Source organism: Rhinatrema bivittatum, chromosome 2 (genome assembly GCF_901001135.1).
Source record: "Rhinatrema bivittatum chromosome 2, aRhiBiv1.1, whole genome shotgun sequence".
NCBI classification, from domain to species: Eukaryota; Metazoa; Chordata; class Amphibia; order Gymnophiona; family Rhinatrematidae; genus Rhinatrema; species Rhinatrema bivittatum.
Window position 1 is genome coordinate 25,375,112 of NC_042616.1, and position 136,256 is coordinate 25,511,367.

The 136,256-nt window shown below is 46.2% G+C and overlaps 2 protein-coding genes across 2 annotated transcripts; one reads left to right on the forward strand and one right to left on the reverse strand.

Annotated features, from left to right (window-relative positions):
* Positions 1-476: 476 nt before the first annotated feature.
* Positions 477-68,050, reverse strand: LOC115083153 (oocyte zinc finger protein XlCOF6-like). Its single transcript, XM_029586961.1, has 5 exons — positions 67,664-68,050; positions 61,422-61,495; positions 53,236-53,637; positions 27,961-28,084; positions 477-2,181 (listed from the first exon to the last, which is right to left on the reverse strand). The coding sequence occupies exons 3-5, from the start codon at positions 53,620-53,622 to the stop codon at positions 671-673; spliced, it is 2,022 nt and encodes a 673-aa protein (XP_029442821.1). The 5' UTR covers positions 53,623-53,637; positions 61,422-61,495; positions 67,664-68,050; the 3' UTR covers positions 477-670.
* A 27,000-nt stretch (positions 68,051-95,050) lies between these two features.
* Positions 95,051-113,753, forward strand: LOC115083703 (zinc finger protein 271-like). Its single transcript, XM_029587674.1, is given in 3 exon segments — positions 95,051-95,105; positions 107,423-108,585; positions 108,588-113,753. Coding segments are annotated over 3 exon segments (2,751 nt in total). The 5' UTR covers positions 95,051-95,071; the 3' UTR covers positions 110,142-113,753.
* Positions 113,754-136,256: the final 22,503 nt, after the last annotated feature.

Sequence of the window (136,256 nt, forward strand, 5' to 3'; positions counted from 1 at the left end):
TGTTATATACAGGCGATTAAAATCAATTATGAATAAGGTATCTGCAAAATAGATAGGAGGGATTGGAAAATTAATTGTTTAGATGTCGAGCAAGAGGTATTATATGGCATATATAATAAGTTAATATAATATAATTAATATATATAATTAATATATATATATATAAATTATATATATAAATTATATATATTATTATATATTATATAATAATATATAATTATTATATTATTAAATTATATATTATTATTATATTATAATTAAATTATATTATAATTAAATTACTATATATTATTATTATATTATAATAATATAATTATTATAATAATAATTATATTATTAATTATATATTATATAATATATATATTATATATATATATATATATATATATATATAATTAATATATATAATTAATATAGTTAATATAATATAAGTTAACTAATGTTCTCCGTTCAGAAAACATTCGTTACAGATGGATCCTCTACCTCAAAATTATAGGAAAGTGTTTGAATTACATTTGACACCTGTATGGCTTCTCAGGTGACTTGAAAGTTCTTCCTTTATTCTAAAGCTTTTACCACACAAAGTACTCCAAGGTGGATTCTCTGATGCCATATGAGAAATGGCTTCTGTCTGAAGCTTTTATCACATTCACTACATGTAAATGGTTACTCATTTGTGAATTCTCTGATGCTTTTTCAAATGACCCCGCTGACTAAAACGTTTACCACATTCAATACATGTAAATGGTTTCTCTCCAGTATGAATTCTCTGATGGAGTTTGATATATGCCTTTCGCTGAAAGCATTTACCACACTCACTGCATGCAAATGGTCTTTCTCCAGTGTGGATTCTCGTATGCCTTTTCATTTCTTCCTTTGAGGTAAAACATTTACTACATTCAGTACATGCAAATGGTTTCTCTCCAGTGTGGATTCTCGTATGCCTTTTCATTTCTCCCTTTGAGGTAAGACATTTACCACACTCACTGCATGTATATGGTTTCTCTCCAGTGTGGATTCTCTGATGGCTTTTCATTGCTCCCTTTGTCTTAAAGCATTTATCACACTCAGAGCATGGGAATGGTTTCTCTCCTGTGTGTATTCTCTGATGTATTATGAGTTTATGCTTCTTCCTGAAGCTTTTATTACACTCAGTACATATAAATTGATTTTCTACTTTGGGGATTTTTTTCTGTTGGGAGACATCTGCCTTCCTAATGAAATATTTTTCAGCTTGAACGCAAGAGAATGGTCTCTCACCTGTATGTTTTTTTCCATCTCTTGCAAAGACCCTCTCGTAACATAAGATTTTATTGCATTCACTACTTGAAATTGCTCTCTCTCTTGCTTGGAATGTTAGTTGTCCTGTGAAGATTTCTCTCTCATTGAAGTTTCTGTCATCAGCAGTACACATGAATAATTTTTCTTCTCTCTGTGATTTTTCATTTATTATTAGGTCTTGCTTTTGAATGATGTTTTCTCCTCTTTCAAAAGATGAAAATGGTCTCTCTTCTGTCTCCATTTCCTGGGAATTTAATAAAGAGAACTCAGAGCTGTAAGATTCCTCATTTTGAGGAGAATGAAAGGGTCTCTTACCTGTGTGTGTGCTTTGGTGTATCATTAAGGAGCTCCTGCTAGAAAAGTTTTTCTTACATTCAATACAAGTGAAAGTGCTCTCTTGACTGTGGATTCTCTGGTGTAATTTCAGGGTTTCCTTCTGTTTGAAACATTTTCCACACTGAGAACATGGAAAAGTTCTCATTTCTGTGTGGGTTTTCTGGTGCAATATAAAATGACATTTCCTAGCAAAGGTTTTCCCACAGGTGTTACAGTGAAAGGATTTCTTCCCTTCCTCCTGTCGCTGGATGGGTTCAGAAGTCATTTGATCCCTGTTACTACTCTGGAAGGGTCTCTCTGCTCTCAGGTGTCTCTGGTTTTCAGGGATGTCTGTGAGCTCCCTGTTACTTCTCTCACATGCAATGACTCCATCCACTGAGGCTCCTGTAGGGTCTCGCTGCTTCTTCCCTGATTTCTGCTGACTTTGGCTCGTGTCTCCCCCCTCAGTCCTCTGGGAAAGATTCTCACAGACATTTTCTGATTGTCTTGGGGTAAGTGCCAGTTCGATAGGGTGTTCTTCTTGATTCTCCTCCGTCTTCTCTTCCTGTATGACCTCATTGTCTGCTAAATATAAAAAGAAGGAATTAATCATGTGTCAGTGACAATGGAATGGAAAGCTATCAATGACCTGGGATCAGACTTTTTAAAAGATCACACAATGACTGGATAGGATCTCTAATATTAGAGATTTTTCTAACGTAGCTAAAGCTTCTGGAGACGCCTGTGAGAACTCCTGTGTGATGTCTTTATACAGCTCCTGTGGTTTGTTTTATTCATCTATATACTTATTTATTTATTTTATTTTATTTCTTTTGTATACCGACATTCGATCGAGATATCACATCGGTTTCCAGGTAACAGGTTGAATAGGGCGAGATCTGCCCTATTTTACATTTAACAAGATAACAATTGATTAAACTATTGATGTAAAAAACATTGTAACATATGAATACAAATGAATGGGAGTATAATTTGTAGCATATATCCTATATACAATATATACAGTTTGAATTGGTTACGATTAGATCTGGTGGGAATAGGGGGGGAAAAGGAGGGGGTGGTTGTGAGGGGGGTGATATGCGGTAGTGCATGTAAGGGTCAAGTGGGCAGGTTTTCAAGAACATGCAGTTGAAGAGGTTGGGAATCCGGAGGGAAGGCTTTCAAGAACAGCCATGTTTTTAGCTGTTTTTTGAAGACTTGTGGTGAGGGTTCGTGTCTGAGATGAGTGGGGAGGGAGTTCCATAGGGTAGGGCCAGCTATTGTAATGGCTCGTTTGCGTGTTGCATTGAGGTGAGCATTTTTGAGATTTGGGATGGAGAGGAGACCTGTGTTGGAGGATCTGAGATTCCTTTGTGTGGTGTATGGTTGGATAGTGTTGTTTAGCCAGACCATTTTGCTATTGTTTATTTTTTTGTGTATAAGGGTGAGGGTTTTATACTGTATTCTTTGTGTGATGGGCAGCCAGTGGAGGTTTTTGAGAGTGGGTGTGATGTGGGAGGATTTTCTGTGGTTGGTGATAATTCTGGCGGCAGCATTTTGTAGGACTTGGAGGGGTTTGATGTGGATTTCTTATAAAACTTATACCCCACCTCCCCCAATGCAGTTGTTCAGGGTGGATTACAAAGATACCCACACATTCAATCACAAATAAAATAGTTAGAACAACATAGAAGAAGACCAGAAGGCTCATCTGCATACTGCTCCCAGCAGCCCCCGGGAGAGGAGTCCAGAGGTTACCACAAGCAATCCAGGCATTGAATTCCACAGTCTCAGCTTCCAGAGGCCCCGCACCCTTGGCAGTAGAAGAGGATTGGAAGTGCACACCATCAGGCATGCAAATCTCAGATCCTTCAATTAACTAACTGAGTGAAGATCAATTTAATAGTGGTTAAAGAGGATTGGTAAATATTGCTTTGGGAAATCTTTGGACTTATAAATGTTTGGTGAAAGGTGAAATAGAGGGATATATTCTTTAGAGTTTGTGTGTGTCTGAGGTAATAAGCAAGCCAGAGATAGTTAATTCTAGTGTCTGTCTTTCCCACCCACTCAACCCTTGATTTTTAGGCACGAGACACTTTCTCATTAAAAATCAATCAGGGTCTTATCTAAAACATACTATTGTACCAGCCCTTATTGAAAGTTTAATCACCCCCTTGTAGGACACTAGCTGATTAATTAGTAAATTCACCTGTAAATTATTTTTTTTTTCCATTTAAAGTTTTATTGAACCTTTAACAGTATCATGTTCACAAACAAACAAACATGTTGACAGGTGTACATCACAACAATGATATCTGTATACATATCCTATCTAGTATGAAGACATACCCTAACCCATTTAGTAATAACAGAGTGAATCATTTTACAGCATGAAATTTCAACTGTGATTTTCTACCTCACCCCACCCTCCCCCCCTTCTCCATTATATATGACCAATATAGTAGGAATTGGTGTGTCTATTCGATTACCACAAACAACCACCAGGGTCCCACCCCTGAAATGAAATGAAAGTACTCCATGCCCAGGTTCACAGAACTCATAAGGGAGAGCCTATTGCTTGGAGGGATTTCCAACATGAATATGCTTGCCATGTCTTTTCAAATTTATGTGTACATTTATGTCAAAAAGCTGTTATTTTGGACAATAAATATATTTTTTTCACTTTCTGTTGTATGACTGCTTTTGATGGTACTCCGGGTTCTTTCCATGACCTTGCAATTTCCAAACGTGTGGCTAACAAGACATGCTGAGCCAACCTATTGAAATCATCCGACAAACCTATAAATTTTAGCCAAAGCAACGCCTGAGCCGGTCCAATAACTGTTATGCCGGGTACCATATCTCTCAGCCAATGGTGAATTGCCTTCCACAACACCTGTAAGACAGGACACTCCCACCATATATGGATAAAGGTTCCCACATTTCCTCCAGCAATGTTCAGATAGGTGGGGCATAAATTTGAAATTCACCTGTAAATTTAAAGTACTCTCAATTCCAACTCCCTTAGTATCCTAAACTTAACTAGGAACGCAATAAAACTAAGATGAAGGCAGCAGTCCAGCAGCAAGAGGGGGGGCTTTCCAGTCTTTTGCATTGAGTGTCACATGTATGATTTTTTACCCGCCAGTGAGAGATTGTATGTGTGCACTTGGTGCAAAGAGCTCCTAGCTCTCAGGGAACGAATCCGATCTCTGGAGGCTAGAGTAGCAGACTTGGAGGAGCTGAGGCAGACAGAGAGGTACATTGATGAGACCTTCAGGGACATAGTAGCCAAGTCCCAAATCCAGTCTGGTAGCCCCAGTGCTGCCTTGGAACAGAAAGGTCTCCCAGTAGGAGAACATCACGCTGGTGTAGCAGGAAGTGATCCTGTAGCAAGCACCTGCTCTCCAGGTGATGGTATTGTCCTCTCGCACTGAGGACAAGTCTCCCAGGGCTACTGCCCAGGAGGGAAGAGTTAGGCCGGCCATCATGGTTGGTGATTCAATTATTAGAAATGTAGATAGCAGGGTGGCTGGTGGACGTGAGGACCGCCTGGTAACTTGCCTGCCTGGTGCAAAGGTGGCAGACCTCACGCATCACCTAGATAGGATTATAGACAGTGCTGGGGAGGAGCCGGCTGTCGTGGTACATGGGGGCACTAACGACATAGGAAAAGGTGGAGAGAGGTTCTGGAAGCCAAATTTAGGATTTTAGGTAGAATGATGAAATCCAGAACCTCCAGGGTGGCATTCTCTGAAATGCTTCCTGTTTCACGTGCAGGTCCCCAGAGGCAGGCAGAGCTCCAGAGTTTCAATGCGTGGATGAGATGATGGTGCAGGGAAGAGGGATTCAGTTTTGTAAGGAACTGGGGAAACTTTTGGGGAAGGGGGAGACTTTTCCAAAAGGATGTGGAGAGGGTGGTGGATGCCTGGAATGTCATTCCTGAGGAAGTGGTGAAGACCAGAACTGTGAAGGAATTCAAAGGGGCGTGGGATAAACACTGTGGATCCATAAAGTCTAGGGGATGTGTATGAAGAGTGGGTGGCTCGCGGGAATGATGGCTACTACCGGAGATAATACCCTTATTCAATAAACATACACAGTTAATGCGACTCCAATATTGCTCTAAGCTTCAATGGCAAGAGGTAATGTGGGAAAAAAAAAATATTTCCATTCACAAAAAAAAAGGGAGTAGCTTGCTTGTTACAGCGGATACTACTCCAACCAAATAAGCCTGATACTTCACTTTCAATGCATATCCAGCATAGCTCTCTGCTTCAATGGCATGAGGAATGAAGAAAAGTGGATCTATATACAGACAACAACCAACAAGGACGGAATTACATAGTCGGGGTAAACAAGCATGGGTGTAGCTTGCTTACTGCAGCGGTTACTATCCCTAACTAACAGGCCGATACAGTACAGTGCGCTCCAGTGCAGCGCACTGTTAACCCGCAATTGGACGCGTGTTTTGGACGCACTAGCTTTACCACTTATTCAGTAAGGGGTAATAGCGCGTCTAAAACGTACGTCCAACCCCCCCCCCCCCCCCAGCACCTGCAACATGCAATACAGAAAGTAAAATGTATAGCCAAGCCAGGCACCGGGAAAGTGTACAGAAAAGCAGTAAAAACTTTTTTTCTGTGCACCCTCTGACTTAATATCATGGCGATATTAAGTTGAGGTCCCGAAAGTTAAAAATAGTAAAAAAAAAAAAAATAGAAAAAATAGAAAAAAAAATTTTGAAATAGGCCCGCAGGTCGAAAACCAGATGCTCAATTTTGCCGGCATCTGGTTTCCGAACCCGTGGCTGTCAGCGGGTTTGAGAACAGACGCCGGCAAAATTGAGCGTTGGCTGTCAAACCCGCTAACAGCCACCGCTGGCCCTAATTTTAATAAATTAAAATACTGTATCATGCGCACAGGAGAGTGGCCTGTGCAAGCACCGGGAGAGCGGGCGCTTGTTCGTGCTCCCGCGATTTTACTGTATCGGTCCGTAATTAAGCTAGATATTTCACTTAGATATAGTTCCAACACTGCTCTCTACATTAATGGAGGGGGGAAGGGAAACAGAACCAAAAGTTTACTAAGAGCCAAGAGTAACATAAGTATGAGAAAAAAAAAGAGTGCGAAAGCTTGCTGGGCAGACTGGATGGGCCGTTGGTCTTCTTCTGCCGTCATTTCTATGGATGGGCTCCACCTTAACCAGAGTGGAATCAAAAAGGAGATAGAGCAGCAAAACGCACTTTGAAATGTCTGTATGCCAATGCCAGAAGTCTAAGAAGTAAGATGGGAGAGTTAAGAGTTTATAGCAGTAAGTGAGGAGATTGACATAACTGGCATCACAGAGTCTTGGTGGAAGGATAACCAATGGGACAGAGCTCTATCAGGGTACAAATTATATCGCAATGATAGGGAGTATCAACTTGGCGGGGGTGTGGCACTTTATGTCCGGGAGAGTATAGAGTCCAACAGAATAAAGATCATACAAGAGACTAAGTGCTCAGTAGAATCTATATGAGTAGAAATCCCATGTGTGTTGGGTAAGAGTATAGTGATAGGAGTATATTTATTTATTTATTTATTTTTAGATTTTTATATACCGGTGTTCCTATATGAAATAAAGATCACATCGGTTTACATTGAAACAGAACATGAAAATTGCCAAAAGGCATTACATAGAACAAGGTTATGAAACTTGGAACAGTGTACATAAGTTCAAAATTTAACAATAACGTTGTAACATTGATGACCAAAAGATAAAGGAGAAAAAAAAAAAAAAAAGACTTAAACAATTAAGTTGACAGGTCTTATTGAGCATAAAAATTATAACGTATAAGTGAGAAAGTCTCAAGTGTCCTGCAGCAAGAGATTAGATACCGAAGTAGGTAGTGGTATGGAAAATGGGGGTTTGTGAAGAAGATATGTTCTTGCTGGTTGGAGGGGAAAAAATGATGATCATGGTCCTGGAAAAGCTTGGCTAAAGAGCCAGGTTTTAAGTTTTTTTTTGAATGAAGAGTGGCAGAACTCAAGCCGAATGTCTGGTGGGAGCGCATTCCATTGAATGGGGCCTGCTGTAGATATGGCACGTTTATGATGCGAGGATTTTGTTGAAGGTACATAGAGTGTGCCTTTATATGCTCCTCTGATGGGTCTAGAGGAGGAGTGAGGGCGTAGTTGGTTACATAATTGAAGAGGAGAGATATTGTGAATGGATTTATGAATTACGGTGAGTACTTTATATAGGATCCTTTGCTTTATAGGCAGCCAGTGGAGGAGCTTGAGAATGGGGGTGATGTGATCTCTTTTATTCGTATTGGTAAGGATTCTGGCTGCAGAGTTCTGTAGCATTTGGAGGGGTTTGATGGATGAATATGGAAGGCCAAAGAGAAGCGAATTGCAATAGTCGACTTTTGATAGAATAATGGCTTGTAGGACCATCCGAAAATCGTTGAAATAAAGAAGAGGCTTCAATTTTTTTAAGACTTGTAACTTATAAAAACAGTCTTTGGTGGTTGTGCTTATGAATTTTTTAAAATTGAGCTGATTGTCTAGCATGATACCTAGATCTCGAACATGTGGTGAGTGATTTAATATGGGAGTGGATGAGTTGAGTAGGTCAGCTGGGTTTAGAAGTTTGATGTTGATGTCTTGATTGATGATTAGGATCTCAGTTTTGTTGTTGTTAAGAATGAGGCAAAGGCTGGAGAGAAGATGATTGATCTGTTGCAAACAATTGTTCCAGTGAGCCAAGGTTTTTTGTAAGGATTCTGAGATTGGGATGAGTATCTGGATGTCATCCGCGTAGAGATAGTGAGTTAGGTTTAGTTTAGTAAGTAGATGACATAGAGGTAAGAGGTAAATGTTGAAGAGGGTAGGGGAAAGGGAGGAACCCTGAGGGACCCCCCGGTTGGAAGGGATCGGTTGTGATTCTTTGTTGTTAATCTTTACTTTGAATTGTCTATTTGCTAGGAAGGATTTGAACCAGCTGAAGACTGTTCCTTTAATGCCTATATCTGCCAGACATTTTAATAGAGATGAATGGTTGACAGTGTCAAAGGCTGCAGAGAGATCTAGTAGTATCAAAAGATGTGGTTGTTTTTTGTCCATATTAGATAGAATAGAATCGGTAAGAGAGATAAGGAGAGATTCAGTGCTTAACGATTTCCGAAAGCCATACTGGGAAGATACAAGAATGTTGTTTTCTTCCAAATATTCAGATAGTTGTTTATTGACTATCTTTTCCATAATTTTGGCGATCAATGGCAGATTAGCTATTGGGCGGAAGTTAGCTGGATCTGTGGTTGGAAGATTAGGTTTTTTAAGTAGAGGTTTGAGAATGGCTAATTTAAGTTGGTCAGGAACTAGACCCTGGGAGAGAGAGCAGTTAATGATGTCTGCAATTGGTTTTGATATGGAGTTTCTTATTGCGATGAGAAGGTTAGTAGGAATTGTGTCTAAGGGATGAGATGACGGTTTCATTTTTTTAAGTATGTTTTCTATCTCAAGTGCTGAAGTGGTCTCGAAAGTTTCCAGCGTTGTATTTAGTTGAGGTGAGGTAATGTGAGGGAAAGGGGGATATGAAAAAGATGATGAGAAAGAGATAGTCAGTTTGTCAATTTTATCCTTAAAGTATTCTGCTAGTTCTGATGCTTTGTTGAGTGCTTGATCATCAGGAATGGTAGGAGGTGATGGTTTAGTGAGAGCTGAAACGTAGGAGAAAAGTGCTTTTGAATCAAATATGAAATGATGTATTTTTTTTGAGAAAAAATCTCTCTTTGTTCTCAGTATGGTGATCCTATAAGCATTGAGGGAGGTTTTATAAATAGCTAATGTTGTGGGGGATGGGTTTCTCCTCCAAGTGTGTTCTTTATTTCTTAGCTCTTGTTTAAGCAGCTTCAGTTCTGGGGTGAACCAGGGTTTCCTGTTGTCTGGCGAAGGTTGTACTACTTTTGTGATGGAAGGGCAGGTAATGTCTGCGATCTTTTTGGTGATGTTGCACCATGAGGTGGTGGCTGTAGATGCGTTGGAGAGATCGAGATGTAATAATTCATTAGTGAACTGATTGATGAGAAGGTCTGTAGAACAAGGTTTCCTGAATTGAATAGTGTTTTTTGGGAACGAAAGTGGAGGATGTTGTGAAAGCTTGAAGGTCGTGTTGATGATTTGATGGTCCGACCAAGGGACAGGTGAACATGTGATTGTATTTGTGTTTGAGATGCACTGATTAATGAAAATAAGGTCTAAAGTGTGACCTGCTTTGTGGGTAGGGGCTTTTATAATTTGTGTGAAGCCCATGTAGTTGAGAGCCGAGAGTAGGGTAACACAATTTGGGGATTGTGGTGAAGCATCGACATGTAAGTTGAAATCACCCAGTAAGATGGCAGGTTTGTCTGGGTTGAAGTATTTGGCAGAGAGTTCAATGACTGGTGAAGGGTCAGAATCTAAAGATCCTGGTGGAGCGTAGATTAGGCCAATTTGTAAATGATCAGATTTAAAGAAAGAGAGCTCTAATTTTGATGTGGTATATGAATGTTGTAAAGATATTCTTAGACCTTTCTTGGCTGCGAGAAGCAGACCTCCTCCCTTTCTTTTGGTTCTAGGTATGGAGAAAAAATCATAAAGCTGAGTTGGTAGTTGATTTAACAGAGCTAAATCTGAAGGTTTAAACCACGTTTCTGTGATTGCACAGATATCTGGGTTTACTTCAGTAAGGTAGTCGTTTAAGATATGAGTTTTTTTTGAAAGTGATTGAACATTGAATAGAGTAAGAGATAACAGAGAAAGGCCGAGGAATTGTGTGATTGGTGAAATCATTATTGGAATTAGCCTTTGATGACGGTTGTAGTGTTGTGGGAAAGGCTTAGTTTGATGTTTACGTTGATTCTTGATGATTGGTATGGAGTATTCGCCATGGCAAACATGGTGATGTATAGGGATAGGGAAACCAAGAAGCATGTTGATCTGTTTGTGTGGTATAGAGAGAATATTAGAGGCTTACTCGAGTGCTCCAAAGAAGATGAAGATTCAAGGGCCAGTAAACTGGCTTATTATTGACCCGAAGCTGGCTTTAGGATCAGGGAACACTATCTGTTGAGGTTCCAGGGTTTGTGGAGATTTTGGATTACAATTTCAATTTGTTTTCCTGTTGATGAATAAAGCTTGGGATCTATTCTCGTCTCCCTTACACGAATCAGCTGACTTGAATCTTGTTGCCAATGTAATTTATAGATTTAAAGATGATATGCTGAATTCTAATCACGGTATGAAAGGAGAATTAAGCAGATAATGAAAAAGAGTATGATCTCAGGGGCTGCACGAAGGGGCGCACAAAGGGGCAAGCCCCTTTGTCGCGCGCCAAAGGCGCGCGACGCCGGAGAGATGTGAAATTTAAAATCCCTCTCGTCTCCCCGATTGGATGGTAAGTCTGGAGGGAGGGACTTAGCTGTTGTGCTGTGATGCTGTCTGTGCGATCGCAGATCAGGCTCGCCGGGGGGAAGGGAACAAAAAGGCCTTACCCCGACGGGTCTGGGCGCCGATCACGCAGGCCTTCCTCTTGCAGCGGCAGCAGAAACGGTAGCGGTAGCGTCAGCAGCAGCGGCGGCCTCAGGTTGTTATTGTCAGCGGCGCCGGAGAGAGGTGAAATTTAAAATCCCTCTCGTCTCCCCGATTGGATGGTAAGTCTGGAGGGAGGGACTTAGCTGTTGTGCTGTGATGCTGTCTGTGCGATCGCAGATCAGGCTCGCCGGGGGGAAGGGAACAAAAAGGCCTTACCCCGACGGGTCTGGGCGCCGATCGCGCAGGCCTTCCTCTTGCAGCGGCAGCAGAAACGGTAGCGGTAGCGTCAGCAGCAGCGGCGGCCTCAGGTTGTTATTGTCAGCGGCGCCGGAGAGAGGTGAAATTTAAAATCCCTCTCGTCTCCCCGATTGGATGGTAAGTCTGGAGGGAGGGACTTAGCTGTTGTGCTGTGATGCTGTCTGTGCGATCGCAGATCAGGCTCGCCGGGGGGAAGGGAACAAAAAGGCCTTACCCCGACGGGTCTGGGCGCCGATCGCGCAGGCCTTCCTCTTGCAGCGGCAGCAGAAGCGGTAGCGGTAGCGTCAGCAGCAGCGGCGGCCTCAGGTTGTTATTGTCAGCGGCGCCGGAGAGAGGTGAAATTTAAAATCCCTCTCGTCTCCCCGATTGGATGGTAAGTCTGGAGGGAGGGACTTAGCTGTTGTGCTGTGATGCTGTCTGTGCGATCGCAGATCAGGCTCGCCGGGGGGAAGGGAACAAAAAGGCCTTACCCCGACGGGTCTGGGCGCCGATCGCGCAGGCCTTCCTCTTGCAGCGGCAGCAGAAGTGGTAGCGGTAGCGTCAGCAGCAGCGGCGGCCTCAGGTTGTTATTGTCAGCGGCGCCGGAGAGAGGTGAAATTTAAAATCCCTCTCGTCTCCCCGATTGGATGGTAAGTCTGGAGGGAGGGACTTAGCTGTTGTGCTGTGATGCTGTCTGTGCGATCGCAGATCAGGCTCGCCGGGGGGAAGGGAACAAAAAGGCCTTACCCCGACGGGTCTGGGCGCCGATCGCGCAGGCCTTCCTCTTGCAGCGGCAGCAGAAGTGGTAGCGGTAGCGTCAGCAGCAGCGGCGGCCTCAGGTTGTTATTGTCAGCGGCGCCGGAGAGAGGTGAAATTTAAAATCCCTCTCGTCTCCCCGATTGGATGGTAAGTCTGGAGGGAGGGACTTAGCTGTTGTGCTGTGATGCTGTCTGTGCGATCGCAGATCAGGCTCGCCGGGGGGAAGGGAACAAAAAGGCCTTACCCAGACGGGTCTGGGCGCCGATCGCGCAGGCCTTCCTCTTGCAGCGGCAGCAGAAACGGTAGCGGTAGCGTCAGCAGCAGCGGTGGCCTCAGGTTGTTATTGTCAGCGGCGCCGGAGAGAGGTGAAATTTAAAATCCCTCTCGTCTCCCCGATTGGATGGTAAGTCTGGAGGGAGGGACTTAGCTGTTGTGCTGTGATGCTGTCTGTGCGATCGCAGATCAGGCTCGCCGGGGGGAAGGGAACAAAAAGGCCTTACCCCGACGGGTCTGGGCGCCGATCGCGCAGGCCTTCCTCTTGCAGCGGCAGCAGAAGTGGTAGCGGTAGCGTCAGCAGCAGCGGCAGCCTCAGGTTGTTATTGTCAGCGGCGCCGGAGAGAGGTGAAATTTAAAATCCCTCTCGTCTCCCCCGATTGGATGGTAAGTCTGGAGGGAGGGACTTAGCTGTTGTGCTGTGATGCTGTCTGTGCGATCGCAGATCAGGCTCGCCGGGGGGAAGGGAACAAAAAGGCCTTACCCCGACGGGTCTGGGCGCCGATCGCGCAGGCCTTCCTCTTGCAGCGGCAGCAGAAACGGTAGCGGTAGCGTCAGCAGCAGCGGCGGCCTCAGGTTGTTATTGTCAGCGGCGCCGGAGAGAGGTGAAATTTAAAATCCCTCTCGTCTCCCCGATTGGATGGTAAGTCTGGAGGGAGGGACTTAGCTGTTGTGCTGTGATGCTGTCTGTGCGATCGCAGATCAGGCTCGCCGGGGGGAAGGGAACAAAAAGGCCTTACCCCGACGGGTCTGGGCGCCGATCGCGCAGGCCTTCCTCTTGCAGCGGCAGCAGAAGCGGTAGCGGTAGCGTCAGCAGCAGCGGCGGCCTCAGGTTGTTATTGTCAGCGGCGCCGGAGAGAGGTGAAATTTAAAATCCCTCTCGTCTCCCCGATTGGATGGTAAGTCTGGAGGGAGGGACTTAGCTGTTGTGCTGTGATGCTGTCTGTGCGATCGCAGATCAGGTTCGCCGGGGGGAAGGGAACAAAAAGGCCTTACCCCGACGGGTCTGGGCGCCGATCGCGCAGGCCTTCCTCTTGCAGCGGCAGCAGAAGCGGTAGCGGTAGCGTCAGCAGCAGCGGCGGCCTCAGGTTGTTATTGTCAGCGGCGCCGGAGAGAGGTGAAATTTAAAATCCCTCTCGTCTCCCCGATTGGATGGTAAGTCTGGAGGGAGGGACTTAGCTGTTGTGCTGTGATGCTGTCTGTGCGATCGCAGATCAGGCTCGCCGGGGGGGAAGGGAACAAAAAGGCCTTACCCCGACGGGTCTGGGCGCCGATCGCGCAGGCCTTCCTCTTGCAGCGGCAGCAGAAGCGGTAGCGTCAGCAGCAGCGGCGGCCTCAGGTTGTTATTGTCAGCGGCGCCGGAGAGAGGTGAAATTTAAAATCCCTCTCGTCTCCCCGATTGGATGGTAAGTCTGGAGGGAGGGACTTAGCTGTTGTGCTGTGATGCTGTCTGTGCGATCGCAGATCAGGCTCGCCGGGGGGGAAGGGAACAAAAAGGCCTTACCCCGACGGGTCTGGGCGCCGATCGCGCAGGCCTTCCTCTTGCAGCGGCAGCAGAAGCGGTAGCGGTAGCGTCAGCAGCAGCGGCGGCCTCAGGTTGTTATTGTCAGCGGCGCCGGAGAGAGGTGAAATTTAAAATCCCTCTCGTCTCCCCGATTGGATGGTAAGTCTGGAGGGAGGGACTTAGCTGTTGTGCTGTGATGCTGTCTGTGCGATCGCAGATCAGGCTCGCCGGGGGGGAAGGGAACAAAAAGGCCTTACCCCGACGGGTCTGGGCGCCGATCGCGCAGGCCTTCCTCTTGCAGCGGCAGCAGAAGTGGTAGCGGTAGCGTCAGCAGCAGCGGCGGCCTCAGGTTGTTATTGTCAGCGGCACCAGAGATACTACCATCCAATACTACCATCCACCTGGACAAAATGGTCAGACAGATGATGAAATGCTAAGAGAAATCAGGGAAGCAAACCAATTTGGCAGTGCAATAATAATGGGAGATTTCGATTACCTTATGACAATCACGTTGTATCAAGATTTTGTTATTTTATATCGTTGCTAGTATTGACATTTAACAGTCTTATACTTTTTATGACATTTTATTACAATTTTTATGTAATTTTTGGACCTTCATACCACCCGCGGTTTGCAAGAATAAACTTGTGTTTTCACTGCTATGGGTCTTTTTTAATCATCGGTCCGCTAAACTTTCTTCATAATTGTTTTTTCCATTTTTCTTTTAGCTTTTAGACATTTTTTTTTATAAAATTACAGAAAATGGTACTTCCCTTTTACTTGAGAGGACCAAGTTCCAGAGTCCAAGTCCGACATGAACACGTTTCGCGAGCCGCTGCTTCATGGACTTCTCGGTTTGATTCACTAAACACTATTGTAGAAAATCTCTGGATATTTGTTTATAGAAAAGCTGTTTATAGAAAATCTCCAAATATTCATCAACTTTTCAATTCAATGGAGGTCCATCTTATTGCTTCTGAAAATCAAAACTATTTTAGTTGCTTAAACAGTATAACCACACATAACAATAAAATGCACATCCTGGACTTCCACCATTTTCTTCCTTCAGCAATTAGGTGAATTGAAAACGAGTCTGGTTTATATGGAGTTCACATGCCTCACCTGGCGACTAACATGCTATGATTGACTGCCAATCACATGAAATGGACCCACTCAATTTTCTTGTTTAGTCCAGGTGGAGTTACTGACTGAAGTTGATAGATTCATTTTTGCTCACACTGCCTAAGACACTTAACTCTGTCAACCCCCCCCCCCCTCCTCCAATGTGGATATACTACGTCCAACATTGTCCACTGTATGTCATCAAAGCCATGATTGAAATCTTTAAAAGTGGTCTACAAGGGGTTCTTCTATTCTGCCAGTCTTCAGGCAACACTTGTGCTCAGTGAGTCTAATACGGATTTGACATTTAGTTATTCCCACATACACAAGTGGGCATGGACAGAATATAGCATAAACCACAAAAATGGTATGACAAGTGAATTTGGGCAAAAAAATCAACTGACCCGATGCGGTTTTAATAGAGGTCTGTGCTGATTTCAATGGGCAACACGTGCATTTGGTACAAGGCTTCATTGTCTCCAATGTATTAGGAGGATTATGGCAGCTTGCGTGGGCCACATGATCTTTAATGTTCCGACCTCTAGAATATGCAATCCTAATCAGTTCCTTAAACAAGGGGTGGATTTCCTGGAGGATTTCCCAGTGTTTTCGGATAGCTCTGCTAATAGAGGCAGATGCCAATGTGTGACTAAGGATCAGAGTCTGAGGGTTTGATTCCTCCTCTGATGTTTTTTTTCAAAAAAAGATAATCCCTATTAGCATATAGGGCTCTATGATATGCTGATTTAACATAGTAGACATGGTACCCCCGCTGTAGAAACTGATCCGCCACATGTTTGGCTTGATTCTTGAATTTGGCATGATCCGTATATAGTCTCCTTAACCTTAGGAATTGTCCTACAGGAAGATTAGTTTTAAAGTTGACGGGATGGAAACTGTCAAATCGGAGCAAGTTGTTACGGTCGTTTGGTTTACGAAATATTCTAGTCCTGACACTTTGACCATGTCTGGGGATCAGAATATCCAAATATGCCACCTGTTGATCATGGAAAATGCTTAGTGAATTTAAGGCAGGTATCCAACTTGTTCAACCAAGCATGAAATTCAAGAAGAGCAGACTGTGGGCCTTCCCAAATGATGAAAACATTGTCTATATACCTCTTCCAGCACTTTCGATTATTGATTCCGAGCACACCCTTGAATGCACAGCGATTCAAAAGCAGTAACAAATACATTGGCAACATCGGGTGCCATGGCAGCACCCATAGCTGTTCCTCGTGTCTGTAAATAAAATGTATCCTCCAACATGAAATAATTTTTACTTAAGGCCAACTTAAGCAGCTCTCTAATGAAATCAGTTCGAATTCGCTGGGGTTGTGGACGAGACTCCAAGACCTTAGTAACCGCTGTTAGTGCTTGATCCTGCGGGATGACAGTATATAACGATTCAATGTCCATAGTGACTAACAGACTATCCTGTGTTAAGGTGACTGTGGCCAAAAATTGGAGCATACTGGAACTGTCTTTAATGTAGGATGCAGCTTGTGGCACAAATGGCTGTAAGATCTTATCAAGAAAAATTGAAATAGGTTCCAAGACAGACTCTTTGGTGGATACTATTGGTCTCCCTGGCAGGTTAGTGAGGGGTTTATGTATCTTGGGCACTATATATAAAATGGGTATTCTGGGGCTCTCTGCTTCTACAGCAGGGGAGAAGTAAAAAAAAACCAACAAGGGCTGTACAACATAGTCTAGGTAAAACAAATAAGCATGGGTGTAGCTTGCTTATCGCGGCAGTTACTGCCCCTACTACCCCTAACTAATCAAGCTAGATATTTCACTTGCATGCAGCTCCATCACTGCTCTCTACATTAATGGTGGGGGTGGAAGGGGAATAGAACAAGGAGCTAAGAGTAACAGATAAGAATGAGAGAAAAAATGTGTGAGGCTTGCTGGGCAGACTGGATGGGCCATTCGGTCTTCTTCTGCCGTCATTTCTATGTTTCTATGATACCAGAGTTCAAACCCTCACTCCACTACTTTTTACCTCTGTCAATTCCTGATAAAAAGCCGTACGCTTCCTGTAGGCATGAAGACTTGCTCATAATCACCACGGCGCCCCCCTTGTCAGTGGGTTTAATGATAATATCCTCCCTGTTTTGCAAGTGGTGTAAAGCCTGTGATTCTCCATGGGACATATTAAAATAAACGCGTGGTTTTGATTTCTCTATCTTCTCAACAAGTTCCTGAAAGGTGTTTATAGCGAGGTCTCCTAGGGGTGGTGGACTCCACTTGGATTTTAGTTTGACTAAGGATACAGTGACAGGGACCAACTCTAGAGGACATCGTGACAAATAGATTTTACGTTGCAGTTGTCTTATGAATTTATTGAAGTCACAACGGAATTGGACAGGGTTGTGTTTCTGTGTAGGGACATAATTAAGTCCTTTGTTTAAAACTGCTTCCTCAATAGCAGTTACAGGACATCCTGAGAGGTTAATCACCGCTGAGGTTATGTCCAATCTTTCTGCCCCCTAGTGGAGGGAAGTTGTTTGCTGCAAACTGCTAGCTGGTCCTGGTCGACTCCATTCTGAGGTCTGATAATTCCGTGCTCCCCGTCTTCTTCCTCGTGTGCTCTGGCCCCTGTACTGGGCCGGTCGTGAGTAGTCCCCCGGCTGTGATTCATCGTCACTGCCAGACGAACTATCAGAAAAATTAAATGTAACGTGTTTGGGTTTTTGATCCTAATTAAGCCAGTGGTATATGGGTCCTTTCTTGTAGTCCCCTTCATCTCTACGGAACTTGTTAACTTTGGTGACTTTAATTTCACGTCGGACTTGGACTCGAACTTGGTCTGCTCAAGTAAAGGGGGAAGTACCATTTTCTGTAATTTTATAAAAAAGTATAAAGGCAAAACGAAAAATCAAAAAAACAATTATGAAGAAAGTTTAGCAAAAAAAAGTTTAAAAAAAAAAAAAACCCAAAAAAACCCGTAGCGGTGAAAACAAGATTATACTTGCAAACCGCGGGTGGTATGAAGGTCCAAAAATTACATAAAAATTGTAATAAAATGTCATTAAAAGTATAAGAATGTTAAATGTCAATACTAGCAACGATATAAATAAAATCTTGATACGTGATTGTCATAAGTTACCTCTAGTCGTTGTTCATCGGACAAATTAATATGTTTATATTAGATTTCAATTACCCTAATATTGACTGGGTAAATGTAACATCAGGACTTGGTATTTCTTTATTTATTTATTTAAACATTTTTATATACCGGCATTAGTTGTGGACATCATGCCGGTTCACAGTAAAACTGGTTAAGCTTAGAAATTACATTTTAACAGGGGAGTCAAAACTGGGAAAGGGGGTAAGAGGTAGCTAAGAAAGGACAGAATAACAAAACGTGGTAGAGACAAAACGTGGTAGAGACAAAGTTCTTGGATGTAATAAATGACTGCTTCATGGAGCAATTGGTTCAGGAACCAACAAGAGAGGGAGCTATTTTAGATTTAATTCTTAGAGGAACGCAGGATTTGGTGAGAGAGGTTAACAGTGGTGCAGCCACTTGGCAATAGTGATCATAACACGATCAAATTTAAACTAATAACTGGAAGGGGGACAATAAGTAAATCTACAGCTCTAACACTACACTTTCAAAAGGGAAACTTTGATAAAATGAGGAAAATAGTTAGAAAAAAACTGAAAGGTGCAGCTGCAAAGGTTAAAAGTGTTCAGGTATGGACATTGTTTAAAAATACAATCCTAGATGCGCAGTCCATATGTATTCCACACATTAAGAAAGGTGGAAGGAAGGCAAAACGATTACAGTCATTGTTAAAAGGTGAGGTGAAAGAGGCTATTTTATCCAAAAAAATCCTTCAAAAATTGGAAGAAGGATCCATCTGAAGAAAATAGGATAAAACATAAGCATTGTCAAGTTGTGTAAAACATTGATAAGACAGGCGAAGAGAGAATTTGAAATGAAGTTGGCCATAGAGGCAAAAACTCATAATAAAAACTTTTTTAAATATATCCGAAGCAAGAAACCTGTGAGGGAGTCTGTTGGACCATTAGATGACCGAGGAGTTAAAGGGGGCTCTTAGGGAAGATTGGAGAAATTACTTACCTGATAATTATTTTTTCCTTGGTGTAGACAAACAGACTCAAGACCAATGGGTATTGTGCACTTCTGCTAGCAGATGGGAGACGGAGTCAGATTTCAAGCTGATGTCATCCTAGGTACATATACCCCTGGCACTGACCTCACTTGCTCAGTATTCTTTTCAAAAAGCCAATGTGGTTATATCTTTGCTTAAATAACTTGCTCAAACCTTGACTGGTTCAACTGATTTCCCAACTGGAGACCGCCAGTGTACCCAACTGATTAACGCTGACACCGGATAAATGTGGGTGTCTTGAACTAGGGGTAGGCCTTGGCTTACCAGTATTTGCTTAGTCTCGAGGTCTGTTATCAAAGATTCTCCTTTTTTCTGGGGGCAGCCTTGGGCAGGATGCTGAGTCCATCTGTCTACACTAAGGAAAACAAAATTATCAGGTAAGTAATTTCACCATTTCCTAGCGTGTAGCCAGATGGACTCAGGACCAAGGGTTGTACAAAAGCTACTCCCGGACTGGGCAGGATGCTGCGCGTGGCCTACTTAGTATTGCCCTTGCGAAGGCTGTGTCCTCCCTGGCCTGAACATCCAGGCAATAGAACCTGGAAAAGGTGTGTATGGAGGGCCACGTTGCCGCCCGACAGATCTCGGTGGGCAACATCAGCCTGGTTTCCGCCCAGGAGGTTGCCTCGGCCCTTGTAGAATGAGCCTTAACCTGTAGGGGTAAAGGCTTTCCAGCCTCTATGTAGGCTACCTTGATTACTTCTTTGATCCAGCGGGCTATGGTTGCCCGCGAGGCCGCTTCCCCTTGTTTCATCCTGCTGTGAAGGACGAACAGGTGGTCCGTTTTGCACACCAGTTCCGATCTTTCCAGGTATCGGACTAGGATTCTGCTGACATTTAGATGGCGAAGGAGTGAGTCTTTAGAGTCCTTATGTTCATCTGGAGATGGTAGCGAGATGGTTTGGTTCATGTGAAACCACTTTCATTAAGAAGGAGGGGACAATGCGCAGTTGTATGGTTCCAGGTTCCCGCCGGATAGTGCCTGTAGTTCGGATATGCAGCGAGCTGAGCATATTGCCACCAAGAATGCTGTCTTCGATGTTAGAAGGCATAGTGACAGTCCATGTATAGGTCTGAAGGAAGCCCCCGCTAGGAAGTCTAATACTAGACTGAGATTCCATAGAGGTACCAGCCACTTTAGGGGTGGTCGGAGTTGTTTAACCCCTTTCAGGAAGCGAGACACATCTGAATGGGTAGATAGTCTGATACTGTCCACTTTGGTTCTGAAGCAGGTCAGTGCGGCAACTTGGACCTTGAGGGAGTTGAGCGACAACCCCTTCTTCATGCCGTCCTGTAGGAATTCCAAAACCATGGGGACTTTGGCCGTCCACGGGAGGATCCCATGGTCCTCACACCAGGCTTCGAACACTCTCCAGATCCATATGTAAGACAGGGATGTGGAGAACTTGCATGCTTGGAGCAGGGTGTCAATCATGGCCCTTGAGTAACCTTGCTTCTTCAGGCGAGGCCTCTCAAGGGCTAGACCGTAAGAGAAAATCGAGACGGATCTTCGTGGAGGATCGGACTCTGCCGGAGCAGGTCCCTGTGTGGAGGTAGGTACAGAGGGTTCCTCGCGAGAAGTCTTCTCAAGTCTGCATACCATGGTCATCTTGGCCAGTCCGGGGCCACTAGTAGGACTAGTCCCCTGTGATGCTCTATCCTGCAGATGACCCTGCCCAGTAATGGCCATGGAGGGAAGGCGTACAGTAGGTCTTCCTCTGGCCAGGTCTGGACGAGGGCGTCGATCCCTTGGGATTGTGGCTCTCGTCTGCAGGTAACGAAACTGGGGACTTGGGCACTTAGACGGGTGGCCAGTAGATCCATGGCTGGGAGGCCCCAGCGATTTACTATCAGTTGGAAGGCTGTGGTCGACAGTGTACATTCTCCCGGGTCTAGGCTCTCTCTGCTGAGGAAGTCTGCTGAGACGTCTTTTCCTACGATGTGGGAGGCCGAGATCCCTTGTAGGTTTATCTCCGCCCATGCCATGAGGGGATCTATTTCCAGAGACACCTGTTGACTTTGTTCCCCCCGGCGGTTGATGTAAGCCACTGTTGTCGTGTTGTCCAACATTACCCTGACTGACTCATTGCAGAGTCTGTGGCTGAATCGCAGGCACGCTAGTCTGACTGCTCGAGCTTCCAGGCAGTTTATGTTCCATTCCGCCTCTCTCGTTCCATTGTCCCTGGGCCGTCAGTTCCTGACAGTGGACTCCCCACCCTCACAAGCTCGCATCCGTGGTGAGCAAGATCCAGTTCGGTGGGGATAGGCTTATTCCTCTGCTTAGGTGGTCTTCCTGTAGCCACCACTGGAGTTGGGTCTGAACCTCCACTGGTAGTTGGAGGTGAATTGAGTAGTCCTAGGACAGTGGGTTCCATCGTGACAGTAGGGAGCACTGGCGTGGTCGCATATGGGCCCTTGCCCACGGAATGACCGCCAAGGTTGATGCCATGAGGTCGAGGACCTGAAGATAGTCCCATACCTTGGGGTGTGCATTGGTCATCAATCGTCTCAATTGTTCCATCAGTTTCCTTCTCCTTGGAGGGGGGGAGGCAAACTTTGTTCTGTTTGGTGTCGAACCGGGCCCCCAGATTCTCTAGTGACTGAGAGGGCTGTAGGCAGCTCTTGTTCGTGTTCACGACCCACCCGAGTTCCTACAGTAGGTTCTTGACACTGCTGGTCACCTGCTGGCTCTCCTCAGAAGACTTTGCCCTGATCTGCCAATCGTCCAGGTAAGGATGTACAGATTCCCTTCCTTCCTCAATGTCACTGCCACAACCACCATAATTTTGGTGAAGATCCTGGGGGCAGTTGCTAGGCCAAAAGGAAGTGCCCGGAACTGGTAATGGTGACCCAGTATCGCAAAGCGCAGGAAGTGCTGGTGATCCTGATGGACTGGGATGTGAAGATATGCTTCAGGAAGATCCAAGGAGGTTAGGAACTCTCCCGGTTGTACTGCCATTATAACGAAGCGCAGAGTTTCCATGCAGAAGTGTTGCACCCGCAGATAATGGTTGACATTCTTGAAATCCAAGATGGGCCGGAAAGACCCTTATTTCTTGGGAACGATAAAATAGGTGGAATAGCGCCCAGTATTTTGCTGAGGCGTGGGTACCGGAGTTTGCCTTCAGGCTGAGTAGTCTTGTTAGAGTGGTTTCTACTGCCAGTTTCTTGGAGTGGGAGTGACAGGGTGATCTCAAATTTGTCTCGAGGGATGTTCATTCTCCCTGTTATTTGTAACTGCGCCTCGGCCTTCTTGTTATATGGTTTTGTTGAGTTAACCCTAAGTTTGATGTAAACCGGCCTGATATGATGCTTGTTCATGAAGTTCGGTATAAAAAAAAAAGTTAAATAAATAAATAAATGTTGCGGAACTCCAGAGAGTACCCTTCTCGAATGCTGTTTAGGACCCATTTGTCCGCCGTTATCTTGACCCATCTTTGGTAGAAAAGAGCAAGTCGACCTCCTAAATCTTCTTCCTGTGGATGGGTCAGCCTCTTCTCATTGTGGGGTACGTACGGCTGGAGCCTGCCCCTGGTCCTGCTCCCCTCTTGGTCTGTTTGTTCCGAAAGGACTGGGACCTTCCTGAGGGGCGAGGTGCCTGGAACTGAGCGTTCCCGTAGGGTCTAAAGTGCTGCAATCCTCTGCTCTTGGTTCTTCTGGGGGAGGGACGCAGAGGTCTTTTGTTCCTATCTTCCGGTAGTTGAGGCACTGTTGGCTAATCTCTCCAATTCGCTTCCAAACAAGAGAGATCCTTTAAAGGACATTCTCGTGAGATTCGCTTTAGATGTTGCGTCCGCAGACCAATTCTGTAGCCATAGTTGTCTTCTGGCTGCTACTACCAAGGCAACGCCCCTGGCTAATGTGCGCACTAGGTCTGAGCTTGCGTCTGTGAGAAAGGATGCTGGCGGTTCCGTCGTCTCCCCGGTCTGAGATCCAGAGGTATTTGTCTCTCTCGAGAGGAGCAAAGAGGAACATGCCACCAGTGAGCAGCAGGAGGCAATCTGCAGTGTCATTGCTGTTGCATCAAAGGCCTGCTTAAGGATGGATTCCAATCATCTGTCCTGCGTGTCCTTCAGTGCCGCTCCTCTCTCAATGGGAATTGTTGTTCGCTTTGAGACGGCACAGACCATAGTGTCCACTTTCGGGAAATGCAGGTGTTCCTTGGCCGCAGGTTCCAGAGGGTATAGTGCTTCCAATGCCCGTCCCCCCTTTGAAGCTGGCCTCCGGAACAGTCCATTCCAGATCAATCAGCTCCTGGATGGCTTCCATCATTGGAAAGTAGCATGAGGCCTTACGAAGGGACACGAAGATGGGGTTCGTCTCTGGTTCCACCATAGGGTCAGTGCCCGGAATACCCAGCTTCTTTAGGGTCTGGGACACAAGGGCTGGCAATGCGTCCTTGAGTAAGAAGTGCAGCATGGTTCGGTATGATTCCAACCCTGGAGGGATTTCTCCTTCTTCCAGGGAGTCACTCTCATCATCTGAGGTGTCTCTATATCCCCGGTAGGAGAATTATTATTTAGGCAAGGCATCCGAGCTGGACCGGAAGGATCTAGAATTCCCAGTAGGTGTTGAGCCTGGTGCACAGCTGGGGCTCGTTGTGCCTGAACAAAGGTCTGCAGCCCTTTGAAAAATTCCACACAGGAGAATGGCTCTTTAAAAAAGCCTCCACTAAAGAGTCTGCAGGGTAGTGAATGAAAGTACAGGGAAATGCAGATGAGAATGAATTTATTCAGTCATACATTTCAGAAGTAATACTTCAAAGAGATAGTAACTCAATAATACACCTGGACTAGACCAACATTACTCAAATATTGATTTTATTGATGAAATGGTAACCGAACTTTATTGGCACCTGTTAGAATGTAAGATATCCTACATTTACTTACCTTAGTCTATGTGCCTATTTGTAAACCGTTGCGATGGTATATAACTTAGCGACGGTATAGAAAAGTTTTTAAATAAAGGTCCCTGGGTCCATGTTGATCCCGGGGGAGTGGGGGTGGATTAGGAGCCCCAAAGGTGCCCTCCTGTGGAGCCCCAAAGGTGCCCTCCTGTGGAGCCCCAAAGGTGCCGGAGATACGCAGGTCCGAGGGTGCCATCGTCAGTAGTTCCGGACCCCTCTCCCGACAGTAGGGGTCCGGGTTTTGGTTCCCCCTGAGCTTCTTCGCAAATCTGGCACAGGCAGTACTCCAATTCAGGCTGTGCGGCTCTTATGTGGCAGGCTGCGCAAAGGGGAGTGTCCCTTGGACTTCCTGGGTGGCAGTGTCATTGTTTTCTGTAATTTGTGCGCGTGGACGCCCTCAGAACGTGTCTGTGCGCGTAGTTATGCACGCTCAGTTTTGCACTAGTCTCAGTTGTGTGCGACGCTGTGCGCACAGCTATGCGTGCGTCTATATCAGATGCGTGCAAGTTAGGCGTATCGACCGCCCGGCCTGTCCCGCCGGTCGAGGAGGGGAAATGGCACCAACGACCCCGCTCACGAGATGGCATCCCCTGAGGGTCTCCATGTGTGTGGACCCTTGCACCGGATCAGGGCCTAGCCCCAGCAGGGCTGCTCAACCCGATCGGTGTCCCTTTCAAACATTGCCGGAAAGAATTTTCGGTACGGCAATCCAAGCTCTGGAGATCAGAGACCTGATTAAAAGATTTTTACCTTACCTGTTCTCGGTGCTTACTGGCCGTGTGCTGAGCGGTCTCTGGCTGCGGGGGAAGAGGGAAATACCTTCACCACCTTGCTCGATTTTGCACCCACTGCATTTCCACCATCCTGGGGGCTAAGTCCACACCGGGCACCAGTGACCGGACCAAGGCTCGCCTCAGAGATATCGTAAATCACCTCAGGAATTCTCAACTGGGGGAAGGACCCGTTCTAGACCTCTCATGATTTTAAACACCTCTATCATGTCCCCCCTCACTCGTCTCTTCTCCACGCTGAAAAGTCCTAACCTCTTTAGTCTTTCCTCATAGGGGAGCTGTTCCATTCCCCTTATCATTTTGGTAGCCCTTCTCTGTACCTTCTCCATCGCAAATATATCTTTTTTGAGATGCGGCGACCAGAATTGTACACAGTATTCAAGGTGCGGTCTCACCATGGAGCGATACAGAGGCATTATGACATTTTCCGTTTTATTCACCATTCCCTTTCTAATAATTTCCAACATTCTGTTTGCTTTTTTGACTGCCGCAGCATACTGAACCGACGATTTCAATGTGTTTTCCACTATGACACCTAGATCTCTTTCTTGGGTTGTAGCACCTAATACGGAACCCAACATTGTGTAATTATAGCATGGGTTATTTTTCCCTATATGCATCACCTTGCACTTATCCACATTAAATTTCATCTGCCATTTGGATGCCCAATTTTCCAGTCTCACAAGGTCTTCCTGCAATTTATCACAATCCGCTTGTGATTTAACTACTCTGAACAATTTTGTGTCATCTGCAAATTTGATTATCTCACTCGTCGTATTTCTTTCCAGATCATTTATAAATATATTGAAAAGTAGGGGTCCCAATACAGATCCTTGAGGCACTCCACTGTCCACTCCCTTCCACTGAGAAAATTGTTCATTTAATCCTACTCCCTGTTTCCTGTCTTTTAGCCAGTTTGCAATCCACAAAAGGACATCACCACCTATCCCATGACTTTTTACTTTTCCTAGAAGCCTCTCATGAGGAACTTTGTCAAATGCCTTCTGAAAATCCAAGTATACTATATCTACCGGTTCACCTTTATCCACATGTTTAATAACTCCATCAAAAAAGTGAAGCAGATTTGTGAGGCAAGACTTGCCCTGGGTAAAGCCATGCTGACTTTGTTCCATTAAACCATGTCTTTCTATATGTTCTGTGATTTTGATGTTTAGAACACTTTCCACTATTTTTCCTGGCACTGAAGTCAGGCTAACCGGTCTGTAGTTTCCCGGATCACCCCTGGAGCCCTTTTTAAATATTGGGGTTACATTTGCTATCCTCCAGTCTTCAGATACAATGGATGATTTTAATGATAAGTTACAAATTTTTACTAATAGGTCTGAAATTTCATTTTTTAGTTCCTTCAGAACTCTGGGGTGTATACCATCCGGTCCGGGTGATTTACGACTCTTCAGTTTGTCAATCAGGCCTACCACATCTTCTAGGTTCACCGTGATTTGATTCAGTCCATCTGAATCATTACCCATGAAAACCTTCTCCATTACGGGTACCTCCCCAACATCCTCTTCAGTAAACACCGAAGCAAAGAAATCATTTAATCTTTCCGCGATGGCCTTATCTTCTCTAAGTGCTCCTTTAACCCCTCGATCATCTAACAGTCCAACTGACTCCCTCACAGGCTTTCTGCTTCGGATATATTTTAAAAGGTTTTTACTGTGAGTTTTTGCCTCTACAGCCAACTTCTTTTCAAATTCTCTCTTAGCCTGTCTTATCAATGTCTTACATTTAACTTGCCAATATTTATGCTTTATCCTATTTTCTTTTGTTGGATCCTTCTTCCAATCCTTCTTCCAATTTTTGAATGAAGATCTTCTGGCTAAAATAGCTTCTTTCACCTCCCCTTTTAACCATGCCGGTAATTGTTTTGCCTTCTTTCCACCTTTCTTAATGTGTGGAATACATCTGGACTGTGCTTCTAGGATGGTATTTTTTACTTTTGTAGCCGCTCCTTTCAGTTTTTTTCTAACAATTTTTCTCATTTTATCAAAGTTTCCCTTTTGAAAGTTTAGCACGAGAGTCTTGGATTTGCACACTGTTCCTCTTCCAGTCATTAAATCAAATTTGATCATATTATGATCACTACTGCCAAGTGATTCGGATAATATTGCCAACTATTTCGGATAATAGAAAAACTAGGGGGCACTCCATGAAGTTAGCATGGGGCACATTTAAAACTAATCGGAGAAAGTTCTTTTTTACTCAACGCACAATTAAACTCTGGAATTTGTTGCCAGAGGATGTGGTTAGTGCAGTTAGTATAGCTGTGTTTAAAAAAGGATTGGATAAGTTCTTGGAGGAGAAGTCCATTACCTGCTATTAAGTTCACTTAGAGAATAGCCACTGCCATTAGCAATGGTAACATGGAATAGACTTAGTTTTTGGGTACTTGCCAGGTTCTTATGGCCTGGATTGGCCACTGTTGGAAACAGGATGCTGGGCTTGATGGACCCTTGGTCTGACCCAGTATGGCATGGTCTTATGTAAACTTTTGTGTCTGCATAATTCACTTTCTTTTTATTGAGGAAAAGTGATCTCAGGTATCAGCACAGAGAGGAGATCTCAGGGATGGGAGAAAAAAAAAAGGATGAGGGGATCAAGCATTGAGAGAGGAGAGGGAGAAAGGAGCAGGCATGGGGAGGGGAGAGGGAGAGAGAGGAGCAGGCATGGGGAGGGGAGAGGGAGAGAGGAGCAGGCATGGGGAGGGAGAGAGAGGAGCAGGCATGGGGAGGGGAGAGGGAGAGAGAGGAGCAGGCATGGGGAGGGGAGAGGGAGAGAGAGGAGCAGGCATGGGGAGGGGAGAGGGAGAGAGAGGAGCAGGCATGGGGAGGGGAGAGGGAGAGAGAAGCAGGCATGGGGAGGGAAGAGAGAGAGAGGAGCAGGCATGGGGAGGGGAGGGGAGAGGGAGAGAGGACAGGCCTCGTGCACCTATTGCTAAATCCAGCCCTGTTTGCACATCTCTGGTGTAGAGATGACCCAGGAAAAAATGACTTTTAGTAAAACATCCCCGGTATTTATTAAAAATGGAGATTATGCAATCCTTACCTACAGAGCTCAGGGTCTCATAATTCTCCTTCACATCCCTGTAAAGCTCCTTCTGTCCTTCATCTAAACAACCCCCTTCCTCCTGGGAGAAAGAGACAGCGATGTCCTCAAACGTCACCGGCACCTGAAACACAAACCAGAAACACTCAGGGACACGTGGAGGGGCTCAGCTGGCTTTAATCCCATAACATTTTATCATGGAAGAGGGGACACCAGGACCCCTCATCCCCAGGAACTGCCAGACTTGTTCCCCTGGACTCAGTTTCCTTTCTGGACCTCAGGGTTTACAAGTCTAATCCCAGAGACCCAGAATATCAAACGTCTCTGCCTGGATAAATCAGTGAATAATAAAACCCCAGATCTAACAGAGAATTATCCAGAACATCAGGAACATCTGATTCTGTCACATCAGGAGGGCTCACTGTGCTCTCATCCTCCTGTTTGCTCAGTCCCTAACCTTGGGTCATCTTTGATGCCTCTCCCTCCTCCTGCACATCCAAAACACTGCTAAAGTGAGTCAGTTCCTCCTCTATAACACTGCTAAAATCTCTCCCTTCCTCTCTGAGCCAAAACCCTCCTCCCCTCTCTTATCACCTCCTGCTTAGACTTCTGTAACTTGCTCCTTGCTGACCTCCTGCTGAATCGTTTTTCTCCACTACAATCTCTTCAACATTCAGCTGCATGACTTCTCTTTCTTTAACCTCGCTATGATCATGTAACCCCTCTTCTCAGGTCGCTACATTGGCTCTCTGTCCACTTCCACCTACAGTTCAAGCTTCTCTCCCTCCCCTACAAATGCACTCACTCTGCAGCTCCTCACTGCCTTTCTTCTCTTCTCTCTCCCTTCCCTCTCCCTTCCTCGTGAACGCCGTTCCTCTAATCTGTGCCTTTCTCCTCCACCACCACCTTCCGATTCCCTGCTTTCTGCCTCGCTCTGCCGAGTGCCTGGAAGAAACTTCCTGAGTCCTTGGATTTTGTTTCCTTCTCTGGCCATATGCAAATCCAGTTCAAAACACTCACATAAGAACATAAGAAATTGCCATGCTGGGTCAGACCAAGGGTCCATCAAGCCCAGCATCCTGTTTCCAACAGAGGCCAAAACCAGGCCACAAGAACCTGGCAATTACCCATGCTACTAGTAAAATTGATTAATAGCCGTTAATGGACTTCTCTTCCAAGAACTTATCCAAACCTTTTTTGAACCCAGCTACACTAACTGCACTAACCACTCACCTCATTGATGCTGCTTTTAAATCCTAAGTACTTCACTATATAAGATACTTCTTCCAGATTCTTGTTTGTCGTGTATGAGGAGAAATCACTACTGACCTGATAATTTTCTTTTCTTTAATGAAAATAGCTGGATCCACATCAGTGGGTTATGCAACTCTACCAGCAGACGGAGACAGAGCAACGCTGACATCACAGTATATAAACCCCTACACTGACATCAGCCTGCTAGTATTCTCTGCAAAAGCCAACTGTGGACAAACTAACAAAACTTGATTATTAACAGACAACCATTCCGGCACTTAGCCAGCAGGAAACACTGACCTCAGACAAGGAGGGTAATAACACTAATCTAGGGGCTGGATTGACACTTACCTGTAACCCCACCAACACGTGGCCACGCAGGAGGACAATAGCACAACCCGCCAGCAGCCAAGGACAGGAAGGTGGATCCACCTATCTTCATTAAAGAAAAGGAAATTATCAGCTAAGTAGTAATTTCTCCAATCCTAGAATTCAGATAGATGGATCCACACCAGTGGGATAAGAACATAAGAACATAAGAAAATGCCATACTGGGTCAGACCAAGGGTACATCAAGCCCAGCATCCTGTTTCCAACAGTGGCCAATCCAGGCCATAAGAACCTGGCAAGTACACACGAACAGGGCAGGAGGCTGCTCGCGGTCCGATCAACATCACACGTGCGAAGGCTGCATCCTGGGCTTGCACATCCAGGCAGTAATGCCTGGAAAATGTGTGTACGGAGGACCGTGTCGCAGCTCGGCAAATCTCGACAGGAGACAATAATCTAATCTCTGCCCATGACACTGCCTGAGCCCTAGTGTAATGAGTTCTAACCTGACTAGGCAACGGCTGCTCAGCATCCACATATGTGGCCGTAACTACCTTCTTAATGCAGCGGGCTACTGCAGTCCACGGCGCCAACTCGCCCCATTTACTGCCACATAGAAATGATGGCAGAAAAGGACCAAATGGTGCATCCAGTCTGCTCAGTAAGCTTATGGTAGTATCTGCAGTGTCGTGTATGTTACCCCATGCTTATTTATTTATTATTTTTCTATACCGAACTTCATGACAAGCTTCATATCAGGCCGGTTTACATCAAACTTAGGGGTTAACTTAACAAAACCATATAACAAGAATGCCGAGGCACAGATACAAATAACATGGAAAATAAACTTGGGGGCTAGAGTAGCCAGGAAACAAAGGACAGAAAAAACTGGAGAATGAACACGAATGAATATACAGTGGCGTCATATAGCCCAATAGACATTTAGTCTATTGGGCTATATGACGAGCACTGTTATCAGTTATCAGTTGCACTGTTATCAGTTATCTTATCAGTTTCCCAGACCATAAAAGTCAGGGCCTCGTTGGTTGCTGTTTGAATCCAATTCCCCGTTACCCCCTTTGCTCATCAGTTAACCCCATAGTAAAAGTCGGGGCCCCTTGTTGGTTGCTGTCTGACTCCATTTCCCCTTTTCTCCCTGCTGTTGAAGCAGAAAGCAATGATGGACTTGCATCAACAGCATAAAGGCTTATTGGTGAAGGGTAATAACCGCCGCACATTGCCGGTGCAAGGGTATTGGGCGCCCTAGGCGACCCTTGTGCTGTCGCTCCCCCCCCCCCCAGGTCACGCGCCCTCTCCCCTACCCGTTTCAGCGCCGACTGTGTGCTTCTGAAGGCGCCGAGCCATAGGGGGGCACCGAAGAGCAGCCACGTGGCGCCGCAAGCGGGGCCTATCCTGCTCGTGGCAAAGAGAAATAGAAACAGGTGGGGGGGGGGGGTGCGACAGTGTGTGCTTCTCAGGGCCGCACAGTCTCTATTTCTGTTTGCCTTGAGCGTGGCTGCTCTTTGGCACCCCCTACAGCTTGGCACCCTAGGCGACCGCCGAAGTTCACCCAATGGATGCGCCGGCCCTGTGTGCAGCCCCTCAAGCAATACCTGGAGGAGGCACCATCCATGGTGATGTCTTTCTGATGGTTGGTCAGTCTCCAGGATGTCATGTACTGCCAAAACCATGATGCAGGTGGCTGCTGGTACATTGCTTACTCGTTCTTTAATGTATTTTGCCCTGATAAGCTTGCAGACAGCTCTTGGTATTCAAAAGGCCTACGCAATGTGTTACAGTCAGGGTTATCCATTTGCATGACAATTAGGGCTTCTAATGGTCCCAACCCAATCTTCTCCAAGCTAGATGGAAGAACGAGAACATGAGATACCCTGCAAGGTCCTTGTCAGTGCTCCTTCTGGGTTATTCTGATGCAGTTGTAGATAAAAAAAACTACAGAGGAAAGGCATCAGCTCCTACAGGCACATCTCTTCTATTCCATACCAGTGGCATAGCCAGAAATTTATTTTTTGGGGGGCCCAAGGTTAACATGGGTGAGCAGATGATGTATAACTCTAGACCAGGGGTGGGCAAGTCCGGTCCTCGAGGGCTGCAAACCAGTCGGGTTTTCAGGATACCCCTAATGAATATGCATGAAATAGATTTGCATACAACTGAGGCAGTGTGAATGCAGGTCTCTATCATGCATATTTATCAAGGATATCCTGAGAACCCGACTGGTTTGCAGCCCTCGAGGACCGGAATTGCCCACCCCTGCTCTAGACCCCACTATTTGCACTCTTATCAATAAATAATGCCTTAGAGTGCATCCGATGATGGATTTGTAAGTAATTTCATCATGAGTGATGCTTTAAAAATATTTAAATTCTATAATTTCAAGCACTTACCAGCATTAAAAATACCTTATTAATCTATATTAATTTATTTTATGTTTATTGCAGTTTATAAATACAAATCATGTAAAATGTAACAGAAGTTTAACAGATACATCAGATCCAATTATGTAATAAAACAATTATAAAATGTATTCTTTCATGAATCCTCTTTCAAAAATGCAGAGAATATCATAACTACAATAAAACAGTATTAATCATAATAATCATCGTAAGAACTTAAAATTTGCCACAGGAGAAGAACAGAACTAGGACATGCAAAAGACAATATAGTCACATGCTGGTGTCACTTCAGTGACAGCAAAACAAACTCTCGCCAATGCCAACACCTACAACCTTCCCCCGCCATACCATAATGGCAGTAACTCTCAGGACTCAAAACAGCAGCAACCTTACCTTAAACAAGGCAGCAAAGGCAAACATTACACCAGGCCCTAGAACACTAGTACACTACGTAGTGGGCATACAGAATAAACGGAACTACTACAAAACCCTACTGAGAAACTACACACTAGTCACACGTGTGCCACACAGACAGAGCCTTACCTAATACAGAATAAGGAGACTACAAATTAGAAACAAACATACAAATAGATAAAACTGAAATGGAAAGCCCAGGAAACTAGTCTCAGCCTCTGTGAACACTGGAATACTGAAGGAACAGCAAAATACAAATATATAAGAAAGCTCCAGTCCCAAAGATGGCAGATTCCAATTGCTGGAAGTCAAAATCATTTTTTTTTTTTTTACCTTTGTTGTCTGATCTTATTTTTTCTGATCGGTTGGTCCCAGGCTCTTTGTTCCCCTGGTCTATCTTTTCCTTTTTCAAGGTCTCTTTTATTCTGTTTCTTCTCTCTCCTCTTCTTCTTTCCTTCCTCCTTCTTACACACACACACACACAGATTCTCTCTCACGTGCACTCTCTCTCAAACACACGCTTTCTCTCACACAGGCTCCCACTTTTGCATGCTCTCTCTCTCTCACATTTATTTTATTTATTTATTTAACTTTTTTTTATACCGACCTTCATGGTAAAAACCATATCAAATCGGTTTACACAAAACAGGGGGGAAAAACTATAACAATAAACAATCATTTAACAGAAGAAGCAAAGTTACAATCAAAAAGGAGGATAAACTTGGAAGCTTATTCAGCTGGAAAGATAGTTTAACTGCCTTTGCTGCCCCTAAGAAACATAATAAAAATTAAGAATTAGGTGATTGTACTTTTTAGGTACTTCGAAGAGGTACCTAGTTCCATGGCTCATGAAGGGTGGCTAGGCCATTAGAATGTATCCAAGGTATACGAGAAGGCTTGGCGGAAAATCTAGTCTTAAGTTTTTTCCTAAATGTTAGATGGCAGGGCTCCAGTCTGAGGTCTGTGGGGATGTTGTTCCAGATGGCCGGGCCGGCTGTTGAGAATGCCCGGTCTTTAGTCATGGTATGACGTGTGGCTTTGGTTGGTGGGGCTTGCAGAGTTCCTTTGTATGCTTCTCTGATGGGTCTGGTAGAGGTGTGGAGTTTGAATGAGATTTCAAGGTCTAGCTGTAATTGTTCGTGGATGGTTTTGTGTATTATGGTGAGGGATTTGTATAGTATTCTGTAGCTTACTGGCAGCCAGTGTAAGTTCCGGAGGATGGGTGAGATGTGTTCTCCACGGTTGGTATTGGTCAAAATTCTAGCTGCGGCATTCTGTAGCATCTGTAGCGGTTTGGTGGTAGAGTTAGGGAGTCCGAGGAGGAGAGTGTTGCAATAGTCTATTTTGGCAAACAGCATGGTTTGTAGAACTGTCCTGAAGTCGTGGAAATACAGGAGAGGTTTGAGTCTTTTTAAAACCTGGAGTTTATAGAAACAGTCTTTGGTCGTGTTGTTGATCGTTTTCTTTAGGTTTAGGCGGTTGTCAAGGATAACCCCGAGGTCTCTTACATGTGTGACCTGGGTGTTAGGGAGGGTCTGTGGGAGGGAGTTAATTTGGTTGGAAGAGATAAGGAGTAGTTCGGTCTTGGTGGCATTAAGGACCAGGTTCAAACTGTTGAGAAGGCTGGTGATAGATTGAAGGCAGTTGTTCCGGAAAGTGAGTGATTTTGAAATGGACTCTGTTATAGGAATCAGAATCTGTACGTCATCTGCATATAGGTAGTGTATTAGTTTTAGACCTGTTAGCAGCTGGCAAAGGGGGAGGAGGTAAATGTTGAAAAGCGTAGGTGATAAGGATGATCCTTGAGATACACCAAGTGAAGAATTTGTAGTAGGTGATTCTTTATTATTAATTTTGACTTTAAAGCTTCAGTTGCTGAGGAAAGAGTTGAACCATCTGTGAACCGATCCAGATAGCCCTATGTCTGAGAGGCAGTTAAGGAGGATGGAGTGGTTGACTGTGTCGAATGTTGCCAAAATGTCTAGAAGGACTAGAAGAAAAGAATGGCCTTTGTCTAGTCCCATGATAATATGATCTGTTAGGGAGATGAGGAGGGTTTCCGTGTTGCGTGATTTGCGAAAGCCTTATTGGGAAGGATATAGGATATTGTGTTCTCCTAGATATTCAGAGAGTTGTGTGTTGACTAGTTTCTCTGTGAGTTTGGCTAAGAATGGGAGATTAGAGATGGGATGGAAATTAGCTAATTCTCTAGGATCTAGATTATGTTTCTTGAGGAGGGGTTTCAGAGAAGCCAACGGTCCGGAGATGGTGTGTGGGATAAGTAGCAGAAGTTTAGATGGGATGTTGTCTGCCGGGTGGCTGGATGGTTTGTCTTTTAAGTAGGGATTCAATCACACTGGTAGAGATTAGTTCGAAATTGTCGAGATTGGCTCCAGAATGATTGGGGATATAGGAGAATGTAGCGAGGGAGGTAGTGTTGGTTGGGAGGAGTGCAAGAGTGTTCGAGATCTTCTTCTGAAAGAATAATGCGAGCTCGTTAGCCTTGGTTTGTGCCTGTTCATCTGGTATCGTCGGGGGGGGCGGGGGGCTGATTTTGTGATTTGTGAAATATAAGAGAAAAGAGCCTTGGCATCAAATTGGAGATCGCGGATTCTCTTGGCATAGAATTCTCTTTTTGTCCTTAGAATTGAGGTCCTGTAATGATGAAGGGTTCCTTTGTATGCCGATAATGTAGCTGTATCGGGGGCTTTGCGCCATCTGTTTTCTTTGTGTCGGAGGTCTTGCTTCATCTATTTAATTTATTTAAGAGGTTTTATATACCGATGCTCATGAAAAATCATATCGCGTTGGTTTACATATAACTTTAGTTGGAATTACAATAAACAGGGGAGTTTAACCTGGAAAAAACAACTCTGGGGAGAGTCACAAACAAGAATAGAGGTGGAGGAAGAGTAATAGCGTTAATAACATTAACAATTAAAGTAACAATAATGATATCTGTGTTAAGTCATGCGGTTAGGTGAAAGAGTCTTATGGCGTACTTCAGTTCTTCAGGGAAACGCTTGACTGAAGAGCCAGGTCTTAAGCTTTTTTTTTAATGTCTTTTGGCAGGTTTCTAGGCGCAGGTCAGGTGTTAGAGAATTCCGTTGTGTGGGCCCTGCTGTGGAGAGGGCCCTTTTTCTGAGAGTGGTCTTGGAGGGATGAGCGTGGAGTGTGCCTTTGTGTGCTGCTCTTATAGGTCTGACTGACGTGTGTAGTCGAAGCGGGAAGATTAGATCCAGTGGGGTCTGCATGTGGATATATTTGTGGATCAGCATTAGAGCTTTGTAAATGATTCTGAATTTGACGGGGAGCCAGTGTAAGCTCTTTGGAACCGGAGAAATATGTTCATTTCTTTTGGTATTCGTCAGAATCCTTGCCATGGTGTTCTGTAGCATCTGTAAGGGTTTTGTAGTGGAAGCAGGAAGGCCGAGTAGGAGAAAGTTGCAGTAGTCAATTTTAGAGAATATGATAGCTTGAAGTACCGAGCGGAAGTCGTGGGTGTGCAGGAGGGGTTTAAGCTTTTTTAGAATTTGCAGTTTGTAGAAACCTTCCTTAGTTGTATTATTGATAAATGATTTGAGGTTCAGCCTGTTGTCGAGTTTGACTCCGAGGTCCCTCACATGTGTGGTGGAAGTCAAGTTGGGAGCCAGTAGGTTGCTGAGGGCCAAATTGTTATCATTTTGCGAGATGAGTAAGAGTTCAGTTTTAGAAGTATTAAGAACTAAGTTTAGGCTGGATAATAGGAGGTTGATGGAGTGTAAACAGCAGTTCCAGAAATCGATGGTTTTTTTTTCAAAGATTCGGTGACTGTAATAAGAATCTGGACATCATCTGCGTAGATAAAGTGAGTAAGTTTTAGATTTGAGAGAAGCTGGCAGAGGGGGAGAAGGTAGATATTGAACAACATCTGTTTAAGTTCCGGAGAGAACCAGGGTTGTTTTCCTTTTTGCGCTGGGTTAATTATTTTAACGACTGCAGGGCATAATTTATTTGCTACTGTTTCAGTGATTTTGTGCCAGGAAAGCACGGCTGAGTCGGGGTTGGATACATCCAAGTTTGTGAGTTCCTTAGAAAGATAATCACTGAGCAAGTCAGATGCACATGGTTTCCTGAAATGAATGGTGGAATGGTGCTGTGGGGTGTTAGGCTGTTTTTTGGTGGTGAGGGTGGTGGTTATCAGAACGTGGTCTGACCAGGGGACTGGGGTAAAAGTCGGTGCAGTCGTGAGAGACAAATTAGAGTTAATGGAAATAAGGTCCAATGTGTGTCCTGCTTTGTGGGTGGGTTTGTTGATGATTTGATTGAGGCCCATTGCATTGAGGGAGGTGAGGAGGGCTTCACAGTTGGGAGAGCGGGGTGAGGCATCGATATGGAGGTTGAAATCCCCCATGATGATAGCAGGAAGGTCTGTATTGATGTGCTTCACTATAGCTTCTATAAGGAGGGAGGCGTCCGCAGCTAGTACTCCTGGTGGGGCATATACTAGCACGATTTGAAGTTGTTTCGATTTGAATAAACCCAATTCCAATTTGGACTCAGACTTGATTGTATGTGAAGTAAGTCTGAATTCTTTCTTAGTAGCTAGTAGAAGGCCGCCCCCTCGTTTTTTGTGTCTGGGAACTGAAAAAATGTCATATAGGTGTGTGAGTAATTGATTGATTAGAGCTATGTCTGAGTTTTTTAGCCAGGTTTCTGTGATGGCACAGATGTCTGGCTTAGAGTCCAGGAGATAGTCGTTGAGGATGTGTGTTTTTTTAGTCAGTGACTGTGCATTAAAAAGGGTTAAAGGGAGTAGGGTGAATCCCAGGAGCTGGGTCAGGGGGGTAATCATGATTGGAATGAGAGATCTTGGTGTCCTTGCTGGTAATACTTGAGAAGGATAAATGCAGAAGTGGTAGTGATGGTATCTGATGGGGATGAGGTGGGTTAGCATCTTTCTTCCAGGGGTTCAATTGGAAGGATTGAGTGAGAGGAACTGGGTAGCTGGTGCTGGAGGAAATGATGGGTCCAAATGGCTTTATATCTTTGAAATGTTTAGATTTGAGCTCTGTGCGTTTGGTATGGATACAGGGGAAATTGCTATGATATGAGGTAGAGTCTGAGAGGAAGGCGCCGTGAAGGGTTCTGTGGAAGGTTCTAGCGAACAGTTCTCACACCGGTACGCACTAAGGGGCGCACAAAGGGGCAGGCCCCTTTGTTGCGCGCGACACCAGAGGCCGTCAGGCCCTTTAAAGGGCTCAGCCGGCGTGGTCTTGGTGTCACTGGGGTGGGCGGGCTTACCGTGCTGGGTTTTTCTCTTTTTTTTTCTTTAGTTTCTCTTTCTGCGCCGCTCAGGGTCCGGCCGCAGACTCCCGTGCCTCCCCTGACCCCGGTGGGTCTGCACCGGCCGGGCGGGGAGGAGGGTAAAAGAGAGATACACATACACACAGGCTCCCACTCTCATAGACTCTCTCTTACATGAGGCTCTCACTTCGCAGGTTCCCACTCCCACACACTCTTACCCAGGCTTCCACTGGCACACACAGGTTCCCATTCTCACACGAAGGTTTCTACTCCCACACACACACAGGTTCTCTTACATGCTCTCTCCCACATGCAGGTTTCTACTCCCATATGCTCTCTCGCACCCACATGCTTTCTTTCATACATTCATACACAGGCTTCTCACTCCCATGCTCTCTTTCATACAGAAAAGAATTGCATCACGACTGGTTTGGTTCTGAAGGGGCGTGGCTGACTGCTTCAGAAGAGTAATTCGAAACAAAAATTGTCCTAAGCACCAGCTCTTCCAGGCATCGGGAGAGCTCCTTCAGCCGCTGCTGTTTCACCTGAGGCTCTAGTCTAACAATCAACATGGATTTTCGTAAAGAATAGGCCCCTGCTATAACAGATCCCCGTGAACCGGTAATTGGATAGGAGTGTCAAACAGAAGTCTTCGCAAATCTGCATACCACGGCCTCTTGTGCCAATCTGGTGCCACCAGAAACACCATCCCAGTGTGAGTCTTTCCTCTGGATCATTCTGCCCAACGTGGTCCATGTGGGAAAGGTATACAGGAGCTTGCCCTCTGGCCACTCTTGCACAAGGGCATTGATGCCCAAGGACATTTGATCTCGCCTAAGACTGAAGAAGCGAGGAACCTTCGCATTGTGAGATGTCACTAGCAGGTGTAGAAGTGGAAGGCCCCAGCGATCCACTACAAGCAGGAATGCCTTGTTTGACAAGTCCCATTCTCCTGAAACTAGACTGTCTGCTGAGCAAGTCGGCTCTTACATTGTCTTTTCCTGCAATGTGTGAGGCTGAGATTTTCTGAAGATGCACTTCTGCCCATTCCTATTTCCTGCAGCACCTTCTGGCTCTTGGTTCCTCTCTGGCGATTGATGTAAGCCACTGTTGTTGCATTGTCTCACATTATCCGGACTACTTGACCTTGCAAGCGGTAAATGAATTGCAAACATGCCAACTGTACAGCACAGGCTTCCAGCTGATTGATGCTCTAAAGAGACTCTTCTGTACTCAAGCACCCTTGCGCTGTCAGCTCCTGACAGTGAGACCCCAACCCTGGAGGCTCGCATCTGTTTGAATACTAGCCCTTCCCGTGATTCCCCCTTCCTTACATAATCCGCTTTTAACCACCACTGCAGTTGTATGCAGATCTCCACCAGTAGGTGAAACCAAATCGAAAAGTACCGAGACTGTGGACTTCAACGAGCCAGAAGGTGTGCTGAAAAGGGCGCTTATGTGTTTTTGCCTAAAGAACCACCTCTATGATGGCCGCCATCAACCCAAGCACCTATAGATAACATCACACTGTTGGGTGTATTGTTTTTGTCAATAGTTGCACTTGTATCATCAGCTTTTAAATACTGCCCTCCGGCAGGAGCACCCTACCTTGTTTCGTGTCAAACCAAACAACAAGATACTCTAGTGGCTGGGATGGCTGTAGATTGCTCTTGGCCAAGTTTACCACCGAACCTAGTACCTGTAGCAAGGAGATCACTTTGTGTGATAACCGAAGGCTCTCTACAAAACACTTGTTCTGAATCAGCCAATCATCTAAGTAAGAATGGCATTCTGGTCCACCCATTCTGAACACTGCCTCCACCACCACCATAATTTTGGAAAAGGTTCTGGGTGCAGTGGCCAAACCAAAGGGCAGTGTTCAAAACTGATGTCTTTGCCACAAAACAGAGAAACACAGAAACCATGGATGCTCCAGCCGGATGGGAATATGAAGGTATGCTTCTGACAAATCCAGAGATATCAGAAACTTCACAGACGGTACTGCCATTATCACAGAATGCAAGTTTTCCATGCAAAAACAAATCTCCCGCTAATGATGGTTGACTCCCTTGAGATCTAGGATGGGGCGAAAGGAGCCATCTTTCTTGGATACAATGGAATATAGGCCCATATTTTCTTGTGATGTGGGCAATGGAACTACACCCCACAGACTGAGGAGTCTTAACAACGTACAGTTCACTGCCTGTCTCTTCTTCAGAGAGATGCAGGGAGGCACCATGAAAATGTCCCAAGAAATACTGAGATACTCCAGCGCATAGCCATCTTTTATCACCTCCAGAAGCAACTAGTCTGATGTTATCTAGACCCACCTCCGATAAAAAAAAACCAAACAAACAGGCGACCCCCTATCTCCTGTTCTCGGGAGTGGATCGACAAACCTTCATTGAGGCTCGGGGGGGGCTCCGCTACGCGAGCCTGCACCTCGTCTGAGCTGCCAGGGACGAATGGATTGAGAAACACCCAAAGGCCGAGTCCTCTGAAAAGCTGCTCCTCTGTAGGGTCAAAAGCATTTGAAACCCTTAGCACAACCTCTCGTGTAAAGGACTGCGGCGTCTGCTTCTTATCCTCTGGTAACCAAGGATATCTTGGGCTCACCCCACTTATTGGCCATTTTTTCCAGCTCACGCCCAAACAAGACTGATCCTTTAAAAGGCAATTTTGTAAGAATAGACTTCAAAATTGTACCGAGCAACCAATTCCTAAGCCATCACTAACGCCTGGCCACTATTCCTGAAGCCACCCCTCTGGTCAAAGTGTGGACCAGATTGCAGCCTGCATCTGCCAAAAAGGTGGCTGCCGTTTCCATCACTGCCCTGGAATTCACACCAGATTGATCAATCTCCTGAGAGAGAAGTAAACAAGAGCGAGCTACCAGGAAGCAACAAGAAGCTATCTGCAAATTCATTGCCATCACCTCAAAGGCCTGCTTAAGAATAGCCTCAAGAGGATCACGTGATGTGGGAAGCTGGCAGGACATTTTCTCCACCAGCTCCGGGGCCCACTTCACAAACCGCGCTACATCCGCATATGAACCACCCCCGAAACCAGGAAAAAACTTAGCAGGCGAGGAGAGCACATGTCAATAACTAGATATATGAATAAATTGAACACCCCGATGACATCCAAAGGAGGCAAAAAGGAAAAAGAAAAACCGAAGGCTGGCTCCCCCAAAATGGCGGCCGCGAGTGAAGGCGAGCTCCCCTCACCCTCTTTGGGACTTACTATCGAGGACATAAAAGCGGCAATTTGCGAAGCTTTGGACGAAAAACTAAATCATATCACCTCGCAGCTAGGGGAGGTCAAAGAGACATTAGCTGACCTGAGCCCACGCATTGACCATATGGAACATCGCATTTCCAGCGTGGAAGACGACGTGATCAAAACCGAGCGCAAGATGGCGGCAACAGAGAAAAGGCTCACTCTATTACACACAAAAATAGATGAACTTGAAAACAGGGCAAGGAGAGAGAACCTAAGATTCTTGGGGTTTCCGGAAACAGTGGAAGAGAAGTCCCTGAGCACTATATTAACAGAGTGGCTACCAGAGATTCTCAAACTCCCGCATCTGACAGGTAAACTGATCATTGAACGGGCCCACCGACTCGGGGCCAAAAAAGACAACCAGATACACCCCCGATTGGTAATCGCCAAAATACATAATTATGCCCATAAGGCGGAAATCTGGCGGGCCTCCCACAGTATAAAAGACCTTGAATACCACGGGAACAAAATTCGTATCTTCCAAGACTTTTCGGCGGAAGTCTCAGAGCTGCGCCGCAGTTTTTCCCCCGTGTGTACCCATATGCATAATAAGGGCATTAAGTTCTCACTGCTTTACCCCGCCCGGCTTCGCGTTTGGTATGAGGATAAGAGCCATCTATTTGAGAAACCAGAAGCGGCGAAGGCTTTTCTCGACAAGCTAGACCTTCACTAAACAGGCCTTAAAGACAAGAATTAGGTCGGCAGGGATGACATTGTTGTTAATTGTTGTTGTCATTCTATTCCCTGCTCAAACGCGAAAACGTATGCCTTGGACATTTATTATGTTCTGCACTGAGTTGATACTAGTTAGAGACTTGAATCTGGACCGAGTTGGGGCGGGGGGAGAGGAGAGAGAGAGACGCTATGGTTTGGAAATAGCAGCGACGAAATAGCAGGCCGCATCCCGCCTTGGGGGCCCCCCCCCCCAAACTAAAAAAAAAAAAAAAAAAAAAAATTTGGAAAACCAAATGGAAAAGAAAAAGGAAAAGAAAAGGAAAACAGGAAAAAGAAAGGGGGATAAAAAGGAAAAACAAACAGGAACAGGAGGGGACAGGCAAGACCAAAATCTTCGTAAGTTGGTGGACGCACCTTGGGGAAAAAAAAAGAAGGAGAGAAACTGGAAAAAAAAAAAAAAAAAAAGCCCAAACCTGTGCCCGAGGCGACAGCCAAACTCCATACTGGCGAAAACAACCGACCGAGAAGGACATTTTGACTATGCGGCGGCCCTTCGGACGTGGGGGCGAAACCCCAGGGACTTGCTTCAAGGGAGATACCGGATTGGCAGAACAGCGATTGCATAGAGCAACAGTTTTGGCGTTTTTCGGACTCGTGCGCGAACGGAGTGCTGCCTGGAGGTGCGATGTTTGCTTCGTCTGCTCCGTTATACCCCTCCCCGCAACCGGACAGCACAGAACAATTTCACAAAACATAACCAGAGACAGTGAATTATACCTGGGCAAGGGGATAGACTATAATAGCCCGAAGGGGAGCGATCAGGGGGGAGGCTGCATATAGGGGCTGTGTTATGCACTAGCCTGGGGGCGTGAGCGAGAGCTCAATTAAACACCAGAGTTTTGTTGAATATGAGGATATCGCGCACCCAGGTGTTCTTTTTGGATATATATATACCAAAAACATGGTCCTAAAAAAAAAAAAAAACCCGTTTGCGTTAAGTTTTTGTTGACATTTGGTGAAGTGGTAACCCCGGACACATCAAGCGGGTCTCCATGTCTCCAGTTAGCATTGGAGAAGAATTGTTAATGTTAAGGGTGGGAAGGGGGAAGGGAGGGGATAGTTGGAAACGGGAGGGGGAGGGCACGGGGGGAGGTCAGGGAGGAAAGGGAAGCAAGGGCTTGTTGACAGGTGTGGCAAATTACAGCGAGTCGAAATTCTGTGTTCTAATTGTCCTATGGGTCAGAAGGGATAACGAAGAGGGAGGGAGTGTCAGCTCGTCCCATTCCATAGCAGGGGAATGGAGGAAGGGAAGGCTAGGCTGGGGGCCGACCCTAGATATTGTGGTTTTTTTGTACCAGACTCAACAACGACTTACTCTAATTAAGGTAAAAAGATGCCAAATCTAGTATCGTGGAATGTCAATGGACTAGGCACCCCGGTCAAAAGGAAAAAAGTGCTAGCACAGTTAAAAAGGCTGAATGCGGATATAGCCTGTATTCAAGAAACTCACCTTACAAAAATCGAAAGCCAAAAGCTCCAGAGAGACTGGGTGGGTACCTGTATTTATGCAGAGGCGCAGCACCGTAAAGCAGGGGTGGCGATCTTGGTGAATAAAAACACGAATTTTCATACTGTTAAGATTATTGCAGACCCTGATGGGCGATACCTTATTGTGTTGGGAAACTGGAACAACAAACCAGTGACTATTTGTAACATATATGCCCCCAACGCTTATAACCACAGGTTCTTCGAGAACATATGCAACTTATTACAGATACACACTCACGGCATACAGTATGTGGTGGGAGACTTTAACGGTGTACACGATGTTTCTTTGGATAAGAGTTCAGCCCCGGTGCCACCTACAGGGGAGAAAATAAAGGGAGTCGCCTACCTGTGCCGCTATCTTGACCTCCTGGATGTCTGGCGAATCTTACATCCCACTGAAAGGGATTATACCCATATCTCGAGATCCCACCAAACACTGTCTCGCATTGATTACATCTTGGTTTCCAGAAGGGAGTTTTTTACAATTTCAAAGGCCCAGATAGAACCTTTAGCTATTTCAGACCACACACCCATTTCCATTCAGATAAAGACCCCCGGACCTAATGTTGGCCAACGTGTATGGCGTTTCCCACACTTTTTGAAGGATGATTCTCGATTCCAGGCATTTCTTAAAGAGAGATGGCTAGATTATGCCCGAAACAATCAACAACATGCCTCTAACACACATCTCTTTTGGGACACAGCAAAGGCCGTAATCTGGGGCGAGATTATCTCGTATGTCCACGCACGCAATAAAAGTATAAATCAATCAATTTTAGATCTCGAAACATTACTAGGAAAGGCAAAAAAGGCAGTAATTCACCGCAACACCGAAGAACATAGGAGGACATTCTATAGTATACTAGGGCGGCTGAATACTCTATTAGATACGCGAACACAAGCTTATTTGTGGAAAGGCCAGCAATCTCTTTTTAAATTCGGTAATAAACCTAGTAGACTGCTGGCTCATTTAATAAAACCGCAGAGGAAAAAATCTTTTATTACCAGCCTAACATCTGACTCTGGGAGAGAGGTGTACACTGAGACCGAGATTGGTGAGCTATTCAGACAGTACTATTATTTATTTATTATTTATTTAACTTCTTTTACTATACCGACACTCAAGACCAGGTCTTATCGTACCGGTTTACATTAGAACAAGGGGAAAAATCAATTAACGTATAAGTGGAAAAGAGAAGTTACATTAAAACAGGGAGAGTAAAAACATGGATGTCGGAAGATAGGACAGAATTAAGTAATTGAACAATAAGTTAACAAAATTACAAACTATAAATTAACATAAAACAATAAATTAATAATACAGAAAACATGGATTATAATCAGCGGAAATATACATGGAAATATATATATATGGAATATATACAGCTGGAATATACATGTTATGTCAGATGGGAGGAGTGGCGGGGGGTGAGGGAAAAGGGTGGGTTGAGGTTGCGAGTGGAAAAGGGAAAAAAGTGAAAAAAGTTTGGGAGTGCGGGGAGGGAGAAGGGTGGGTTGGAGGGTGAGAGAGAGTTGGTTAATATGGAATCCTTCAACGATAGGCTTGTGTGAACAGCCAGGTTTTAAGTTTTTTTCTGAAGGTTAAATGGCATTGTTCCTGGCGTAAGTCTTGAGGAAGCGAATTCCAATGTAGGGGACCTGCTGTTGAAAAAGCTCGCTTGTGGATGGAGTTGTGAACTGATGATTTGTTGGGAGGGGCCTTGAGCTTACTTTTGTAGGCAGTTCTTATTGGTCTTGAAGATGTAAGTAGTTCCAGAGGGAAGGTGAGTTGGAGAGAGGATTGTTGGTAGACCGATTTGTGGATGATAGTGAGAGCTTTGAACAGTATTCTATGTTGAATAGGAAGCCAATGTAAGATTTTTAGGATAGGTGTGATGTGGTCCTTGCGCCGTGTGTTTGTAAGGATCCTGGCTGCTGCGTTTTGCAGCATCTGTAGAGGTTTGGTCGAAGAGGCGGGGAGACCGAGTAGAAGAGCGTTGCAATAGTCAATCTTTGAAAACAGTATTGCTTGAAGCACAGAACGGAAATCCTGGAAGTGTAAGAGCGGTCTTAGATGCTTCAGGACCTGTAGCTTGAAGAAACATTCTTTAGTTGTAGCGTTAATGAATTTTTTGAAATTCATTCTGGAGTCAAGGGTGGCCCCAAGGTCTCTGACATGGCTTGCTAGTGGGGTTATTGTGTTATTAGTGAAGGGGTGGTTATCGCTAGGGGAGATAACCAGGAGTTCCGTTTTGGACGTATTTAGGACCAGGTTGAGATTCGTGAGAAGCTGGTTGATGGCATGTAGGCAGTCGTTCCAGAAATTTAGAGTTGAGGAGATGGGGTCCGAGATGGGGATTATGATTTGCACATCGTCTGCGTATATAAAATGGGTGAGGTTGAGGCTCTTGAGCAGCTGGCATAAAGGAAGTAGGTATATGTTAAACAGGGTAGGGGACAGAGAAGAGCCCTGTGGTACTCCTTGTTTTGATGGGACGGGGTGGGATTCTTTGTCGTTTATTTTAACTTTGTAGTGCCTGTTGTTCAGAAAGGATTTAAACCAGAGCAGTGCAGAGCCAGAGATGCCTATTTCCATTAGACGGCTGATGAGGATGTCGTGATTTACCGTGTCAAACGCCGCAGAAATATCGAGTAGGGCTAGGAGGTAAGATTGTCCCTTGTCAAGGCCCATCAGGATGGTGTCCGTTAAAGAAAGAAGGAGGGATTCTGTGTTTAGGCGTTTCCTGAAACCGAATTGAGAAGGGTATAAGATATTGTGGGAGTCCAAGTAGTCGGTGAGACGGAAGTTGACAAGTTTTTCCATTATTTTAGCTATAAAAGGTAGGTTTGCGATGGGGCGGAAATTTGCTGGGTTGGCTGGGTCCAGATTGGGTTTTTTTAGTAAGGGTTTCAGCGAAGCAATTTTTAAGGAGTCAGGGACAGATCCTTGATTGAGGGAACAATTTATGATGTCTGCCAGAGATCTGGCAATGGTGTTAGGAATGGTGAGGAGAAGTTTGGTTGGTATTTGGTCTAGAGGGTGAGATGAGGGTTTCATTTTCTTGATAATCGATTCTATTTCCAGGGATGATGTAGGTTCAAGAGATACTAGCGTCTGTTTAAGAATAGTAGAGGATGGATTTTGGCTAGGAGTTTGGCTGGGGGGTTGTAAGGCTATTGATGATTTGTTGGATGTTGCCAGTGGGCCAAGTAGGTTTTTGACTTTGTTGTCAAAGAAAATCGCCAACTCTGTAGATTTGTTTTGGGCTTCTTCTTCTGAGAAGGTAGGGGAAGTGGGAGTGGTGAGGGCTGCCACATATGAGAAGAGCGTTTTCGGGTCGTATAGGAAACCGTGTATTTTTTTGGCATAAAAATCTCGTTTGGTGCGGGTGATCGATGTTCTGTAGAAGCTCATTGCTGTTTTGTAAGTAGCCAATGATGTGGGGGAGGGGTCTTTCCGCCAGCGTAGTTCCTTGTGTTGTAGGTCTTGTTTGAGTTTTCTTAATTCCGTAGAGAACCAGGGTTTTTTGTTCGAGCGTGCTGGGTTGATAATTTTTGAGGATAATGGGCAAATTGAGTTTGCTACTGCGTGTGTGATTGTTTGCCAGGAATTAATTGCGGTATCAGCATCTGTGAAGTCCAGTTTGGATAGGTCTTTGGCAAGGCTGTTGTTGAGTGCGTCCATTGAACAAGGTTTCCTGAATTGGATGGAGGATTTGGAAGCAACAGGGGTCTGTTTTTGATTAATGGCTAGTTTTGTCCTTTGCCCTTGTCCACGCTAGTTTTGTCCTTTGCCCTTGTCCACGCCGCGACCGGAGACCTGCGCGACCGGCGCCGGAGCCCCACCGGGGGAAGGTCAGGTCAGTACACGGCCTCCCCACCCGGGGGACCCCAACGCCAGCCGCGTGCGCCGAGGCCCAAAGCCATAGGAGGAAACGCGGCGAAAAACGAATAAAACAAACCCGCGAAACGCGACAAGGCCCGCCCTCAACCAGAAGCCATACCAGAAGCCTCAACCAGAAGTCCATACCACCAAATCCCTATAGTACCTTGTATGAATCCGAAACTCAAGCGGATGAGTCCGCGGAAAATGAATTTTTTAAGGACATTCCGATACCCATGCTCTCGGCCTCACAACGTGATTTTTTGAATCGCCCACTCCAAACATTCGAAATTACGCAGGTAATCTCGGCCATACAATCAGGCAAATCTCCCGGACCTGATGGGTTCTCTTATGATTTTTATAAAATCTTGTCCTCATACATAGGTGAGCATCTGACAAGCTACTTTACGGAGGGACTGGTAAAGGGCAGTTTCCCTGCGCCTTTTAACACGGCGCATATTATAGTACTCCCGAAACCAGGGAAAGATCCAAAAAACACGGCCTCATATAGACCTATCTCATTATTGAATTGCGATTTAAAAATACTAGCTAAGGTCCTAGCGGAGAGACTGAAGGTTGTCCTCCCTTGTTTGATCTCATCTCACCAGACGGGTTTTGTGCGAGGCCGAAAACCCGCCTCGACTATTGTAAAATTATTAACAGCCATGACCATTTGCCAAACCCAAAATATCCCTGCGCTGGCGATTGGCTTTGACTCGGAGAAAGCCTTCGACCGAGTGGCGTGGCCTTATCTTTTCTCTGTCCTTTCTAGATTTGGGTTGAGAGGCGAGTTTATGAAATATATCTCCTTATTATATACGAACCCCACTTCTCATATGCTTGTCAATGGTCACTTATCGGATGGTATCGCCATTCAGAGGGGGGTCTGCCAAGGGTGCCCCCTGTCCCCTCTGCTATACATATTGGCTCTCGACCCCCTTTTACGGAAAATCGATGGTAGCAGACAAGTGAAGGGATTCGGAGGACCGAGCCATATATTCAAAATAGCGGGGTTCGCGGATGACCTCTTAGTATATCTCACGAAACCTTTGACATCCCTACCCGCTGTTCTTGATTACCTAGACCATTATGGTTCATTTGCGGGACTAAAAGTCAATTTTGCAAAATCGGAGGCTCTCGATATCACCGGCCTTTTACATAACAAATGGGGCACAGACTTCCCTCTTCGATGGGCGGACAAGGACCTGAAATATCTTGGTTTGCGCATTCCATTGAAAATATCTAATCTATATGCAGCAAACATACCTTTATTGATGGAGAAAACGCTGTCCGCTTTCAGGAGATGGGGGGGTCTGCCGTTATCGTTGGTGGGGCGAATCCAACTCTACAAAATGGTCCTCATACCAAAATGGCTTTATCTACTTCAATTAGCCCCATTGTGGATTACCAAAAAAGATCAGCGAATAGTTTTACAGGCCCTACGTTTTTTCCTCTGGCGGGGAAAGCGGGCACGCATTGATATTACTATATTGATGAGTCCAAGGGACAAAGGGGGACTTGGATGCCCAAATTTGATGTATTACAACCTAGCTTGCTCCATTAGACATATCAAAGATTGGCTCTTTGCGACATCCACAGTCTCCCCATATGCGTGCCTCTTAGAGTGGTACGGAGTCCAAACCCTAAACCCACTAATATTAATTCAAACTCATATGATTCCGCCTTATATAAGACCGCAGATTATGATATGGACCTGTAGGAAGGCTTGGCAGGCGCTATGTAGAATAGGAAGATTAAAAAACCCTCTTGACCATTTTCTTACTATCAGAGGCCATGATTTATTTCAGCCGGGGAAGTCCGGGAAAAATTTTAAACGTTGGCATCAACAGGGGCTTACATACTTTACGGATTTAACCGATCAGTCAATAGGCGCCCTACTCTCATTCCCGATGCTCCAACAAAGATATTCATTACCAATGTCAGACTACTATGCTTACCTTCAAACCTCCCACTATTTGGGAACTAGAAGGCAAAAACAGGCAGACACACAACCATGCAACACCTTAAAGGACCTAGTTCGGGCGGGGGGGAAAAGGCAGCCTTCTGTTTCTTACTTCTACAAGGAGATAGGAGAGTATGCAGAGGCACACCCCTTACATATCCTATATCCCCGTTGGCAGGCGTGGTCCTTGTTCTCATTAACGTATGCTGAATTCGAAAAATGTTTTACGGATTTGAACGCGCTCTCTGAGAATGTATGTTTACAAGAAACGCAGTACAGATTTCTTTGGATGAGCTATCTTACCCCGATTCGAGCACATCAAATGCAAGTGGCACTCACGCCACAGTGCCCAAAGTGTGCAAACAGTAACAGTAATTACTTCCATTGTTTTTGGGAATGTAGCAAGATTGCTATCTTCTGGAGGCATTTATGTCATATATGCTCCGCCATCCTGAAACGTACCATACCACCAAATCCCAATTTATGGTTGTTTGGGATGGCGGACTCGACGCACCCAAGGTTATCTAACTCTGACATATTATTTGTCATGAGGGCAGGGTTGGTGGGTAAGCAAGTTATCTTAAAAAATTGGATAGCTGCAGATACCCCTAATCATGAACATTGGTTCCGGAGGATGGTACTACTGTGCTCCTTGGAGCATGCCATTCTTACCCAACATACGCCAAAGAGGTCTGTACAAATAAATTCTATATGGAAAGCTTTTAAGGAGTATTTAGCCCCCAGGGTGAGATAATGCTGGGTCTCCAGACTTGAAGGACGAGATGCTGTTGGGAACATATCAGAACTGACGACCACCCACACGGATCCAGAAGGAACACAGTGAATAGAGCGCAAGGGAACAACGGTATACCGACACCGTTCACTCTGCTGCACCTGGATTGTTTGATTATTATCTGGACTCCCGGACCTCAGGGGACTGTATAGGGGTGGGGGGGGGGGGAAATGTTTATTTTTGGGGGTTTTTTGTTTCACCTAAAAATGGTACTATTTTCTGTTGTATGTTAAAAACTCAATAAAGATAGTTTCAAAAAAAAAAAAAAAGAATAGCCTCAATACTTCTATCGTGTACATCCATCAATGCCGCTCTCCCTTTTATAGGGATAGTTGTCCACTTGGTGACGGCACACACAAGTGCATCCACTCTCGGAAAACGCAATTGCCTTCTTGCAGCTGGATCCAGGGGGTACAGCCCTTCCAAGCTCATCCCCCTTTAAAATTAGCTTCTAAGGCACCCTCATTCAAGACCAATCAATTCTTGAATAGCCTCCATAATAGGGAAGAAACATGAGGCTTTACGCAAAGAAATCAAAATGGGATCCTTCTTTGGTTCAGACATGGATTCAACCCCTGGTATCCCCTAGAATTTTCAATGTCTGGCACATCAGAGACGGTAACTCATCCCTATGAAAGAAATGCAACCTAGTTCTATACGGCTCCAATCCCAGAGGAATTTCCCCATCCTCCAGGGAGTAAAGATCCACTTCATCATCCATACCATTTAGGTCTCTATTGGCGTGACCCTCAGCAGGTCTAGACATACTCCGATGCTTACCGGCAGCACCAGTTATGTGGGAATGCGCAGCCTGTGATCCTGAACTGTTAAGATTGGCCAGGACCCTGGACTGGGCCTGAAGAAAGGACTGAGGTCCTTGAAAAAATTCCACCCAAAAAAAGACAAAGGCGACTGTGCCAAAATCAGGGCGCGTCCGTGCTGCATCCATTGAACCACCTTCCCCCGCTGACAAACCAGGGGAGCCCCAATTGCAGATAAGACCTCTGGCAACTCTTTTTCCATTCCAGAAACATGCTGAGAAGGACCGAGCTTAGCAAAATCAGATAGAGACAAATCTCCCTGAGCCTCCAAACAGTGCTGACACAAGTTTGGGGGAATACCAGGCTGAGATGCCCAAATATGGCAGCAGCACAAATGGTACAGCGCTTGGGCTTCTTTGCTATCGGCGCCATAGAGTTGCCAGTACCCTCCAACAGACGTCTGATAAGTGTGCATCCAGCTGTGCTTGCAATAGGTGCTGAGAAAAGATAGGCGCTCAACACACCGTTCCAGTAGGCGTCCAAACTGAGGGCCCACAAGAGCATCCGTCTAGGCGATCATGAGCACAGAACTGTGCGTCCACCTAGGTGCCCTTACGTGCACAACTAAGAGCTCAGGTAGGCGCCCCTATGCACCCAACTGAGCTCTCAACTAGGCACACAGCTAGGCGTGTAAGCACAAACCGACTTTCATGAAGAGGTCAGCCTTATGCGCAGAGAAATAATGCGCAAACGCCACCACAGCCAATCCCATGGCAAACAAGCCAAGCTTGAGAGCGGGGCCTAGTCAGAAGGCTGCTCAACCCGCCAAGCTGCACAAGTCCCCAAGCGCCTCCTGAGGCCAAAAACACCCAGGAGCTGCTTCCCCGACCTGAGGCGGCTCCAGGCACTAGGATACTGAGCACTGCCTGAAAGAGAAAGCCTCAGAAAAAAGCTGAAGGCAAGAATCTTTTTTTTCCCCCCCCCCCCTTTTACTCTGTAACAAAAAAGTCCCCACAGGGGTACTTTCCTTTACGAGGCACTGGAAGAAAGCTTTGGGGCGTGGAGAGAACCAGTCCCCTGGCTATCCAACTCCCCGGAGTCCGAGGGCTCTAAAGCCGGGGGTGCCCAACCCCCCCCCCCCCCCCCCGTTCGCCCTACTCCACCCAAGGGATGACCCGTGATCGGAACCTTACACCTCGGGGAGCCCTGCAAAAAAAACTCAGTCCAGAGCTGCAGGATGTACGACCACCATCTGCTGGAGACAGAGAAATACTGAAGAGCTGCAGATGGCACTAGGGTTATATAGCAGTGCTCTGCCTCCATCTGCTGGTGAGAGTGCATAATCCACTGGTCTGGACTGATCTGGGTATGCCCAGGAACGGTCCTTTTCTGCCATCATATTTCTATGAGATCAGAGCACCAAGGGAATTAGTATAGAGAGAAAAGAGAAGCGGGCCTAGGACAGAGCCCCGAGGTAACCAAGTGATAGTGGGATGGCAGCCAAGGAGGATCCACCAGAAGACATTAAACGTGCAATGAGAGAGGTAAGAAGAGAACCAAGACAGGAGGGAGACCTGAAATCCCAGTGAGGACAGAGCATCAAGGAGGAGATTGTGATCAACAGTGTGAGAGCAGGAGACAGATCAAGGAGGATAAGGACTGAGGGAAGGCCTTTGGGTTTAGCCATGAACAGGTCCTTGGAGACTTTGGCAGGAGCTGTTTCTGGGGAATGTAAAGAACAAAAACCAGACTGGAGTGGATTGGGAATGGCTTGAGATGAAAGAATCAAGGAAGAGGCAATGAACAGCAAGTTCAAGTAGTTTGGAAGTGAAAGGGAGGAGGGAGGAGGAAGCTGGGACGATATTTGGCAGGACAGGTAAGGAGCAGCGAGGGTTTCTGAGGAGTGGGGAGATCACAGCGCGTTTCAAAGCAGCAGGAACAGTAACAGTGGAAAGTGATAGACTGAGGATGGGACAGATACAGCTCAGGAGCTGGTGGCAATGGGGTTAGAGGAGCAAGTACTGCAGGGGTGGCTAACTCTGGTCCTCGAGAGCCACAAACAGGCCAGGTTTTCAGGATATCCACCATGAATATGCATGAGATAGATCTGCATACAATGGATGCAGTGCATACAAATCTATCCCATGCATATTCCTGGTGGATATCCTGAAAACCAGGCCCGTTTGTGGCTCTCGAGGACTGGAATTGGCCACCCCTGAAGCAGTGAGTTTGGAGGAGGAGAGAAGATGGGCAGCCCCCGTCATTGTGATTTCAGTAAAGGAATAGAGGGTGGCGGGGGAAGGGGGGGGTAGAGGTGACCTGGCTGGGAACTCAAGACTAAAAATGACAGAGGTTTAGAAAATTAGTTTTTGGGTTTAACTTCTTATTCCTCAATTTGTGGATCAGCAACAAAAGTCAGAAAAACTTCATATATTTAAATTTCATTAGAAACAAAAATTTGGTTAATTGGAGGAAGAGATTCCTTGAATATTTACAAAGCCTCCCCTAAATAATTATTAATCATCTCCCCTGGTGAAATATTATCTCTTGGGAAAGTTGATAATTCTAAAATATTTTTTTTTTCACAACATTTTCTAACTTCTTAATGTTCATTCTGAGTGAAATACGATCTTGAACGGAGGCAGAAGAGTTTGAGACTAAATGTTCACCTTGTTCTCCAGCGCCTGCAGCCGCTTAGCATGAGCAGAGATTTTCTTCTCCTGGGTCCCTGAGCGCAGCTCCAGCGAGGAGATTTCCACTTGAATCCTTTCCAACTTGCTGCTCATTGTCGCTTCCAGCTGCACCAGAACCATCCACAGAGAGCCCAAAGTCCTGGGCTGTTGTGGATCCAGAGCCAGCCCTGCCCCCTTCTCTGACCCTGGGGGCTCTGCCAGAGGCTGCACCAAGGAGGGATCTGGCTCTGGAGAAGGCAGAACCCCCTTCCTGAACTCCACTGAAGTCCCAGAACCCATAAAACCATCCATCGGTCCAACAGGAACATCCATGGGAGACGGGCGAGATTTAGACTTTCCCTTTCTATTCGATGTAGTCGGCATCAGAGACAGGTCAGGCTGAGGATGAGAGAAAGAGAGAAGCTGGAGAGTTAACTCCCTCCTGTACCGGGCACTCTGGGAAGTAACACAAAACCCTGCAGAAAACACTCTCAGCACCTTTGTATCAAACCCATCACACCTAAACAGCACTAACACCCAAAACTCACACAGCAACAATCTAATCTATGAAACAGTAACACTGGAATGTAAGAACATAAAACCTGCCATACTGGGTCAGAGCAAAGGTCCATCAAGCCCAGTATCCTGTTTTCAGCAGCAGCCAAGCCACAAGTACCTGGCTGCGTCCCAAGGATTAGATAGAGTCCATGCTGCTTATCCCAAGAATAAGCAGGGGATTTCTGCAACTCTAATTTAGTAGTGGTTATTGGACTTTTCCTCCAGGAAATTGTCCAAACCTTTTTTAAACAAAACTACACTAATAGCTTTCACCACATCCTCCTGCAATGAATTCCAATGCTTAATGGAGAAATTACTTACTTGATAATTTCATTTTCCTTAGTGTAGACAGATAAACCCAGGACCAATTGGTTATGTGTTCCCCTGCTAGCAGATAGAGACAGAGTCAGGTTTTAAAGCAGACATCACCCTAGCTATACTCCTGCAGTGACCTTGGCCATCCAGTATTCTCTTCAAAAGCCACTGTGGACTAAGCATTGAGAAACTCGATTACAAAACTTGAAGGCCAGAGACCGTAGCTGCACTCAGACGAAAGTGCTAAAATCCGGGCAACTCAAAGAAATCCTGATCCAGGGATAGCGAGATAGTTGGGGATGAGGTTCATGTGCTCTCTCTTGGCACTATCCGTGGGCAGCCATGGGCGGGATGCTGAGTCCATCTGTCTACATTAAGGAAAACGAAATTATAAGGTAAGTAATTTCTCCATTTCCTAGCATGTAGCCAATGGACTCAGGACCAATAGGATGTACAAAAGCTACTCCCGGACGGGGCAGGAGGCCGCCCGTTGTCCAGTTAGCACTGCCCTCACAAAGGCTGCATCCTCTTGTACTTGGATGTCCAAGCGATAGAACCAGGAGAAGGTGTGCAAGGAAGACCATGTCGCCGGGATACAGTAGCTTAGCTTCCGCCCAGGATACCACCTGGGCCCTAGTGGAGTGAGCTTTTATCTGAAGGGGTAGAGGCTTCCCTGTCTCTATGTAGGGTCCCTTGATCACTTGCTTCATCCAACAGGCTACAGTAGCTCGTGAAGCTGCTTCACCTTCTTTCTTTCTGCCGTGAAGAACAAACAGACAGTCCGTCTTGCGCACTGGTCCTGTACGTTCTAGGTACCATACCAACAGCCTGCTGACATTTAAGTGGCAAAGGAAGTGGTAGTCTTCCAAATCCTTGCATCTGTCTAGGGACGGTAAGGAGATGAACTGGTTCAGGTGGAACTCAGACTACCTTTGGTAAAAAGGGACGGTGCGAAGCTGCAACATTCCTGGAGTTAGCCAGACGACATTTCAGAGCCTGTAGTTCAGAGAAGAGACAAGCAGAGCATATCACCACCAAAAATACGGTCTTCAGCATTAGTAGGCAAAGAGACAGAGCTTGCAGCGGCCGGAACGAAGCCCTGTCAGGAAATCCAATACAAGGTTGAGGTTCCATAGGGGGACCGACCACTTTAAGGGAGGTCGGAGATGTTTAACCCCTTTCAGGAAATGGGTCAAGTCTGGATGCATAGCTAAGCAGGCTCCGTTCACCTCGCCTCTGAAACAGGAGAGAGCCACAACCTGAACCTTCAAGGAGTTCAGGGAAAGCCCTTTGTTTAGACCGTCCTGTAAGAATTCCAGGATCATGGGGATCTTGGTCGTCTGAGGAGGCATGCCGCGTTCATCACACCATGCCTCAAAAATTCTCCAGATCCTCACATATGTCAGGGACACTGAGAAATTCCGCGTGCGGAGCAAGGTGGCGATTACACCTGCCAAGTATCCATGCTTCTTCAGGCGAGCCCTCTCAAGGGCCAGACTGTAAGACAAAATTGAGTCAGGTCCTCGTGCGGGGGGGGGGCTGTTGTATGAGGCTCTACACCAGAAGCCTCCGCAAGTCGACATACCAGGAGGAATAGCCCTCTGTCTTTCGATCTTATGAATGACCTTGCCCAGCAGAGGCCATGGAAGGAAGGGGTACAGTAGGTCCTCCTCTGGCCAGGCCTGAACAAGGGTGTCGATCTCCTCTGTGACTGAAGAATCAGGGGACCTTTGTATTGTGAGATTTGGCCAACAAGTTGATGGATGGAAGGCCCCAGTGATCTACTAGGAGCTGGAAGGCTCTGGCTGACAACGTCCATTCTCCTGGATCCAGACTCCCCCTGCAGAGGAAGTCTGCCCTGACATTGTCTTGTCCCACTATGTAGGAGGTCGAAATCCCTTGCAGATTTAGCTCCGCCCATTCCATAAGGGGGTCTATCTCCAGAGACACTTGGTGGCTTTTGGTTCCTCCCTAGCTGTTGATATAAGCTAATGTTGTCGCGTTGTCCGACATCATGTTGGGTGCTTGACCCCGCAGCCTGTGGCTGAAATGTAGACACACCAATCTGACTGCTCTGGCCTCTAGGTGGTTTATGTTCCAGCACGGCTCCTCCTTGGTCCATCGGCCCTGTGTTGTCAATTCCTGACAGTGGGCTCCCCTTCCTTGGAGACTTGCGTCTGTCGTGATGGCTAGCCAGTTCGGTGGGGAGAGGCTTATTCCCTTTCTCAGGTTCACTTCCTGTAGCTAGCACTGGAGCGGAGAACATACTTCCATCGGTAGGTGGAGGCGAATCGAGTATTCTTGAGATAGTGGGTTCCAAACTGACAGCAGGAAGTGTTGGAGTGGTCTCATGTGTGCCCTCGCCCACGGCACTACATCCACAGTTGACGCCATCAGGCTGAGGACCTGGAGATAGCTCCACACCCTGGGGCGTATTGTGTTCGTCAATGTTGCACTTTGCACATCAGCTTCCTTATCCTTGAGGGAGGAAGACTGACTTGCATGACGGGTCTGGGCGACACTCTCCCTCAGGTCTGGCCCATCCCTCAGCCCCAGTTCCTCTTCTCCTGGCCTCAGATCCCTTCGGCAACACTCCGCCACTTCTAAAGTCCTCTGGCCTTGCCCTAGGCCTCCGCTCCCAAAACAGTACAAAAATACAGTCTTTGTCACAATAGTCTGTATTAGCAAGAAAACAGTTCTCTTCCAATTCCCACTACAAAAACTCCCTGTGGGTTTCAAAGCACTTCCCTTTTGCAGGGACACAGAAACAAAACACCAGCTTGGGATCTCAGCCAGCCACAACCATCCTGCTTGGAAGTTGCACAACATGCTCCAACTTCCCTCAGTTGTGCAGCAGGTCACGGTCTTCCCATTCCTTTACAACAAAAGCAAAACAAAACAAAATAGCAATATTCCCACTAAATCCCCGAGAAATCCTCTTTAAATAGTGCCACTCACACAGTTTCCATCTCTGAATCAGAGGTTTCCATAGTAGGGACTTCTCCATTTCCTCCTCCTCCGAGGAACTCAACTTTTGTGATCAGTCGAACCATTCTGGCACACCCTCCTGCTCTATAATCATGAGCTCAGGTGTGTGTGAGCCACCAGTGCTTTGCTCAGCTGCAGAATCAGCTTGCTCTCTCTCCCACTGGCTGAGCTGTGCTTCTAAGAGCTTGGGAGTTGTAGTCTTTCCCCTGCTCCCCGGGCACCTTTTGCTGCCTATTCATTTTCAGTCCTCTTTTGCGTACCCTGCGGGATGCAGGGGCGCATTTGTTGTTTTTCTTTGCTCTGATGGGGGGACGGCCATCTTGCCTTCCCCCCAGGTCTATTTCGCTTTTGGACTGAAATAGGCACCTTTTGCTGCCTAACTTGGCTCTGGGCTCTCCCAGCAGTCACCTGGCCTGGGTTTTCCTGCTTCATAGCAGCCTGCACTTCATCACACTTGTTTGGTGTCGAACCAAACTCCCAGGTACTCCAAGGACTGGGAGGGCTTGAGACTGCTCATGTCCATGTTCATGACCCGAGTTCCTGGAGTAGGGACATGACCCTGCTGGTAGCCTGGAGATTCTCTTCCGACAACTTCGCCCAGATCAGCCAGTCAGGTAGGTAAGGGTGTACCAGGACTCCTTCTTCCGTTACTGCCGCTGCTACAACCACCATAATATTGGAGAACATTCGGGGAGCTGTTACCAGGCAGAAAGGCAACGCCCGGAACTGATAATGGCAGCCGAGTACACAGAGCACAGAAAACACTGGTGGTCTTGATGGATTGGGATTTGAAGTTAGGCCTCTGAGAGGTCCAGGGATGTTAAGAACTCTCCTGGCTGAATAGCTATTGTGAAGGAGTGAAGAGTTTCCATGCAGAAGTGGGTTACCTGCAGATGATGGTTGACACTCTTGAGGTCCAGAATGGGGCGAAATAACCCCTCCCTTCTTGGGTACAATGAAATAGATGGAATAACGTGTGGGCACTGTGTCGGCACCGGGGTCATAGTCTTCAAACCGAGGAGCCTTACTACCGTGGATTCCACTGCCAGTCTTTTGTGCTGGAGTGGCAAGATGACATCATGAACGTGTCCAGTGGGATGCTGTGAAATTCTAGGGCATATCCTTTTTGTATGATGGCCAGAACCCAATTGTCCAAAGTGATCTTGACCCACCTGATAGAAGAGGGATAGTCTGCCCCCTATCTCCTCTTCCCATGGATAGGTCAGCCCAGCTTCATGGTACAGTTCGAGCCAAATCGGAGCCCAAACTAGTTCTCTTTTTGGTTGTCAGTTCCAAAAGGCCGGAGATCTTCCCAAAGATAGAGATGTCTGGAACGGTGGGTTTCTGTAGGGCCGGAAGCGCTAGGAGCCCCTAGCCCAACCCCTCCTGGGTTAGAAGCCCTGTGACCTCTTCTTCCTATCTTCCAGTAGCCGAGGCACTGGAGATTCTCCCCACTTTCTGGCAAGCTTTTCCAACTCGCTTCCGAATAGAAGAGATTCCTTAAAGGGCATCTTTGTGAGGTTTGCCTTAGAGGTCGCGTCCGCTGACCAATTTCACAGCCATAGCTGTCTTCTGGTCACCCCATTGAGGCTACTCCTCTGGCCGAGGTGCACACTAGGTCTGAGCTTGTATCCGCTAGTAAGGTCATGGCAGGTTCCATCACTTCCCTGGTAGGAACCCCTGAGCTATCAGCCTCTCTTGAGAGAGAGAAGCAGACATGAACGGGCCACCAGAGCACAACAGAAGGTGATCTGCAGTATCACTGCTATCATGTCAAAGGCTTGCTTAAGGATGGACTCCAACTTCCTGTCATATGCATTCTTCAAGGTCACTCCTCCCTCTACTGGGATAGTTGTCTGCTTTGAGACTGTGCAGACTAGGGTGTCTACTTTCGGGAAGCGCAGACATTCCTTGGCTGCCGGGTCCAGCACCTCTAAGGCTTGACCTCTTTTAAAACTGGCTTTCAGGGCATCCCACTCCAGGTCCATCAACTCCTGGATGGCTTCAAGCACTGGGAAATAGTAAGAGGATTTCCGTAGACACACCAGGATGGGGTTCCTTTTTGGTTCCAACATAGAGTCCATGCCAGACACTCACAGGGTCTGGGATAATAGGGCAGGCAATTCATATCTATGGAAGAACCTTAGCATGGTCCTGTAAGGTTACAGTCCTGGTGGGATTTCTCCGTCCTCCAATCGGTCTGCATCCCCTTCGTCGTCTGTGGTGTCTGGGTCCTTGTCAGGGATGCCCTTGGTGAGAAGAGGCATGTCCTGAGGTATGCTGATAGGGCTGAGGGGATGAGGTCCTCCCAGCTGGGGTTCAGACTGGGCAGGGACAGCAGCTGACGGCGCCTGAACAAAGGTTTGAGGGCCCTGAAAGAATTCCAACCAAGATAAGGTTGAAGGGTCCATACATAGCCAAGGGAGAACTGTGGGAGGGGCCGCTGAACTGCCTGCTTCTAGGGATGATGCAGGCCTGGGGTTGCTCAGACCCAGGGTGCTACTGGAAGCTATAATTGACCCATCCTCAGAAAGGGAGAGGATGGACCTGGAGAAGCTCTGAGAGTCCAGCCCACCCTGGGCCTCCTCCAGTGCTAACAGGATTGATTAAAGTTCAGGCTATGCAGCCCTAATATGGCAGGCAGCACAAAGGGCGTTGCTCTTGTGCTTCTTAGCTGCCAGAGCCGTAGTTCCTGTCACTTGTGTGTTCAGCCGGATAGCACCCGAGTTCAAGTGTGCACAGTTCTGTCCTGACCCCTATAAGTAAGGCGTCAGGTTGTGCATGGGTGCCTGCGTGTGGTTATGTGCTCAGTTAAGCACCCAGTTGAGTGCATTCAGCTATGCGCGCACCTCCGGGCACACTAGGTGCACAGGAAGGCGTGCACCTCCGCGCGTGATGGTCATTAAGTGCACACCTATGTGCATAGTAGGCGCACAACAGGGCCAGTCTGACCCATGTGTACCGAACGGTGGGGAAGATGTCGCCGCACAAGACCGTGCACAAGATGGCGCCTACCACGTGGAGTGCCCACCGAACTTGAAGCAGGACCTAGCCCATTGGGGGGCTGCTCAACCTGCTCGGAAATAACCTTCCCTTGCCGCAGCAGGATTCTGCAAGTCGTCGGTACGGCTCGCTGAGCAAGGAGACCGGAGGAAAGACTTACCGACACCCTTCCTCGTCTCTGGATCGGAGTTCTTCCTTGCCTACCTGGTCTCAGTGCTTACCAGCAGAGTACAGAGACAGTCTCCGGCTGTGGGGGGAGAGGACATAGACCATCACCACCACGCTCGGCTTCCTGCACCCGCTGCCTTTCAGCTGCTTCAGCAGCAAAGTCCACGCTGGGAGCCGGCTTACTAGATCAAGGCACACCTCTGAGGGATCTCGAAAATCGCCTCAGGAATTCTCAACTGGGGGAGGGACCAATAGGTTTCACCACAGGAGAGCAGGGCTCAATATTTCTCCAATTTTAGAGGTAAATTTTCCTATTCTAAGGAGTATTGGATTCCCAATAGGGAGACACAGTCCACATCTGCTAGGAGATGAAGAGATACTGAATGGCTGAGGTCACTGCAGGGGTATATCTAGGGTGACGTCAGCTTTGAAACCTTACTACATCTCCATCTGCTAGCAGGGGAGCTCATAACCCATTGGTCCTGAGTCCATCTGGCTCCATGCTAGGAAATTATGCTTTGAGTAAAAAAATATTTTCTCTTATTAGTTTTAAATGTATTACCTAGTAACTTCATTGTGTGTCCCCTGGTCTTAGTACTTTTTGAAAGAGTAAACAACTGATTAATGTTTACTCATTCCATTCCACTCAATATTTTATAGACCTCCATCATATCTCACCTCAGCCGTCTCTTCTCCAAGCTGAAGAGTCCTAACCTTTTTAGCCTTTCTGCAAAGGGGAATTGTTGCATTCCCTTTATCATTCTGATCGCCCTTCTCTGTGTATTTTCTAATTCTGTTATATCTTTTTTGCGATGTGGTGACCAGAACTGCACACAATACTCAAGATGAGGTTTTATTCTCCATTCCTTTCCTAATAATCCTAGCATTCCATTTACTTTCTTGGCTGCTGCTGCACACTGAGCAGACGTTTTCGATGTATGATCAACGATGACACCTAGATCCTTTTCCTGAGTGGTGATTTCTAATGTGGAACCTTGCATTATTATTTTTTTTTTGTTGTAAATAAGTTTTTATTCATGCAGCACATATTAAATACAGCATATGACACTGGGTTACAATGATTGCTTCAACAAATTAAAGATGGTTATATCTTGAAAAAGTTCTAAGAATTCCCCATATTAACTTCTTACAGCATGAAGTCTTGGTGTGTGTTCCCCATCTCCTCCCCCCTCAGTCCAGGAAAGGAGTCCTAAAGTTCGCCTTCCTGTAATGCAAGAGAAGCGCACTTAACCTAGACAAAGAATTCACAAAGCCATCAGAGTTTACAAAGCCAACAAAACTGGTTATAGTTTAAGGCCTAATCCCATATAAATATCCATGAGATCCCCCAAGATATAAACAACGGGGAATACGGGCTCTTAGACTGAATCACAAACTAACAAGTATGCATCGGTACTGCTGAGTTTTACCATTGCCAATAGTTCTGCCATGCTTCCTCAAATCTACACAGCTTATCCTTTTTAATGGCAGTCAATTTTTCCATATAGTAAATCCAATGCAAGCGGCGTAGAACACTATCAAAGGAGGGGGACGCTGCGTTCCTCCATTCCTGTGCCATTGTACCTCTCACCGCCTGTATAACAGCCTTAAGAAATAGGTAATGCTGCTTCGAGAGGTCACCGGTGGGACAGATTAATAGGACTGTTTTGGGCGTCAAAGGATAGAGAGATACATTCAGAAGAGTTTGCAACCACCCCTCAACCCGAACCGAGAGGGGTTGTATAACCGGGCAAGTCCACCACATATGGACATAATCTCCTTTCTGCCCGCAGTTTCTCCAACACAGATTGCTAGTATTAGGAAACATTTTATGCAGTTTTACCGGAGTAGTGTACCACCTAAATAACACCTTGTAGCTATTTTCCATTAAGGAGGCTGAGATGGAACTACGGCTTATCTGCAAAAAAACAACCCACATATCCCAATCCTCAATGGTAAATCCCATTGCCAGATCTTTTACACACGCAACCATAAATTTAGCACAAGTATTAAGGAGACAGGGTTCCATTCCTCTTACACCCAAGGGCTACTAGAGGCACTGTCTAATGGCTATAAATTAGTTCCCCAAGACTGGAAAGACTTGTCCTGCATGCTCCTCACCCCAGGTGTGAGAGAGAAAGGGGGCTTGTGTGGATGTGTATGCAAGAGGGCCCTTTATGAGGGCGTGTATGTGTTCTAGAGAGAAAGAGCATGTGTATGAGAAAGGGAGGAACAGAGGGAGCCCGTGTGAGGGGCAGTACTGAGAACCAGGTCAAATTCTGGGACTGGCGAAAGAGTGGAAGGGGTTGAGCCTAAAGGTCAAGAGGAGAGATACTGGCAGGTGGAGGAGTTGGGGCCTGAAAGGGCAAAGTGGCCAGGGGAGTAGGAACAGCGAGTAGAAGGGACACGTTTACAGTAAATTTCTAGGGAAATTCTGCATCTTTAAGTAATAACATTTTCTATATTAATTTAAAATGTAATGGTGAATAAAACGGAAAATGTCATAATGCCTCTGTATCGCTCCATGGTGAGACCGCACCTTGAATACTGTGTACAATTCTGGTCGCCGCATCTCAAAAACGATATAATTGCGATGGAGAAGGTAAAGAGAAGGGCTACCAAAATGATAAGGGGAATGGAACAGCTCCCCTATGAGGAAAGACTAAAGAGGTTAGGACTTTTCAGCTTGGAGAAGAGACGACTGAGGGGGGATATGATAGAGGTGTTTAAAATCATGAGAGGTCTAGAACAGGTAGATGTGAATCGGTTATTTACTCTTTCGAATAGTGGAAAGACTAGGGGGCACTCCATGAAGTTAGCATGGGGCACATTTAAAACTAATCGGAGAAAGTTCTTTTTTACTCAACGCACAATTAAACTCTGGAATTTGTTGCCAGAGGATGTGGTTAGTGCAGTTAGTATAGCTGTGTTTAAAAAAGGATTGGATAAGTTCTTGGAGGAGAAGTCCATTACCTGCTATTACGTTCACTTAGAAAATAGCCACTGCCATTAGGAATGGTAACATGGAATAGACTTAGTTTTTGGGTACTTGCCAGGTTCTTATGGCCTGGATTGGCCACTGTTGGAAACAGGATGCTGGGCTTGATGGACCCTTGGTCTGACCCAGTATGGCATTTTCTTATGTAAATGTTATTTTGACCAATATAAAGTTTGCAGAATTTTAAGTTTTTGTGCACAGAATTCCCCCAGGAGTAAGCTTTATTTATTTATTTATTTATTTATTTAAAGTCTCTTTTATACCGATGACCGTTCACACATCGCATCGGTTTACAGTGAAACAGTAACAATTGGGCGGAAACCCTTACATATAACTTTGCAAAACAGAGTAACTTATGGGCAGGGCCCTTACATGTAACTGAGTAAAAAGGAGGCTAAAACAGGGAAAGGGTATAGAGCTGACTATGCTGGGCAGAGTCCATGAGGTTAATAGATAGATACATCAAAATCACTAAATATGTATAAATCAAAACTATATACAATAGATAGAGACATAAATAGCCGAGTCAAAGGTACCAAATCGATAGGCATAAGACGGATTCCGATGGGTCAATTCATTAGTCATGTAGCAGATTCTTAGTTAGTCGAATTTTAGTTAGTCAGCAGGGTTTATGTAATGGATGGTGATATGTGGTAAGCTTGCTGGAAGAGCCATGTTTTCAGTTTTTTTTTGAAGGTGGGTGTGTATGTTACCAGGCGGATATCCGGAGGCAGGGAATTCCATATAGAAGGGCCGGCTAGAGAGAAAGCTCTACTTATGGTGGATGATAATTTAAAAGATTTGATAGGTTGGGGGCGTAGGGTTCCTTGGAGGGCTGTACGTGTGGGTCTATTCGAGGTACGGGGGAGGAGAGGGGGGTTAATCCAGTTGAGGTTAGAGTTCAGCAGACTTTTGTGGATGATAGAAAGGGCTTTATAGCGAATTCGAGAGTGTATGGGGAGCCAATGGAGCTTTATAAGTGTAGGGGTGATGTGCTCTCTTTTTTTTGAATTTGATAGAATCCTAGCGGCAGCGTTTTGTAATAGCTGTAAGGGTTTGGTATGGATAGCGGGAATGCCTAGCAAGAGTGCATTGCAATAGTCTACCTTAGATAAAATGATAGACTGGAGTACAGTGCGGAAATCAGAAAGGTGAAGCATTGGTCTCAGTTTTTTTATGGTTTGGAGCTTAAAATAGCATTCCTTGATGATGGATTTAATGAAGGGTTTGAAGGTAAGATGGTTATCAATAAGCACCCCCAGGTTGCGAACGTGTGATGGGAAAGATGTGGAAGAGTAAGCAGGTGGGATGTTTGGGAGCGGTGATCTGTTTGATATGATTAAGAGTTCAGTCTTACTGGGATTTAAAGCTAGTTGCATATCATTTAGTAAGTTGTTGATAGAGGAGAGACAGGATTCCCATTTAAGAAGAGCATTATGGAGAGAATCAGAGAAAGGGAAAATGAGTTGCACATCGTCCGCATAAATGAAATGCTTGATGTGGAGTTTAATGAGGAGAGTAGTGAGGGGGAGCATGTATATATTAAAGAGGGTGGAGGAGAGGGAGGACCCTTGGGGAACACCTTGGGGCAGACTAATGGGGTCAGATTCATTGTTATCAACTAATACAGTGAAAAGGCGGTCCTGGAGATATGATCGTATCCAGGATAGGGCATTGCCAGTAATCCCGATACTCCTGAGGATGTCGAGGAGGACATCGTGATTGACTGTGTCGAATGCCGCTGAGATGTCAAGCATGGCTATCAGATAGGAAGAACCTGAGTCAGTTCCTCTAATGAGGGTATCGTGTAGGGAGAGTAGCAGGGTTTCAGTACTTAAGTGCTTTCTGAAACCGTGCTGTGTAGAAGGTAGAATATTGTTTTGTTCCAGGTGTTCGGAGAGACGTGCGTTGACTATTTTTTCAAGGACTTTAGCTAGAAAGGGTAGGTTAGAGACAGGTCTGTAATTAGATAATGTGTCAGGGTCGAGATTAGGTTTTTTGAGTAGTGGTTTCACTACTGCTTGTTTTAGAAAATTAGGGACTGTGCCGTGCTCTAAAGAACAATTAAAGATTTTTGAGAGAGGTTTGGCAATCACCTCGGGGATGGCTAGCAGGAGTTTAGTGGGGATGGTTTCGGAGGGATGGGATGAAGGTTTTAATTTTTTAAGGATGTTTTGTACTTCAAGAGAGGATGAGGGGTCAAAACATGAGAGGGGGATCAGAGAGCTTATAGTGGGCAGACAGATATTGATGTTCTTATGTGAGAATTGAGCAGTGATGGATGAGACTTTGTTTTTGAAAAATTGAGCTAATTCATTGCAGCGATTTTTAGAGGGATTGACTGGTAGTTGTGTGGGAGTAGGAGAAGTGAGGTCCGCAACCATGGTGAATAGGGCCTTGGGGTTATATTGCATACCATGTATTTTTTTAGCATAGAAATTGCGTTTAGCCTGAAGGATAGAATTTCTATATTCATGCATTTTTTGGTAGTATAAAGTTTTAGTTGCAGGGGATTGGCATTTGCGCCATGACCTCTCAGCTGTTCTGAGTTGAATTTTAAGATTCCTAAGATCAGGTGTGTACCATGGTTTTCTGTTTCTACGGTTTGGGTTGATAGTTTTTGTTGTAAGTGGGCAATGTTTGTCTGCGATGCTGAGGGTAAGGTTGAGCCAGGTAGAGAAGGCATTGTTTGGGGATGAGACGTCCATTTGGCTGTCTATGTCAGCGCAAGCTTGTGAGATGGTATCAATATCGCATGGTTTGCGAAATTTAATTGAGATGGGCTGCTGTGGCGTGGAGGGGGACATTTGCGGGAGTGAGAGCTTAGTCTGAATCAGGGAGTGATCAGACCAGGGTACTGCAATGCATGACGGGGGATTGGTAGTGTTGATGTGGGAGTTGACAAAGATAAGATCAAGTGTGTGGCCTGCTTTGTGTGTGGGTGAGTTCACGATTTGTTGGAAGCCCATAGCTTCAAGGGAGGAGAGGAATGCTTCGCATGCTGGGGATTGTGGGGAGGTGTCCACATGTAAATTAAAGTCTCCTAGGAGAATAGTGGGTATGTCAGAGGATAGGGAGTTTGCAAAAAATTCGATAAGTGGGGACGAATCTTTCTCCAGGAGACCTGGGGGTGTATAGATGAGACACAGTTGGAGTGACTTAGATTTAAAAAAGCCAATTTCATACTGGTTTGGAATATCACATTTCTGGGATAGTAGTTTAAATTCCTTTTTTACAGCCAAGAGTAGGCCGCCACCTCTTTTCTTTTTCCGAGGGATAGAGAAAACATCGTAGATTTCTAAGGGTAGCTGGTTGATAAGGGGAGAGTCATGTTGTTTGAACCAGGTTTCCGTTACAGCACATATTTCAGGTTTAGAGTCTGTAAGGATATCATGTAAGAGATGGGTTTTCTTTTGGAGTGATTGTGCGTTAAATAGGATAATGGAAATGAGTGATAAACTGATGGCTTGAGTGCGTGTGAGCGTGTGTATTGGTATAAGCCTTCTTTTGCTGAGAGTGGTCTTGCGTTGTGTGGCCTGGTGAAATAATGTAAAGGGAAAAAATGGGTTGTGTCCTAGGTGGGAGGATAGAGAACAGTTTCCAATTAAAGGAGGCATTGTTGACCTGCCGGAGTATTGGGACTATAGATTAGGTTGAGACAGTTGTAATGCAGAAACTACCGCGAACTAAGATTATGTACTTTACAGACTATATAATGAGCTTATTGTCATATGTAAATGAGAAATGTTTTTAAATACATAAAATATATTGTAAAACAAAACAAGCGGGACTGGTACAGATCCTTACACAAAGACTACACATTAGGTGAATCCCTTACCTGAATCACACATGGAATGTACAGACAGACCCTCACCAAATAAGGAATATCAAATTGAAAAAAGTAATAACATCTACAAATTAATGACACTAAAGTAAAATTACAGGTTACAGAGAGTATGAAGAACAAATTTTAGGTTTATGTATGCAAGTAAAATTGTGAGCTTTGAGAGGAGCCTCTCGTGGGCTAACATCCCTCCTGTCTACCAGGGTAGTGCGTGCCTCACTCAGCTCCTATTCAAGCCACCTGGTCTTGTGGGGATTCTTCCTGCAAAAGTTTGACCCCTAAATCCTAACATTTTAATGTTCAGTATTTTGAAAGCCAAATTTATGGGAAACCTTAGGGCAGCAATCAGCGCAGCTCATGAGGAGGACTGAATTCAGGGCGGGGAGGCTGCTGAGATTCCGATTCAGAGACCTGAGCCCGCTTTGCTTTCCCTCCCCTGCTCCCTGTGCAGAGCCCCCTGCCTGGAGCTCCTCACACTCAGCGCTGCTGCTTCTGCTAGAAAATGTCACAGGGACACCGGGAAGAGAACAGGCTGGGAAGGCACCGCTTACCCTCCGGGGCTGAGCTTTACTGTAATCGTTTATTGCTAGTTAAGAAAAGTAAATTGCTTGGTTATGAGCACGAGGTGGAGGAGAAATCTTCATCTTCCATTTGCAGGCTGCAGCCACCGTCCCCCTTCATTGACCTGCTCCTCTTTCCACTTCTGAATGGCTGCTGCTGCGAAGTCATCAATCTGAAACTGTTGGCTGGGCTGCTGCTTCGAGTGCGTCATCTGTCAGCGACTAATAGCGGGACTGCTTCTGCTCGTGCGTCAACATTACAACTGCTGGAGTTAAAAAAAAAAAAAATTAACCTGAGCGTTAAAAATGTGCGCTGGAAATCCGAGCACAGTTTCGGATTATTGCAACTGCTCCGTTGCTTTTTAGCTCCTTTTTTTATTTGCTGCTCAGTCCCACCAGCAGTCGCAGATCGATGACGTAATTGAAGCAGCAGCCCAACCAACAACCTCAGAATGATGACGCAGAGCAGCAGGAGCCAATCAGAAGTGGCAAAAGGGGCAGGTCATTAGAAGGGGATGGTGGCTGCAACCTGCAGATGCTGGAAGACAGAGCTCTCTCCCCTACCTCGTGTTCATAACAAAAGCAATTTACTTGTTTAAGCAGTAATAAGCGATTGCGATAAAGTTCAGCCTCGGAGGGTAAGCGGTGCCTTTCCAGCCTGTTCTCTTCCTGGTGTCCCTGTGACATTTTCTAGCAGAAGCAGCAGCGCTGAGTGTGCGGAGCTCCAGGCAGGGGGCTCTGCGCAGAGCGGGCTGAGGTCTTTGATTCGGAACCTCAGCAGCCTCCCTGCCTAAAATTTAACCCTCCTTATGAGCTGCTCTGATTGTTGCCTTTGGTTTCCCATTAATTTGGCTTTCAAAAATTTGAGCATTAAAATATGATTTAGGTGTCAAAATTTTGCCAAGAAAAAAATCCCCACAAGACCATGTGGCTTGAATAGGAGCTGAGAGAAAGGGCTAAGCACCAACCCAGTAAAGAGAGAAGTTAGGCTCCTCTCAAAGCTCACAATTTTACTTGCATACATAAACCTAAAATTTGTCTTTCCTAGCATGTATTGGCATAGGTAATATCTTTGCTTCTATGAAATAATGCCACTTCTAAATTGGATCCAATGCCCTCAATTTTAGTTAAAGATAAGGAGCTTGGTCTTCTAGACCCTTTCTGAGTATTGCTAATGCTGCTTTAACCCATGGATCTGTTCCATCAATGTTAAAGATATCTTTGGGTCTTCTTGTTCTTAAGAATTCCTTGGATCCTAAATACTCTTAAAAATTACTGGCCAATATCTAGACTGCCTATTATTATGAAAGTAATAACTTCCACAACTTAATAATTTTGCTGAAAAGACCAATGCCCTTCACCCAAGGCAAACTAGTTTCTGCAACAGCTATAGCACAGAGACTGCTTTATTATCAATGACCAACAAAATCAGGTTGAATATTGATAAGGGTAAAGATGTCCTTCTGGTTTCAATCGATATGAGTGCAGCCTTTAATATGGTCGATCAGTGATATTGGAACAACCTCCCTGCTGAACTCAGGCTGGAACCTTGCCTGCTAACTTTTAAGAAAAAACTCAAAACGTGGCTGTTCCGCCTAGCCTTCCCAGAACCCTGGGATACACATTAGACGTTATCTACTCACGATCAATTATACCTCCCCTCCTCTGATTACCTGGACAGCATGGATACCAACTCTAACATGTGGACTAACTAATCCGGACTATCTCTAGTCCGGAATTTGTTATTTCTCCTTTTAACTTAACTTTATCTTTTTTTCTTCCAGCTACCTAAGCTTCCAAGTTCACGGTCCTCGTTTAATGTAACTTTGTTTCTTCCTTTACCTAGTTATTTTTACCCCTGTTCGATGTAAACCGTCCTGATATGGTATTTAACCATGAAGGTCGGTGTAGAAAAATGTTAAATAAATTAAATGTAGCAGATGGACTAAGGACCAATGGATATAGTGTGCTCCTCATAGCAGTTGGAGACTGAGTCTGATGTCAGCACTACATATACCCCTGCAGGAAGCTCTGCTCTTCAGTATTTCATGGTCTCCTTAGCAGTTTGGGTCTTTATACATGCTTGCATAGTGTTAAGAAATACAAACCAAAGAAGAAAGAAAATTCCAAAATCTTATCCCTACAAGATGAGCCCCGCTCTCCTGAGGTGATACCTAAGGGTCCCTCCCCAGTTGAGAATTCCTGAGGTGATTTCCAAGATTTATTTATTTATTTTATTTAAATAATTTATATACCGGAGGTTCCTGTATAATATACATATCACCCCGGTTTACAAGGAACAGTAACTATCGCTACATTTAGCGGTTTACATAGAACAGAATAAAAATGAAGTTTTTACATTGAACAAAATGAAGTAAACAAGTTTTTACATTGAACAAACTAAGTAAACAAGTTTTACATTGAGCAAATTAAGCAAATTAAACTAAGTAAGCAAAAGGAGAATTATATTAAACCGTTAAGATCCCTCAGAGGTATGCTTTGATCCGGTTGCCGGCTCCCAGCGTGCACTTTGCTGTTGAAGCAGCTGAAATGCAGCGGGTGCAGGAAGCCAAGCGTGGCGGTGATGGTCTATGCCCTCTCCCCTGCAGCTGGAGACAGTCTCTGTACTCTGCCGGTAAGCGCTGAGACCAGGTAAGCAGGGAAGAACTCTTCCGATCCAGAGACGAAGAAGTGGGTTGATAAGTCTTTCCTCTGGTCTCCTTGCTCGGTGAGCCGTACCGACGACATGCCCAATCCTGCTGTGGCAAAGGAAGGGGATTTCCGAGCCGGTTGAGCAGCCCCTGGATGAGCTAGGCCCTGCTTCAGGTTTGATGGGCACTCTACGTGGTAGGCGCCATCTTGCGCTTGGTCTTATGCGGCACCATCTTCCCCACCGTCCGGTACACATGGTACAGACCGGCCCTGTTGTGCGCCTACTATGTGCATAGGTGCGCCCTTAGTGGCCATCACGCATGGAGGTACGCGCCTTCGTGTGTGCCTTTTGTGCCCGGAGGGGCACGTGTGCCTAGTGTGCCCCTAGGTGTGCACATAGCTGAGTGCGCTCCTGAGCACATAACTGCGCGCTCAATGGGGTGCTCAACTAGGCGCATAACTGCGCATTCCACGGGGCGCTCAACTGAGTGCATAACTGCGCGTTCCACGGGGCGCTCAACTAAGTGCATAACTGCGCGTTCCACGGGGCGCTCAATTGAGTGCATAACCGCGTGCAGGCACCTGCGCACAACCTAATGCCTTACTTACACGGGTCAGGACAGAACTGTTCATGCTTGAATTCGGGCGCTTTCCGGCTGAATGCACAAGTGACAGGAACTATGGCTCTGGCAGCTAAGAAGTACAAGCGCAACTCCCTTTGGGCCGCCTGCCATATTAGGGCTGCACAGCCTGACCTTGAATCAATCCTGTGTCACAGGGCTCCTCACCCAGGAGGGGATTGGGCTAGGGGCTCCCAGCGCTTCTGGCCCCACAGAAACCCGGCTTTCCAGACATCTTGATCTTCAGGAAGATCTCCGCCCTTTTGGAAACGACAACCAAAAAGAGGAACTGGTTCGGGCTCTGGTTTGACCCGAACTGTGCCATGAAGGTGGGCTGACCTATCCACGAAAAGAGAAGATAGAAGAGGGATAGTTGGGCCCCCTATCAGGTGGGTCAAGATCATGTCAGACAATTGGGTTCTGGACATCCTACAAAAAGGATGTGCCCTAGAATTTTGTAGCGTTCCTCGGGACACCTTGCCACTCCCAGCAGAAAAGATTGGCATTGGAATCCACGGTAGTAAGGTTCATCAGTTTGAGGGCTATAACCCCGGTGCCCACACCTCAGGGAAATATGGGGTGTTATTTCATCGTACCCAAGAAAGGGAGGGGGTCATTTTGCCTCATTCTGGACCTCAAGAGCGTCAACAGTCATCTGTGGGTAACCCTCTTCTGCATGGAAATTCTTCACTTCTTCATAATGGCTATTCAGCCGGGAGAGTTCTTAGCATCCCTGGACCTCTCAGAGGCTTACCTTCATATCCCAATTCGTCAAGACTACCAGCGTTTTCTGTGCTTTGTGGTACTTGGCCGCCATTATCTGTTCCGGACTTAGCATTTCGGCCTGGCCACAGCTCCCCGAACAGTCTCCAAAATTATGGTGGTTGTAGCACAGCACTAAAGGAAGGAGGAGTCCTGGTACATCCTTACTTAGATGACTGGCTGATCTGGGCGAAGTCATCGGAAGAGAATCTCCAGGCTACCAGCAGGGTCAGGTCCCTACTCCAGGAACTCAGGTCGTGAACATGGACAAGAGCAGTCTCAAGCCCTCCCAATCCTTGGAGTACCTGGGAGTCTGGTTCGACACAAAACAAGACAGTCTGCCTCCCTCCCTCAAGGATAAGGAAGCTGATGCGCCAAGTGCGCCATTGACGAACATAATACGCCCCAGGGTATGGAGCTATTTCCAGCTATTTGAAGGGGTACAGGCTTCCCTACCTCTATGTAGGGTCCCTGGATCACTTCCTTCATCCAACAGGCTACGGTAGCTCGTGAAGCTCCTTCGCCTTGTTTCTTTCTGCCGTGAAGAACAAATAGACCATCCGTATTGCGCACTGGCTCTGTATGTTCTAGGTACTGTACCATCAGCCTGCCGACATTTAAGTGGCGAAGGAGGTGGTAGTCTTCTGAGTCCTTGCATCTGTCTAGAGACGGTAAGGAGATGAACTAGTTGAGGTGGAACTCAGACTACCTTTGGTGAAAAGGGACGGTGCGAAGCTGCAACATTCCTGGATTCAGCCAGAGGAACGGCTCCCAACATGACAGAGAATGTAGTTCAGAGATGCGACGAGCAGAGCATATCACCACCAAAAATACGGTCTTCACAGAGCTTGCAGCAGCCAGAATGAAGGCCCTGTCAGGAAGTCCAATACAAGGTTAAGGTTCCATAGGGGGACCGGCCACTTTAAGGGCGGTCGGAGATGTTTAACCCCTTTCAGGATATAGGTCAAGTCTAGATGCATAGCTAAGCAGGCTCTATTCACCTCGCCTCTGGAATAAGACAGAGCCGCAGCCTGAACCTTCAAGGAGTTCAGGGATAGCCCTTTGTTTAGACCGTCCTGTAAGAATTCCAGGATCTTGGGGTTCTCGGTAGTCCGAGGGGGCACCCCGATTTTGTCACATCAGGCCTCAAAAACTCTCCAGATCCTCACATATACCAGGGACATTGAAAAATTCTGCGCATGGAGCAAGGTGGCGATTATACCCACCGAGTATCCACACATCTTTAGGCAGGCCCTCTCAACAGCCAGATCGTAACACAAAATTGAATCGGGTCCTCGTGTAGGATTGGATCTTGTTGGTCCTTGTGCGAGGCGGGGGGGGGGGAGTTGTAGGAGGCTCTGCACCAGAAGCCTCCACAAGTCCACATACCAAGGGTGACTGGGCCAGTCCGATGCCACCAGGAGGACTAGCCCGCTGTGTCGTTCGATCTTACGGATGACCTTACCCGGCAGAGGCCATGGAGGGAAATGGTACAGTAGGCCCTCCTCTGGCCAGGTCTGAACAAGAGTGTCAATCTCTTCTATGACTGAAGAATCAGGGGACCTTTGTATTGTGAGATGTGGCCAACAGGTTGATGGATGGAAAGCAATCTACTAAGAGCTAGAAGGCTCTGGCTGAGAACGTCCATTCTCTAGGATCCAGACTCTCACTGCTGAGGAAGTTTGCCCTGATGTTGTCTTGTCCCGCTATGTGGGAGGCCGAAATCCCTTGCAGATTTAGCTCCACTCATTCCATAAGGGTGTCTATCTCCAGAGACACTTGGTGGCTTTTGGTTCCTCCCTGGCAGTTGAAGTAAGTTACTGTTATTATGTTGTCCGACATCACATGGATTGCTTGACCCCGGAGAGCCTGTGGCTGAAATGTAGACACACCAATCTGACAGCTCTGGCCTCTAGGTGGTTTATGTTCCAGGGCGCCTCCTCCGTAGTCCATCGGCCCTGTATTGTCAATTACTGACAGTGGGCTCCCCACCCTCGGAGGCTTGCATCCATCATGATGGCTTGCCAGTTTGGTGCAGACAGGCTTACCCCCTTGCATAGGTTTACTTCTATAACCAGCACTGAGCGGAAGCTAAGCTACTGTCTCCCGGCGACATTTGCCGAGCAGTGACATGGTCTTCCTTGCACACCTTCTCCAGGTTCTATCGCTTGGCTGTCCAAGTTCAACAGGACACAGCCTTTGCGAGAGCAGTGCTAACTGGACCAAGGGCGGCCTTCTGCCCCGTCCGTGAGTAGCTTTTGTAGATCCCATTGGTCCTGAATCCATCTGGTTACACACTAGGAAATGGAGAAATTACTTACCTTATAATTTCATTTTCCTTAGTGTAGACAGATGGACTCAGCATCCCCTGTTTATTCTTGGGATAATCAGCATGGAATCTATCTAATCCTTGGGATGCAGCCAGTTACTTGTGACCTGGCTTGGCCGCTGTTGAAAACAGGATACTGAGCTTAATGGACCTTTGGTCTGACCCAGTATGGGAAGTCCTATGTTCTTATGTTCCAGTGTTACCGTTTCATAGATTAGATTGTTGCTGTGTGAGTTTTGGGTGTTAGTGCTGTTTAGGTGTCATGGATTTGATACAAAGGTGCTGAGAGTGTTTTCTGCAGGCTTTTGTGTTACTTCCCAGAGTGCCCGGTACAGGAGGGAATTAACTCTCCAGCTTCTCTCTTTCTCTCATCCTCAGCCCGACCTGTCTCTGATGCCAACTACATCGAATAGAAAGGGAAAGTCTAAATCTCGCCCGTCTCCCATGGATGTTCCTGTTGGACCGATGGATGGTTTTATGGGTTCTGGGACTTCAGTGGACCTCAGGAAGGTGGTTCTGCCTTCTCCAGAGCCAAATCCCTCCTCGGTGCAGCCTCTGGCAGAGCCCTCGGGATCAGAGGAGGGGGCAGGGCTAGCTCTGGATCAACTGCAGCCAAGGTCTTTGGGCTCTCTATGGATGGTTGTGGAGCGGCCGGAAGCGACAATGAGCAGCAAGTTGGAAAGGATTCAAGGGGAAATCTCCTCAGTGACCCAGGAGAAGCAAATCTCTGCTCAGGCTAAGCGGTTGCAGGCACTGGAGAACAAGGTGGGACATTTACTCTCAAACTCTTCTGAGTAAGTTCTAGATAAGATTTCACTCAGAAAATGTTGTTAGAAGAGAAATATTTTAGAATTATCAACTTTCCCGAGGGATAATATTTCACCAGGGGAGATGATTAATAATTATTTAGGGGAGGCTTTGTAAATATCTAAGGAATCTCTTCCTCCAATTAACCAAATTTCTTTTCTAATGAAATTTAAATTTATAAAGGATTTCTGTCTTTTGTTGCTGATCTAAAAATTGAGGAATAAGAAGTTGAACCCAAAAACTAATTTTCTAAACCTTGATCATTTTTAGTCTTTAGTTCCCAGCCAGGTCACCTCTACACCCCTCCCTTCCCCTGCCACCCTCTATTCCTTTACTGAAGTCACAGTGACCATCTTCTCTCCTCCTCCAAACTCATTGCTTCAGGGGTGGCCAATTCCAGTCCTTGAGAGACACAAACGGGCCTGGGATAGATTTGTATGCACTGCATCCATTGTATGCAGATCTATCTCATGCATATTCACTGTGGATATCCTGAAAACCACGTCCGTTAGTGGTTCTCGGGGACCAGAGTGAGCCACCCCTGCAGTCCTTGCTCCTCTAACCCCATTGCCGCCAGCTCCTGAGCTGTATCTGTCCCATCCTCAATCTCTCACTTTCCACTGTTCCTGCTGCTTTGAAACGCGCTGTGATCTCCCCACTCCTCAGAAACCCTCACTGCTCCTTACCTGTCCTGCCAAATAACGTCCCGGCTTCCTCCTCCCTCCTCTCTTTCACTTCCAAACTACTTGAACTTGCTGTTCACTGCCTCTACCTTGAATCCTTCATCTCAAGCCATTCCCAATCCACTCCAGTCTGGTTTTTGTCCTTTACATTCCCCAGAAACAGCTCCTGTTCATGGCTAAACCCAAAGGCCTTCACTCAGTCCTTATCCTCCTTGATCTATCTCCTGCTCTGACACTGTTGATCACCATCTCCTCCTTGATGCTCTGTCCTCTCTTGGATTTCAGTTCTCCCTCCTGTCTTGATTCTCTTCTTACCTCTCTCATTGCACGTTTAATGTCTTCTGGTGGATCCTCCGCGGCCTCCATCCCACAATCACTTGGTTACCTCGGGGCTCTGTCTTAGGCCCGCTTCTCTTCTCTCTCTATACTAATTCCCTTGGTATTCTGATCTCATAGAAATATTGCAGAAAAGGACTGATAAGACTCTCTAGTCTGTGCTGCAACCGTCGGTCTCAGATGGCTTCGACCTTTGTGCCTCACCTTTCTTCCTTCTCTCTCAAGCCTTGGGAATTTGGCTGTCACCACGTTTTCATGCTGCTCTCCCCGGCATCCCCGGATCGGCAATGGTATTCGCCATGTTTTTCCTCAGGGCCTCCTAGGGTGCGCGCACACCACCCACGTCTTTATCCACGTCATGGCGGGAACCTCGGGGGCGTCCCCTCCACATGATGTCAACACGTCCTGGTATTTAGCCTGCCCTTCATTTTCCTAGCATGTAGCAGATGGACTCAGGACCAATGGGTATAGTGTACTCCTGATAGCAGTTGGAGACGGATCAGATTTCAGTCTGACGTCAGCCCCTAGTACATATACCCCTGCAGGAAGTGCAGCTCTTCAGTATTTTCTGTCTCCATAGCAGTTAGGGACTATCTGCACGCTCTCGCAGCATTAGAACCAAATTCAAAGAAGAGAATCCAAATTTTAAAGGAGAAACCTACTTGAAGACGAGCCCCGCTCTCCTGCGGTGATGCCCTCGGGTCCCTCCCCAAGTTGAGATTCCCGAGGTGATTTCCGTGGTCCCTTGGAGGTAAGCCTCGGTCCGGCGGCCGAATCGCAGCGAAGACCTAGCCCCCGATCCTCAGGTGCGGCTGAGAGGCAGCGGGTGCACCCTCGAGCGCGACAGTGAAGGTATTTGTCCTCTCCTCCCGTCGCCGGAGACAGCCCGTGACGAAACCGGGAAGCACCGAAGACAAGGTAAGGTAGAAATCTTCTGCTTGAATCCGGTCTCCGAGGATCGAGGAGGAGCACAGGTCACTGGCCGGGACCAGTGCCACCGGGTTGATCCGCCCTAGCAGGGCCAGGCCCCGGCTATTTCCAAGGGTCTACCCATGTGGAGACCCACTGAGGGGGTTGCCATATTGCCCGCGTGCTCGCCGTCGCCATCTTGGCCCTATTCGCCACTCGGCCCAAGCGCACAAAACCGAGCTAGGCACACAAAGCACATGTGCACGTAGACTTACACACACATAATCCCTTGTGCGCATAAGTTGCACGCACAGAGCTGGGCGCATACCTACAGCTGGACGCACAGCTGCGCGCACAACTCACACGCTCATTTTAAGCGCATCGGAGCGCATAAGAGTTTACGTGCCGACAGCCATGACACCACCAGAAACAGGGATAAAGGCTCAAGGCCTCTGCCCAGCATGCCACATCAGAGCCGCATAAAGCGATGAGGCCGATGCCCTGTGCACTCAGTGTGAGGAGGCCCTGGGAGATCCAGTTCAGGGCCAGTCCCACCCAGGGCCGAGCACTAGCTCCTCCGGGGGTACCCCGGACCTAGCAGATCCCAGTGGGACCCCCCTCCCCCCACAGACGAGGACCCCCAGGGAACCAGCGCCCCTCAGCTTGGACCCAGCGTCGATCTCATGGGTGGAGTTCTTCAAGGGGATTAACGCCTTTGTTCAAATGCAAACTGAACCTCTGGTGGCTCAGCCACATGCTCCATCGGAGGACCCTCATGCCCCAGGCCCTTCAAGGCCTAGGCACAGGCTTCCACTACGCAGAAGCCCCACCTATGGGGACACAGACATCCCTGAAGAGGAAGCCGAGCCCCTAGAAGAGGGGGAGCTCCCCCCGGGGACAGAGCCTCACCAAACCATGAGACGCTTCTTCACAAAGGATGAGCTTCCGGACCTGGTCACCCAATGTCTGATGGAACTCGCCATCCCGGGCCCAGGTACTTCGGGGTAACCTAAACCGAACCCCCTGCTGGAAGGTCTTCGCCATACTTCTCGCCATTTCCCTCTGTTACAAGCGGCACAACAGCTGATTGACCTGGAATGGAATGCTCCAGAGTCCACATTCAAAGGGGGACGAGCTTTGGCAGCCATGTACCCCCTGGACCCGGCAACCAAAGATCTTCTTGCATGCCCAAGAGTTGATGCCATGGTCTGCGCGGTCTCTAAACGCACCACTATCCCAGTAGAGGGAGGAGCGGCGCTCAAGGATGCACATGACCGGTGCCTGGAATCCATCCTCAAACAGTCATTTGACGTAGCCTCTATGTCTCTACAAATTGCGGCCTGCTGCACCATGGTGACACGTGCCTGCGTATCCCAAACCAGGAACAACACCCCAGGAGAAGACATGGAACCAGCAGTATCGTTCCTCGTGGATGCTGCCTCCGAACTAGTGCACACAGCGGCCCGAGGAGTGTCATCTGCAGTGTCGGCCAGGAAGCAACTCTGGCTCCGAAGCTGGTTGGCCGACGCATCTTCCAAAACGCGCCTCACAAGGATGCCCTTCAAAGGATCCCTCCTGTTTGGCAGCGAACTAGAGAAACTGGCCAACAAATGGGGCAAGTCCCCATTGCCGCGCCTGCCGGAGGATAAGAGGAAGGGAAACCAGCGACCCTTCCCCAGGCCCTCCAGGGGCAGAAGTTCACAGTGCTTCAATCCTTTACAGGAGCAACTATCAAGCGCCCCACCCTACAGGCAGGAACCAGTCCTTTCGGAACAAGCAAAACAAGAGGGGAACCAGCGCGGGTACAGGCCCCAGCCGCATCCCATGATGAGATTCAGCCAACCCGCCCAAGGGAAGAAGCCATAAGGGGCAAACTAGTCCTATTCTACTGCAGATGGATCAAGATAACTTCAGACAAGTGGGTCCTAGCCATCATTCAGGAGGGGTACTACCTGGATTTTCTATGAACCCCTCTGGACAAGTTCATGGAGTCCCCCTGCCTCGACCTCTTCAAGAGGGCGGCAGTGGAAGCGACACTGTCCAGACTACTGGCCCTCGAGGCCATAACCCCAGTGCCTCCACAAGAAATAAATACTGGACATTATTCCATTTATTTTATCGTCCCCAAGAAAGAGGGAACATTCAGGCCCATACTGGGCCTCAAGTCGGTCAACCGCCACCTGAGGATTCCCTGCTTCCGCATGGAAACCCTATGAGCCGTAATAAGGGCGATACAACCGGGAGAGTTTCTCACATCCCTGGATCTTTTGGAGGCCTACCTACACATCCCAATTCATCAGGAACACCAGCGCTACCTACGCTTCAAAGTCCTGAACCGTCACTACCAGTTCCAGGCACTACCCTTTGGTTTAGCCACAGCACCCCGGACGTTCACCAAGGTAATAGTAGTGGTGGCCGCAACACTGAGGAAGGAAGGAATCCTTGTTCACCCTTACCTAGACGATTGGCTGATCAGGGCAAAGTCACCGGAGGAAAGCCACCAGGCAACTAACAGAGTCATAACTCTACTGGAGAGCCTAGGATGGGTGGTCAACACAAACAAAAGCTCCCTACAGCCCTCACAGTCGCTGGAATACCTAGGAGTCTGATTCGACACCAAAGAAGACAAGGTCAGCCTGACCTCCACAAGGAGATCAAAACTGTGGAACCGGCTGCAAACCTTGCTGAACAATCCTCATCCCATGGCATGGGATTACCTGCAAATCCTCGGCCTGATGGCATCCACACTGGAAGTTGTACCATGGGCGTGAGCCCACTTGAGGCCCCTACAGTGCTCACTTCTATCACGGTGGAGTCCACGGTCCCAGAACTACACCGTATGCCTATCACTCTTGGGCAGAGTCCAGACCCAGCTACGGTGGTGGCTGCAGGCCAGCCACATGAGCCGGGAATCAAGACTATCCTCCCCAACCTGGATCCTACTCACCACAGATGCCAGTCTATGAGGATGGGGAGCACACTGCGAGGAGTTAACCGCCCAAGGGCAGTGGAATGCAGAAGAGGCGGGATGGAACATCAACTGCCTAGAAGCGCAGGCATGCAGACTAGCCTATCTGCGGTTCGCTCACAGACTTCGAGACAAAGCAGTCAGAGTAATGTCGGACAATGCCACGACAGTGGCCTACATCAACCGACAGGGGGGAACCAGAAGCCAACAGGTGTCCCTAGAAATAGACCTCCTGATTGCGTGGGCGGAAACAAATCTCCACATCGCCAGGAAAGACAACATCACGGCAGACTTCCTCAGCAGGGAAAGTCTAGACCCAGGAGAATGGAGGCTGTCGTCCGCAGCCTTCTAAATGATAGTGAATCGGTGGGGGACACTGGACATGTATCCAGATACTTCAGCCGCAGGCGGGAACCGCAGTCCCAAGGGATCGATGCCCTGGTACAGACCTGGCCACCGGGAACCCTACTATACGCCTTCCCGCCATGGCTCCTATTGGGCGCAATCATTCACAAGATACAACTACACAGGGGGCTAGTTCTTCTGGTGGCTCCGGATTGGCCAAGAGGACCCTGGTACACAGACATGAAAAGACTGCTGGCAGGGAACCCCCCTACCTCTGCCCCCACACAGGGACCTGCTACAACAAGGTCCGATCCTCCACGAGGACCCAGTTCAATTCTCTCTTACGATCTGGCCATTGAGAGGGCCTGCCTGAGAAAAAGCGGATACTCGGGGGCTGTAATCGACACTTTCCTCTGTGCACGCAAGTTCTCCACATCGTTAACGTACATAAGGATTTGGAGAGTATTTGAAGCCTGGTGCAAAGACCACAACATCAAGCCACACTCATTTAAAGTTCCTGTGATCCTGGAATTCTTACAGAATGGACTACAGAAGGGTCTGTCCCTCAACTCCATCAAGGTACAGGTGGCCGCATTGTCATGCTACGGCTCCAAGAGCGAGGGCGACAGCATAGCTTCTCACCCGGACGTGTCACGCTTCCTGAAAGGAGTCAAACACATTCTCCCACCACTAAAGTGGCCGGTACCTCTGTGGAATCTCAATCTTGTTTTGGATTTCCTAGCAGGACCCGCCTTCAGACCCCTCTGAGGCCAGTCCCTCCGCTTGTTAACCTTAAAGACGGTTTTTTGCTGGCAGTGTGTTCAGTCCGCCGTATCTCGGAACTACAAGCACTGTCCTGCCGTGAGCCGTTCCTCAGGCTCACCCCGGGGTCCATCCAACTACGCACTGTTCCCTCCTTCCTCCCCAAAGTGGTCTCACACTTCCACCTTAACCAGACCATCTTGCTACCAATGACGGATGGCTGGAAGAATTCGGAAGAAGCCCGTAGTCTACGCCACCTCAACATCGGCAGACTCCTATCCAGATATCCGGAAATGTCAGAACCCGTACGAAAAACGGACCACCTTTTTGTCCTTCACAGCGGAAAGAGACAAGGGGAAGTGGCCTCGCGGGCAACCATTGCCCGCTGGATAAAGGAAGTCATCAAGGCTGGCTACGTAGAAGCTGGCAAGCCACCACCTCTACAGGTCAAGGCCCATTCTACCAGAGTCCAGGCAGTATCCTGGGCAGAAACTAGAATGCTGTCACCTGCCGAGATCTGCAGGGCGGCTACATGGTCCTCCATCCATACCTTCTCCAGATTCTACCATCTGGATGTTCAGGCTCGGGAGGACACGGCATTTGCAAGGGCAATACTAAGTGGGTCACGGGCAGCGTCCCCACCCGGTTTGGGAGTAGCTTTTATACATCCCATTGTTCCTGAGTCCATCTGCTACACGCTAGGAAATGGAGAAATTACTTACCTGATAATTTTGTTTTCCTTAGTGTAGACAGATGGACTCAGCATCCCACCCTTGGCTGCACAGGAGGTGAGCCTCCTTTCCTTGGAAAGAGGCTCACCTCCTGTGCATGGAAACCTTGGAGGTATTTAAATGTCTCTCTCATATCTCCCCTTTCCTCTAGGGTATTCATGTTTAGATCTTTAAGTCTCCCTATATACTTATGGTTTATGGTTTATTTGGTTTTTTTGACCGTCACATCAGTAAAAACCTTCACAACGGTGTACAAATCATTAAAACATGGAAATACAATAGATAGTAATACAAGATAATAACAGCTTGAATTACAAAGTACTTGAGAACGAAGACCACTGACCATTGTAGCAGCCTCTGGATCAAACCAAGGATCCATCAAGCCCAGCATCCTGTTTCCAACAGAGGCCAAATCAGGCCAAAAGAACCTGGCAATTACCCAAACTCCAAGAAGATCCCATGCTACTGATGCAATTAATAGCAGTGGCTATTCCCTAAGTAAACTTGATTAATAGCCGTTAATGGACTTCTCCTCCAAGAACTTATCCAAACCTTTTTTGAACCCAGCTACACTAACTGCACTAACCACATCCTCTGGCAACAAATTCCAGAGTTTAATTGTGCATTGAGTGAAAAATAGTTTTCTGCCATTAGTCTTAAATGTGTTATTTCCTAGCGTGAAGCCAGATGGACTCAGGACCAATAGGTATTGTGCTCTCCTGATACAGATGGGAGATGGAGTCAGATTTCAAAGCTGACGTCACCCTACATATACCCGTGCAGCATGCCTAGCTCTTCAGTATTTCTCCGTCTCTATAGCAGATAGGGACACTATCCCAAACAAGAAGAGTGGAACATTTACAGCAAGAATGAAAGAAAATTTACCTTCAAGAAGAGAGCCCCACCTCTCCTGCTGTGAAATCTAAGGGTCCCTCCCCCAGTTGAGAATTCCTGAGGTGATCTTCGATATCCCTCAGAGGTGAGCCTTGGTCCGGCAGCCGGTTCCCGGCGTGGACTTAGCCCTCAGGGTGGCTGAAAGGCAGCGGATGCATATTCAGGCGTGGCAGTGAAGGTATTTCCCCCTTCCCTCAACCCCCCCCCCCCCCCCGCAGCTGGAGACTGCCCGGCACGCGACTGGTAAATGCCGAGACCAGGTAAGTCCTTTACTTTAAAGTCTCCGGTCTCCAAGGCTCAAACAGTCATATCGATCCTCCTCCCTACGAGGTTTAAAATTGGATTGAGCAGCCCTCTATGGGTCAGGCCCTGATTCTGTGCGAGGGTCCACACACGTGGAGACCCTCTGGGGGTTGTTGCCATCTTGCCAGCAGGGTCGTCGGCGCCATTTTCCCCCCTCTATCGGTGGTATGTATCTAAGGGGTTGGCTGGAGGGCTGAGGCGCCTAACTTGAGCGCACCTGTACATGCAAACACTGAGCTGTGCGCACTACTCAGTCGGATTTGAGCGCACAATGGTCGTAAGCCGAGCGTACAATTTCAGTGAACCCAGCGCGCACAACTAAGCACATCCGGGCACATACATGCATGCGCAGACGAGGTTGAAGCTACATACGCACACAAACAATGGCACCGCCATCCAAAAAGGCCAAGGGCCGCTCCCTTTGCCCAGCCTGCCACTTAAGAGCCGCGCAGCCTGAATTGGAATCTCTCCTGTGCCAGCAGTGCGAGCAGTCTCAGGGAGAGCCAACTCTGCGCCCCCACAGGAAAGCACCTCTGGGGCTTACACTAAAACCCCTCCTGGGATCAGCATGGACCCAGGAACCTTCTCCTGGATGGAATTTTTTAAGGGGCTGCAAACCTTTTATCCAGGCACAACCAGCCCCTGCGGCGCATCCGACTCAACCCATTACGGAAGCACAAGCCATTCCTGGCACCTCTAGGATTCCTCGAGACATGCCTCTCCTAACCAAGAGCCTCCCTGAGGGGGACCCAGACACCTCAGAGGACGAAACTGACCCTTGGAGGAAGGAGAAATTCCTCCACGGATGGAACCATACTGAACCATGCTCTGGTTCTTCCACAAGGACAAGTTACCTGCCCTTGTGTCCCAGACTCTAAAGACACTTGGCCTTCCAGGCACGGACCCTATAACGGAACCGAAGAAGAACCCCATATTGGTGTATTTCCGTAAGGCCTCATGCTACTTTCCTATGTTGGAGCCCATCAAGGAAATGATTGATCTGGAATGGAATGCTCCAGAGGCCAGCTTCAAAGGGGGGCGGACCCTAGAATCCCTAAATACCCTGGAACCCATAGCCAAGGAAATCCTGCATTTTCCTAAAGTGGATGCTATGATCTGTGCAGTCTCAAAGTGCAAAACGATTCCCGTCAAGGGAGGAGCGGCACTGAAGGATTCCCAGGACAGACGACTGGAATCCATCCTTAAGCAGGCTTTTGATGAATCAGCAATGACACTGCAGATTGTTTCCTGCTGCGCATTGGTGGCACGTTCCTGTTTGATCCTCTCCAGAGACGCGACCACGCCCAGAGAAATGATGGAACCTGCAATCTCTTTCCTCACTGACGCCACCTCAGATCTTGTGCGCATCTCTGCCAGGGGCATCACTTCGGCAGTGGCAGCCAGAAGACATCTATGGCTCCAGAATTGGTCGGCTGACGCGACATCCAAAACGAAACTCACGAGAATGCCTTTTAAAGGAGCCCTCTTGTTCGGAAGTGAACTGGAGAAGTTAGCCAACAAATGGGGCGAATCCTCAGCGCTCTGATTGCCTGAAGACAGGAACCAAATAACTTATTAGCACTCCTCCCCCAGAAGAATCAAGGGCAGAGGATTGCAGTGGTTTGGGCCTTACAAGAACACACAGTCTCAAGCACCCCACCCCTCAGGAAGGTCTCATTCCTTTCGGAACAGACACACTAAGAGGAGAGCAGGCTCAGGGGCAGGCTCCGGTCGTACTCTACAATGAGAAAACGCAGACCCATCCTCAGTAAGAAAACATAGGGGGCAGACTCACCCTTTTTTACTAAAGATGGGTCAAGATAACATTAGACAAGTGGGTCATAACCATCATTCGAGAGGGATACTCTCTGGAATTCCAAAGCACCCCTCCAGACAAATTTATGAGATCACACTGCCACTCCCACTCCAAGAGGCTGGCAGTGGTAACCACACTAGCAAGACTCCTCAGTCTGAAGGCAATAATCCTGGTACCCACAGACCAAGAAAATACTGGCCACCATTCCATCTATTTTATCGTCCCCAAGAGAGAAGGGACATTCCGGCCCATCCTGGACCTCAAGGCCGTCAACCGTTACCTGAGGGTACCACACTTCCGCATGGAAACCCTTCGCTCCGTGATAATAGCAGTACAACTGGCAGAATTCTTAACTTCTCTGGACCTATCCGAAGCCTACCTTCACATCCCGGTCCATCGGGACCACCAGCACTTCCTGCGCTTTGCGATACTAGGACATCATTACCAATTCCTGGCACCACCATTCGTTCTAGCTACCGCTCCTAGAACCTTCACCAAAATTATAGTGGTAGTGGCGGCAACATTAAGGAAAGAAGGAGTTCTGGTACATCTTTACTTGGATGATTGGCTGATCAGAGCAAAGTCTCCGGAGGAGAGTCGACAGGCAACTACCAGAGTCAAGACTATTTTGCAGGAGCTCGGATGGATCGTAAACACAACCAAGATCTGCCTACAGCCCTCCCAGTCACTGGAGTACCTGGAAGTCTGGTTTGACGCCCAACAGAACAAGGGCTTCCTTCCCCCTTCAAGAAGAAGAAAACTGATGACTCATTTGCAAAATCTGTTGAACTATGCTCGCCCCAAGGTATGAGACTACCTCCAAGTCCTCGGCCTCATGACGTCAACTCTGGAAATCGTTCCGTAGGCAAGGGCCCATATACGACCGCTACAGCGTTCCCTACTGTCATGATGGAACCCAACGTCCCAGAACTACTCAATTCACCTCCAGCTACCAGCAGATGTTCGAGACCAGCTCCAATGGTGGCTACAGGAAGACCACCTAAGCAGAGGAGTAAACCTATCCCCTCCGAACTGCATCTTGCTCATCACAGATGCGAGCGTGCGAGGGAGGGGAGCCCACTGTCAGGAACTGACGGCCCAAGGACAATGGAACAAGGAAGAGGTGGGATGGAACATAAACCGCCTGGAAGCTTGAGCAATCAGACTAGCCTGCCTACAATTCAGCCACAGACTCCAGGGCAAGTCAGCCAGAGTCATGTCGGACAACATGATAACCGTTGCCTACATCAACCGTCAGGGAGAAACCAAGAGCCAGCAAGTATCCTTGGAGATAGACCCCCTCATGGCATGGGCTGAAATAAACCTGCAAGGGATTTCGGCCTCCCACATGGCAGGAAAAGACAACGTCTCGGCAAACTACCTCAGCAGAGAGAGCCTAGACCCAGGGGAATGGTCGCTGGCAAACACGCCATTCCAGCTGATAATAAATCGCTGGGGTCTCCCAGTAATGGATCTATTTGCAGCAAGTCACAACGCCCAAGTTCCCAGGTTCTTCAGTCACAGACAAGAACCACAAACCCTGGGAAGCAACGCTCTTGTCCAGAGCTGGCCAGAGGAAGACCTTCTATACACCTTCCCACCCTGGCCACTACTAGGCAGGATCATCCCCAATATACATCATCACAGGGGACTAGTTCTAGTCGCCCCAGACTGGCCAAGACGACCGTGGTATGCGGACATGCAAAGACTGCTTGCGGGGAACCCTCTGCGTCTACCTCCACACAGGGATCTTCTTCAGCAGGGACCGATATTTCACGAAGATCCATTCGATTCTCACTTACGGTATGGCCCTTAAGAGGACTAGCCTGAAGAAATGCGGCTACTCAAAGGCCGTGGTTGTCACCCTGCTCCGGGCACGCAGGTTCTCCACATCTCTGTCTTACATACAGATCTGGAGAATATTCGAAGCCTGGTGTGAAGACCGCAGTCTCCTCCCACAATCAGCCAAGATTCCCACGATCCTAGAATTCCTGCAGGACAGCATGAAGAAGGGGTTGTCTCTAAACTCTCTCAAGGTCCAAGTGGCAGCACTGACCTGCTTCAGATCCGAAGTGGACGGTACCAGGCTATCAACTCATCCAGATGTGTTTCACTTCCTGAAAGGGGTTTAGCAACTCCAACCACCCCTAAAGTGGCATGTGCCTCTATGGAACCTCAACCTAGTACTTGACTTCCTGGCAGGGAATTCCTTCAGATCAACACACGGTCTGTCACTACGTCTCCTGACCTTAAAGACTGCATTCTTGGTGGCAATATGCTCAGCTCGGCGCATCTCTGAACTTCAAGCACTATCCTGCCGGGAACCCGTTCCTCAGGTTCACCCCGGGCACCATATAGCTGCGCACGGTACCATCCTTCCTTCCTTCTGAAGGTGGTTTCCCAGTTCCACATGAACCAAACCATATCCTTACCATCTCCCGATGAGCATAGGATTAGGAAGACTCACACCTCCTTCGCCACCTGAATGTCGGCAGACTCCTAGTCCGATACCTGCAAAGATCGGAGCCCTTATGCAAAACAGATCACCTATTTGTTCTTCACAGTGGGAAGAAACAAGAGGAAAGCGGCCTCGCGGGTGACCATAGCCCGCTGGATCAAAGAAGTAATCAAGGCAGCTTACATAGAGGCAGGAAAGCCCTTACCTCTACAGGCTAAGGCTCATTCTACAAGGGCCCAGGCAGTCTCCTGTGTTCAAACCAATCTGCTGTCGGCAGCCGAGATCTGTCGGTCTGCGACATGGTCCTCCCTGTGCACCTTCTCCAGGTTCTACCGCCTGGATGTTTAGGCCAGGGAGGATACAGCCTTCGCAAGGGCAGTACTAAGTGGGCCATGGGCAGCCTCCCACCCTGTGGGGGAGTAGCTTTTGTACAATAAACGCCAACACCAGATAAACTCTGAGTTTCCTGAACTAGGGGTAAGTCGTGTCTTACCCATGTTTGCTTAGTCTCGAGATTTGTTATTAGAGGTTCTTGATTTCTGGGGCAGCCGTGGACGGGATGCAGAGCCCGTCTGTCTACACTAAGGAAAACAAAATTATCAGGTAAGTAATTTCTCCATTTCCTAGCGTGTAGCCAGATGGACTCAGGACCATTATGTTATCACCCTTATTATCACCCAAATGGACTCAGGACCATTACGTTATCACCCTTATTATCACCCAGATGGACTCAGGACCATCTGGCTACATGCTAGGAAATGGAGAAATTACTTTCATGATAATTTCGTTTCCCTTAGTGTAGACAGACGGGCTCAGCATCCCGCCCACGGCTGCCCCAGAAATCGAGAACCTCGAATAACAAATATCGAGCCTAAGCAAACACGGGTAAGACACGGCCTACCCCTAGTTCAGGACACTCACGGTTTATCTGGTGTCGGCGTTTATTGTACAAAAGCTACTCTCCACAGGGTGGGAAGCTGTTGACCTACCCAGTTTGCCTACTTCTATGGATTTGGTGGGGGTCACAGTACTACCTAAGCTGGGTAAGGTCAATTCTTTTTGTGACTCCTATTGGTCGATCTCATTATTAAATTTAGATCTGAAGATTTTGGGAAAACTTTTAGCTGGCAGATTGCATCCTGTGTTGCCAGATTTGGTGCATATGGACCAATCTGTCTTTATACCGGGCAGGCAAACTGTGGGTAATATTCATAAAATTGTAGATTTGATTTGGAATGCTAGGGAAGAGAAGATTTCGGCATTTTTATTTGCCATAGATGCGAAGAAGGCCTTTGACCACGTTCATTGGGCATTTATGTGTAAAGTCTTGCAGAAGATTGGGCTGGGGCATAATTTTAGGTCTTGGTTGAAGGTTATGTACGCCACTCCTCGGGCCTGTATAAAGGTCAATGACTCATACTCCGATTATATTTGAGTTGAGCAGCGATACAAGACGAGGCTGCCCGTTATCACCCTTATTATTTGCTTTGGTTATGGAGCCTTTGCGGGGATGATTTCCTGGCGTGTAGCAAATGGACTCAAGACCAATGGGTATAGTGTACTCCTGATAGCAGTTGGAGACAGATCAGATTTCAATCTGACGTCAGTCCTAGTACATATACCCCTGCAGGAAGTGCAGCTCTTCAGTATTTTCCGTCTCCATAGCAGTTTGGGACTCTCTATGCACACTCGCACAGCGTTAGAATAATTTACCAAAAGAAGAAGAAATCTTACCTCTACAGACGAGCCCCGCTCTCCTGCAGTGACACCCCTTGGGTCCCTCCCCCCGTTGAGAATTCCCGAGGTGATTTCCGCGATCCCTCGGAGGTAAGCCTCGGGCCGGCAGCCGACCCTTGGCATGGACTTAGTCCCTGTCATCAGGTGAGGCTGAGAGGCAGCGGGTGCAACTTCGAGCGCGGCTGTGAAGGTATTTCCCTCTCCCCCCGCAGCTGGAGACCGCCCGGAACGAGGCCGGGAAGCGCCAAGACATGGTAAGGTAGAAAGCTATTTAAAAGTTTCCGGTCTCTGAAGTTCGAAGAGTCGGTCAGGTCAGGTCACCAGTGCTACCGGGTTGATCAGCCCTAGCAGGGCTAGGCCCCGGTCAGACCCGAGGGTCCTCCCACGTGGAGACCCTCCAAGGTGGTTGCCATATTGTCCGCGTGGTCACAGTCACCATCTTGACCTGTTCGCCGCCCTGTCCGCTGTCCCAACCCGTGCGCACAGAAGCGACCCATGCACACAAATCTCTTGTGCGCACATTGTCGCATGCCCAAGTGCCGGGTGCCCAAATGACGCGCATAGCCACACGCTTAATGTGTCGGGCGCATGCGTTCGGTCTGTGCACACGACGGTGCGTGCATCTCCTTGAGCGCGCACCAAACCTACGCGCATAACCTTGATGTACCGGAGCGCATAACTAAGCCACCCGGGCCCTGTATTTTACGCGCACAAGCCATGGCACCACCGGAGAAGAAGCTCAAGGTTTTGGGGCCTCTGTCCAGCCTGCCACATCAGAGCTGCACAGCATGAGGAGGCCCTGAGGGATTCAGCCCATGGCCCTCCTCAGCCGGTGCCGAGATTCCAGCTTTTCGGGCAGTACGCTGGACCTCGCGTCTCCCAGCGGGAGCCTCCCTCAAACGGGGCTCCCAGGGACACAGTACCTCTTAATTTAGACCCAGCATGAGAAGTATGCCTGAACAGAAAACCAACATGGGGAAGGAAATCCCCAGAAGCCTCTGCGTGTCTTTGGCCTGCCTGGGCTGAATGGACTCTGAGTGACTTACAGAATGTCCCTGGAAAACTGTAGAAGCAGGCAAGCTGGCACCAGACAGGTGATGTCTATTCATAGAGTCACAAAAGAAGAAACCACAGGGGAGCTTCAGGCACTATTCTCAGGAGTTTGTAATCCACACAGTTACAGACGTGCTGATTGCCTTGACCAGTAAGAGTTTAACAGAACAAAGAAAGTCATGGGAAATGGGCTACACATCCTGGGAAGCCAATTAGGGTAGTTAGAGATGATTTAATCATGCAGTTGACATTACAACTTATGTAAATGATCCTTTGGGCAGTCATGCAAGTCTCTCGAACCTTCTATCCTTTTCCTGTATTTGAATGTTATCTATAAAACAAGGGTCACTTCCTACAGGAAGTGACCCTTGTTTTATAGATAACAAACTGACCAGCATCTCCAAGGAGATGCTGGTCAGTTTGTAAGACTAAGGGCACCCAGTACCTAGCATCTCCCGAGAACACTTATATTGGTTAATAAAAATACATTATACTTTTACTGAGTCGAAGTGTTCTTGTGTCCCTGGCCATAAGCATAGAGTAAGCTTTACATTGAATTTATTTTGCTTGTTATATTAGGCTTTAAATAACATATACATCTAATACTGATTTAAGAGGCTATGCTCGGATGTCAGAAATCCACCCAGCTGAGAGATCTGCATACGTCAAATGTCATTGATTTCAGAAATCATCCCATCCTATGCACAGAAGTCATCGTGCACTTTTCATCAGATGGACCTTTATTTCATATGTGATAACTGATTGTCAATAACAAAAAATATGAAATGATACACCTAGTCAATATTTTAGTTATGTACACATTTAAAAATGTCACTATTTAGATTTTAAGTTAATATCACAGTCTGAATTGAAGCAGTCTTTAGTAGCCTTACAGTTCCAGTATTTTGTAGCATTATGCAGTCCTACACCTTATAATGAGTATATGCATTTACTTGCTGAATCAGTGAGATGATTATTTGGTATGTTCTCTTTTACTTTTATTTATGAAAGCTAATCTGTTCACACTAACCAATCACCCTGTTCTACTGCTGGCCACTTGACAGTGTGATATGTCTTGGTATAAATCAAATAGTCCCTTGAGGTAAATTCTGCTCTATTGCTGCTTCTGCACAATTATTTTTCTGTACCCAATATACTGAATTTAGTGAGCTCCTTCTATTTTTCCCTATATACCTTTTTGAGCATTTCTTCCAGTAACACTACCTATTGGTTTCTTTACCTAGAGTTTAGTCACAAGCGCTCACAGATGTGCTCTGGTAGTGTGACACTTCTGTTCACCTAGGCCCATTTCTGTCTATGACCAGAACATGTCTTATTTTTTGCAATACTTTTATAACCTGTCCCACAGGATGTATGCACAACACAGTATGAGTCCTTATGCTGTCCTTCACTTTTCTGGTAACGTGCATTGATTATATCCCTGCTTGCCATTGTAATGAATATTATCCTGGGTAGATGTTTACAATAACAATATTCCTTGTAAAGACTTGCCCAGTATACCTAGTATTATATGAGAAACATAATATTTTCATACTAGTCTCTCTTTGTTCTCCTTACCTTTACCTGTTACACCACTATTGTGTAATTACTTGACTCTGAAAAATAACATATGTGGTCTTGCTATTATAAATTAGGTCCTTTTTATAACGCAGGTATCCTTATAGCTCAATCATAGAGCTAATGGCTACCTAGTGAAACTTAGTTATGCTGTTATTATTTGTCAATTAGAGAGTGCGTGTCTGCCTATGAGTTTAATTTACTTCAGGGGGGATCTAGAGGGATAACAACACACACACAAGGTTAGTTGTTAGCTTACACATTTAGCCCATTTGCCATAAATACTTCATACATTTCTGTCCTCCCAATTGGTACTTGGGTGTGCCACTTTGCCATTTGTAAGTGGCACAAGAGGGAAATGAGAAGTATGCCTGACAGAAAACCAACATGGAGAAGGAAATCCCCAGAAGCCTCTGCGTGTCTTTGGCCTGCCTGGGCTGAATGGATTCTGAGTGACTTACAGAATGTCCCTGGATATCTGTAGAAGCAGGCAAGCTGGCACCAGACCGGTAATATCTATTCATAGTCACAAAAGAAGAAACCACAGGGGAGCTTCAGGCACAATTCTCAGGAGTTTGTAATCCACACAGTTACAGACGTGTTGATTGCCTTGACCAATAAGAGTTTAACAGAACAAAGAAAGTCATGGAAAATGGGCTACACATCCTGGGAAGCCAATCAGGGTAGTTAGCAATGATTTAATCATGCAGTTGACATTACAACTTGTGTAAATGATCCTTTGGGCAGTCATGCAAGTCTCTAGAACCTTCTATCCTTTTCCTGTATTTGAATGTTATCTATAAAACAAGGGTCACTTCCTGTATCCAAGGAGATGCTGGTCAGTTTGTAAGACTAAGGGCACCCAGTACCCAGCATCTCCCGAGAACAATTATATTGATTAATAAAAATACATTATACTTTTACTGAATGTCCCTGGCCATAAGCATAAAGTAAGCTTTAGAAGCATCTATCTCCTGGGTGGAATTCTTTAAAGGACTGCATACCTTCGTCCACATGCAGCCGGGGCCTCTGATACCACGGCCACAGCCTCCGTCAGAGGCCCCCAACATCCCGGGACCCTCTATGCCCAGAGAAGTGCCTCCACCACCCAGAAGCCCCACCTTTGGGGACACGGACAACTCAGTCGAGGATTCAGAACCCCTGGAGGAAGGGGAACTCCCCCAGGGACCGAACCCCATCATACCATAAGGTGTTTCTTCACCAAGGACGAGCTTCCAGACCTGGTTACACACAGCTTGAAAGAGCTCGGGGGAACCTAAGATGAACCCCCTCCTAGAGGGACTCCGTCAGACCTCCCGCCATTTCCCACTGTTACAAACCGTCCAGCAGCTAATTGACCTGGAATGGGAAGCCCTGGAGACCACGTTCAAAGGGGGACATGCCCTGGCAGCCATGTACCTTCTGGACCCCGCTGTCAAAGATCTTCTGGCATGTCCGAAAGTGGATGCCAAGGTCTGCACGGTCTCGAAGAACACTACTATCCCAGTCGAGGGAGGAGCAGCACTCAAGGATGCCCAAGACAGACGTCTGGAATCCATCCTCAAACAGTCTTTTGACGTCTCCGCTATGTCTCTACAGATCGCGGCCTGCTGTGCCGGGGTGACACGTGCCTGCTTATCACAGACCAGGAACAGCACTCCTGGGGAAGCCCTGGAACCAGCAGTATCATTCCTCATGGATGCTGTTTCTGATCTGGTGCGCACTGCGGCTAGAGGCTTACTGGGTAGACTGGGTAGACTGGATGCGCCATTTGGTCCTTTTCTACCATCATTTCTATGTGAGAGTAAATTGGGCGAGTTGGCGTCGTGGACTACAGTAGCCCGCTGCATTAAGAAGGTAGTCACCACACGTATGTGGATGCTGAGCAGCTGTTGCCTAGTCAGGGTAGCGCTCATTCCACTAGGGCTCAGGCAGTGTCATGGGCAGAGATTAGATTATTGTCTCCTGTCGAGATTTGCTGACCTGCGACATGGTCCTCCTTACACACATTTTCCAGGCATTACTGCCTGGATGTGCAAGGCCAGGATGCAGCCTTCACGCATGTAGTGTTGATCAGACCATGAGAAGCCTCCTGCCCTGTTCGAAAGTAGCTTTGCCACATCCCAATGGTCTGGATCCACTTACCTGAATGCTAGGAAGGAGAAATTACTACTTAGCTGATAATTTCCTTTTCTTTAATGAATATAGGTGGATCCATCTTCCCATCCTTGGCTGCCGGCGGGTTGTGCTATTGTCCTCCTGCATGGCCGCATGTTGCAGGGGTTACTGGTATCAATCCAGCCCCTAGGTTAGTGTTATTACACTCCTTATCTGAGGTCAGTGTTTCCTGTTGGCTAAGTGCTGGAATGGTTGTCTGTTAATAATCAAGTTTTGTTAGTTTGTCCACAGTTGGCTTTTGCAGAGAATACTAGCAGGCTGATGTCAGTGTAGGGGTATATATATATATATACTGTGATGTCAGCTTTGCTCTGTCTCCATCTGCTGGTAGAGTTGCATAACCCACTGATGTGGATCCAGCTATCTTCATTAAAGAAAAGGAAATTATCAGGTCAGTAGTGATTTCTCCTCATACACGACAAACAAGAATCTGGAAGAAGTGTCTTATATAGAGAAGTGCTTTAGGATTTAAAAGCAGCATCAATGACATGAGTGTTTGGAACTGGATTTGCATATGGCCAGAGAAGGAAACAAGACCCAAAGACTCAGGAAGTTTCTTCCAGGCTTTCAGCAAAGTGAGGCAGAAAGCAGGGAATCAGAAAGTGGTGGTGGAGGAGAAAGGCACAAATAAGAGGAACGATGTTTGTGAGGAAGGGAGAGAGAGAAAAAATGCATTGAGGAGCTGCAGAGTGAGTGCATCTGTAGGGGAGGGAGAGAAGCTTGAACTGTAAGTGGAAGTGGACAGAGAGCCAGTGTAGCGACCTGAGAAGAGGGGTTACATGATCATAGCGAGGTTAAAGAAAGAGAAGTCATGCAGCTGAATGTTGAAGAGATTGCAGGGGAGAAAAACAATTCAGCAGGAGGTCAGCAAAGAGCAAGTTACAGAAGTCTAAGCAGGAGGAGATAAGAGAGGGGAGGAGGGTTTTGGCTCAGAGAGGAAGGGAGAGATTTTAGCAGCGTTATAGAGGAGGAAGTGACTCACTTTAGCAGTGTTTTGGATGTGCAGAAGGAGAGAGAGGATCAAAGATGACCCAAGGTAAGGGCTGAGAAAACCAGGAGGATGAGAGCACAGTGAGCCCTCCTGATGTGACATAATCAGATGTTCCTGATGTTCTGGATAATGCTCTGTTAGTACTTGGGTTTTATTATTCACTGATTTATTCAGCTGATTTATTCACTGATTTATTCAGTTTGATATTTTGTCTCTCTGGGATTAGACTTATAAACCCCTAGGTCCAGAAAGGAAACTGAGTCCAGGGGAACAAGTCTGGCAGTTCCTGGGGATGAGGGGTCCTGGTGTCCCCTCTTCCATGATAAAATGTTATGAGATTAAAGCCAGCTGCGCCCCTCCACGTGTCCCTGAGTGTTTCTGGTTTGTGTTTCAGGTGCCGGTGACATTTGAGGACATCTCTGTCTCTTTCTCCCAGGAGGAGTGGGGGTATTTAGATGAAGGGCAGAAGGAGCTTTACAGGGAGGTGATGAAGGAGAATTATGAGACCCTGAGCTCTGTAGGTAAGGATTGCATTATCTCTATTTTTAATAAGTACACAGAATGTTTTAGTAAAAAAAGTTTCCTCTACATACCCAGATCAGTCCAGACCAGTGGGGTTATGCACTCCCACCAGCAGATGGAGTCAGAGAGCAAAGCTTCGAGGCACTGGTATCCCAAGTGTGCCACCTGCAGCTCATCAGTATTTCTCTGACTCCAGCAGGTGGTGGTCGTGTATACCTGCAGCTCTGTGTGAGATGGATTTTTCTTGCTCCCTGAGGTGCTAGGTTCAGTGTCTGGGCCATCCCTTGCGGTACTAGCCCGTGTGGTTCCGGGACTGGCTCCCTCAGCGACCCGAAGGCGCCCCGTTTTTGTGTATAAAAAAAAAAAAAGCAGGGGGGAAGTGACGTCAGCCCTACCGCATGGACGCTTGAAGCGATAGCTCCGCTCCCAGCCTCCCAATATTAAGTTCTCCCGGTGTCGTCGGAGCAAATTTTTACTTCTGGACTGCATCAGAGGTTGTCTAATATCTTAAGGATGCACCCCAGGAAAAAATCTACGGATTTAAAGGTTTTTTCATACGAGCCGGGAGGTTCGAGATTTGCGGTCCTCAGTGAAGAGCCGGACCCGGGAGCGCGCAAAATGGCGGATGAGGTGCTCCTGCCGGGGGACACGGCTGCCGGTGGAGAGTTGGACGGCAGCGAGGGAGGTAGGCATGGAGCTGCGTCCGAACCCACTAAAGGAGACTTTCAGCAGTGGTTTCTCGAGATTCAAAAGGATATAAAATCAATAAAAACTGATATGCAGGCGGCGTTGTCGGAGTTTAGAAATGAGCTTGGGGACTTTGGACGGCGAGTGGAAGATGTGGAGAGCATGCTGGAAGGACAGGCGGTGGAAGCCTCGGGGATCCGGCAAGATGTTACAGCGCTTCAAAAGTCAAAAGAGGAGCTGCTGTTGAAAATTGAGGATATAGAAAACCACTCGAGACGTTCCAATATCAGAGTGAGGGGTATACCCGAAACGGCGGAGTTTGGTGATGTGACTACAGTAGTGCAAAAACTCTGCAGAGCTGTGTTAAACAATAGGGAGGCACCTGGGGATGTGCTTGAGAGTGATATCATCTTGGATAGGGCGCACAGAACACTGGCAGCGCCCCGGACAAACGTCCCCAGAGACATCATAGCATGCCTACACAGTTATAGATTGAAGGAAGCTATCATGCAGCAAGCCCGAAAGATGGGCACTATTCAGTGGGAAGGCCACAGCGTTACAATCTACAATGACCTGGCTGCTGCTACACTGAAAAAACGGCGGGATTTTCTTTTTTTTTTTTTTAATTTATAACTTTTATTGGCAACATGTAGACAGCCTGTACAAATTCCACTAGAATAAGTAAACATAAGGTAAACAAAAACGGATATAGTGAAATATTGCAACAACAGCAATAAGAGCATGTCACCAGATTGATTTTAATTACCCTATCTTCCCCCCCCCCCCCCCATGAGGCGTACAACTATTGTCCTTAGAATATTGGGTAAGAAAAACAAAGCATATGCACAGGCAGTAAAGATATGTGGATAGAGGCTCAACACTAAGGTCCCGGTGTGGGCCTTCAGAGCGCATAGGGTTACCGGAATCTCTCAAACCACCCTCACTAATGCAAAACCATGATAAAATTGGAATGGCACTGCCTAACAGCCTCCCGCTGTATTGCGCAGCCAACGATCATAGGGTCCCCATATCTTGGAAAAGTTATGTACCGACTTATTTTTATATGCAGTGATCCGTCCTAGACTATGCATATTTCGGACCGCTGCCTGCACCATAAGTATGGTAGGTACCTCCGTGTCTTTCCAATATTGGGCAATGAGGCATCTCGTCGCAGTTACCACATACCTAATAAAATAATTATGAAACTTATAAGTGTCCTTGAGTTCTTCATTCAGCAATGCTTGAGATGGAGTTAGTTGAACGGTGATTCGCAATATAGTTGTAATCCAATCAGAAATCGAACTCCACAGGGAACGAATCCTGGGGCAAGTCCACCATACATGAAAAAATGTGCCTTTTGCCCGACATTGCTTCCAGCACAGTCCAGAAAAACTCGGTCTCATGTGTTGCAGCTGGGCAGGAGTAACATACCATCGGAAGAATAATTTGTATCCATTAAAACGGCGGGATTTTCAAGCAGTCACCACGGTTCTTCGGCGGGAAAATCTGAGATACCGATGGGTGTACCCCGCCGGGCTTGCGTTTACAAAGGATGGACGAACCCACTTCATTAAGATGGCGACGGAGGTGACCCAGATTCTAGTGGAAGCGGGATTATCTTTACCGGCTGGAGAGACTTGCGAACCTAAGAAGTCGGCGGTGGACAGACCCAGATGGCAGAGGAAAGGAATTTCGGGTTCCCGATTGCAACGTAACTCTAATGGGCCTGTGGAGAGTCAGCAGGGAGCAGCAGTCATGGCGGATACCTGACTTTGATTCCTTGATTGTGTCTGCTCAGCTAGATGGGCCTTACACTAAGGATTCTTACCCGCAGAAGGGAGATCTTAATGGGGCCCTGACGTGCTCTTTTGGGAGTATAGAGTGATGTTTATCTGATATCGCCAGGAACGGCTCATTACATTACATTATGATGTTTCATGTTTCTTATGATTTGTTACTTGCTGTTTAGTGTTGACAGGACCACGGGATGTTTGCGAACTTATGTTCCTTGGGATGGTTGGGGGGGGGGACACGTCACTTCACTCCACTGTTTTTTTTTCCTGCCGATGGAGCAATGGCGGGAATGTTATATGAGGGAGGGGGGTGGGAGGGGAGGAACAGTTTGGGGGGGATAGGTTTTATAATAATGGGAGGTCTAGTCAGTGGTTGATAGAAGGGAGCTGGAATGAGCTTGGGCAGCGTTTGTCCCTATGGCTGAGGAGGGGAGATATGCTATGGGAGTGCACTCGGAGAGGAGGGGTATTATACGCCTATGATGCCTCTTAAAATAGTGTCCTTGAATGTAAAGGGCCTAAATCACCCAGCAAAGAGGCATAGCTTGTTTAAAGATGCGATTAGAATGCGGGCGGATGTCTTGTTCATCCAGGAGACACATGTGAGGAAAAAATATGAGGGTCTATTACATCACGCTTGTTTTCCAATATCCTTTTTGGCTGCTGGTACACCTCGTTCAAAATATACGGGAGTCGGGATACTGATCTCCAGAGACTTAGCGGTCCAAGTGGAGTCCGTTTTCAGGGACCCTGAGGGAAGATTCCTAATAGTGTCTCTTTACCTACAACAGGTCTTATATACCTTGGTCAATGTCTATAATCCAAATATGCTGCAAAGGGAGACGTTGCAGCGTATAGATGACCAGTTGCTCCGGTCCACATGCGGGAAACTGATTATAGGAGGTGATTTTAACCTGGTCTGCAACCAGAAGGTGGACTGTTCTACCGGTAGGGGGCATTATGCTGCCATGGACAGTAGAGCCCTTCATACGTTTCTTACAAAATGGCAGGTGTCAGATGTCTGGAGGGACAGGCACCCTATGGCTAGGGATTATTCATATTATTCCAAAGTACACGATGTTTACACCAGAATCGACTATTTATTTGTTGATAAATCTTTAATTGGGTTAACTACTGAGGCATGTATTGGGCAAATTACCTTGTCGGACCATGCCCCTATCTGGTGGTCCTTTAAAGCCTCCTGTACAGATAGTGGCCGTAGATTTTGGCGTTTAAATGACTCCTTAATCAAGGATAAGAAGGGTGAACAGGATATTCAGACTGCTATTCAGAATTATTTAACCGATAATACAAAGGAAGAGACCACTCCGATGGTGTTGTGGGACTGCTTAAAAGCAGTCATTAGAGGGAAGCTGATTGCTCTGGCTTCTCATAAGAAGAAAGAAAAGGCTAGATTGAGCCAGGAGTTGAGGGAAAGATTGGCGATAGTGGAAAAAGATCATAAATTACATCCCTCTAGGGGTCTTCTGCAGGAGTTGGGGGACATCAGATGTAAATTGCAACAGATTGACGCTGATGAGAGGGCGCATCAGCTTGATCTGACGCGCCAAACTTATTATGAACATGGCAATCGGGCTGGGAAATTATTGGCACATTCCCTGAAATCTAAAATAGCTCAATCCCAAATTACTAGAATCAAATCTACGGAGGGGACGGTGGTAACAGATGTGGACGGGATCCGAGCGCAATTTAATCAGTTCTTTGCTGCCCTGTATTCCAAGGAGGAACTTGCTTCTGTTGATGATATACAAGCTTATTTGGCGGATATAACGCTGCCCTGTTTAGAGGAGCCTATGGCGGAGGGAGTTGGGAAGGATATCTCAGCAGCGGAGGTATTGGCCGCTATCGCTGAATTGAAACCTGGCAAGGCGCCGGGGTTAGACGGCTTCACCCCTATTTTTTATAAGAAATTTAAGGATGTTTTAGTGAGTCCACTGGTGGCTATGTTTAACGCCTTGCGCACCGGGGACCACTTACTACCGGCAGCAAACGTGGCAGGTATTACGATTCTGCCGAAACCTGGGAAGGATCCCATGCTCTGTAGCTCATATAGGCCCATTTCGCTTATTAACATTGACCTCAAATTGTTAGCAAAAATCTTGGCGAATCGCCTAAAATTTGTTATCCCCCTACTAGTGCATGATGATCAGGCAGGCTTTATGCCAGGCAGGATGGCGGGAGATAATATAAGGAAAGTAGTCAATATTGTACACTATGCTAAGAGGAACTCCATACCAGCTGTGCTCTTCGGAGTGGACGCAGAGAAGGCTTTCGATAGAGTGCATTGGCACTTCTTGTTCCAAGTGTTGCGAAAGGTAGGCCTAGGGGGTGGCTTCCTTACATGGGTTCAGGCCCTTTACAGATTGCCTGCTGCTTGTATAAAGGTCAATAGGAGATATTCGGATAACTTTGAGGTGCAGAGGGGGACCCGGCAGGGCTGCCCTCTATCGCCATTGCTATTCGCTTTGTGCTCGGAGCCGCTCGCAACAAAAATACGAGCAGCAGAGGGGGTTCAGGGGATCACTATAGGGGACAAAATGTATAAGTTGGCCCTGTATGCGGCTGATGTGTTATTCACGTTGGCCAATCCTAGTTCATCCCTACAGGGCTTACTTCCATTGTTGGAAGGCTATGGGAAAGTGTCGGGATTTAAGGTAAATAAGGAGAAGTCGGAAATTTTGCCGATTGTTCTCTCCTCGACACAGATATCGCAACTAAAATCACAATTTCCATTTGTATGGGCAAAGGGTACAGTGAAGTACCTAGGGGTGTTGCTGGGGGCAGAGTATAATGATCTGTTTAGATTGAATTATTTACCATTACTTAAAAAACTGGAGAGGGATATGCAGACGTGGGACAGGTTGACCCTCACCTGCTTGGGAAGAATTGCGGCAATCAAAATGAATTTTCTCCCCCGGATAGCATATCTGTTTCAGACCTTGCCATGTCTTATTCCATCATTGGTGCTGAAGAAGCTCCAGGTAAAGGTGTTTTCCTTTATTTGGAAGAGAAGGCCACCGAGGGTGGCGAGGGCAGTCCTCTATCAATACAAAAAGGACGGAGGTGTGGATGTCCCAAATTTTTTGAAATTTTACATAGCTTCTCAACTGCGGGCATTGGTGGATTATCATAACCAAAAAGAAATAAAACAGTGGGTACAAATAGAGAAAGATCTGGTGGCAAGTCGGGATTGGATATGGGGGGAAAACCCGGTCCCGGTAGACTTGGGGATTCGATCACCTTGCCTGGCTGCAACACTGCTCTTATGGCAGCGCTGGCGAAAACCACTTGTGGGTGATCGAAATTATTTCTATTCCACAAAAATTTGGGGGTGTAGGGCGTTTTCTCCTGGTGGTGACAGTAAAATCCTTCGGGATTGGGAGACAAAAGGGATTCAGACGTTTGGGCAGTTATGGTTTGATACAGGTGTGAAGCCCTTTACAGACTTACAGCAGGTTTATCAGCTGGGTTCCTCCGACTACTACATGTACCTGCAAGTGAGACATTTACTGCTCTCCCGGGCGGTGAGAGCGGATTTGGTAAAGGGGAAGACTCTTTTGGAGGGCTGTTGCGATAAAGCTCATGCAGTGAAAGGGGTAATTTCTAAACTTTATGCCCTGTTAACTGGAGCAGTGACCCCAACTCCCTGGCATATTAAGGCCTGGGAGCGTGATTTGGGAGGACCCTTGACGGAGGACGACTGGGAAACTTGTTTCTCCGCTATTGGACGATGTTCCACTTCAGCCTCTATGGTGGAAAATGGGTATAAGGTTTTGTACCGCTGGTATATCGCACCACATAAAATGAAGCAGATGGGGCTCCGGAAGGATTCTTTGTGTTGGAGAAACTGCGGGGCAGAGGGGGACTTTTATCACATGTGGTGGGCGTGTTCGGTTATTAAACAACTGTGGGGGCAGGTGGAAAAATGGTTTGGTGAGGTGACAGGGGGTGCGGGTCCCATTCACACCAAAAGAGCTCTTGCTTCACATTCCGGACGACAACACTCCGTCTGAGCCCAGAATCTTTCTTAGGGCAGTGGCCCATGCTGTAAGGGGTGAAATAGCACGCAGGTGGAAAGATAAGGGAGCTCCGCCTATGGCGGCTATCTTGCAGAGGGTGAAATGGATATACTATATGGAGTATCTGACCGCTTCCAGAAGGGATTCACTGGCGAAGCTGCATAAGAATTGGCGATTCTATCAACACTGGACTGATCTCAACTGTGGATGAGTTAAGGTTTTGGGCGGGGGAGGGGGTAGTGCTAGTCTCTACAATATTCATGGAATAGTAGTACTGCTGGGGATGCAAGTATATGGTATTTGGGTTTGTGTTCTTTGCTGTTGCACTTGTTGGCAGTTTCTGTTTGTCTGTGTATTGGTTGTACAATTAATAAACATATAATAACAAAAAAAAAAAAAAAAAGCAACCCAGCTCCAAGTTGCCTATTTACTGCGGCTCCCGGGGTAAATCAGTTTGCCCGGTGATGCAGAGCCAGGCAGACCCCTGAAGAGGAGGGGAGAGTGTTTCAGCCCTGGTAAGAACATTCGAGGACGTTTTTAGGCTCCCTGCCTTATTTTTACCGCCGGCTCCAGAGCTATTTTTACCGCGGTGGCCATTTTGTTTTTTCGTTTTCGACCTCCCACGCAGCTCCCCAGCGTTCCTGGGGCTGATTTTTGTGGCCTTTTTGGTGGGAGTCACCAGGGCTGGGTGGCAGCACCTGTTTTCTTCCAGGGGGGGGGGGGAAGTTATATGCCCCTTTTTGCAGGAGGAACATGGCAGAAACTCCTGTGGTGGAACCCTGTAAGGCTTGCGGGGTATGGTCAGCTTATTCAGACCCCCTGTCACTGTGCACAGACTGTGCACTGGGTGGTGAAGGAGCCTCAGACAAGAGGACCAAACCTAAAAAGTCCGCACGCAGGTCAGCCTCGACAGCTGGATCTAATGGAAGGAGCCCAACCCCCACTGCACAGCCTGTGGAAAAGGTCTCCCAGGATGACCCTCCCCTGCTGTTCCCCACTGCGCAGACTCCGAGACCGGAGAAATCGAGAGACACGGACACTGATTCTAGCAGTGACAGGACTGGGGGAATTTTCACCGGAATTTGTGCTGCTCATGCACGAAGCATTTCTGACTTGGAAGCTCATGAAGCGCAGAGCCCAGGATGGGAGCTTGGGACTTCTGAAAAAGCAGGTCAGGGAGGAGTGTTCCACCCCCTGGTTCCAGACAGACCTCTTCCCATACACAGTCCTGCCAGAGGAGGTTTCGGTCGGGAACCGGAACTGGGAAGCCTGCCCAATGAAATCAGGCCCGCCCACTCCTCGGACGGGATGATCGGGGGCAGGTCGTCCCAATTTTACAAGGAGTGGGCCAGGATCACCTCTGACTGCTGGGTGTTGGAGGTGGTAAAAGAAGGTTACGCCTTAGAATTTTCTTGGTCTCTCATGCCGGCCTTTGTGGAATCGCGATGTGTTTCCCATAACAAGTGAGCCGCGGTAGCAGACACTCTACAAAGATTGCTGGCCCTGAAGGCGATCGTCCCTGTGCCGTCCGAGGAACGGAGAGGGTATGGTACTCCATTTATTTTGTGGTTCCCAAAAAGCTGGGCACTTTCCAACCCATCCTGTACCTACAGAAGGTGAATCGCTGCTTGAAGGTGCCCCATTTTTGAATGGAAACACTTCAAACAGACGGTTCGAAAGGAATAGTTCTCACATCCTTGGATCTCACCGAGGCTTATCTACACATTCCGATTCGCAGCGCCCACCAGAGATTCCTATGATTCAAGATCTTGGATCAGCATTTTCAGTTCCAGTTGCTGCCGTTAGGACTGGCGATGGCCCCATGCACCTTTCTCAAGGTGATAGTCGTAGTGGCGGTGACCCTCCGGAAGGAAGGGATAATGGTCCATCCTTACCTCGATGATTGGCTGATTCAAGCCAAGTCGGAAGAGGAAGGTGAGTGGATGGTTCTTCGTGTGATCCATTGTCTCCAGTCCCTAGGCTGGGTAATCAACGAAGCGAAAAGTGTCTGGAGTATTTGGGAGCTTGTTTCGACACCTTCCAGGGCAGGGTGTTTATCACGAACGACAGGATGTACAAATTGTGTCTCCTGTTATAGCTTCCAATCCCCAGAGTGTGGGATTACCTACAAGTTCTGGGGTTCATAGCTTCGATGTTGGAATTGGTGCCTTCGGCCTATGCTCATCTGAGACTGTTGCAGAGAGATCTACTGTCGCGGTGGAACCCAGTATCAGAGCAATACCAGTTGCCCCTGCCTTTGTCGCAGCGAATCAGGTCCAGCCTGCAATGGTGGCTGTCGGAAGACAACTTACAGAAGGGGATGCCCCTCGAATTCCCAGATTGGGTGATCGTAACAATGGATACGAGCCTTCAAGGCTGGGGAGCAGTGTGCCTCAGTCATGCGGCGCAGGGAACCTGGTCCTTACCCGAATGGTTGTGGTCTATCAATCATCTAGAGACAAGGGCAGTCCGGAAAGCGTTATTAGCATTCCAGTCCCTGGTGCAGGGGAGAATGGTTAGTCTCTTCTCGGACAATGCCACCACGGTATATCAGTCACCAGGGAGGAACCAGGAGTCCGGCCGTGGCACAGGAAGCACAACTCCTCTTTGCTTGGGCCAAGCTTCATCTGGAAGGCATCACAGCCACTCACGTGGCAGGCGTGAACAACATGCAGGCGGATTTCCTCAGTCGTCAACAGCTGGATCCTGGGGAGTGGGAACTATCCTGGGAGGGTTGGAATTACATTTGTGCCCGATGGGGAGTTCTCCAACTGGACCTCATGGCGACCCGTGTCAACACCAAGATGGACCAGTTCTTCAGCCAAAAGAAGAAAATCGGGGCAGTAGGAGTAGACGCCCTGGTCTGCAAGTGGCCAGCTGGAATCCTCCTGTATGCCTTTTCCTCCATGACCCCTGATTGGGCGCGTTCTCCGAAGCATAGAGGACCATCCCAGTTCGCTAATTCTGGTTGCACCGGAGTGGACGCGGCGGTTGTGGTTTGCGGACCTGTACGGTTGGCGACAAAAGGTCCGCTATGCCTAGCTCATCTGCTGAACCTCCTGCGACAAGGGCCCATTTTTTCGGATCAGGAGGATCATTTCTCTCTCGCAGCCTGGTGTTTGAGAGGTGGTGGTTACGGATGAAAGGTTATTCTGTACAGGTGATTTCCACCCTGCTTCAGTCCAGGCGGCCCTCGACTATGGCATATGCTCGAGTGTGGAAGGTGTTTGAAGTCTGGTGTGATCAGCAGGGTGTAGTGCCGTTGTCAGTGACCATTCCTCAGGTCTTGGGGGTTTTTTGCAGAAGGGATTATCTAAAGATTTGGCTTATAGTTCCTTGCGTGTTCAGGTTTCGGCCCTGGGAGGTCTCCTAGGGCAGGTAGGTGAGAGGCCTCTAGCTAGCCACTCGGACATGGTCCGTTTCCTGAAAGGGGTGAAGCACCTTCGCCTCCTCCTCATAAGTTATGCCTGGAGTGGAATCTCAATCTGGAGTTGAGGGCGCATCGTGATCCCCCTTTTGAGCCTCTGGGACACGCTTCCTTAAAGGACCTCACCTTGAAGATGGTGTTCTTGGTGGCCATCTGTTCTGCAAGGCGTATTTCAGAATTGCAGGCTCTTTTCTGTAGGGATCTCTTCTTTCACATCTCGGCTGATAGGGTGTCCCTAAACATGGTCCCTTCCTTTTTGCCGAAGTGGTGTCTGCCTTTCATGTTAATTAGTCCGTGGAGTTACCCGAATTCCCTGATTGGGCACGTGACCCCACTATGGGAAGAGATCATCTGTTAGATGTCCGCCGGGTTCTCCTTTGGTATTTGTAGGTCAGTAACTCTTTTTGAAAATCAGATCACCTTTTTGGGCTCTTTGGAGGTCCGGAGAAGAGTGAAAAGGCATCTAAGGCATCCTTGGCTTGCTGGCTGAAGGAAACAATTTGCTTGGCCTACATCGGAAAGGGTCGCCCTGTTTGAAAGCTCACTCGACGAGAGGGCAAGCGGCTTCTTGGGCGGAAAGTCAGTTGTCGCCTGAGGAGATTTGTAGAGCCGCAGTCTGGTCTTCCCTGCATACCTTCACAAGGCATTATCGTCTGGATGTTAGGGATCCGGACCAAGCGCTTTTTGGGGAGAGCGTCTTGCGAGCGGGTCTTTCGGGTTCCCGCCTGGAGTAATATGGCTTTGGTACATCCCACCGGTCTGGACTGATCTGGGTATGTACAAGGAAGGAAATTTGGTTCCTGTAATACCACAGATCAGTCCGGGATCCCATCCGGGTGCTACTGCCGAAAGACTGATTTACCTTACGGTACATAGGGAATCTATCCGAATGATTCTATAATATTTTGGTTTTTGTTATGAACCGTGGTTCACACCTGATTTTCAGGTATTGGGGTTGTTTGTTTCGGACCCTTGAGGGAGTTTTTTCCTGTTCGCCCTTGTTTCTGGAATTAAATGGTTTTTTGTCAATTATACTTTGCTGGGGTATCGATAAATACTGATAAGCTGCAGGTGGCACACTTGGGATACCAGTGCCTCGAAGCTTTGCTCTCTGACTCCATCTGCTGGTGGGAGTGCATAACCCCACTGGTCTGGACTGATCTGGGTATGTACAGGAACGAAAATTAGCAGGTAAGAACCAATTTTCCTGGATCAACTCGACACCAGAGATGTACAAACAGGGCTAGATTTAGCAATAGGTGCACAAGGCCTCTCCTCTCTCCCTCTCCCCTCCCCATGCCTGATCCCCTCATCCTTTTTTTTTTCTCCCATCCCCGAGATCTCCTCTCTGTGTTGATACCTGTGATCACTTTTCCTCATTAAAAAGCAAGTACATTTTGCAGACACACACGTTTGGAAAACTACTTTATTTATATAATGTAATAGAAAAGATGGAATTGTTAGGGATGTGAGAGATTTTTGTGATCTGTGCTTTAGATATAGACATGCTATTGTATATTAAATGTGGTTTCTTATTATTTTAATTTATTTTTGTAATCTGCTTAGTATGGCAGGTCCACTATAAGCAGATAATAATAAATTATTTCGAAAAATATAATAGTAGAAAAGCCCAGAGGAACCAAACCCACAGGAATCCTAAAGGAGGGACCTGTGTGATCTCCATTGTTCCTGTATTGCCACAGCTTTATTGCTGCTTGGATAATGATCCCAACTCCTGTGTTAAAAGATCATCACTGGCTCCCTGTGCAGAGTCGCTCTTACATGAAACTGATGGTGATATTCAGAAATAAAGTGTTTGATGTCTTCTAAGTTAGGACTTTATGAGCCACCGATGTCATTGAGGGCTGAAGGGACAGGAATGTTTCTGTTCCCTCTGCTCATGAATACTGATTGCTAGTAACATGCAAGAAAGCCTTTAATTTCTCTTGCTCTTCCAATTGAGCTCAGGATGGAGTGTGATTTAAGATTTCAGAAAGTATTTGAAAATGTTATTGTTTAAAGATGTTTTTAATTTATCAGTTTTATATTATGTTGTTCTAACTGTCTTGTTTGTGATTGAATGTGCGGGTATCTTTGCAATCCACCCTCAACGATTGCATTGGAGGAGGCGGGGTATAAATTTTATAAATATATAAATGAATAAAACAAACCACAGGAGCTGTATAAAGACATCACACAGGAGTTCTCCCAGGCGTCTCCTGAAGCTTTTGCTTCATTAGAAAAATCTCTAATATTAGAGATCCTATGCAGTCATTGTGTAATATTTTAAAAAGTCTGATCCCAGGTCATTGATAGCTTTCCATTCCATTGTCACTGACACATGATTAATTCTTTCTTTTCATATCCAGCAGACAATGAGGTTGTACAGGAAGAGAAGACGGAGGAGAATCAAGAAGAACACCCTATAGTACTAGCAATTACACCAAGACATGCAGGAAATGACTGTGAGAATCTTTCCCAGAGGACTGAGGGGAGAGACACGAGCCAAACTCAGCAGGAATCAGAAAAGAAGCAGCGAGACCCTGCAGGAGACTCAGTGGATGGAGTCACTGCATGTGAGAGAAGTGACAGGGAGCTCACAGCCATCCATAAGCACCAGAGATACCTGAGAGTAGAGAGACATTTCCAGAGTAATAACAGTGATCAAATGACTTCTGACCCAATCCAGAGACAGGAGGAAGGGAAGAAATCCTTTCACTGTCACACCTGTGGGAAAACCTTTGTTATGAAATGTCATTTTGTATTGCACCAGAAAACCCACACAGAAATGAGAATTTTTCCATGTTCTCAGTGTGGAAAATGTTTCCAACAGAAAGGAACTCTGAAATTACACCAGAGAATGCACACTCAAGGGAGCATGTTCACTAGTATTGAATGTAAGAAAACCTTTTCTAGCAGGAGCTCCTTAAGGATACACCAAAGCACACATACAGGTAAGAGACCCTTTCATTATCCTCAAGATGAGGAATCTTACAGCTCTGAGTTCTCTTCTGAAAGAGGAGAAAACATCATTCAAATGCAAGACCTAGTAAATGAAAAATCACAGAGAGAAGAAAAACTATTCATGTGTACTGAGGGTGACAGAAATTTCAATGCGAGAGAAATGTTCACAGGACAACTAAAATTCCAAACACGAGCAAGAGCATTTTCAAGTAGTGAATGCAATAAAATTTTATGGGACGAGAAAGTCTTTTCAAGAGATGGAAAGAAACATACTGGTGCGAGACCATTGTCTTGCGTTCAGGCTCAGAAATGTTTCATTAGGAAGGCAGATGTCTCACAACAGGAAAAAATCCCGAAAGTAGAAAGTCAATTTATATGTACAGAGTGTAGTAAAAGCTTCAGGCAGAAGCATAAACTCATAATCCACAAGAGAATACACACTGGAGAGAAACCATTTTCATGCTCTCAGTGTGGTAAATGCTTTAAGTCAAAGGGAGAAATTAAAATCCATCAGAGAATCCACACTGGAGAGAAACCATTTCCATGCTCTGAGTGTGGTAAATGCTTTACGTCAAAGGCAGCATTCAAATTCATCAGAGAATCCACACTGGAGAGAAACCATTTCCATGCTCTCAGTGTGGTAAATGCTTTAAGTCAAAGGGAGAAATTAAAATCCATCAGAGAATCCACACTGGAGAGAAACCATTTCCATGCTCTGAGTGTGGTAAATGCTTTAAGTCAAAGGGAGCATTCAAAATTCATCAGAGAATCCACACTGGAGAGAAACCATTTCCATGCTCTGAGTGTGGTAAATGCTTTATGTCAAAGGGAGCATTCAAAATTCATCAGAGAATCCACACTGGAGAGAAACCATTTCCATGCTCTGAGTGTGGTAAATGCTTTATGTCAAAGGGAGCATTCAAAATTCATCAGAGAAGCCACACTGGAGAGAAACCATTTTCATGCTCTGAGTGTGGTAAATGCTTTAAGTCAAAAGGAGAAATTAAAATCCATCAGAGAATCCACACTGGAGAGAAACCATTTCTATGCTCTGAGTGTGGTAAATGCATTAAGTCAAAGGGAGCGTTCAAAATTCATCAGAGAATCCACACTGGAGAGAAACCATTTCCATGCTCTGAGTGTGATAAACGTTTTAAGACACAGGAAGAAATTAAAACCCATCAGAGAATCCACACTGGAGAGAAACCATTTCCATGCTCTCAGTGTGGTAAATGCTTTAAGTCAAAGGGAGAAATTAAAATCCATCAGAGAATCCACACTGGAGAGAAACCATTTCCATGCTCTGAGTGTGGTAAATGCTTTCAGTCAAAGGGAGCATTCAAAATTCATCAGAGAATTCACACTGGAGAGAAACCATTTCCATGCTCTGAGTGTGATAAATGTTTTAAGTCAAAGGCAGAAATTACAACCCATCAGAGAATCCACACTGGAGAGAAACCATTTACATGTTGTGAGTGTGGTAAATGCTTTACGAGAAAGGTATACATGAAAAGCCATCAGAGAATCCACACTGGTGAAAAACCATTTACATGCTATGAGTGTGGTAAATGCTTTAGGACAAAGGGAGCATTCAAAATCCATCAGAGAATCCACACTGGAGAGAAACCATTTACATGCTATGAGTGTGGTAAATGCTTTAGGACAAAGGGAGCATTCAGAATCCATCAGAGAATCCACACAGGAGAGAAACCATTTGCATGCTGTGATTGTGGCAAATGCTTTAAGACAAAGGGAGAAATGAAAAGACATCAGAGAATCCACACTTGAGAGAAACCATTTACGTGTAGTGAGTGTGGTAAAAGTTTCATTCATAAGCATGACATGAAATACCATGAGAGAATTCACACAGGTGAGAAACCATTTACTTGTAGTGAATGTGAGAAACGTTTCATTCTTAAAATGGATTTGAAATACCATGAGAGAATTCACACAGGTGAGAAACCATTTACATGTAATGAGTGTGGGAAAAGTTTCAGTAGGAAAGGAAGCTTCAGTTGTCATCAGAGAATCCACACAGGAGAAAAACCATTTACATGCATTGAATGCGGTAAAAGTTTTAGTCAGAGGCGTAGTTTGAAAATGCATCAGAGAATTCACACATGAATAACCATTTACATGTATTGAATGTGATAAAAGCTTCAGACAGAACTTTCTCATATGGCATCAGAAAATCCACTTTGGAGTACTTTGTGAGGTAAAAACTTTAGAAGAAAGGAAGAACTTTCAAGGCACCTGAGAAGCCACACAGGAGTCAAATGTAATTCACACACTTTCCTATAATTTTGAGGTAGAGGTCCATCTGTAGCAAATGTTTTCAGAATGGAGAACCTTAGTAACTTCTTTCAATTCATATCGCTTGCGCAAAGTGGAAGGCGCCAAATCATTAAAGAGGAAAATCTTGTGGCCTTCCCAAAGCTCTTCATTTTGCCTTCTGGCCACAGCGTAAAGTTGCTTAAGGGCTGCCTTGCAGGCAAAAAATAATGTCCCGAACTTTAGTATCAGTCTTGGGTCCCAATGCTCTATGAGCACTCTCAATTTTTATCTCCGGCAAGGACACGAAATCTGAGATAGAGTTACCATCGGGGCTTTGAGTAAAAGCTTGCAAACTGACAACACCACTGTCAGGCAATTAACATATTCAGGCAACTCTGGGATGCTGCGAATCTGTAAATTGCACCGACAAAAACGGTTTTCCAAGTCCTCCAACTTTTTTCGGCAAGCAATATATATTCAATTTGCAAAGCTTTCTGTTTGTCCGCCACTTTTTTAAGTGAATCAGCCTAAGTTTCCACACGAATATCCTTTTTTTCAGTTCGGGTATTAGCAGTAAACATGAGAGAATGAGCTCATTCCCAACTTACTCTGTCTTATGAATGAGGTTCATTCTTGTCAAAATATGTGGAAATTTCATTTGTAAACATTACCTCTTGAAAGAAACCTGATTGTGATAAAATTTTCAGTAATCTAAAGGATTCATACAGGGGATAAAAACAGTATTCAAGCTTATGTAAAGGCATCAACAGATCCCAGTTCTCAAAAAAGATGTAGTATGGAAGTAAATGGCCAAAATCAGTCTCCATCCTTAAGCTCAGATGATTGTTTCTGTGAATGGAAAGGAGTGAGAAATTAGCAGCTCATGATGGGAAAGAGGTAACAGAATTTGTAAAATGAGAGCAAAAACTCTTTAAAGAATCTGAGTAGTAGATGAGGAAACTCAATTGACACAAGCATAAATATAGTGGGAAATACAGAGAATGCTTCAGAAACCTCATGTGGATCAAAATCTTGACTGAGGAATTTAGACTTGAAGGAAAGCACTGGTATCACGCCCTTGAGATAACTGAAGAATTTGTGGTTATCTGGATCAATCCTGTTCCAATGCATAAAAAGCTTAATGCAAGAAAACTGGAGCTTGTGGTAAAGGAGAAAAGCACAAGAAGAGCATTGCTGATAGGAGTCAGTACCAAGTAACTATTCTGTGATTTAGATGGAGAAAGAGAAGATCCTCACGTATCAAATAATGCAATTAGATATCAGGAGAGTGTGGCAGAGAGATACAGAAATAGTCCTAGTTGTATGGCGTGCCAGTGGCCTGAGTAAGAAGAATTTCAGGCACAGCTGAAGATGTTGCCTGTGCATATAACTTCTTATGAATGGCAGAAGGAGGCTCTCTTTGGCACAATGCAAGTATTATGAAGGGCATTAGCAGAGAATGTGAGAGATTGAGATCTTATTCCACATACCCTGACTTGGTATTTGTCTGTACTGAATGTGACAAGAGTTTCACTCAGCTCCACACCTTAAAAGGCACCAAGTGCTCCATTCACATCTGAGGGATAGAAAATTGTATTTATTAAAAATATTTATATTCTGCATAGTATGAAAATAAATTAAGCAGATTACAAGTTTCTAAGTTTAAACTTAAGGCAATAAAATTAATTACAATATTAAGTTCCTCACTGACTTTCAATCATCTAATCATACCGACTCTCAACTGAACTCCCAATTGCTTACCCCATGACTCACCTTTTTTCCCTTTTCCTTCTTCCCCTCCCCTCTATCCTAATATTGTTTCTTCCTGGACTCGATATCCAATTCCCTGATTTTGTTTAATGGTTCAAAATGTTTCTATACTATTACCCATTTAAGAATTTGTTTACTGTTCTTACAAGATATTGTACACTTTTGTAAACCGTTATGATGGCTCCCTCGAATAACGGTATATAAAACTCATCAAATAAATAAATAATAAAAGTAATAGTAGTCTATGGGTACACGATCAATCAAACTGATTGACAGGTGAGATAAGGATGACAGCATCCAATCAGTGTTCACTTCTGGTATAAGCCTTGCCCATGCCTGCCCACTCCCCATAGACGTGAATGGGGTTGTAGCCCTGCCTCCTGCCCTCAACCACACCCCTCCTGCCATGGCCCCGCCCATGCTCCTCCCCAATAGAAGTGAATGGAGAGGCCCCTTCCATGCCATGCCCCCAAACCAACCCATGATGGTTGTCATGGGTATGACATCACCGGAAGTCCACCCCCCTCAGCACACCCCCCCCAAAAAAAAAAACACGCCCCCTAGAACTTCATCAGAAAGGGCCCTGTCACTTTTTAATGACGACAGAATTAATGGACTCTGGCTGTTTTTGATGATCTCACTGGAAGTACAATAGAAAACCCAACCCAGCCCCAAAAATGCGTCCCCTGGAACATCCGCAGAAACGTCTCTGACACTTTTTAATGATGACAGAGCCGGAAGCATTCTTTTTAATTAACAGCAGGGTGTTGGAAGTTGATGGTCTGCAAAGGTAGATAAAACAAGGATTTAGTTTTCTTTTAAGAAAACAGACCTCTGTATTTCCAGCCTTATAAAACAAGCATGCACCAGCAGATCTTAAAGAAAATTTATTTCACACAGCCAGTGACCAGAAAAACAAGTGACTGATTGTCTTACAGATCAAGGTGCTTATTCGCTACACAAACCTGCTAGGGTACATTTTAAAAGAAATAAAAAGTGATGAGCCACCCAAATCTTGCAAGACCAGATGTAGAAGCAAGCATGTGATAGAGGTCACGTGAGAACATAAATCTCCAGGCAGAGGGGCTGTAGCTGTTCATGAAAAGCTTTAGCTTTGTGAGCCTGAAAATAAAATAATGGATATGTATGAGACCCTAAACGGCTGGAAATGGAAAGCGAGCAGCAGCCAAAACTAATGAGGTGCCATAAACGAAGAGGCCTTCTGAAAGGTGTTGAAACAGAAGTTGATACACCAGTGCACAAATCGTACTCTTGCAGGAAGAGGAGCAGATGGAAAAACTCAGAGCCAGAATTTGATGAACTTCCGTTGGGACAAAAGCTTTTTTGATTCGCAGGATCCCGCCTTGGTCAATGAAAATGCTATGGACTCTGCAGATATGGAACTGCACCAAAGCCGCATTAGATGCTGAAGCAGATTATTTGCTGGAAAAGTTTGAGTGTAAGCTAAGAAAATCTCTTTCCTTGTAATTATGCATTTTCCTGTAGAAAAACTAAACAGTATGCTTAGATAATGATAAAATATATAAATGCTATCATCTATGGGAGAAAGCCCCAGTCCTTTTTTAAAAATGCATAATAAAACAGCCTTTGTTTGCTAGTAATGTTTTTCTTGTCTGTATTTTCAGAAGTGTGTATTGACAATGAAATACTTTGTGATATTTAATAAATTTTGCCATGTGTATATTAGTTAATAAAAACATATAAAAACAACTAATAAGTATATATCATAATTAGCAAAATGTGTCAATCGTGATTTAAGGCTCTATGGAAGGATTTTGGGGGGGGGGGCTACAAAGGGGGATATCTTATGGTTTATTAAGTTTCATTGACAATCCACAGACTGTAAAATGTTTGATACAGCAACTATTTCATTAACTAAGGAATGTACATTGCAATGATCTAAGTGTGGGGGGAAGTTGTCTGGACTCAAGATCTGTAAATGGTTAATCAGGATGAGACAATGTGTAATGTGTAATCTTTGCAAGAAAAAAAAAACCAAGAGACCTGGATGATAAGCCATTCAAGAGAGAGAAAGGCTTTTCCCATAAGGTGTGGTGGGGCTGCTGTAGACAATACAGTTGTTCAACACATGACAGAGAGGGGCCAGGTAGCTTTTGTGTTACAGTACACAAGTTTTGAGGGTTGTTGGTGATTACGCCCTTATGATTGTAATAAAAGGTATAGCCAGTGACCAGAAAGGTTCATCATAAGAACATAAGAAATTGCCATGCTGGTTCAGACCAAGGGTCCATCAAGCCCAGCATCCTGTTTCCAACAGAGACCAAACCAGGCCACAAGAACCTGGCAATTACCCAAACACTAAGAAGATCCCATGCTACTGATGCAATTAATAGCAGTGGCTATTCCCTAAGTAAAATTGATTAATAGCCATTAATGGACTTCTCCTCCAAGAACTTATCCAAACCTTTTTTGAACCCAGCTACACTAACTGCACTAACCACATCCTCTGGCAACAAATTCCAGAGCTTTATTGTGCATTGAGTGAAAAAGAATTTTCTCCGATTAGTCTTAAATGTGCTACTTGCTAACTTCATGGAATGCCCCCTAGTCCTCCTATTATCCGAAAGTGTAAATAACCGATTCACATCTACTCGTTCAAGACCTCTCATGATCTTAAAGACCTCTATCATATCCCCCCTCAGCCGTCTCTTCTCCAAGCTGAAAAGTCCTAACCTCTTCTGCCTTTCCTCATAGGGCAGCTGTTCCATCCCCTTTTATCATTTTGGTTGCCCTTCTCTGTACCTTCTCCATCGCAACTATATCTTTTTTGATGGTTTGGGGGCATGGCGTGGAGCGATACAGAGGCATTATGACATTATCCGTTCTATTAACCATTCCCTTCCTAATAATTCCTAACATTCTATTTGCTTTTTTGACTGCTGCAGCACACTGAGCCGACAATTTTAAAGTATTATCCACTATGATGCCTAGATCTTTTTCCTGGGTGGTAGCTCCTAATATGGAATCTAACATCATGTAACTACAGCAAGGGTTATTTTTCCACATATGCAACACCTTGCACTTGTCCACATTAAATTTCATCTGCCATTTGAACGCCCAATCTTCCAGTCTTGCAAGGTCCTCCTGTAATGTATCACAATCCGCTTGTGATTTAACTACTCTGAATAATTTTTTTATCGTCCACAAATTTAGTAACCTCACTCGTCATATTCCTTTCCAGATCATTTATATATATATATATATATATATATATATATATATATATATATATATTGAAAAGCACCGGCCCATGTACAGATCTCTGAGGAACTCCACTGTCTACCCTTTTCCACTGAGAAAATTGACCATTTAATCCTACCCTCTGTTTCCTGTCTTTTAACCAGTTTGTAATCTGTGAAAGGACATCACCTCCTATCCCATGACTTTTTAGTTTTCTTAGAAGCCTTTCATGAGGGACTTTGTCAAATGCCTTCTGAAAATCCAAATACACTACATCAACCGGTTCACCTTTATCCACATATTTATTAACCCCTTGAAAAAAATGAAGCAGATTTGTTAGGCAAGGCTTCTCTTGCGTAAAGCCATGCTGACTGTGTTCCATTAAACCATGTCTTTCTATATGCTCTGTGATTTTGATCTTTAGAATAGTTTCCACTATTTTCCCTGCACTGAACTCAGGCTGACTGGTCTATAGTTTTCCAAATCGCCAAATCGCCTCTGGAGCCATTTATAAATGTTGAGGTTACATTGGCTACCCTACAGCCTTCAGGTAAAATGGATGATTTTAATGATTACAAATTTTAAATAATAGATCTGAAATTTTATTTTTCAGTTCCTTCAGAACCCTGGAGTACATACCATCTGGTCCAGGTGATTTGCTACTCTTCAGTTCCTTCAGAACCCTGGGGTACATACCATCTGGTCCAGATGATTTGCTACTCTTTAGTTTTTCAATCTGGCCTACTACATCTTCTAGGTTCACAGTGATTTGGATCTGATTCATCACCCTTGAAAACCATCTCCAGAATCGGTATCTCCCCAACATCCTCATTAGTAAACACAGAAGCAAAGAATTTATTTAGTCTTTCTGCAATGGCCTTATCTTCCTTAAGGGGCCCTTTAACCCCCTCAGTCATCTAACAGTCCAACCAATCCCCTCACATGTTTCGTGCTTCGGATATATTTTAAAATGTTTTTATTATGAGTTTTGCCTCTAAGGCCAACTTTATTTCAAATTCTCTCTTAGCCTGACATCAATGTTTTACACTTAACTTGACAATGCTTATGCTTTTTCCTATTTTCTTCAGATGGATCCTTCCTTCAGTTTAAGAAGGATGTTTTTTTGGCTAAAATAGCCTGTTTCATCTCACCTTTTAACTATGCTAGTAATTGTTTTCCTAGTGTGTAGCCAGATGGACTCATGACCAATGGGTTATGCTCCCCTGCCAGCAGATGGAGTCAGATTTCAAAGCTGATGTCACCCTACATCCACCCCTGCAGTGACTTCAGCCCTTCAGTATTTCTCCGTCTCCAGCAGTTGGTAGACATACCTCTCCCTATGATGATTGCTGTACTTTTTGGAAGAAGAAATTCCACATTTAAATTGGAGAAACGAATTGAGCTCCACTCTCCTGCTGTGATACGTAAAGGTCCCTCCCCCAGTTGAGAATTCCCGAGGTGATTTCTGAGATCCCTCAGAGGTATGCCTTGGTCCAGTAGCCGGTTGCGTGGACTTTGCTGCTTAAGCAGCTGGAAGGCAGCAGGAGCAGGAAACTGAGTGCAGCGGTGACTGCCAAAGCCCTCTCCCCCCGCAACTGGAGACAGTCTCTGTACTCAGCCAGTAAGTGCTGAGCCCAAGTAAGTAAAAAAATAAAGAAATAAAGAAAAAGATTTATGTCATGATTCAGAGACAGGGGGAGTTTTCAGTAAGACTTCCTCCGATCTCCTTGCTTGGTGCACCGTACCAACGTCATTCCCGATCCCGTTGAGGTAAGGGGAAGTGGGCTTCTGAGCGGGTTGATTGCTCCCCCCCCCCCCCAATGGAATAGGCCCCATTTCATGCTTGATGGGCATACCACGTGATAGGCCATAGCAGCACCATCTTACATGCGTCTTTATGTGTGCCATATTGCCCTCCATAGAATGTCGGTACGGCTCTGCACACGCTCTGCATGCAAAATGTCGCGCACATACATATGCGCACAACCTACTAAGCACAGAATACAGGTAAAGCCGGGCACACGGGCTGTCTGTGCGCCTTGCCACATCCCACCTAGGTGCCCGAAACCTGTACGCATAATATTATAAGCTTGAGCCGATAAACGCACTGTTACCGCTGCCAAGAAACATAAGCGCCTCTCTCTCTGCGCTGCTTATCATATTAGGCCTTCACGGTCTGACCTGGATTCCAACTTATGTCAGCACTGTGAGGAAGCCCCAGGAGAGATGGCCTCCCCAGACTTTGCTAAGCCTGGCTCCTCCCATTCAGAGGATGCTTACCACAGCCTTAACTGGAAGTACCACAGATCTAAGTACCCCCATGAGTGGGTCATCCATGGGAGAGGGAAATTCAGAGGCGCTTACCTCAGTACCGTTCCTCCGGATGACTCAAAGAGCGTTACAGCTTTGTACCGTTCCATCCTTGCCCAAGGTAATCTCGGAGTTTCATTTAAATCAGTCCATTTCGTTGCCACCCCTAGATAAGCTCAAGGATGCGGGAGAATACTGCTTCCTCCATCATTTGAATGTCAGTAGACTTTTGGTGCGGTAGCTGGAAATTTCAGAACCGGTCCAAAAGATAGATCACCTGTTTATCCTTCCTGGTGGAAGGAAGCAGGGTGAACCAGCTTTGTGGGCTACCATAGCTCGCTGGATTAAGGAGGTGATCACGGGGAGCCTATGTGGAGGCAGGAAAGCCATTACCATCTCAGGTTAAAGCTCATTCCACTAGGGCTCAGGCGGTCCTATGTGTGGAAGCTAGAGTGCTGTCTCCCGATGTTATCTGCCGAGTGGCGACATGGTCCTCCCTCCATACCTTCTCCAGGTTCTATCACCTGGACGTACAGGCCTGAGAGGACGCAGCCTTTGAAAGGGCAGTGTTAACCAGACCGCGGGCAGCCTCCCACCCCGATCGGGAAAAGCTTTTGTACATCCCATTGGTTCTGAGTCCATCTGTCTACACTAAGGAAGATTAAATTATTAAGTAAGTAATTTCTCTAGCTGCCGTCCTCCCACCTTTCGTAATGCGTGGAATACATCTGGACTGAGCTTCTGAGATTGTATTTTTAAACAATGTCCACACCTATTGTATAATTTTAACCTTTGCAGCTGCACTTTTTAGTTTTTTTCTAACTATTCTCCTCAGCTTATCAAAGTTTCCGTTTTGAAAATTTAGTATTAGAGCTGTAGATTTACATATTGTCTCCCTTCCATTATTATTCAAATTTGATCATGTTATGATCACTGTTACCAAGTGGCCCCATCCCAGGTACCTCTCTCACCAAATCCTGCGTTCCACTAAGAATTAAATCTAAAATAGCTCCCTCTCTTGTTGGTTCCTGAACCAATTGCTCCATGAAGCAGTCATTTATTTCATCCAGGAATTTTAGGTCTCTAGCATGTCCTGATGTTACATTTACCCAGTCAATATTGGGGTAATTGAAATCTACAAAGTCACAAGTGCAAGTAAAGAGGTCAAAGTCCCATTCACGTAATATAATAATTTATTAACCACGAATAGAATTTATATTTTAATTTAAATCGGCAACTCCATATCAGTAGTAACAAGCATGTAGTTTTCTATGTCCCCCGACACGGTCCCGTGTTTCGCGGAGGCTGCATCGGGAGGGACCCAAAAGAATCATTCATATCTGAAAAGTGATATAATGTAGTATAAGAAACGGAACACATACTGCCACACCCGGTGACACGTCCTGTCACCGGGTGTGTGAAAGAGCTAGCCTGATTTACTTTTAAACGCGCGATGAACCTTAGAGACCGTTTAGTGCACACAGCACCAGGGATACAATTGTTGGATAAAACAAACGGACAACATTCTCCGTGCGGTCACTGCACTATGTGCAGGCATACACAACAGGCTAGCTCTTTCACACACCCGGTGACAGGACGTGTGTTCAAATTATACTCTCAATCCAATTGCTGCACAAAAGGAGTGATCTATGTGATAAGTTGCCCCTGTTTATTGTTATACGTGGGGAAAACATCCCGTATGATAAAGACACGGGTTATTGAACACTGTTCGAATATAAGATCCTCCAGGATCGACGAACCACTGGTGTCCCACTGGCTCCAAGCTGCACACTCCATCGACTCTCTCTCTTACTCCGTATTGGAGGTAGTCTCGCCGCCTTTAAGGGGAGGAGATTTCTCCGGTGCGTTGGGTCGGAGGGAGCAGCGATGGATTCACACTCTAAATACAGTAGCCCCTTCTGGCCTCAATAAAGATATTGAATGGCACTTATTTTACTAAACACTTTGGCAGTCTCCATTGACAGGTGCCTGCTGATTGTTGTATCTCGCGAGAGTTTGTTTCCGCGCCTTTTCTGTTCTTTTAAATGGCTGTCAGACTACAGGGTGAACGCGCTCCTGAGAAGAATGGAATGGGTATGTGTACTTTAAAGATATTACTTGTTTGGCAGTATGTGTTCCGTTTCTTATACTACATTATATCACTTTTCAGATATGAATGATTCTTTTGGGTCCCTCCCGATGCAGCCTCCGCGAAACACGGGACCGTGTCGGGGGACATAGAAAACTACATGCTTGTTACTACTGATATGGAGTTGCCGATTTAAATTAAAATATAAATTCTATTCGTGGTTAATAAATTATTATATTACGTGAATGGGACTTTGACCTCTTTACTTGCACTTGTGACTTTGTGGATTACCTGATGTGCAAGGTGCTTCTGGTATTTTTTGGTAATTGAAATCTCCCATTATTATTGCATTCAAAATTAGTTTACCTCCCTGATTTCTCTTAGCATTTCATCATCTGATCATTTTGGCCAGGTGGATGGTAGTATACTCCTATCACTGTACTCTTACCCATATAGATTCTATTGAGTATTTAATCTCTTGTATGATCTTTATCCTGTTGGACTCTATACTCTCCCGGACATAAAGTGCTAAACCCCCACCAAGTTGATCCTCCCTATCATTACAATTTAATTAGTACCCTGATATAGCACTGTCCCATTGATTATCCTCCTTCCACCAGGTTTCTGAGATGCCAATTATGTCTAAATCATCAATCACTACTATACATTCTAACTCTCACATCTTACTTCTTAGATTTCTGGTATTGGCATATGAACATTTCAAACTGTATTTTTTGTTTGTATTAACAGCCTGCTTTTCAGTTGATATGGATAATTAGGAATTTTTTAGCTCAGGTGACTCTTTACTTATAGGCACATGGACTATGTTTGCTTTTTTTTTTTTGAAACCATGTTTTATTGGGTTTTTATAAATAAAAGATACAATAACAGTGAAAACTCGAAAGGTAACAATGTACAATTCCGATGGTACAAAAATCCAAGATAACATATGACAACACAACAAGGTACGGACTTATGATGAAATCATCAATACTGTTCCATGAAAGTAAACAGCTATGGTAGGGTTACCAGCATAAAACAAAATAAATCATATCGAACAAGTCCCTCCTTGTAGTCCTTGTAACTTTGCTGCTCTTTACTTAGTTACCCATTCATATAGTTATGCCCCACCCCCCAGCCCCCCCATCCCCCCCCTCCTAGTTCCATTTCAGTTAATTGCAGAGAACAATATACACATGAACAAGAACATGAACATGAATGTGAATGTCTGCTTATAGCAACATCGAGGTCTACATCAAAGTCATAGCATATGGACAATAATGGTAGACTTGGCAAAGTGAATAATACAGTTAAATATGTCCACTGGTATTATTACGGTATGGTATTAGTGGCTTGGATTGTAGGTGACAGGTAATCTGTTAACGGGGACCAAGTAAGCGCAAGTAGAGCCGAATTCTTTGCAGATGAGGTCCTTGCAACTGCCAGTTCAATCGCACAGAGATGGACCAGCTGTTTGAACCACATATCCTTGGTCGGCGCAAGATGGGTGGTCCACGTCTGCAGGATGGATTTTTTCCCCAACAGGCCTGCCTTTGTTAAGAATAGCATGTTGGGGGCACTCAGAGAGCCGACAGTATTTGGCAGCATTCCAAAAAGCCAGAGAGAAGGATCCATGGGTAATGTCACATGTAGCAATTGCGAGCAGAAACGGGAAAGCTGTGCCCAAAACGATAGGATTTCCCGGCAGTCCCAAAAACAATGGTAATAATCTCCATCTTCAATCGTGCATTTGGGACATTTGTTAGTGGGAACAAGCCGCATGTGGTAGGCTCGGTTAGGTGGAATGTAAAATTGCCACATGAATTTATAATGAGTTTCCCGAAGTAGTACATTGACAGTGATTTCAGACGTAGTTACGATACTGCGTTTAAAGTCTTCCAGTGTAATTGTACATTTAGCCCACTGCGCCCACTTACGATAGAGCTGATCGAGAGATGGCAAGGATGCTGATGCTAGTAAGGACTTCGTAAGTTTGGAGACAGACAGTTTTTTTACTGGGCCCGATATGTTTGCTTTTAATGGAACCTCTCTGTTGGGATGCCCTAACTCTCCTGTTTCATTAGTATCCTTCTAAGATACATTCCTCTGAACCATGCACTGCTGAGCGACTGTCAGCTTTCTCTCTTGGTACGTCTTGCTCAGTACTTTCACTTGGCACAAAATCAAGACCAAATGTTAGCAAGGCTACGCTTACTATTTAAGAATGAAAAACAGAAAAAGATAAATACACGCACAATAGATGGATGGAGTCAAATAAACAGGCCTTGACACAGTAGCAGTGACCTTACAGATTGCTTCTTGTGCCCTGGTAGCTCATTCGTGCCTTCTCTCTCAGGAGGTGGATGACTCGGGTGAGGGGGGATCTCTGCATTGCCACTGTAACCTCATCCCCTGATATCTGAGATCACTTCCTATTCCTTGGAAGCACCAGTGAGTCAGGAGCTGCAGCAGCCCATGGGTGGAAATCTCTGCATTGCCGCTGTAACCTCGTCCCCTGATGTCTGACATCACTTCCTGTTCCTTGGAAGCACCAGTGAGGCAGGAGCTGCAGCAGCCCATGGGTGGAGATCTCTGCATTGCCGCTGTAACCTCGTCCCCTGACGTCTGACATCACTTCCTCTTCCTTGGAAGCACCAGTGAGTCAGGAGCTGCAGCAGCCCATGGGTGGAGATCTCTGCATTGCCGCTGTAACCTCGTCCCCTGACATCTGACATCACTTCCTGTTCCTTGGAAGCACCAGTGAGGCAGGGGCTGCAGCAGCCGATGGGTGGAGATCCCTGCATTGGGAAAGAAAATCTAATGAACCCTTCCCTCACCTCCCCAAATCCCCCTCTCCAATCTTGGGGGCAAACCCACTCTTCAGGATCATAGAGGGGTCTGCAGGGGTTAAGATCCCCAGGCTCCACAATCCTTTAGGCCTTTAGGGTCACCCCTGCACCTACGGCATCATAGTGGGAAATACTTTGAAATCCTCAGCTCAGTGTGCTGTGAGGATCAAAAAAGCAAATGATGCTAGGAATTATTAGGAAAGGAAGGGAGAATAAAATGTAGAATGTCATAATCCCTCTGTATCACTCCATGGTGCAACTGCAGCCTGAGTACTGTGTGCAATTCTGGTCACGGTATCTCAAACTTTATGATGGATGTTTCTCTCTGAGCCCCTGAGAACTTTGGATCTAGTGGGTTATAAATGTTTAAAATAAAAAGAAACAGCAGAACTAGAAAAGGTACAGAGAACGGCAATCAACGTGATAAAGGGGATTGAACGGCTTCGCTATGAAGAAAGGCTAAAGAGGGTAGGGCTGTTCACTTTCTTACTCCCATTTATTCTCTCCACTGTCACTCACCCGCCCATGCCATCTCCCTCCCTCCCACTCATTCCCTTCCCTCTAAATACTCACCACTTCCCTCCCTTTTCAGTCACTCATTCATGTCCCTTCCTTCCCTCTCTGACCCTTCCCAAGCCTGACTCACCCCCTCTTTCATTCCCCAACTCATACCCCTTCCCTTTTAGTTAGAACCCATATTACTCATCCCTTCTCCCCAGGATGTCATTCTCAGCCTGCGGGCAGGTTACCATCAGCCCCACAGTGACGTGGGGTCTCTCCTTGCTGGCGGAGGATGGGAACCCTGCCAGCATGCAGTCATACGAAGCTTCTCCTCGCTGGTGGGGGGTGGGCACACGTCACCTTCCATTGCGCTGATGCTTTGATCTGCCTGCTCAAGTGCTTGATGTCGTGCAGCAAGGTGTCAACTTGGTCTTTGATGATGATGGCCATGCTTGCAGGCTGGTCAGAGCTATTGGTGGGCCACACATAATGCAGCGTTTGCAAAGGATAGGTGGGCCGGAAGAAAGGTCTTGATGGGCCGGATTTGGCCCGTGGGCCTTAGTTTGCTCATCACTGACCTAGTACACCCAGTGCTTCCACCGGTCCAGATTGTGAGGCTAAGCCCTGAAAATCTACCCCCTAAACTTGCTCCCCCTTGGCAGCTCTAAACTGGGGAAGTGGAGAAGGAGAGAGTGAGCTCTGGGGAGTGTGGGGGGGGGGGGAGAGGTTAGTGTTTGAAACAGATACCCCGACCTGGGTAGTATATTAATTTTAATCACCCCAGTTCTACCCAGCCAGGAAAATAAAGGGCTCTCCCATTTCTTCAAGTCCCACAAGATCTTAGCCATCAGAGGGGAATAATTCAAAGAATGTAGGTCATCCAGATTCTTGCCTAAAAAGATTCCCAGGTATTCAGTTTTATGTGGGGCCCATTTAAAGGGATAACATCACTGCAAATAATTTTCCTGTCTATCGGTACAGTTATCTTTAAAATGCCAGACTTGTCCCAGTTTATTTTGAATCCAGAGACTTTACTAAAAGCCCCCTTCTCACTCACAACTCCCTCTAAAGAAGTTGAGGGGGATCGATCAAAGTAAACAAATATCATCAGGAAAAAAGGAAAGTTTAAAAGAAATCTCTCCCACCTGAGCTATTTCTTATTCTAGGGGTGAATGGCTGCAAAAAAAAAAACAATCAGCAAAAAGGAGTGGTGAGAGCAGACAACCTCAGTGGGTGCCCTAACCACCTGAAAGGAGCTTGAATATCCCCCATTTCCCTTAATACACGCCAAGGGTGTTGCATACAAATTATGCAACCAAGCAAGAAAATATTCACCAAATCCCATTTTACCCATCATTTTACATAAAAAGGGCCAAATCGAAGGCCTTGTCAGCGTTCACGGAAAGGAATAGGGAAGCAGGTTCTTCCTTTTTTACCCACCATAGAATATCCACAATCTTCCTCACGTTATCTGATAGCATTCTACCAGGATTTGGATGAACCAAGAGGCCTATAATTTTATTTAATTGATTTGCCAACATTTTTGCTAGAAATTTTAATCAAAGTTTAGGAGTGATATTGGGTGATATGAACCACAAACTGATGGATCTCTGCCGGGCTTCGTTATTATGGTTATGCCTGCCATGTTAGCATCAGGAAGAAGATATCCGTCCCCTCTCAGGTAATTAAACGTCTTGACAATGGGCCCTACTAACTGTGAGGAAGATTGCTGGTAAAATTTAGCTGTAAATCCATCCAATCCCCACAACTTCCCAGCTTTAAGGTGTTTAGTAACATGAGCAATCTCCACCGTATTGATCTCCCTGTCCAGCCATGTGCTTATCATCGCTCAGACAAGCTAATGGTATATCCTGGAGGTATATCAAATAACTAGCCCAAAACACCTCGGAATTCTGAGGACAAATAAATAATATATATATTGCCGAAAGCCCTCAGTAGTATATTTTTTAAATTTTCTAACAGGTGATTTGTTGAAGTAAGAGTAATTTACCCTTCAGATTGGTTTAAAAACATAAAATTGTGGCGTCGATACATTGACGATATTTTCTTTATTTGGTTGGGATCTGGTGCAGATTTTTAAAAATGTATTGAATGGCTGAATGAACAAAATCCTCATTTGAAATTTGCAGCACAGTTTAGTGCTCATTCGGTGGCTTTTCTAGATATTATGATATCCAAGTGTGGAGATAGTTTATCCATGACTCTATATAGAAAGAAAACGGATCAAAATCAGTTTTTGAAATACTCCAGCTGCCATCCAAGACATCTCAAAGTTAGTCTGCCGATTTGCCAGTTCTTAAGATTAAGAAGGCTATGCTCTACAGTTGAAGAATTCAAGACTCAAGCTAAATTGATGTGGATAAGATTTGAGAAACGAGGATATCCCCGTGGTGTGGTAAAACGAGCATACAAACGTGCTTTGTTTTCTAATCGAGATCTCCTTTTGGGTATAAATTGACTAGTGACTGTGATGACACTGTTTGTGTCCTTCAATATAGTAATAAAGTACAGGAGGTGGTGAACATTATCTGTAGATACTGGGAAGTTGTAGCTCTGCACCAAAGATTACAAGCTGTTCCCCGTATTTCGTTCTCGAGACACCTAAATCTACGTGATAAAATAGTCCGAGCAGTGGTATCATCCCAGACAGTTGACACAACTCAGGAGCAACATTTAGGAACCTTGTCTTGTGGTACATGCGAGATGTGCGCTCTCTGTTTAAAGGGATCAACCTGGCGAGCCCCTGGTTCGAATCATGATATTATTTTATATCATACCACAAATTGTAATTCTCTAAATGTAGTGTATGCGATACAGTACCCTTGTGAAAAAATATATGTGGGTCAGACTAAGAGAAAAATTCAGACTAGACTCGTGGAACACAAAAGCTGCATTAAAACACAGAAACTAACTGCTCCACTAGTGGCTCATTGTTGTGAACAGAATCATCAGTTTAGTGATCTGCGTTGGCTCATTTTAGAACAAATGAAGATCCCTCCCCGGGGAGGTGATATATCTGTATTTCTAAATAAGAAGGAACAATTTTGGATTTTTAAGTTAGACGTGATTGCACCTAAAGGGCTGAATGAAGTCATTAATTGGTACTCTTTGATTTGAAGGACTGACGTCAGATTGACGTCATGAATTGAGAGTGAGACTGACGCCATTTTGAGAGTTTTTCTATAAAATCAGTTAAACTATACAGGTAAAAGTGTCGGGGATTTATGGAGAGAAGGAAGTCATAAAAAAAGGTTATCAGGAGCAACCAGAAAATTGATGAGAAGACCCCCTGATGCAGAATACGCTCGAAACATGGCCATGTCGGGGTGATGTACAGATCGTGACATAAAGCTAAGTACTGTGTATTGATCAACTCCTGTATCGGGATAAAGAATTGTTTATGAGAATCTCCCTACCCCGTTGGACCTGATATTACTTTTTATAGAAAAGTTTTTGAAAATTGTTTTTGCTGATTGTTTTTGAAAATTGCGCTCCAGGCGCAAACAAAAGTACGCTGGATTTTAGTAGATACGCGCGGAGCCGCGCGTATCTGCTAAAAACCTGGATCGGCGCGCGCAAGGCTATCGATTTTGTATAGCCGGCGCGCGCCGAGCCGCGTAGCCTACCCCCGTTCCCTCCGAGGCCGCTCCGAAATCGGAGTGGCCTCGGAGGGAACTTCCTTTTGCCCTCCCCTCACCTTCCCCTCCCTTCCCCTACCTAACCCACCCACCCGGCCCTGTCTAAGCCCCCCCCTTACCTTTGTCGGGGGATTTACGCCTCCCAGAGGGAGGCGTAAATCCCCGCGCATCAGCGGGCCTCCTGCGCGCCGGGACGCGACCTGGGGGCAGGTCCGGAGGGTGCGGCCACGCCCCCGGGCCCGCCCCCGGTACGCTCCCAACACGCCCCGAAAACGCCGCGCGGTTCGGGCCCGCCCCCCGACACGCCCCCTCCAAAAACCCCGGGACTTACGCGAGTCCCGGGGCTCTGCGCGCGCCGGTAGGCCTATGTAAAATAGGCCTACCGGCGCGCAGGGCCCTGCTCGCCTAAATCCGCCCGGTTTTGGGCGGATTTAGGCGAGCAGGGCTCTGAAAATCCGCCCCTAAATATATATTTTTTAATTTTTTATTTATTGAAAAAAATTTTTTAATAACAAACAATTACTTGCTAGTAGCAATTGCTGAACATATTATACAATATACTGTACAGCGTATAGTAAACACTTATAGGAAAACTTATATATATATATATCCAGCTCTGATCTCAGGAAAAAAAGAAGAGAAGATTATTTTTGAGCGTAATTACTTTAGTTACATATTCAATTAGGTATAATGCAAAACAACCCCCTAAATACTTATTACCGGTATTACTATATTCTCGAGAAGGTTCTCAAGGTGAACAGGTTCAGAGAACGAATAAACCTTCCCATCAAACTTAACTACACAGTTACAAGGATATTTTAATAAGAAATGACCACCCTTTTCTACCACACTCTTCCTCATACCTGGAAATTTCCTCTGACGTATTTGGATACTGTAAGGAATCAGGTAGGCGAGAATAAAGGTAAAAGTAAAATAATATGTTTATTGATATACAATCTTAATAATTCTAAGTATTAAAGGTATACAGTTCTAAGCACTAAAATATACAATTCTAAGCATATACAGTTCTAAGCACTAAAATATACAGTTCTAAAATATACAGTTCTAAGCATATACAGTTCTAAGCATTAAGAACAATTCTAAGCATATTCATCTGTATTCGTGCACAATATTTCGGCCAATACTCACAACACCCTTTTCATCAGCCTGCCTCAGAGAGAGAGCCCACCACAGGCAAAAGGGACCCAGTCACTTCGTATGTCTACAAAGTGACACGCAGCACTCTGCATGCCAGCAAAGTGAAAGGATGTTTCTCGCTCTCCCCGTTTTGCAGCCATAGCTGTTCGTCCTTTATAGCCCAATGTCAACAAGTGTGCGTGCAGGATAGGATTACTCACTATCCCTGCCAGCAGTTCCAGTCTAAACAATATCCAGACTCAAGGATGGATAGTCAGGTCATCTCTTCTCCAGGCCGAATGTCAGTGCTGCAGCTGATTCTGCAGTTTCCCTTACAGATACTCCTGACTAAGTCCGGATATACCCAAATTTTTTGTCCATAAAATGGAGTTGATCTACTGCGAAAGAAAAATCTTAAAATATTTTCTTTATCAGTAATGAAAGCAAATTTTACTAGCACTATATTAAAATTAAAATAAAGTTGGACCAAAGGTCTATGCAGCTTGTTAGGATTGACAAGTTGCGGTCATAAAGGTCCTACAAATCACCTGTTAGAAAATTTAAAAAATATACTACTGAGGGCTTTCAGCGATATATATATCCTGGAGGTAGTCATTATAGCATCCCCATGGATACAGACCTCTGCTCTATTAAGATTTACACAGAATTGAAGAAAGCTGTCTCTAATATCTGTGTTACTGGTTAGTATCGCCCCATTATTGCTTTTCAATTTGATTACATTATTTCAATTTCCTGCCAAACGACGACCAGCTTTATTGCCTCCTTCAAAATATGACTGTTTGATCAATTCTAAATTGTAGGCCATGCTTTTCAAATCTAAAGCTTTATGGTCATCTTGCGCAGGTAGCAAGTTGTGCAACACCTGTTGAAAGCCTGTTTTTTTTATGTGTGCTTTCTACATCTTGAATTTTTTTGTAAGCACTAAATGCTTTTTCTCCTTTTCCTTTTTCAGGAAAGAAGGTCTAGAAATAAGATGACCCCTTACCCCACTGCCTTTAAACAGTCCCAAATCACCACCAGAGAAGAATCTTCCCGAGAAGTGGAATCCAGATAATCCCAAATAATTGTTGTTAATTTTGCCTTAGAATCTCTATCATCCAATAAATTATCATTTAATCTCCAATATCTGCATCCCGAGTTGTAATTAGCGAAACTCAGGTCCACCCAAATTGGAGCGTGATCTAAGAAATAGATCCAATGGTTACTTCACTCAACCCTTTAGATAGATTACTTTTTATTGGATAAAGGTCTATTTAGTGTAAGAGTCGTGAGGCTTAAAATAAAAAGTAAAATTTCTAGAGGAAGGGTAACAGACTCACCAAATATTTGAAAGGTTCCAGTGCTCCATAAACTTTTTTAGTTTAACCCAGTGATTTTGGCCAGACAAACCCACTCCTCAAGCGCCAAGGTCCTAACCAAATTAAAATCACCCCCCACTCCAAGATGACCCTTCACTCTTGAAGACATGGCTTCCCTCAAATCATCCAGAAATTGCCCTTGATCTGTATTAGGGGCATAAAGATTAATCAAAGTGTACTTGCCTCTCCCCACCATGATCTGCAGAATGATAAACCTACCCCCAGGGTCTTTAAAACCATGCTTAAGTCCAAATAGAAAATTTTTAGCATCAAGATCCCCACAGGGCGCAAATAGCCTCTGTGGAAAAGAGCCAGACCTCATCAAGTATTCGTAACAACCTTTAAGGTGCGTTTCTTGTACGAAGACTGTAGAAGCTTTAAACTGCCCCAGATCCTTAGAGAGAAATTGTCGTTTATGATGGGAATTTAATCTTTTCACATTTAGGGAAAAAGGAAAAGTAAATTCACAGTTTCCTGCAACTGCCTAACACAAGATCAAAGAGGCTTTTCCCAACCAAAATAATTTGATTGACTATCAGTTCCCACATAATCCCATGTCCCTTCCTTTACCGGATTTCTTACCTATGCCATCTTTATTCATAGAAGCCAGTCCCCCCCCCCCCCCATTTCACACGTCCCCTCCAATGGGAGGAAAGATCATCGCCAGACCGATGAAACACCCCCCCCCCCCACCCTGTCGGGCCATGACATCAAATATACCCCTGGATTCATCATTCCGGGGAATGATGAGCCACGAGAAAAAGGGGCGGGGACAATAGTGAGCAGGCGGCCACATCGCAGCAGTGCATTATCACCCCCGTAGCACCAATGAAATAGCTGTAACTATTTCTGGCACTAATGCGGGCGATAAAGTGCAATACATTATCGCCCACAGTGCTACCGGACCCAATTTTCCTAATCCCCACCTAAACCCCTCCCATCCTTCTCCCCTTTCCCTAATTTACATTTTCAATTCCCGAAAGGGTAGTTATCGCGTGTATTAGGGCGATTTGAAGAATGACCCCCATAATTAGAAAACAAAAGCAAATATCAATAGAAAATGCTAAGTCTGAGCAAGTTTTTAATGACAACAAGCAAAGTCAGTACATGTGTTCAACAGTGCTCAACTCTGCATTTCTCTCTCATGAACATCTTCACCCTGTACATATTTTGCATTTGAAGTTTGTTCTTTTGAAGCTGTTGATTGCCTCTGACCATCCCCTTATGGTTTTCAATTCCATGTTTATGCTGATGATTCCCAGATTGACTACCTACACCAGGAATCTCAACTTCTTGTCTGACATTGCTGCCTGGATATCCCTCTGCCACCTTAAACTTAATCTGGGTAAGACACAACTCCTTATCTTTCCCACCAAATCCACGTCCCCTCTTCCTCCCTTCTTTCTGTATTACTCTAGACAGCACTGTCATCCTCCCAGTCCCCTTAACCCATAATCATGCGGTCATCTTCCTCTCCTCTCTCTCCTTTTCTACACACATCCATAGCACTGCTAAAATGAATCATTTCTTTCTCTATAACATCACCAACATCCATCCCTTCCTTTCTGAACCCTTACCCACTCTCTCATCTCCTCCTGCTTACACCAATGCAGCCTACTCCTCACAGGTCTCCCAGTGAGCCATCCTTCTCCACTACAAGCCATCCAAAATTCAGCTGCGTGACTTCTCTCTCACCAGTCACTACACCCAGTTCCTGTTCATAGCCCAGATCAGGCCAGACTCCTGCGTTTTGCCTCCCTGCCAGCAGATGGAGACAGAGAAGGTTTTACTGAAACTGCCATATAACCTAGTGAGCCACCTGCAGTCCCTCAGTATTTCTCCATCTCCATCACGTAAAACCTGCAGTCTGGAGTACATTAAAAAAAAAAAAAAGAAGACAAAGGTTTGGAAGAATCCTCCCAGGAGGTTGTTAGGTCCTGGTTGAGGCAGGCAAGCAGGGGGTTGGTAACCCTTGTTGTGTTTCTGCCCTGAGAGAATGCTGAAATCCGGTGGTGCCGGAGCCCTCATCCCTCTCTCCCCCTCCCTACTTGGCTGCGCTCCCTGTAGTGGCTCCAGAAGCGAAGTTTTCTGACAGGGAAGTATTTCTTTTCCTTTATGTTTAAAAAAAGGGGGATTGGTTGGAGCCGGGGAATGTGAAGGCAGGCAAAAGTACACCCGGGCAGCGTTGATGTGCGCATAGGAGGCCGCCTAGAGCCGAAGGTCAGGAGCTCTATGGTGCCAGGGATGAGCAAGTCTAAGCGCCTTGTTATCTGTGAGGCTTGCCATCTGAGAGCAATCCAGCCCTTGCTGCCTCTATGCCCGTGTATGTGCTGTTTTAGATGTTCAAGGCGTTTTGGCTAGTACAGATTTTGCCAATGTTAGGTATTCCTTTGGCCTATGGTGTCTGCAGAGGGGAGTGGAGTGGGAGGCAAGGCAGCAGTCAGTTCTCCTCCCTCCTTGTTCCCGATGGCAGTGGCATCCCCAAGAGAAAGGCCGGAGAGGGCCAGGTTTGGGCCTAGTATAGATCCATCCTCCTCCTCCTGGGTGGAATTTTTCCAGGATATTCAGACCTTTTTGCAGGGGTGCCCAGTGAGGGCAAAGCAACCTACTGTGTAAGGATTGCATGTTTGGGCCTCACATTTATCAATCACTGCGGGCAAACGGTGCAGGGAGGCAGTCCCTGGAGATGTTTAGGGGGATGTGGATCATATGTCGGAGGAGTCTGATGGGGAATTGTCTTTCTCACTTCTAGAAGAAGGAAAAATTACAGGTTTGGAGTCATAATGGACTCTACTCAGATTCTTTTCTTTTCACAAAGATGAGTTAATGTGCCTGTTTACTCAAACCCTGAAGACACTCAGTGTGGCCGGGAGTGACATTACAGGTTTGCAATTGAAAGATCTCATATTGGTCACATTAAGTAAAGTCACCTGTTTCTTTCCCCTTTTGTGTCCAATTCAAGGGTTAATTGACTTTGCATGGAATGCCCCGGAGGCAAGTTTTAAAGTGGGGCTCGCTTTAGCAGGTTTGTATCCTTGGATCCAAAGGGTAGATACTTAGGTTGAAGGAGGAGCAGCTCTAGAAGATAATCAGGATAGGAAGATTGAGGCTATCTTTAAACAGGCCTTTGAGGCCATGGCAATGAATTTGCACATTTCCTAGCATGTAGCAGATGGACTCAGGACCAATGGGTATAGTGTACTCCTGTTAGCAGTTGGAGACGGATCAGATTTCAATCTGACGTCAGCCCCTAGTACATATACCCCTGCAGGAAGTGCAGCTCTTCAGTATTTTCCATCTCCATAGCAGTTAGGGACTTTCTGCATGTTCTCACAGCGTTAGATCAAATTTAAAGAAGAAAACCAAATTTTAAAGAAGAAACCTACCTGAAGACAAGCCCCGCTCTCCTGCGGTGATACCCTCGGGTCACTCCCCCAGTTGAGATTCCCGAGGTGATTTCCGTGGTCCCTCGGAGGTAAGCCTCAGACCGGCGGCCGAATCGTGGCGAGGCTGAGAGGCAGCGGGTGTACCCTCGAGCGCGGCGGTGAAGGTATTTGCCCTCTCCCCCCGCAGCCGGAGACCGCCCGGGACGAAACCGGGAAGCGCCGAAGACAAGATAAGGTAGAAATCTTCTGCTTGAATCCGGTCTCCGAGGATCGAGGAAGAGCATAGGTCACCGGCCGGGACCAGTGCCACTGGGTTGATCCGCCCTAGCAGGGCCAGACCCCGGCTATTTCCAAGGGTCTACCCATGTGGAGACCCTCCGAGGGGGTCGCCATATTGCCTGCGTGCTCGCCGTCGCCATCTTGGCCCTATTCGCCGCGCTGTTCGCCCCGAGCACACAAAACCGAGCTAGGCGCACAAAGCACTTGTGCGCATAGACTTACACGCAGATAATCCCTTGTGCGCATAAGTTGCACGCACAGAGCTGGGCGCATATATATGGCTGGACGCACAGCTGCGCGCACAACTCACACGCTCATCTTAAACGCACTGGAGCGCATAAGAGTTTATGCGCCGACAGCCATGGCACCACCAGACTCAGGGATAAAGGCTCAAGGCCTCTGCCCAGCATGCCACATCAGAGCCGCACAAAGCGAGGAGGCCGACGCCCTGTGCACTCAGTGTGAGGAGGCCCTGGGAGATCCAGTTCAGGTCCAGTCCCATCCAGGGCCGAGTACTAGCTCCTCAGGGAGTACCCCGGACCTAGCAGATCCCAGTGGGACCTCCCCACAGACGGGGGGACCCCCAGGGAACCAGCGCCTCTCAGCTTAGATCCAGCGTCGATCTCATGGGTGGAGTTCTTCAAGGGGATTCATGCCTGTGTTCAAATGCAAACTGAACCTCCAGCTGGTCAGCCACATGCTCCGCCGGAGGACCCTCAGGCCCCAGGTCCTTCAAGGCCCAGGCACAGGCTTCCACTACCCAGAAGCCCCACCTAAGAGGACTCGGACATCTTTAAAGAGGAAGCTGAGCCCCTAGAAGAGGGGGAGCTCCCCCCGGGGACAGAGCCTCACCGAACCATGAGACGCTTCTTCACAAAGGACGAGCTCCCGGACCTGGTCACCCAATGCCTGATGGAGCTCAGTATCCCGGGCCCAGGTACTTCGGGGGAACCTAAACCGAACCCTCTACTGGAGGGTCTTCGTCAAACCTCTCGCCATTTCCCTCTGTTACATCCGGCACAACAGCTGATTGACCTGGAATGGAATACCCCGGAGTCCACATTCAAAGGGGGACGAGCTTTGGCAGCCATGTACCCCCTGGACCCGGCGACCAAAGATCTTCTTGCATGCCCAAGAGTTGATGCCATGGTCTGCGCGGTCTCTAAGCGCACCACCATCCCAGTAGAGGGAGGAGCAGCGCTCAAGGATGCACACGACCGGCGTCTGGAATCCATCCTCAAACAGTCATCATGATGGTTTAAGCGTGAGATGTTTCGGTTCGCATGAAGGGGCGCATCAATGATGCTTATGGCCCTGAGATGATGTCAGAGGCAGGTGGGTTCAGCCGGTCGGGAGGGGAACAGCTTCGCCGGTTAATCCAGGGCGCCCAGAAGACGGCAGCAAGGTAACACAGTAGAGCGTCAGGTTTAGCCTCAGGTGTCTAAGAGGCAGAGATGGATAGTGAACGTTCTGGCGACGCTTTTTTGGCACTTCAGAGCAGATTACATTCAGGTACTGGGGGTATTTCTCAATCCCCGGAGGACTTACAGTATATGTTTGTACCTGAGGCAAAGGAGGGTAAAGTGACTTGCCTAAAATCATGTAGGGGGTAGGAAAATGTATTATTTGTCATAGATTACACAACATACTTATTTATAAGTCTGAGAATAAGCAATAAAGGCACACTCCATGCAATCCATATTTCCTCATTATCCGCTGTAACTTTGTGACAATGTCTTAACCCTCATTTTATTGCCTCTCATGTAAATAATGTTACGTTCCTTTTAACTTCCCAGCTGCTATCTTCTTCCTCCTTTACTTTCTCCCCTCTCCCCCCCCCCCCCTTTTTTCTCGAACCTGCTCCATCCCCCTCTCCCTGTTTATTGTAATTTCCTCCTTTCGCAAGTTTATTGTAAACCGGCGTGATGTGCCCGCACGAACACCGGTATATTAAAAGCTGTTAAATAAATAAATAAAATAAATAAATAAATAAGTATGCATTAAATAATATCTACACCAAAATACTTTCCTCACCGTTCCCAATGTAATATATTTTTGGAAAAATGTGGGAACACAATGCATTGAGAAATCAGAATAGCTCATTGGTCACTCCATTAACCACTGGTAATGTTCCAAAGCTTTTCCTCCAAGCTGTTGTTCTCTGATTTCAAACTGTTAATTTGCAGTAGGTCTTTTTAAGTCAATTCTGCTGACCTCTGCTCCAGTTTCTTCTCTGGACCACTCCCATGTGCTCTTTGAGGCCCCTATTGTCTTATCTCATCAGCAGCAGCTAAGTGTGGCCAAGAGGCTAGTGTCCTGTTTTCTTCAGATATCTGCACAGTTAGCCCTCGGATTAACTGCTCCTTCAATGTATCTGATCTCAGGACTTGTTTTTTTGTTACAAGCAGGCTAAGAAAAATGGCATTTTTATTCCCAGAACTTATATGCCTTATATCAAATAATTACACTAATTTCTCCACTTCATTCCTATCTATCACAGTACAATACTCTTCCACAAGCTAGCTCCTCCTTAAGATTTCCTACAAGTTATAAGGAGCCAAAGTGGGATTTGAACTCTAGTTTACAGCTCATTGCTCTAACCACTAGGCTACTCCTACTACAGTAAGTGGGGTATTAGAAAAAGCACAATCAGGCTGACAGCAGTGCTAAATCCCCACACTGGTTATGGACTTTTCTTTCAGGAACTTGCCCAATCCTGTTTTGGTCCCCTCTATGGTAGTTGCCTTGACTACGTTCTCTGGCAACAGATTCCATGGGTTGAGTGCCAAATGAAAATATAATTCCTACGATTTGTTTTAAATTTGCTGGTTGATAGTTTCACGGATTATCCCTTCATTCTAGTGTTGTCTGAAAGAGTAAATAACCGTTACATAAGAACATAAGAAAATGTCATACTGGGTCAGACCAAAGGTCCATCAAGCCCAGCATCCTGTTTCCAACAGTGGCCAATCCAGGCCATAAGAACCTGGCAAGTACCCAAAAACTAAGTCTATTCCATGTTACCATTGCTAATGGCAGTGGCTATTCTCTAAGTGAACTTAATAGCAGGTAATGGACTTCTCCTCCAAGAACTTATCCAATCCTTTTTTAAACACAGCTATACTAACTGCACTGACCACATCCTCTGGCAACAAATTCCAGAGTTTAATTGTGCGTTGAGTAAAAAAGAACTTTCTCCGATTAGTTTTAAATGTGCCCCATGCTAACTTCATGGAGTGCCCCCTAGTCTTTCTACTATCCAAAAGAGTAAATAACCGATTCACATCTACCCGTTCTAGACCTCTCATGATTTTAAACACCTCTATCATATCTCCCCTCAGCTGTCTCTTCTCCAAGCTGAAAAGTCCTAACCTCTTTAGTCTT

What these genes read in the sequence shown, in the direction of transcription:
- LOC115083153 (XM_029586961.1), bottom strand. Translation starts at nt 53,622, where the DNA reads ATGCCGACTACATCGAATAGAAAGGGAAAGTCTAAATCTCGCCCGTCT. An exon ending in TGCAGGCGCTGGAGAACAAG is followed by an intron (nt 28,085 to 53,235) that starts GTGAACATTTAG and finishes TTTGTGTTTCAG; the next exon opens with GTGCCGGTGACGTTTGAGGA. An exon ending in TGAGACCCTGAGCTCTGTAG is followed by an intron (nt 2,182 to 27,960) that starts GTAAGGATTGCA and finishes TTTTATATTTAG; the next exon opens with CAGACAATGAGGTCATACAG.